Raw genomic sequence first — 144,179 nt, forward strand, 5'->3', positions numbered from 1 at the left:
CTTTGAGCCCTTGCAAATGGCGAGTGCCTGCTTCATCAAGTGTCAGTTTGTTTGGACTCTGCCTAAATTGTCCTCTTTGATCATCTTTAACAGTCTCTGGTGATGAAGATGGAATCCAAAGCTGACTGCTTATGGCCTGTGGGACAAGATGCACAGGCGAACGACCCACTGAACCCTTCGCATTCATTGTTTTCTCATCAAAACCGAGGGCAAGCCACTTTTGGATTTGAGCCTCTGATCCCCCGCACACAGCTCTGATCCAAACCAACTTTATGTGAGGAAAAGCAAAGTGTATTCACACACACACACACACACACGTATATATGTATTTCCCAGAAAAGTTCTAGGACAGCTATAATAGGAGCCTACAATGGGTGGCAGCAGTTAGGGGATGCATAAAGATAAGTCCACAGCATAAAGCACGGGGAGACTTAGAAAACTAAAACAAGAAATTAGTACTATTTGAACTAATGGCACAACAAAATCTAAGTAGCACAAGTCATACTATTAAAGTCATTAGGGTGACTGCCACTTTCATAAAGAAATCTTCTCGGGCTTCCCTGGTGGCGCAGTGGTTGAGAGTCCGCCTGCCGATGCAGGGGACACGGGTTCGTGCCCCGGTCCGGGAAGATCCCACATGCCGCAGAGCGGCTGGGCCCGTGAGCCATGGCCGCTGAGCCTGCGCATCCGGAGCCCGTGCTCTGCAACGGGAGAGGCCACAACAGTGAGAGGCCCGCGTACCGCAAAAAAAAAAAAAAAGAAAAAAAAAAGAAAGAAATCTTATCATTTAAGGATTAAATAGATCAATTGCTAATGCGAATCTTGAAGCCAAAGCTGCAAAAGTGGTGGGCATGGATCAAACACTTAAAAGATGTTAAAGCACTCGCCACCTAAATCTAAGGCTCCTGTGCTAAGTTGGTCATGCAACGGGTTACACTGACACTGCGCCACCTGACAACCTCAAGAAAAGTTCTGTGCAACAAGGTACACTTAAAATACCACAAAATCCCCAACCTAGCGTACACCTCTCTTAGGTATTAATTTGGTTCTCAAACATCCAATGCTTACCTAAGAATCGGGATCCTCGAGTTTCAAAGAATTGAGCACTCCACCTTCCGGCACACCTGCTTATTTTGTCTAATAATTGTGGTCCTGGAAGCTGTAGACATCTACAAAAATGGCAAGTCTCACTAAGACAACCTAGCATTACAATGGCTATCATGGGGAACATTCCAATTAGACATACTGTTTAAGAACCACACTTGAAAGTAAGTGTTTCCAAATCAACCAGAATGGGACACCTATTTTAATTGGTATGCATTAGGTTCCAAAAGGCTTCAAAATTCCAAATCAACTTCATTGAAAGATTCAACGCAAAAGGCTAATTTTTCATTAAAGAACGAAACAAGACAATAAGACCAACGTGACTCCTAAAACTCCCCTCTATTTTCCTTTACCCAAGTACTCACTGTCTACTAATCCTCTTACCTGAATTGCCTTTCCATTCTGAAGAGCCAAGACCAAAAACAAAAATTCAAGTTGGTTTTCAAATTGCAGCAGCTCCAAGGCCAGAAACCTAAGATAATAATACCCACCCCCTCCCCTGAACTTGAATACCCCCGTATCTACTCTCAAAGGAGGGCCCTCATGTGGGTCCCTCCCAGGGTTGATGGGACTCTGAAGGATTCTGATAAACTTCTATCAGTTATTCCCTGAAACAGCCAAGTGAAAACTAAAATTAAAACTCATGGAAAACCTTGTCAAATTCTGGTAGATACCAGAACTTACACTCTTCACTATAAACTCCACTCTGCGGGGTCTGCAGAATGGGGTTCTGGGGAAGCTGGCAGAAGCCACAGCCAGAGGTGAGAATTCCTACCAATGTCACCTCTTCCTGAACCCTGTAGTCGCTGGTCAAGAGAGAAATTTCACGTCCTTCCTTTTCCAAATTCAGACCCTTGGGAATTTGATTTTGGGAACTCATTGGTTATTGATCCTTTCTGTCCCAGGGATAGCTATTGCCTTCTTGTGTCCTGAGAGCTTGGCTTTCTGCCTGCTGGCACATGCAGGTTGTTGGTTCTTATGTATGGAGGCAGCTCAACCATCAGGCCCCAGAATATGGTTGGACAGAAATGTGGGTTGTGTCCCATTTGCAGCCTACCAACTGTTGCCAGCTCTCAGAGGAACTGTCCAAGTACTTCATTCTTTTGGCTATCTTTGGGAGTGGCTCTAGATCTTGGGAGTATATTTTGGTGGTGTTCAGTACTGCCAGGAATAGTTACTGTTTGTCCAGTTTGAAACTTGATAGGGTATTTGAAAGAATTTTTTTTTTCTTAAAGTAACTTTATGGTCAGAAGTTGGCTGAACTAGAAGCTGATATTCAGAGCCAGACAGAAACTTCTTAGGCTTTCTCCCCTCCCCCACCCCCAAGCTAAAAATAAAACTATGTACCCAGAGGGGAGAAAAAAATATTCCAGACAACTCTAAATCTAGAACATAGGAATCTTTTAATTTTTATCTTAGTTGAAGATCTTCTCCCTGATATAAAGAAGCAAACTGAAGATAAAGTAGATGGTCAAGAGGATGATCAAAAGGTGGTACTAGGCACATTCTAGGCCCAAGACAAAGCCACTCCTGCTGGGGGTGCCACCTAGGCAAACCAAAACTTAATAACTTTCATATCCAATAAATGCTCTGCTTGACCAGAAACGCTGTATATCCAGTCAGCCAATCACCAAATACCAAGCAAACTCTGGTCTCTGTACTTACTTCCTTGTTCCTTATTCTTTACCTCATAAAAACTTCCTGCCTTCCACCCCGTTTTGCTGTTCTCTGAACCCCTGCAAATGGAGACTGCCCTCTTCATGAAATGTTAAATGAAGTTTGTTTGGATTACCTAAACTGTCATCTTTAATCATTTTAAATAGTTTGCAGACCTGTCTTAGTCTAGTTATTAGAAAGTCTTAGGCTAAAATATTTTTGATGCAAAGATGTCTAGGCTACACATGTAGGGTTAGCTAAACAACCCATGACAAACTGTAATTCAAAACACCAAAGCTGACGTTAGCAGCAATTTATAATTAAAACCAAAGGATAGCAGTGATTGAAAACCACAGTCAACCACTGATAAAACTGATGCTTAAGCACCTTCCCCAGGATTTTAGGAACTTTCAATACCTGTGGAGGTATCCAGGCTTAAGATACTTCACAATGTTGTGTAGTACTGTCTAGTACCCAGGTTTCCTAGAAGACATTACATTAGTCTATAGCAAATTTTATCAACATAATTTAATTCAAACACTCAATTTCAGAAATCCTTTATAAACTCATATATATTGCTTACCTTAATAGTATCAGGCACTAGTAGAAATGGAAGTCAACAAATTTTAAGTCATTGACTTGTAAGAACTTTTTTGGATTGGTTTCACAGCCCACTAAAAGACAATACTGGTTGACATAAAACCCAGCAATCCCACTACTGGGCATATACCCTGAGAAAACCATAATTCAAAAAGAGTCATGTACCAAAATGTTCATTGCAGCACTATTTACAATAGCCAGGACATGGAAGCAACCTAAGCGTCCATCAACAGATGAATGGATAAAGAAGATGTGGCATATACATACAATGGAACATTACTCAGACATTAAAAAGAAACGAAATTGAGTTATTTGTAGTGAGGTGGATGGACCTAGAGTCTGTCATACAGAGTGAAGTCAGGCAGAAAAAGAAAAACAAATACCGTAGGCTAACACATATATATGGAATCTTAAAAAAAAAAAAATGGTTCTGATGAACCTAAGGGCAGGACAGAAATAAAGACACAGATGTAGAGAATGGACTTGAGGACAGGGAGAGGGGGAAGGGTAAGCTGGGACCAAGTGAGAGAGTGGCATGGGTATACATACACTACCAAATGTAAAATAGACAGCTAGTGGGAAGCAGCTGCATAGCACAGGGAGATCAGCTGGGTGCTTTGCAACCACCTAGAGGGGTGGGATATGGAGGGTGGGAGGGAGATGCAAGAGGGAGGAGATATGGGGATATATGTATATGTATAGCTGATTCACTTTGTTATACAGCAGAATCTAACACAACATTTTAAAGCAATTATACTCCAATAAAGATGTTAAAAAAAAAGACAATACTGGTTGAGGTATTAAAAACAGTAACAACTGGAATCTCTATAAAGCATATTTTGCTTTCTGCAATAGGACAGAGGTGGAATTTGTCTGAATCCATAGTTTTATGTATAGAAGGAAATTTGATTTCTGTAAGTCTCTTCAGAGCACAGTCTATAGTGGCAAAAAGAAAAAAAATCCTCCTGTAAGATGAATGTCAAAACCTTTATTCTGGACTTTTTGTATTTTGGGCTTTTCTAACATACACCCTCATCAGTAAATGCCTTAAACAATCAGATTAGAGAACCAGCATCATTGCCAAAGCATGGGACCTGGTGGCTCACTGAGCTTGTTGTCTCTCCTGTTAAGAATGCCCTGATTTTCTTTGGGAAAATGTCACTTCTCAAATAAGTACCTTCCCCTTCCAAGGCTGAGACATTTGTTTAACCCTGGTTGATCCTTATATTCCATCCCCTCCCCTCAGTGAGAACTAGACTTCAGCCACTGTTTTCTGACTGAATTTTCTGGCTCACTTGTCTTGGATTAAAGGCAGTAGAGGACATGGGTAAAGAATTCACATTCACAAGTATGCTCATATATGGCAGACGATATTAAAATAGCCTTTCTTCCACACCACATTGGAAAATGTGGGAAAGATAGAATTTTGCTAAATGTTTAACTTCTAAGGAAGGATTTTTTTTCTAGGACTCAAATTAGGACTATTATTCTAGTTAAAAACACATTTAAGAATCAAAGAGAAGGCTTTTCCCACCCCCATCAATGTAACATCTAGAAAATATTCAAAACGGAGTTTTAAAAATACTTGTAATATCTGAGAATCAGAACTTTCCAAACTTTATAGGTGAAATTAACATAGGCAAACTTTCAAAGTGACTTGTAAATTCCCCACTTTTTGTGTTCCCCCCCCACCCCCCCAAGCCCCGCCTCTTCCACTAGGTTTCAGACAAGTAGAATTTTTCATGGCATCTTTCGTTCTCCTTTCAGGGGGGTGGGACTCCTCCATTGAATATTATCTATCACCCTCTTCCTTCCTGTTTGCTAAATTAACTTTCTACTTAGTTAAAGCTGGTGAAATCCATGTGTTAGAGTTTTTAAAAAAAGTTTTCCTATTATTTTATGGACTAGTAGATCATCCCTATATGTATTGATTTTATAGAGGAACATACAAAGGCAGTAATGGAGACCCGAACTAGTTAATATTCTACTGCATGACATACAGTAATTTTTCCATTAAAAATACCTTGTTGTGGTAAAATATTCACAGTGAAAATTCATCAAAGCTGATTTTTATTAAAATCAAAGCACCAGTTGACTCCCGCAAATTAAAAACAACAACAAGACTACGGTCTCAGATATCCTTCACAATAAGTGAAACCTTCATGGGCAGAGAAATCTGTGATCTGATTGGCTAGCATTATTCTCACTCAAGAGCATGAGCCACCAACCTGTGAATTTTAGTAAATTCACACCAAAGATGAAGGGGCAATATAAATAAAAAGACATGAACTCTTAACTTACATGAGGTTATATAATACTTCAAAAAATATGTATATGCATGGTTATTTTAAATGAGGGCCTCTATTTCAATAATTAGATGGTTGAACTCATGGTTATGTCCATAATTTTAATGGTCAATCAGATCACTCAATTTCTCTCATTCATAACAGATACAGATAAACAGAAAATAAATATACCTTCTATTTAAACCTAAAAACCTTTTGCTTCAGTGCAGCAACCTACTGTTGGGATTCACGTTCACTTGTAGATCAGGCCTCAACAAAAGGGGGGGTTCCTCCTTTCATTGTCTAGTCTCTCCACGGAACCCCAATTTAAAAGTTTAAACACTGTAACAGAATAGAAAATTGAAACACAAATTCATAAATGGAGCAATCGGCTATATACTCACCCTTTTGACTGTGGAGTGAATCTTTTTTGAAAGCATTCCTAAGTTGTATTACATCTACACTACTGTGTAGTAGTAAAATGTGGAGCCTATTCTTTAGCTTGGAAAAGAAAGTAAAGCTACCAAGGGAAGAGGACATTTTCCTCTCAGGACCTTCCAATTTCCTACACTTCCACTCAGAAAAGATAAGCAGGGCCTGTTAATTTAAAGGACAAAATAACTGCATTGCCAGGTGCTGAAGTACAATAGTATTTTGAATTTAATATGGTATACATTATCCATTTATACTTCTACCAAAGCCATGTAAGTCACTAACTGTGTACTGGGTTTCCTTTTTGCTGGAAAGATCAGATGCTTGGCACCTGGCAAAGCTTTCGATGAGTTTCCCAGGATTGAGTATATTCTAGCTGCCACATGGCCTGCTCATCATGTGATCCCATTCAGCATTGGGGGGTCTTGCAGATATGACATAAGGCTATTGGTTCTAAATCCAGAGGGTAATCTCCTGGAGTGTTTGATCAGAGGTAAACACTGGAGTTTTTTAAGTTTAGGTCAAGGTTGCTTGAGTTGCACTGACCTTTTGAAAGGAATGCTTTCCAAATGGGCATGAGGTATAGTTAGACTCATCTTATAGCTTACTACTATTATAATTTAAGGACTACTTTGCTGGGATCCACCTGGACACACAGGCACCTGTTAATAAGGTCGTAGGACTTTAATTTTCAGATCATTAAGAAAATGTTATTTGGAGAAATACTTTTAGTATATATTATGTATGATTACAGGAAAGATGGTTTTCAAGTGCCTTTCATTCTGCAAAAAAATGATAAAGGTGAAAGAAAAATATTGTTTGAAAAGATTAATATGGCACTGAATAATAACAGTGAAAGTTTTGGGTATATTAGTAGAAATTCTGGCTCAGATGCATTTACAAAATTATAATTTTTCTCTCTTAAGTGCTACTTCCCTTTGTGATCATCCTCAAAATTTACCTGTGGTGCCCTGCTTTAACTCAGGAGACAAGTATCGAAGAAAAAACTATCATAAGAATAGTATTCTAAAATAAAAACAATAAACTTATTAGGAAAAGCTCTACGGCTGCTGTGCTAAAAATGCTGGAGCAAAAGAAGACAATTGGTGGTATATGCACTATTATCAAAATTTGTTCAAGTCTTTGGAGAATAAATGTCAAACACATATTCAAAACAATACAACAACAACTACCACCCTAAAACACATATTTGGAAAAGTGATTAAGACTTTTTAACCTTCAGTACATAACTGACATATTATGGACTAAACCTAAGTGTACACAGAAAAGATGCTCTTGCCAGTAAGTTCTTTTCTCATTTTATCTTTAGCAGTATCTGAAAACCCAATGACTTAGCCACAGGATATTTTCAAACTGTCCATTTTAAGAACTAATGCCATGTGGATACAAGCAAATCCTCTAGGTTTAATTCATGGGAGATGACACTATCCAAAGGATAAAATTCTTTCAAGTCAGCTATATTTTCATTCTATCAGCCTAGAGAGGAAAATTTCCTCAGCCAATTAATGTTTTATAAATAAAGGTTTACTTTGGCAAACTAAAAAAGTTCACATATAAATATACTGTGAAATGTTAGATTAGCAAATGGCACAATAATTTTCTTCTATCTTAACCTAGTTTCCTTCTTTGATAGTGAACAACAAGTAAAAGGAATAAATGAAAGTCAGTAAACTAGCTAGGTCTGACCCATTAAGAATATGCTTGCCCTCAGAAGGTAGGTCTTTTGTATCTCTATCAGGAGAATGAACATGAAGTCCAGAATTAAGTCAGATGAAAGATTCAGTTTGAGGTTCTGACTCTGAAGAATGGGAAATAGATGCTTCAGAAAAAAATGTAAATTTCACTCTACTTTCCTCCAGTTGCCTGCTCCCAAATTCCACAACACACATCATTCCAATTTATGAAGACAGATGAAAACCACAAAAACTGGTCCCTTTCAGGGGAATTTATATTTAATGCCCAATAGGGTATAAGTTGAAGAATCCTTACATCAAATACGGCACACACTGCTGTATTGCGTATTCTGGACAGCTCCACTAAAAGCCATACTGAAAACAATGAGTCTTGTTATAAAAGGATCACCTGCACAGTTAAAAAGCAACAACAAACCACACACAGACACACAGCAAAACCAAACGAGTACACTTACTTCCTTCAGTGGAAGAAGGTAGGTTTAGAAATGTATGAAAAATGGGCTTGAAAACCTGCTATACCAAACACACCTCTATAGACAGGAAAAAAAACAAAAACAAAAATCAAACATCTGTTTTCCTTTTTCTTTAATACAATTGCCATCTTACATGATATACTATTAGGTGCCTTCTTAATAGCATCTAATCTACTTTTTCGTTGCACCAGTGGGCATCCTAGGATAGAACTCTTATTACCACTCATATTCATTGGAGTACTGCTCTTACGTACAGTACACCTAACTCATGGTTGGTCCATAGTTAATGAGTAGTGGTATTTTCTAAAAATGGATTAACGCACACATCCAAACCACATTAAATTTTCAACTTAGAGTTCAAACAAAGTCTATTTCCTTTCTATAGTTGCTATCACTCCAGACTGCAGTTTGAAATCCAATAAGTGGGGAGAATGTCTTTTTATTTTGTTGCTGATGCTTCTTTCTTTCTTCCTTTCTCCTTCCTTCCTCCCTCTTTTTCTTTCTTAATAAGGTTAAAAGAAATGGGTTATTAAGGAAATCAGAGTCTAGTAAACATTGAAAACTTAAAGTGGTCACAAGCTCTTCTTGGTAATGATGTTAAATTACTGACAAAAATGTTTTTTGAAAACAAAAAAAAATCTAAAAACCAGCACACGCCAGTGGTGTTGCTTATTTAAGCAGCTGGCGTTCCTCTATGCTTTTGAGGCGTTTCTTCCGGGGCTGTACAAAGTCATCATCTGAGTCATCACTAAATTTATTATCTTCTGATTCATTCCTGAATTCTACTTTAGGAAACCGTTTTTCTGGATAAAGGTTCTTCAGAAGTTCTTCAAAATAGCTTTCAAGTTTTATACCAGCATTGGCTACTTCTGAATCAGGCTGTTGAATAAAAATAAGAATTAAAAAAAATTTTTAGATAGTCAATAAAGTCGTGGATTTCTCACATTTCTGTTCCCTTCTAACTGAAGATTATGAATATCAGTGGATTGTTCTGGAGAAAATGTTTATGTATAGCTTTGATATAAAGTAAACAAAAGTCTGGGGCTAGACAAAATCTAGAGAAGATCAGATAAGAAGTAAATAAAAGGCTTTGACTCCTCTGGATTACCAAAGAGATATCACAGAGATGCCATAATCAGAGAATCATCTAACAGGTATTTTTAGAACAAATTAAATGAAACGTGGAACTCTGGAATGAGTAGCCAATACAAAGGACAAACTATCAACAAAAGGCTATAAGTCTGATAGATGTTTAGATAAACTAACAGATGATAAAGTTTTTGAGAAAATTCTTAATTAAGAACTATCTAAACCACATTCTTAATGTTTTAATATCAACATCACAAAGACTGAACTCTGGTGAAGTGCCATATTTCAAGAAATAAAGGTGCTTCTGGGTTAAAATGTAAAGATAAAAATATTTTCTAAATTGTTTTCAAGTTGTCACCATATAATAAATCTTTGAATATACATGTGGATAAAGTCTTCCTAACTACCTCTTTCATTCCCTGACAGACTTGAACTTTTGGTTATTTATGCTGCCACAGATAGATATCTTGATCTCCTCGTTTGTCGGTAAGGTGTTTGGTTTAACATTACTTTCACATTGCTATTGTTTTTTTTTCTTCTCACCTCATTGAATTCAGCACAGTTTTGAAAGATCAATCTAAAATCAGCTACAAAATCTTCAGGCTTTGTATACATGGAATAATCTTCTTGTAGTCTTTTCTTGATGGTTGACAAGTCCATTGGATTTTTAATTATTTTGTAATAATCTGGCACCTTTCAAAAGATATGAGATGCTATAATAAATAAATTCTACCTGGTCCTATATAAATCCTATAAGAAGTAGTATAAAATTCAGATTGTTCTCATTGCTTTTCTCTCTTCTATTTTGTCATTGATAAGGAAATTTATTCAGCAAAATTTACAAGTGCCTGAATGCTTCCACACATTGGTAAATGTTTAGTGTCACTTTTATCAAAAATCTTCACCAGTTATTTTTAATGAAAAAAACTTACCACATTTTCCCTCTTACTATTCTCCTTCATTATTAAACAAAAAGCAATCACTAGAAAAAGTATTACTTCTAGTAAGATTTGACATGCTTTTGCTGCATGTGTTATAGCAAGTGGGCTTTGAATCTGGGTTTGAACCCCAGCTCTGCTACTCACTAGCATTCTCCTGGGTAAGTTACTGGGTTCAGTCATTTCACTGAACCTGTTTCTTCATATTTCAAATAGAAATAATTCTACCAATCTCATAGGATTTTGTAAAGACTAAATGAGATGATATATATTAAGAAAAAGGGGGCTATTTTGCTGCTGCTATTAATGCCAAATGTAACTATAAGCCAACATCATAAAAAGTGCCAAATTCTAGGTTAACTTTTTAAATGAATAAAGTTTTTACTGGCATATTTTTGCCCTGGCTCTTTTGGGTACAAAGGACCCTTCCCCCTAAAAACTATTTACAGTGGATCCTTGAACTGTGCAGGTACACTTATACACGAATTTTCTTCACTGAATTCATACTATATTACTACAGGATCTGTGGTTGGTTGAAGTTGCAGATACAGAGGGCTGACTATAAAGTTATATGCAGACTTTCAACTGTGCAGAGAGTCGGTGCCCCTAACCTCTGCCTTGTTCTAAGAGTCAACTGTATTCCTTTTTCCTATCTCAACTTCTCAAAACTTGTTTTCAGGACAGAAGTTCACTGTTTATCAGCTCAATGTATTTGCTAAGCTTGTTTTCTTTTCTAATGTTGCATTAAATTTTCTAAATTTATTGAACTGTTCAACAAATCTATTAGCTTTTTAAAGGAATTTCAGACCTCAGAGAAGAACACATTTTGAGTAGCAGGCCATTTCCAGCACTCTAAAATTATGCACTAAAGTCACATCAAATTTTAAATATGAAGCTTTTTGAAGTCAATGGTAAACACACACAAACACACACCTCTTCCTCTACTGTTAAAGTCTACTTATTACTTGAAGTTTGGACCTATAAATCAAAATGTGCACAGAGATTTGGAGAGGTCTTTATCTCAAATGGCAAGTTTTTTTCCCAACAGCTTTAGGATATATACCTAAAACTCCTGAGAGAGAAACAATTGATAGAAATCATCCCAGGGAATAGTAGGTAAAATACATGAGATGAGAAGAAAGAATATATGAGAAAAGAAGTTTTGGGCCAGTTTGTTAACCTTAAAATGTGCTTAAGATTAAAGCATGCAGTATGTATTAATAAGCTTTAAGATTTGGATTAATGTAAGAAACTTACTATTGAAAAATGGTACAGAAACTAGATTGTCATAAATCCAGTTTCAGAAAAATCATCCCACTGTACAAAAAAAGCACAAAATAACATCCATACTTACAGTTAGAGGAACTGGGTCTTGAAAAGCCAGGCTCATTTCATGGCAGTAAAGAAATAAAAGTAGGCGTTCACACTTCTAAGCAATAAATAAATAAAATGAAAATATAATGAAATAATGAAGTCACGGCTAATTTTTAGCAACAACGTTACAGGTCTCAAAGTATCAGAATAAAAGTTAAAACCAGATGAATACAAGAAAAATACTGATACTTGGAGCTTTGCTGTCCATTTCAATCATTTACTACAGTGTACTGTTTGAGATTTTGGGGTGTATGTCATATATGAGAGCAGTCGTTATAATTACAGAACAAAAGCAGTATCACTAGAAACCTATCTGAAGTTCTTTAAAAATATATTTCCACTTCTCTCTCCAATTTGTGTACTGAATTATTAATAGTACACAAATTAATAGAAGAACATCCATATGTTGAGATCCAGAGGTAGAGCCCCTGCCATGGGGTGTTGGGTCCTAAGGACCCCTCTCTGAATGCAGATGGTTCCATCATGTCCTCTGCTACTTCTCTGCTTACAAGTTTACCCCAGTAAACACTGTGTAGCAGTGGCAGTGCATGTTTCAGCTCTCTCTTGCACGACAACTTTCATACTGACTGTTCTACTTAATAATTTAGCAAAGGAGCTTCTTTAGTGATAAAGAAGTGTTGACTTAGTAGCTTTAAATGTTAATTACAGTTAAATATATTAGCTAGCTTTGAGGTATAAATCTAGTGCCATTTGGTGAAAGGATGTAATTATTTCCAGGAAGACTAAACAGAAAAACCCATCTCTTTGGTGCCAATTCTTAACAAATTCTGAGGAAGAAAACATATCTGAATCAAACCCGAAACTGACTAAGGGTAGACTAAATTTAAAAGTCTAAATCTGCCATTATTTAAGACTGTTTTTTTTTGTGGAAAAAGAGTATTAAAGAAAAAAGCAGTATAAAATTGGACTGAATATATACTTCTTTGATGAAGACACATCTGCATTATAGTAATGCATCTAACCAAAACAACTGTTTAACAGTCTAGGTTGGAAACTTACCCTTTTATCTATTGGTGTTAGTTTGATAAGGCCTTCAGTTTTCTTTTTTTCTGAGTTGTGAATGGGAGCATCACAATCATATTCAACCTCAGGTTTAGATAAGTCTCGGCAGAAAGTGCAAATCCACTCTCCACTGTTGGGGAATAAAGTATCTGGCTGAGCTCCTCATGCATCATTGCTCTCTTTACCACCTCCCTTTCCCACCTCCCTCCATGCCATCTATTATGCAGAATTACTTATTTGGCATCAGTGTTAATCACTGAGGATTTAGCACACATCTGCTTTGTACGTGGCACCATGCTGAGTGAGCTTGCAAGCAGAAATAGAGTTCACAGGCCTAAGTGGTAAACGTTAGCCTAGTTAAGGAGGCATGAAATATACACAAAATAAAAAAATAAACACACACATTAATCTATGGCTGATGTGAGGCACAATTGACCTTTCCCCCCAAATGATTTAAGAAAAAGAAGCACTCTTGGTACTGTTCTTAGAACTTTAAAATTATAAATATTTATTTATTTATATATATATATTTTTTCGGTACATGGGCCTCTCACTGTTGTGGCCTCTCCCGTTGAGGAGCACAGCCTCCGGACGTGCAGGCTCAGCGGCCATGGCTCACGGGCCCAGCCGCTCCGCGGCATGTGGGATCTTCCCGGACCGGGGCACGAACCCGTGTCCCCTGCATCGGCAGGCGGACTCTCAACCACTGCGCCACCAGGGAAGCCCTGAAATTATAAATATTTAAAAGTACAGCCTTGGAAGGGACTTCCTGGTGGTCAAGTGGTTAAGACTCCATGCTCCCAATGCAGGGGGCCTGGGTTCGATCCCTAGTCAGGGAACTAGATCCTGCATGCTGCAATTAAGAGCCCGCATGCCGCAACTAAAAGATCCCTCATGCTGCAACTAAGACCCGGCACAGCCAAATAAATAAATAAATATTAAAAAAAAAGAAAATCTTGGGGACAAGGCTCACTTAAACAAACAAAACCTACAGCCTTTGAAGAACTAAGATATCAACCCAATGGCTCGTCTCTATGACCATGATCATCTCATAGGGTTTGAGAATTTACTCAAGGTATTTGTGAACAATACAGCTCAATGGCTGGCAAATAAGATGCACTAAGTTATGGCAGTGTTGTGCATAAGGATAACACTTTATGGTACTTCCCTTGTAATAATTTAAAGGGCCAGTTATTTTTTTTTTCTCCTCATAACAGACTAGGTTTTTGAGAGAAGCACTGGGAATGGGAGGCAGGGTATGAGAAACCCTGTGTTGAAAATTTTGGCGTATGCATTTATGCCAAGTGGACTTCTGTTTAAGTTTTTACAAAGGTTTTATGTTACAGTGATCATCAAAAGTTTATTGCTGTTATTATTTATAATGAAAGAACGTAAGGAAGGGAAGCAAGCACCATCTTACCTTGGAAAATTTGCCAATGTGGGCACATGACAAGAGAGATGGAATACTTTGGGACATTTCTCACAGCATAGGAGTTCCCCTCCGTTCTGACAAACTGCACACCAGTCCTCATTGGGGTCATCCTCTTTCCTTGTCTCTCCAACGTGAAGGGGTGACTTCTGTGAGGCATCTAGCCACTCAGACTTTCCATTTGAGGAATTTTCCTGGTTAAGTCCAGGTTGATCTCCTGTGCTATCAGGGGCATCTGATCTTAACACAGACTCTTCAGATGCAGAGCTCTGACTGCTATTTAAGAGCAGGGAGGTGAGTATGCTTCTTGGATAGTTGGTCTGCAGTGGAAACAGTTAACATATGCATATGGGTATCTTAAACTGCCATTCTTTATTAGCACTACTGCAATTCTGGACTGCAGTCTGCCCACTCATGAGCACCTGGTTATTTCAAAGGAGTCTATGAATCTGCATGAGACCAGAATACGTTTACTGCTAACTGTCCCTAATGGTAAAGAAGACATGGACCTCTACTGAAAAGTATCTTCAAAACAGAAGATCAGCAGCTGTAACAGGGTGTGGATAACACAGGGAAAATCTTTGAATCTGCTGATGGCTATAGCAACGGGTGGGTACTGTAGAAGTCAACCACGTGAACTATAAATACATTTTACTGGAGCTGTTAATTCAAAGTATATCTAAACACAAAACAGGCCTACTACAGATTTTTTATCATTCATAAAAAGGTATACTGCTTTAATTCTTAGAAGTAATTTCACCTCTGCAAGTGCCATTAATAACTTTAAAATGAACCTAAATGTTATGTTTGAACCTAGAATGGTGAAAATTTCAAATTAATAACAAAATCTATTATCTCCTTTAAACATTTTGAAGTAATAAATGTAGATTTAGTTAAAAGCACAGGTATATAATATCATTCCTTGGAGCCAATTATTTTCAAATTATTTAGCTTTTCCCTCTGCTATTTACCTCCATACTTCTAAACAGTATGCTTATACTATAATTTTTCAGATTTTCAAATTTAAACATATTTTCAGTTTTTTTTTTTTGCGGTACGTAGGCCTCTCACTGTCGTGGCCTCTCCCGTTGCGGAGCACAGGCTCCGGACGCGCAGGCTCAGCAGCCATGGCTCACGGGCACAGCTGCTCCGTGGCATATGGGATCCTCCCGGACCAGGGCACGAACCCATGTCCCCTGCATCAGCAGGCGGACTCTCAACCACTGCGCCACCAGGGAAGCCCTTCAGTTTTAAATGTATATATTTTCCCTTCTATGGAAGACCAGATTTTTCCTTCCTGATTCTCCACACCCTCCTTATACTTACACACACCATTCATACCATCCTCTGAACATAGTTTTATTAAGCACTATTTTCTTTTTAGTTGGTAGGCGCCCGTATAACTGTTTATAGCCAGCATCTATTCCAGCTGGTCAGTATCACTGCTGTACTGGTTAAGTATCCTGAAAAATCAATTTTTGGTCAAATGCATATTCACGTTATATCCTGATTATATCCAGTTTTTATTTAAATTTGTATTCAGGTGTTTGTTTAAATCATTATGACTATATACTGTTCATTGCATAACCACAGAATGTACTATGACTACACTTCCTTTTTGTCTAACTTTTTGTTTTTCCTGTGAGTCAATAATTACCATATTTTAAAATTTAATCCATTTGCTTATTTTTCTAGATATCTAAGTCATTCTCACAATCCCCAACAGGGTTATAAAATGTTTCTCAATACTGTCAAAGCATTTTTCTCCCACTACATACATTCCTAATGGAGTCTTCTGTCCTCCTCCTACAGGGTGTACTGGAGGAGCTGTTGTATTGGGGACTAACTACCCTTTTCTTTGCCTCTCTTCTGTGTTAGATCCCAGAAATGGGATCTTATGTCTTTCTCCTTCTGGTTTAATTCATTTTTGATGAAGCATATTCTCAAATATCTTCCTCAAATATCTTCTCAAATGAGTGCATGGAATTAAGTTTTTGAGACTCTGCATGCATGTCTAAAAATGTTTATTTAATCTTTACACATAATTGATAATTTGCCTGGGTACAGAATCCTGGCTACAAAATATCTTTCCTCACAATTTTGTTATTTTCTCTATTGGCTTCCAGCTTTGAGAGTCTGTGTTGAGGACTTGGTGACACTATGATGTCTGATCCATTATGTAAGGTGTTTTTTTCCTCTGGAAGCTTTTAGAACCTGTTTAGAATACTGGTATTCTGAAATCGATGAGGATATGACTTGAGTCTTTTTTTCATTTAATTGTTCTGGTACTTGGTAGGCCCTTTCAATTCAGATGCTCATGCCCTTCAGTTACAGGAAGTTTCCTTGTATTATTGCTTTGGCAATTACCTTCCATGTGTTTTACTCTGTTCTCTCTTTCAAATGCCCAACCTCCTCATTTAACCTCTGACTTTTCAAACTCTTCTCCCTGTTTGCCATCCATCTTTTTGTTTTGATCTACTGAAAGATTTAAATATAATAGTTTTTATCTCCTACGAGCTATTTAAAAGTTTCTCTCATCCTATCCCTCAAGTAGGAGTAGTATTGCAATCATAATATAATTACATTTTGAGCCCTAGATTCTTCATCTGATTCTTGTTTCACTATAACAACAGGAAAATCATAATTTTCAGGTGGTCCACTGTTTTCTTGTTTTATTCGGATTGGCTCCAACATGACCACTGGGACTTTGTGTGTAGAATCAGCTCCTGCTGGTTTGCTGGAAGAGCCAGAGCTATAAGTATAAGAAAAAAAGAAAGAAAGAAAGAAAGAAAAAATCTAAGAAAGCTACCTTAAGTATCTTTAAACAAGGTATAATAATAGCTTTTCAGAGTAATGCTGTATCTTCACAGCAATGGTAACTATGTTACATCAGCAATAAATGATACATAACTGAAATGCATCTGCTGTATGCAAAACAGTTTCATTTATGTATAAAAAATGTTCCACATATTAACCTATCAAAATGCTTACATTACATACCTGGAAAGGTATTTAAATAAATTTAAATAAAACCTGAATTAAAACTGACTTCAATATCCTGAGGCTCTAAAATTGGGCAGCCAGATCTTAGAACTACCTTAGAATTAGCATCTTTTTTTTAGGATTTTCCTTTCGTTCTCTAGTCAGTGACAAAGAGAAGTCTAGGCTCACATTAATGATTTACTGTCACAAAGTGTGAAGATAATTAACTAGGTTCATAATTTACTGGTGTTCTGCTATTTTAAAAAATGTAGTGCAACAAAAAAGCCATTTACAGATAGCTACTCTGTTCTCATAGGATTAAAGGCAAACTTTTCCCCTTCAGAGTATGCTACTTCCATACAATTAGGAAAGTAAGAATTGGGTTCACTATCTAGGAGAAATTTGCAAGCATTATGAGTGGGTGTGTAACACATAAAATACAGTTTCAACAACTGTAAAACAGAATCAATGTTTGGTTATTAGAAATGTCAGAACACCAATTTTAGTATAAAATTATTATTTGTTTTCCCTAAGTTTTTATTTGTGCATGTTCCTATATAGTGCAGTGTGTTACACAGACTTCATTTTTGTTTTTTCCTTGCTATTATACTAAAGTCAAATGTATTTTCTTATTTTCAACAAATAAACATTTTTTAAAGATAAAATTGTACTCTACTAAACCCATTGATTTATTACATTAACATATAATATATAATAATTATTAAACATTTAACTTTAAAGTTAAAAATAAGGGAAATTGCTTAAAATGTATTGAGTACCAAAGCATGCTGAACACTGGCGAGAGAAATCTAGTTACAGATTTTATAGGCTAGAGAATAAGTTAAGTCAGTTTACCTTCCTCGGCTCCCAACGCTGGAGGCACTAGGTGAACGTATTGGTGGGTGTACACTTGTCATAGTAACAGGTCCTGAGATCATACACATTCGTAAAATGAATTAATAACTGTATTTAATTCCTACTCAATGTTCTCACTTAGTACTACATTGAAACTGGAAACACATAATGAAACTATATAAAACAAGAGTAGCTGCTGAACTCCCAGCACAGTCTAAAGTCCCCCTAAACTGGCAGGGCTGTTCAACCTCAGCAGTACTGACATTTGGGGACAGATAATTCTTTGATGTGGGGGCTGTATGTGCATCGTAGGGATGCTGAGCAGCACCCTCGGCCCCTACAGTTATTAGATGCCATGGCACCTTTACATACTCAGCATCCAGGGGTGTGACAACCAGAAATGTCTGCAAACACTGTCGAATGTCCCATGTTAGAGTAATCAGGGTAGGAGCTTAGTGAGGACACTAGTGCCAGCAAAAGCTACAGAGGACAATAAAAAGTTGGTAGGGCTGGTATAAAAGCAGTCCAAGAGAGAAAGCCCCACAGAGGCTAATGAACAGAAGACACTGAAGCAATGTATAGGAGATACTTTGTCCCTTGCCTGACACTGAGTTAGTACTGGATAAACGTTAGTTTTAGTAATAGTGCCAAAATGGTTTCCAGAAATGCTTTGTCAAGTTATACTCCCACCAGCTATGTATCAGAGCATTTGTCCCATCACATCCTCATCAATGAGTATTTTCACTATTTAAATCTTTGCTTATTCAATAGTTAGAAATTATGTCTTTTTGATTTTATAATGACTACTGGTGAGATGGAACCACCCATCTTTCTTCCTCTCCCCTGTTTTACTAACTAAATGTATTTCCTCTTTAGGGAATAATCTACTCATGTCCTTTTGCAATACTGTGTACTTTCCTTATTAATGTGTATGAACTTGTTACATAATTAAACAGTTTCTCTACCACATTTTGTCAACAATTTCCTTTCAGTTTGTTTATGTTTTACATAAGTACCTCCTTTAAAATTCGACAACTGCTTAATTGTGCTTGTATGACTGGTGAATGGCATAAGAAATTCTCCTCTTTCCTTATTTTGGTCTAAGGCATCTAATTTGCCAAGGTCTCCGCGAGTAGCATTAGTCAGAGTGCCTCTCTCTTGAAGGAAATAAGTAGTTGTGTCCAAAATTCTTGAACACAATTAAATAGCGAAAAAACCACCAAAAAGAGTGATTGTCACTGATAAATTTTGATGCTAGGAAAATTCCATGCAAAAAGAGATGATACTACAGGCAAATTATCAAAAAGAGAAAGTACAATACTAATTTCCTCCTGGGAGCACTATAGTGCCCATAAGTTCTATTCAAATTGAAAATGTACAGAGGTTTAACTTTTGCTTCCCACTTCGAAAGTACATTAATTTTAAAGAGTACCCAAAACACAGACCCATTTTAATCATCCAACAGAAAAAGGGAGGAGGCATAAGGTGATTTTTTTAAAAATTATTATAAATAGAATAAAAACTGAAAAAAAAACACTAATAAAATTTTTAAAAAGCCCACTTTACCTGTAAGGCCTGGAGATGGCACTGATGAATTCGGTGACTGGACGGTTCTGTTTGAGGGTGGTCTTGGCTGGCCATGATCTGTACTAGTATCTTTCCTCACAATATTGTCCAGCATGATAGTACTTGAGCAGTCAATCTGATGAGAAATTATTTCACGGCATTGTGACTTTGCAAGTTAAAAGCTACTTTAAATTTATAAGAAAACTTTAATAGTTTAATTATTATCAGATAATAAAACATGTAAATATCATATTTGAGAAGTTCTGATCCATACTTTCCCCATAAACAACCTTGAAAAAAAGCTTTCACACTTCTTAATATTTCACCTTAGTAAATATACTGAGTCACACTATTTCAGAAGTCATGAGCCAGGAGAAAAGAGTATTGTGTGCTACACCCTTAAAAATTAAAACAAAATTATAAAAAGAAATTCTAATAATGTTTCTTAATTTATTTAAAAATAATAAAAGGTACCAATTTAAAAAAAAAGCAAACTTGGTGAGAAGAGTAGCACAGTTTCACATTTTGCAAATTTCTTTATTGTCTGGCTTAATAACAGCCAACTGAAAACTTGTATCTTTTACTCAGTCTGCTGAGATGTGTGGTTTTGGCTGAAGAATAAGAAGAAAATCTGGTCTTACACAGAGAGGACCTTGTAGAGCCTCTAAAAAGGTTGTACGGACCCCCATGTCCTTGGCCCACACTTTGAGAACCGATGCTCTGGTATGCACTAGATTGATGAGACAAGTCTACGTATAACACATTTTCAGAACACTAACCTCACTTAAATACATTCTTAATGTTTGGTAGGAAAAAATTGATCCCTTAGAGATTCCTGCTTTAATGCAACAGGTATACAAATAATTGACTGCTTTCCTAATTGACTGCTAAGCTAAAATATCGATAAATTTCTACTGAATAAGACTTTAATACTTTAGATGCAAATATTTTTTTAAATTTTTTCATTGAAGAATAGTTGAATTACAATGTTGTGTTAATTTCTGCTGTACAGAAAAGTGATTCAGTTATTCATATATATATTGTTTTTCATATTCTTTTCCATTATGGTTTATCACAGGATACTGAATATAGTTCTCTGTGCTATGCAGAACTTTGTTGCTTATCCATTTCTATATATACCAGTTTGCATCTGCTAATCCCAAACTCCCAATCCAACCCTCACCCACCCCGCTTTAGATGCATTTTTAATGCTTAAATATACCATTTATTCCTCAAGAACGTTTTTGTGATTAAAATCCAATTTAATAGTTCCAGCCTTTCTCAATCAAGATTCTCCAAGAGAATTAAGTTCTACAGTCCGAGGGCATAGACTGTATATAATGAATTTACTTCTCGCCTCTGCATCTAGAATGGTACTAGTTATGAACCATCCTTGGGAGGACTGAGGAAATAGTCACTCAAATCAGTTTCTTTATTCTGTGGTTCAGATGAGGAATTTCAGTTGAGAAAGCTGGTGGACAAAGGGTCATCTGTATCTGAGGACTGCAGAGGAAAATTGACTTTCTGTGGGTCCTCTTTCAGTAGGGGAGGGAGGAAGTACACAGGGTTATTTATGTTTAATATTCTTTGGGCACTACCTTGGCCAATACTTTTCAGAGAGTGCAAAAAGTACTGGAATGACTAAATTTGTTGGATCTTAATGTAAAAAAAGTTATTTACATTGTGGAATAATCCTAAAAGCTAAAATAAAATTATAGGAATGACAAAAAGAAGTTTTCCTATCGATTGCCTATGCATGAAAAATACACGTACTCTACCCATTTAAAGTATAAACAATTATTTTAAAAATGAAATAACTCTGGTAAGGTTAATGATGCAACTTTTAGGAAATATTAATTGATCTCAGTAACTTGAAAAACAGACTAAATAATACAAAATTTTAGATTCCTTCACATCCTACAAGATTTCTTAAAAGTTTTTTTTTTTCTTAAAAGTTTTTAATGTCTGTATGAGTGATTACCTTAAGCTTATAAGATGAGAAAAGGTAAAACAAGTATCAACTTATGTATAAAGATTTGTTTATTCAATGTTATATTTTCTGTCTTTGAAAAATATTTTTTAAAAAGTCATACTAACAAAGAGTTTAGAGGGTAAATGTGTTTAATTTAAATAAAAATGAAATCAGAGGTAATTTTGCACTGGTTAGTAAATGTTATCATTTCTCTTATTATTATTATGATTTTTATTTGAGGGGAGCTTTTCCTGTGCCAGGCACTGGGCTTTACTTGCATTAGTTCATTGAGTCTTTTTTTTTTTTTTTAACATCTTTATTGGAGTGTAATTGCTTTACAGTGTGTGTTAGTTTCTGCTTTATAACAAAGTGAATCAGCTATACATATACATATATCCCCTTATCTCCTCCCTCTTGCGTCTTCCTCCCACCCTTCCTATCCCACCCCTCTAGGTGGTCACAAAGCACCAAGCTGATCTCCCTGTGCTATGCAGCTGCTTCCCTCTAGTTATCTATTTTACATTTGGTAGTGTATCTATGTCCATGCAACTCTCTCACTTCATCCCAGCTTACCCTTCCCCCTCCCCGTGTCCTCAAGTCCATTCTCTACGTCTGTGTCTTTATTCCTGTCCTGCCCTTAGGTTCTGCCCTTCAGAACTAATTTTTTTTTTGATTCCACATTTATGTGTTAGCATACGGTATTTGTTTTTCTCTTCCTGACTTACTTCACTCTGTATGACAGACTCTAGGTCCATCCACCTCACTACAAATAACTCAATTTCATTTCTTTTTATGGCTGAGTAATATTCCATTGTATATATGGGTCACATCTTCTTTATCCATTCATCTGTCGATGGACACTTAGGTTGCTTCCATGTCCTGGCTATTGTAAATAGTGCTGCAATGAACATTGTGGTATACATGACTCTTTTTGAATTATGGTTTTCTCAGGGTACATTTCTATTATTAAACATGTCTCCATCTCTTCTGGTGTCTTAAATGTTAGACTCCTTCTCTAACCTTATTCTATTGTAATATATCACATTCTAGCAATTCAGCCTTCTAGTACCTCCTCCCATGTCCTCACCCCTTCCTTCCCAGCTTAGATTCCATAATCCATCACCATAATCATTCATTTACAAACACTTTAACTCCAGTGCCCTGAAAGACATTCTGTAGTATGTTCAAGTGTTAATATTAATCTTTTTATTATTCCTGCTGTTACCATATTTCTAAAGGATAAAAACAACTTCTAAACACAAACGCACAGCCTATAATCCAACAAACCCATGCCTTTTACCAGATCCAAGTTCACTTAAAATTTTTGAAACAGATTCTTAGAATAAATTTTATGTATACTTACATCTGGAAGAGAAGGAAGATTGTAGGGACCTCCCACGGGTGAGCTCAAATCAATCATAGGTGACCCAAAAGCCTTTCCATCATATCCTGCTGCACTAGTAATGGTGGGACTGGAAGGAGTAGAGGACGTGCTGTTGGCGGCTGATGGGGTGGCCTGCCCACTGCTGACCTGCCACTGTGGTAGCAAGAAGGAAAGAAGAAAGGTGGTCTATCAGCAGGCCTGTAACATAAAATGTCCATCTAATCCCTGTTCCAGACACAAAACAAAGTAGAAGACACAGTCTATTTGAATTCAACTGTAATTTTAATGGAAAGGGGACAGGACACAAGTATATATAATTTTCATTAATCCTGTCCAAACGTAAAAAATAAAAAGAACTGATTTTTACCAGAAGACAACAGTTAGTATTCACAAGAAAACCACAGCACCCAATCTTGGATAGCTTCCACATACTGGAAAAGAAATATAAACATGTACAAAGCAACTTCAAGGTAAAGATGGAGGGCTGAAAACATACGTTTTCTTCTGTCCCTACCTGATACACCTGAAAGTAAAATGACAGTTAAGGGAATTTTTTTTTTGAAAAAGGCACTGACCCATAAAGACAAAGAAAACAGGGGAGAAGACAGAAATCACATTTTGGAAGCTGGAAGGCAAATGGACAAAAGGCAAATGAATTAGTCATAGCCAATTGGATAAAGCTGAAATCTACGCTGGCAGTGGGAAAAACAGAGAAGCAAATCAGCATATACTGTAGAACCCCTAGGAGCCTGAGAATTAGAAGCATAAGAGGTGAAACTGGGACTAAAAACAGGATGATCTATTGAGAGTCTGTTTAAGAAGGATTAAATCTCACGTTCGTTTCCTACTTTACCTGTAGCTACCCCAAGATAATAAGGACCACCTCCACCTCTGCAAAAGAAGGCTGGAAATTAATTTTCTAGAATAGGTAAAATAGTCTTTGGGCTGACGAGCATCAGGCTCAGCTGAAGGCAGAAGTATTGCACTTGGGCTTCCCCAGTGGCACAGTGGTTAAGAATCTGCCTGCCAATGCAGGGGACACGGGTTCGAGCCCTGGTCTGGGAAGATCCCACATGCCGCGGAGCAACTAAGCCCATGCGCCACAACTACCGAGCCCACGTGCCTAGAGCCCGTGCTCCGCAACAAGAGAAGCCACCGAAATGAGAAGCTGGCGCACCGCAAGGAAGAGTAGCCCCCGCTCGCCACGGCTAGAGAAAGCCCGCGTGCAGCAACAAAGACCAAAAATAAATAAATTAATTAATTAAGAAAAAAAAGAAGCATTGCACTGAAAATGACGAGTAAGAAACCATACAGACGCTGAATGCCGAGCTTCCTGCCCACTCTGCCTCCGGCCCGCTAATAATAATCTTCCCCCAGCTGGCTTCAATGAGCAGCCAGGCCCTGCATTTCAGGCATGAAACAGAAAGATCTTTTGGGAATTGGACCACTACCTAGGGACAGTGACCTTAGTAACTCTCCTAATAAACATGCCTAGCAAACCTCATGTAAGAGTGAAATTCAGCCATCAAACGTTAGCCCCACACCCTGGCTTTCAGGTTTTTTTTTTCCTAAACACCCATTTCTCATATACAAACAGGTACTTAAGCATCAATAAACATCTGAGGAAACTCTTTGTCATTTAATGTTAGAGGCTGAAATAAACACATTAATAAAGGAATGCTACAGGGTATACAGAGATGAACCATGCTGCTATCTATACTTTACTTTGAAACCTATCAAAAAATGAGAAGGTTTGATTGACAGATGGATGGATAAATGGGTATATGGATAATAAGTGAGAAGGCAAATAGAGCAAACTGTCCCCTATACAACTCTTTCAACTTAGTATGTTTGAAAATTTTTATAATAAAATATTGGGGGGAAAAAGCCACTAAGAGGTATCTTAAGACTATGCAGGGGAAAAAACTCTCAAACTCAGTTTTATTTATATATGGACTACACAATATAGAGTGACAGTGATGGAAACATTCTAACTTTGAAAAATGTAATTTACATGCTCCACTGAAAAAACTAAGTAAAAAACCCTGTGAATATGAATGTCATCTTTACCACCTACCCACCCCTCGTAGCCATCCACCTGTCTGTGTCTCTCTCTCTCCCTCCTTCCCTCCCCAGAATAAGCAGTTACAGTTGATGTGTATCTTTCCAGGTTTTTTCTATATATATATGTGAGATTTAAAAAACAAAAACAAAACCACAAAATTGAAAATAACTCACAAAAAAATCCGACAAAGTTTTTTGCTGTGTAATATACTTCGCAGATCATATATAGATTACTGCCTTTTCTTAATAGCCAAAAAGCATTTCCACTGTACAAGTATACTATAATTTGTTAAGCTACTCTATCAATTAAAACAAATTCCCCATTATCTTTTATCCTAGCTTGTTCATTTATTCATTCATGTTTAGACTTCTGACCAGGAAACATTTTTAAAAACCTTCTTAGAGTGCATGTCTACCCATTAAAAATAATACATAGGGAATAGGTGAGGAAATATTTGAGTACCCAGAATGTTCCAGGTGCTTTTACATACACTAGCACTAAGTCTCAGCAAAACTCTGCAAGGTACTCACTCGCTCTATAGTGGGGGCAAAGGAGATTTTAAAGAGTACACTTGTACAAGGCCACAAAAGTATTAGGAAAATAAACGAATTTAAGACCAAACTGCAGTCTGGTCCCTTTTCACCTCACCTCTAATGATGAAACAGAGATAGGTATAAATTTTATTGAAAATAATTAAAATATTATTTTAGAAAGTATTAATATTTTATCGAAACCAAACTAATTATAAACATATACACACACTTAGTATACGTACTTTTAGAATACTACTTTCAAATCATTTGATTAAAATGAATGTCACAGAATTATGGGAATAGCATCATATTCTTTATTTTGGTCTTGGCAAAAAAATTAAACTGAAATCAATCTACTAGTCCTAAGCTGGAAAGGCTTGACACAAGTACTTGGAGAAGACAAAGCACTGGGAGAACTTTTTAAAACAGTGTAATAGGGCTTCCCTGGTGGCGCAGTGGTTGGGAATCCGCCTGCCAATGCAGGGGACGCGGGTTTGAGTCCTGGTCTGGGAAGGTCCCACATGCCGTGGAGCAACAAAGCCTGTGCGCCACAACTACTGAGCCTGCACTCTAGAGCCCGCGAGCCACAACTACCGAAGCCCACGCGCCTACAGCCCGTGCTCCGCAACAGGAGAAGCCACTGCAATGGGAAGCCCAGGCACCTCAGCGAAGAGTAGCCCCCGCTCGCCACAGCCGGAGAAAGCCCGCGCGCAGCAACGAGGACCCAATGCAGCCAAAAATAAATAAATAAAATTTATAAAAAAAATTTAAAAAGTGTAATACCTAAAAAATATTTTTACCTGAAAACACTAAGAATATATATATAATATATATTATAAATTTATATAATACAAATATAAATTATAACTTAGATAAACATTAAACCTTCTAAGAGTTAATATATAACCTTAAATATTAAACTTTATCAGATGTATACGTACTACATATTAAAACTGTGTGATGCTAAGTTTGTGCCCAAGAAGTCTCCCTGAAACACTTTGAAGATTTGTTTATTGGTCTCTCTTTAAGTATGCAATCTGTATTTGTTAGAATAATTCTGTCTTAGGAAATTTAATGCACTCACCTAAAAGCTACACACATTAACACTGAAAAATCCATACCTATGACTCACCCTCCTTCACTTCTGTATAAGTGGCTTGATTTCTCTTGTTAATTACAAAGCATCAAGATCCTCTCTTAGCTTTGTCTCTCTCTATAGGGCAGTCTGTAATAAACTTTGTAATCCACATTTATTTAAAAAAGGAAAAAGCTTACTCTTGCTCTTTATCACCATTGCTCTATCCATAAATTCAATGTGATTTGGAAGTAGAGAGAAGCAGAACAAGCAACTGTGGAGAAGTAAATATATATACCTGTTTTATGGCTTGTTGAGCCAGGAAAGCCATCTGCAGGGGGTTGGGCTTTATTGCTTGTCGTGGCGTACTCTGGTTTGGTGGATATCTTAGCTGTTGAGGATGAGGAGGAAGAACTGGTCCATTGGGTTTGGGGCTGTGATTCTGAAAATTTATCAAACGTGGAGGAGGTTGCTAGAAAAAAAGAAATTCAACCAACTCAGTGACAATCATCTCCTGAAAGACAAAGTATGAAGAACTCCATTTTATAACTTTTACAGAACGACAGCAATTCTGTCACAGATGAATCATTTATTAAAATTACAGTAAGGGTACGGGGGGAGGGGACAGCCTTCCAGAATGTGTATAAGCAATTTAAAGAAAAGAAGTTTTATTAGGAAAGACCCTTGGGAGAGGATTTTCCAGCTGCAAGTAGGTTAAACTAGGATTAGATCTAGGCCACACTGGGAAGTAGGGAAAATTTGTCGTTGGTATTCTTCTAAGTCCCTGATGATTATATTCTGTAAAGAATTGCCCTCTTCAATCTTCCTAAAATAATGTGATGGTAGAATAATTACTAACATTTACTGAGTAGTTATTACATGTCAGGTACTACTTTAAGTGCTTTACCTGTGTTAACCCATTTAATCTTCACAATGATCCACTAAGGTAGGGATTACCTCTGTTTTACACAAAAGGGAACTGAGATATAGAGAATTTAAATAACTTGTCCAAGAGTAACAAAGATAGGAGGAATGGAGCTGAGATTTGAACTCAAGTCCTCTGGCTCCAAGCAGTAAAACATAAATAATGAACAGATGAATATTAATAACATTTAAAAATTAATGAATCGGATCTTATTGCGATCAAACTATGTGCCAGGCATTGTGACTGGCATTTTACATTTGTTATCTCATTATTACCCTCCCCTCATTTTACAAATTAGGACACTAAACATTAAAAAGCTGGGATAACTTGAAAAAAGTCACACAGCTTGTTAAAGGCAGCACTAAGGCTTTAATCCAAAACTAGTCTGCCATTTCATTACCCAAACAGGTTTTGGTGTTTAGCTGGGGGTTAAGGTACTAATTATGGCTTAGAGGATGAGTCTCTCTAAAAGAAAACAGATTTTGAAAGGACACCCTTCAAGGACAACACTGGTTGATTATAGGGCAGGGTAGGGGCTGGGAAGGCAAGCCTAGTTTGCTCAATAAATGCTAGCCCTAGAAATTGAGACCAGTGTTCTAGAAAAAGGTAACCGTATATGCCAGTCTCACCTTGACTACCCAATTCTCTCTAAGGTTGGCAACTTATTGCAAAGTAAATAGTTATTTTCAGGCTATCTTAACTGCATATGAATAAGAACTTCTCAGAAAGGGAACTATTAACTCCCACATTCAAGGTGGGAAAAATAAATGTGAAATTTATAAAGGCTGAAATAGCAACATCTTAAACTTTGACACTGTGAAGGCAGACAGCCATAAAGTGTAGCTCTGCCCTCTTTTTGTTCTTTTCCTTCTCCCATTTTTGGAATTCATCTCCTTTCCTGGGTAAATTATTTCTCTTTCCCCTCTCTTGCAAATTAGTTTTGGCACTGGGTTCACTGTCAGTAACTTTCAAGAGTGACCAGCAATTACAGACCCAATGAAAAGTAGATTTAGATAGACACTATTTCAAAATCAAGGGAAATTCTTGAAATTCTATTCTTCTGGGTGAAGAACAGAAAAATATTAGAGAAAATGAGAAAATGAAAAAATCTTATAAAAGCGTAAGCCTGAAGCCATAGCAATTCTCTTCGATTCTTCTATGAAAGTTTTGTGACTTGAAGGGTTTTATATCATAGAAACACAAACAGAGAAGAACTGGGGAATCATAGTGGAAAACTTCTAAGTTAATCAAAGAGACAATTTTTTAAAAAGTGGAAAAGCACCCAAAATGATCCTTAAGGGAGAACAAAAGTAGTTACAGAAGTCTTCTGCCTCCCCCTGCCCTGAGATTTATATATTGATTCAGTCAAGAAATGACACTTGATGCCAGAGTACTGTACTGTGTGAAAAACCAGTGTGGGACTGGGTGTCAACTCTCCCATCAAGCAATCCCAGTGTGGTAAGATGTAAGGTGATTTTTCTTTCCTCTCCCAAACTGTTACAGTTGATTGAGTTAATTTCTAAGAACCCTGTGACAGGAAAAGCAACTTGAAAGAATAAGACTAGCAGCTAGTTATGAGCATAAAAGAAATAGCAAAACCAGTGCTATTTTAATTAAATGGAATCAATTAATTTGCAAGAAGGAAAAAAGGGAGAGAATAGAGAAATAACTGAGAGCTTAAGCAAACTGACATATAATCATCACTATCCTCACCTTCACTCTAAATACTTTTATTATTACAGGTTTTCATTTTATTCTAGGTCAGTATAACCATGAAGCATAGCAGATGTCCTTCTAACATCCACCCACTGTTTAGGAAATTAATGTATACATATGAATGAGAGTTATCTCCAGAGCAGTAAATCCAGCCCGGAAGTGACAACCATTATGTATAAAATAACATACTTAGATCTAACAAACTTAGCCCTGTCCATTAGAGTATGATAGAGTATACTGTACACCGCTCAATAAACAGAGATGCATAATGTTTATCAAGTTTGTACCACTCAGTCATATAACTATGTATTCTAGCTCTGTATCACACAACTCTTTAATCATTCAGATTACACAGCTAATCTTCAGAGGAAGAAATAGGGAACTACTGTATAAGTGATTTTTAGAAGGAGGCCTTTAAATTGACCTGGGTCCTATTGGACAGATGTAGAGTATGATTTGAACACACCCACAAAGAGGCACACACACACCCTGCTTACAGACAGATATTTTCCCACATATATATGCAAATAAACTGTTAGAAAACTAAGAAAGCAGGTGGGTAGAGCAGTGTGAAAGTTTACAGAAGAGGGAAAACTGATGAGTGAAAAATGTAGGAGTGGGTGTTTGGTACAGAAGAGATAAAATGAGAGATGAGAGTACTGGAAGGAAGTTCGGGAGTCATTGAGAGAGGACAAAAAGAGAGGTGTGTGAGGTAATGACCAAAAGATGAGAAAATGACTTTACAGTTGATCTTTGAACAACACAACATGGGTTTGAACTGTGCAGGTTCACCTAGACATGGATTTTTTTCAATAGTGAATACTTCAGTACCACACAATCCGTGGTTGGCTGAATCCTCAGATGCAGAACAGTGGATACGGAGGAACCACAGAGAGAGAGGGCCAACTATAAGTTATACATGGATTTTCAACTATGTGGAGGGTTAGCGCTTCTAACCCCTGCATTGTTCAAGGGTCAAATGTATTGGTAAGTGGGAAAATTAGGCTGCATAATAAAGATTGTACATTATATATATCATATAGCAGTAAATCCTAGAGAGAAATAATAAGATCAAAAGAAAATTTCTGAGATAAGCAGGCTAAAGGCTTGATCACGGTCACTTCTGGTTTGTCACTGCTTATATAAAAAACTGTTTGAGAATGTGACCAAGTCACGGAGTATCTATTAAAATGCCTCAGTTTTTCACTCCTTAGTGAAAAGGGAATTAATACAAATGACGGATTTATCTTATTTCAGGTTAAGTATTAAATAAAAAATCACTTTAACATCTCTCGGACACTTAAGATAAATAATCATGCAAATGCTTAGCACTAGTCACTTGACAAGTAATTATTTTCTCTCTCTTTTCCTCTTCACATTTATCTTCAGAACAATTTGGGTGCTCTGCAGTCTACCTGCAATATGTCACCCTGCAGCCTGCAGAGGTAGTGACAAAATTATTCCTCAATTTTCTTAACAAAATCTCAACTCTGCCAGTTGCACTCCTGATATCGAAAGCGTACATGTCTTTTCCCATTGAACACTCACCAAACAAAGACCACTTAAATTGCTTGTTATTTACTTCCTTTTAAAACCTGGGTTAAAACAAAGTTCAAGAGGAATAATCAACTGGTCATACTAATATTCTCCTGGATTTGACATGCCTTCTTAATCAAATTACTAGACAGCCACAAACTTAAAATACATCACACCTCAGGCCTTCACAGAAGCAATTTAACAAAATCAGTATCTACATATGCCCACAACTTTTATTCAGGGTTGAAATAAGAGTCCTATAAAAATCATGTTTTGTAAAACTGCTACCAAAAAATGCTATTATGCCATTTAATTGCTTTTTCATAAAGAACCACATTATATATTCCACTTAGTGCTTAGTGCTAGTAAAAAATTTCTCCTAATGGCATGTTCCTTTTAATCAAATAATATAGATATTATTCCTGTTTCTTTTTTGTTTGGCTGACAAAAAGTTGAGCTAAGTTTTGCTCTCAAGCATGATGAGAACCCTTAGCCTAGCTCTGCATGCTTTGAGTATTCTTAACACTTATTAATCCCTCTGCCATTTCATTTGTCATTTACTGTAAATCAGTTCAAATTCTTCTGAGAAATAGGGAGTATAAATTAATAAATAAAAGTAACTGAAAATAACAGACAATTTGTATGGATTAAAATAAGAATGGTTCATGGAACATTTGCTCAGAAATAAAGTTTGAAAAAGGTAGACTTCTAACGAATCAAATCCTTGCCCTTTTCTCTTTCATTTTGTCCTAGTTTCTAAGATGCAATGTGATTTTCTAAACACTGCATCCTTACAGAGAAGAGATAACCTAAAGTATTAGTCATCCTGAAGCACTAATATAAGAATTATGAATTACAGGTACACAACTTTTCCCATCAATCATATGCATTGGTTATTTAGGAATGGAATCATTTATCCTCTTATAATCTGAAGATGAAAGAGAGCAGATGAGAATAGATGTCCCAATTAAATAAACCATTAATTTCTTTTTGAGAAGGGCTAAAATCTAGAGTTAAATCAGGGATCCTTAATGTGATAAATTTTTATAAATTCATATATTTAAGTCATGGATGAAAGATGCCTTGGTTATTTTAGGAGCTGCTGAATACAACTGTACTATAATTATCTAAGTTAGGACAGGCCTGCTTCCAAATTTACCTGATGAGAGATGGAAGGTTGCTGGATGGGCCCCTGCATTCTAGGGTTTGGTAAACCCACAGGTGCTGGCCTCCGTTGCACCTGTTGCCTCTGAGCCATTACCTGTTGCTGCATATGCTGGAGTCGTAATTGAGCTAGGCTGATCTGTGTTGGAAACTTGGATAACTGGTTTGAAGATAAACCACCTGGTGGCTGTGAATTCTGTTCCATGACAGGATTCTGCTTAGGCATTTGTGGTTGACTCTCTTTATCTTCGATTACTAAAGAACCTAATTAAAGAGAAAAGGTTAAGTTCTAAAGATTTTCTGGTAGTGAAATACCGTATTTTGTAGGGCTATTTTTACTGATCTTCAGAATTGCCAAGGAGCTTCTTTTTCTCTCAGGAACCCTTTATACTCTTAAAAATAGAAACCCCAAAGAGCTTCTGTTTATGTAGGTTCTATCAATCAAAATTTACCATATTTGAAACTAAAAATGAGAATTAAAAACATTTTTCCTCACTAATTCATTTAAGAGTGACAACACATAATAACACATTTTTATGAAAAAATACTTATTTTCAAAAAAATGTAGTGAAGAGTGGCACTATTTTACATTTTCAAACATCTCTTTAAATGTCTGGCTTAATAGCTGAACTCTCATACCTGTTTCTGCATTATCTAATATATTGTTTAAATATATGAAGAAAATCCAGCCATACATGGATATGTACTTGGAAACAGGAGGCCTGTCATCACCTGAAGGAGCCTCAGACCCTACTTTGAGGACTGCTGTTGCATATCAAAACACAACAAGCAAACCTGACATTGGATCTAAAAACAATACCACAGTATTTCTGATTTAGTTATCTCCCAAGTTCTTTACACCTTCAGAGTACACTGTTAGTTCTCTGATGGAGAATACTCTGCCTTATAACTATACTGTTAGAGTTTAAAGGTACCTCTAACAGGTGTGGTCCAAGCATAAGGCAAAGCTTGATTTCTTCAACAGCAGAGACTCAGTTAAATGTTTCTGATTTAATAAACATATGCATCCTAAAAAATACAGTTATCATTCATTAAATACTTACTCTGTATTAGATACTGCGACAGTAGGTCTATGTATATTGTTAAAGTCCTCTGTACAGATAAGGGATTTAAGGTTCAGAGAGATTGAACAACTTACCCAAAGTCACAAAGACACTAACTGAATATTCATCCAAATCAACATTTTTCCCTTGTAGTCTTCTATAACATATTTCTCAGAAGCCGTAAATAACCAAGTTTGGGACACTTGTCTCCTTAGAAGATTTAAAATGTAAATCTCATTGTAAATGGCAATTTACAGAGCTGTATAGGACAGCTCTGAGAAGTCCTACAGTAAAGGATATTGTTTTACAAACTCCTCACAAATAGATGTTTTTGTTTTCGCTGTAGACTTATCTAAAACTATATCCATTTATGTGTATACAGTTACACATATTCTTAATTTTATTTATGTTTACATCATGTGGTCTATATTTTAAATGATATGCTTACAAGTACATACAATTCTACATATGACTATTTGTGTGGATATATAACTGTGACAGGTTCTCTATATAGCTGCATGTATGGTGGAGGGTAGGAGATAGTTAACTTATATACACGCTTTGTATTAAGATGCTTCTTTTTAGTTACATAGGTGAGAGTGTGTATGATTCCAGTTGCTTGCTACGTATCAATCAATCAATAAATATGTGCTTCTAGACTGAGCTGCAGGAGTCAACTTATGACCTTTCCTTCAAAGGGTCACCTTATTACCATTCCTTCTGTTCTTCCCGTGTATGAATGAGGTTTGTGTAAGCCTATTTCTTCCTTTCCTGGTGTGTTCTGAGAGCACTGGCTCTCTCTCCAGCCGTTTCTTCCTTTCTTACCCAGAATCTAGCTTAGGGAATGAGAGAGCAACCATCTTTCAAGATTTTGAAACAAAGTCAATGAGCCCAAAAACTGTCATCAAAGGGAATACTGGTGGTTGATGAAGAATGTATATGGAATTCTTAAATTTTTGTTTCTATAGTCTCCCTGTGAGAAATTAAGAAAGGAGGCAAAAACTGAAGACTTTTTCTACTAGCACATAATGTAGCAAGTACTGCCTGCAAGGATATTTGATGTTACCAAATGATACCATAATGATAGTCTCCCTTTGTGATAACTCAGTGCGCTCTAGTACTTAAAATTTGGGCACTTATCTGTACGTATAGTACACTTCAGTTAGGAGGTTAAAAATTATATAATAATTACATAAAAGGCAAAAGAAGAAAAGAGAAGTCTTCCCTAGCTAGATAAAGCAGCCTGATGACTGGCTCTCAAGAGTAAGTAAGCCAATAATTGTATGAGAAGTCCTGTTTTAACAGAAAACATTCTAAATATAAAAAATCCTATATTAATGGCAGTCAAGAGTTTTATCAACCATTCTGATAAGTATGTAATTAACAGTACAAGCAAGATTCTATGGGAAAGAAAAAAAAAACCTCCTAAATCCAGAAATCTAGACACCCTGAGTCAATATAAAGGATGTTTCATATCATCCACATATTTACATGTGTGTTTATATTCATGCATGTGTCACGCATATACACACGCTAATGAAATACTAGTGAAAATTCCATGTACTTAAAACAAGATGATAAACACACTTTGGGGGTGGAAGGGAATACATTTTCAATAATCTCATAATCATTAAGAGTTCCAGAAACAAATGGCACTTTGAGAAAATGTACATAACAGCCTACCTAAATTGATAATATTTTGAGCCCAGAAACTAGGATCACAGTGAAATTGGATGGTATTGTTGGTCACTGGGGAAGCATCACACCTTGCTCGAAGGAGGTGCCGTAACCGGTATGTAATCTAGAAGAAAGCAGAGAGACAACTAAACATCAAAATCTTTATTAGCGGGCTTGCCTGGTAGCGCAGTTGTTGAGAGTCCCCGGCCGATTGCAGGAGACACAGGCTCGTGCCCCGGTCCGGGAAGATCTCATATGCCGCGGAGCGGCTGGGCCCGTGAGCCGTGGCCGCTGAGCCTGCGCGTCCGGAGCCTGTGCTCCGCAACGGGAGAGGCCACAACAGTGAGAGGCCCGTGTACCGCAAAAAAAAAACAAACACAAAAAAACACACAAAAAACTTTATTAGGCAAGTAATTTATTAAGTTCCCAATAAATACACAAAAAGTGGTCTCTGTATCATATGTATGCTAACACAAAATAAGCAATCCTATATATATATATATATATATATATATAAAAGTTATAAAAAAGTGGACATACAACGCAGTTTTCCTTCCAAAACATGTTATTTGTTTTGAGGTACAACTCAGCTATACTGTTGAATACAAAAAACTAACTTTAACTATCTTAAAGTTAGTTTTTTGAATTATTTAAACTTCACAGAAGCACCAACCAAGTATTTGTAAAATAAAAAATTTTCACAAATTCTGCTCTTTTATTTATTTTACTTACTCTTTCAAAGAAGGATGCAGAATTGAGATTAGGTGGCTAATGAATTACAGAAAATACAAATTACTCTCTGCTCCGGAAACATAAGTACAGCTCATAACTAGGCCTACGAGTGGGATGGCTCTCCTTGCTCCCATGCTGTGAATCTCGGGTCATCACACCACACCCCCCATCTCCTCCACACTGCAGTCCTCAGTGAATACTCAGTCACTCTCCCTCAGTCTTGAAGAGTTTAGCTCCTGGCTCACCATCACCAACGCCAACATTACTCCTGTCTTAATTCTTGATGATTTTATATCCAACTAGATGATCTTTCTTTCCAGCTTACTCCCTTCTAGTGCCCAGATACCAATAATCCTACAAACCCTAAAGGTCCTATAAACCTTTGCTCTTAAAATTTTCCCTGTCCTTCGACCTCATGTTACCAATACCCTTACCCTAGCCCTCAGTTTCTCCTTATCCGGCTCAAATCCCAGGGTTAATCCTCATAATCATTTCCTGGTATATACCCTCAACCCCTCTTTCTCTCACATGTCAAACTACACATACTCCCTTCCCTCTCCTCAACCTTTTCCCCAAACAACAACCAACAAACAACACTGGTTTAATCTAACTTTTGACTCACTATAATTGGACTGATAAAGGGACTGACCAAACTTCAAACACAGCCTGCTTACTTTAGGTAGGGCCCTAAGGTTGACGGGCCTCTGGTCCTTCATGTCCCTACTCTCCTAAATGACTATTTCAAACCTCCTTTCTCTTTTCAAATCTCCAGCATCTCCTCCCCCATTCTCCATCTCAGCTGATGGTCCTGATTACTGTTCACTGAAAACACAGGAACAATCAGGGAACTTCCACAAACTTCCACCACCTACCAGTATTAGCATTCCCTCCTATCACAATGGATTAACTGGCCACGCTTCTAGCTAAAGCCAATCCTTGCACTCGTGCAATAGTGCCCAACACCCTCTTGCCGACACAAAGACACTGCCCAGCAATTTTTTCCCCTCTCCTGTGTCCATCAAGCTTTCCATTTTACTGCATCAGTCCCATTAACACATAAACATGTTTAACTTTTCCCAGCTAAAAACAGAACTCTTGGCTCCTTTTCTCCCGCCATCAACTGCTCTCTTTTCTGGCAAAACTCCCACTTTTCCTGCTCTCTTTTCTGGCAAAACTCTTCAAAAGACTCATCTACAATGTCCCCCGTTCCTCTCCTCCCACTCTTCCCTGAAACCATTCAGGCTTAGTAGCTTTTCACACAGGTGGTCACTTGGCCCTCAGGGAAGCATTTTCTTCTCTTGGCTTTGAACAAACTATGATCTCATGGTTTTCCCCTTATTTCACCAGCTGCTATATTTTAAGGCCGCTGAGAATAGGTCTGTGTCCCAAGGTACCGTCTCAGTTTCCATTGTTGGTTCTTTCACATCTCCCGCACCAGGAATGTCCCAGGGCCCAGTCTTGCAACTGCTCTCTTTTCTCCTGCACCCACATACTTTAAGTGATCTCATCCAGTCTCATCGTTTATCCGACTCTTAAATTTATATCTCAAGCCTGGACCCCTCTATGAACTTGCACTTCCAATGGCTTGCTCAATATCTCTACCTGATTCTCTAACAGGTACCTCAAATTTAATATGCCTAGAAGGGAACTCTTGATCCTTCTCTTCAAGTCTACTTGTCCTATGATCTTCCCCACCTCAATTATTGGCAACACTATTTTTCCTACTGCTTAGTCCTTGGTTCCTTTCTTTTCCTCATGCCTTATGTTCCACTTGTCAGCAAATCCTGTTGGCTCTATCATTAAAAGGTATGGACAATCCTACCAATTCTCCCATTATCAACTCTACTGTTACTACCCTGGAAAAGCCACCTCATTGCAGTAAGGTTATAAATAGTCTCCCTTATTTCTCCCTTGCCTTCAACCACCTACCGTTTTTTTTCAGCGGCCAGAGTAATTGTGTTAAACTGTAAATCATATTCTGTCATTCCTCTCCTCAAGTCCCTCCAATGGTTTCTCATCTCACTTAGATTAAAAACCAAAGTCCTCATAATCAACTACAAGGCTCATATACTATTTGGCTTTCCAGTACTTCTGACCTTACTCATCCTAGTGTCTGCTCATTCACTGTGTTCCACCCTCTTAGGCCTACTTGCTGTCCATATCACAAATAACTCCCACCTCAGTCTTTGCACTTGCTGTCTGTACTTGTGCTCTGCATGAATACTCTCCCCGAGTATCTGCATGGCTTGCTTCCTCACTTGCTTCAGGAATCTGCTCAAATATCACCCTCTTTAGATAGAATTCCATAACTAAAATCACAATCCTACCCCAATGCTCCTCGACTCTTCCCTTAATTTACTTTTCTCTAGAGCACTCAATACCATGCAATGGTCTATACATTTTACTTATTTTGGTATTGTGTATCTCTCTTCATTAAAATGCAACTTAAAAAAATATTTATTTATTTATTTGGTTGTGCTGGGTCTTAGTTGCAGCTCACGGGTTCCTTAGTTGCGGCACATGGGCTCCTTGGTAGTGGCAGGCAGGCTCCTTAGTTGTGGCATGTGAACTCTTAGTTGCGGCAGGCAGGTGGGATCTAGTTCCCTGACCAGGGATTGAACCCAGGCCCCCTACATTGGGAGTGCAGAATCTTAACCACTGCACTACCGGGGAAGTCCCTAAAAATGCAACTTCTTGAGGGCAGAGATTTTGCTTTGTTTTCTGTTCCCTTAGTACTCAGAATGCCACCTGATACATAACAGGTATTCAATAAATAATTTTTGAATAAATAAGTTTGCTTCATTCAATTGCTAAATTATCTTAAATAGCTACAATAAATTCTGTGTAAAAAAACGTATTTATTTTGGGACTATGTATTATACATGGCACAGTGTTTAGCAAACAGCACTCAACACAATGTTCTTTTGCCTAAGTTTTTCTACCTTTCTTAATTTTTTTTGCATCTTCTAATAATTCTCATTATAAAACATGTTCATAATATGCTAAGCAAAAGAATTATGGCAAAAACTTTCCTATGAGGAGTCATAAACCCTGGCTACTGTAAAAGATAAATAAGGATTAATTAAATATACTTGTTGATCCCTTCAGATGTATCTGAACTTAAACTCAGGTTTCACACTGAAAACTTAGCTACTGTTCAAAAAGCAAAGGACAAAATTATTTTTAAAACTATGGAAGATGTCAAAACAGCTTTTCAGATGGCAATACTGTATACTGTCTCCTTTCTATTGAAGTTAAAATAAACTTAAAAAAGAAATTTAGTATTCGAGTTTCCAATCCTGTAAAATATAACATAAGGTTTTGTCTACACTTATTTATAGCTTCTGACAAGAGATGTTATCTGCTACCTTATTTATTTACCATCAATCTTTCATTGAGTTCCTATATATCAAGCACTGGGTAACACAAAATTTTTACCCTTTAAGAAGTAAAAAGTCTAATGAAATTCACAGAAAAATATGCAAATGTAATAATAGTAGATAAAAATCAGTAATAGTATTGATGGATATATGCATAAGGGCTTTGTAAACACAGAGAAGGGTAATCCAACCCAGTCTTGGTCATGGAAGGCTGCCAAAAGGAAAGGAAGACACATCTAAACTGAACCTGGTAGTCTCTACAAAGATGAGGATTTACTCAGGAGAAAGAAAAAGCATTCTAAGAAAGGCTAACAGTACCCAGGCAAAAGACCATGACATTCTGAACCCTGAGGACTAAAAGCAAGGAATTGTCAATGAGATATTCAGGAAACATAAGTCTTTGAAGATTAATTATATGGGAGGATGGGGGAAAGGGAGTAAAAAAGATTGTGGATTTCCCTTTTACTACCTATACCTTAACAGCTTCCTAATCACTAGTATTATAGAAATATCTATTGCTAGTAAAAAGAATACTGTGTTTTACTCTCCTGGTCTCTTCTGTCGGTATTTCTTGCCTTCCTTCTAAATAATATAAGGATAAACTTAATTTTTAACAGATGACAGAAGAATCCTAAGGAAATACTGTGAAAATGTTTTAAAATATATTTAAAACTGGACTTCTGAAAGGATCCTGCTATTCCAATGGGTTTGGTCTTTTACTGATTATAATTCCTATAGCAAAAAAAAATGAACTAAGAATTACAAGCTAAGCTTGAAATTTCAGGCCAGCAAGACGTTTCTTTTTAATTTTTAAGCATATAAAAGCCATCATTAAAAAAATAACCTTAGTAAACATGGCTATATTTATGAAGCATAGAAGCTCTAAAGGACAGAGTTGCATAATATAGTGACTTTCAAATTTTCTGAGGTTAAAAATCCTTCTAAATGTTTAAAAGTAATCACAAGCCTTAGCTCTGCATTCACTATAGGTAAATTATTTTACTAGCTATATCTGCTGCTAGTGATGTGATTGGGTTCCACAGACTTTTAAAAATTAAAAAACACAATTTAGTAAATCAGGAAGCTGGTAATACTGGTTGCTTATGCTTCACTGTGTTTATTTTCTCCTGTGTATAATATAGAGACCAATCTTCCTCTCTCCTATTTCAAGAGATCATTGTGCAGATTAAGTAATCCCATCTTCGAGTTTGTACTGTTTTCTTTCTTATAATCACAAACAAAATCATAGAATAAAATCAGAGAAACAAATTCTTAAACTGATAAGGAGATTGAATATCTGATTGTGTGAATAACATGCTTTCTTACACACATACAAATAAAAATATTCATAATGGGTCTAGTTGAAAAAAAGACAATTCTCTCATTTTCTCCTTTTATCCGTTTTGTTTGACTTACAGGAAAACATAAGTAACAGAGAAGGTATGTACTGTATAGAAGCTGTTTTTCATTAGACCAATGAAGCAGTAAAAAGGAAGAAAAAGAAAAAAAAGACTCAAGACTGACCACATCATTGATAATTATGAAAGAAAATAATCTTAAGAGTTGAATACAATTCATGATTAGGAATACTTATATAAATCAGTTTTCTAATAAGTTACTCAATATTTGAACCTAGTTTACAGAAGTTTACCCTGAAGTGCATTTCCTTATTTCAAAATGGTCGTAGAAAATTCCTTCCACAAAACTGAGTGGGTGTACAGAAAACAGATTTGGATGTCATAATTTGATTTCAAAGTGTAAATCTCTGTGGAATCTTTAATAAAATAAGAGTAAAGCAGGAGATTTTAAGAATGCTTATGTGGTGTGACTTCCACGGCTGAATGTCTTCTAGATCCTTTGCTACTAAAGGTGGTCTACGGAGCAGCACAGCAGCATCACCTGGGAGCTCGTCAGAACCACAGAATTTGGCCTCACCCCACATCTACTGAACCACCTGATTAGTATGCAGTGACCATATTTTCAGTAGCAAGGTTCTAGACTATTCTGAAAACAGCTGAACAAATGAGAGCCACTTTTCTCTAGCAATGGGGTTAAAATACCCAGCACCATATATCACTGACAGAGTAAACAATGCAGTACAGACAAAAGGAACACAGCCTTTGGGTTCAGGTGTCCAAGCTGAGTGGCCTTAGGCATGTTACTTAACTCTGTGCTTTGGTTTCATCACCCATACAATAGATGGATAGGTATACCTATCTCATAAAAATGATGTAAATGTTTAAATAAAATATTACATGGAAATGCTTAGGATTAGTGCCTGGCACACTACAGGTGATCAGGAAATATTTACTCTTATCTTTATTGTTAGTATTAAGTTCAACTGCCACTAAGACAGAGAAAACTTGGAAAAGAACAAAACAGGAGGGATGATGGTAGATTAAAATTGAAGATACGCCTCAATCATGGCAATATAAGATTTTTTAAAACCAAAATATTTTGATTGATAAAAATTAGAAAAAGGTAAAAAGCATTTAAGTACAGACTAATGAACATTTCTAAATTTTAAGCATTCTAATAACTCCATTGTTTCTCTCTGTATTTTGATAGTATGTTAAATGCCATACTTAGTTTATCTTACCAGTCGCTTGCTATAAAGTAATGCTGTACTGCTGCCACTGGAAACTGCCCATTTAGAAAAATGCATGACATGTTCCAACTGTTTAGAAAGTCCAGCCACTTCCTGCTGCTGTTGCATAAGTTTCATTCGATGATCTTTTGCAAGACTCTGAAAAAAAAAAGTTTCAAAATTAGTTCTGCATGTAACATATATTTTAATGGTCATCATCAGATTACCCAATTAGAATAACCACCACCTCTAAGAACCCAGGTGATAGCAACCTATGCCTTGGTACAAAGGCTCATTCTCACTGAAGTAAAAACCGTGCCCCCAGTGCCGTAGCCACCACCAACGCCACCCTGCCTCTGCTGCCTGCCCCTTCTCTCCAAGGCCCTTGGTCTGGTTGTACATATTTTGGGATGCAGGTTTCTGTTCATGCATCTTCCAGTATCCAAAGAGGTACAAAACCGTGGATTAGCTATAATACAGTAAATGCCCATTAAATTCAATACTCACAAATAAAATAGATGTACCATCCAGCAATCAAGTAAAGTTACCAGATCACATGATTTACTCAAGCACATGATTTCACCTTTTAGGCATTCTTATCCTGATTGCAACTAGTTTGTGCCAAGTTATGCCACGTGGTAGACAACATTTATGCTTTGTGTGTAGTAAAAAAAAAAAAAAAAAAAAAAAAAAAGGAAGCAGGCTTCCCTGGTGGCGCAGTGGTTGAGAGTCCGCCTGCCGATGCAGGGGACACGGGTTCGTGCCCCGGTCCGGGAAGATCCCACACGCCGCGGAGCGGCTGGGCCCGTGAGCCATGGCCGCTGAGCCTGCGCGTCCGGAGCCTCTGCTCCGCAACAGGAGAGGCCACAACAGTAAGAGGCCCGCGTACCGCAAAAAAAAAAAAAAAAAGGAAGCATATAATTTTTGTCTATTGAAAATTACCATGGGAACCAATTGATATAGTGACTAATGGTACCAATGCACTCTCAAAAAAAACTACAGAAAAGCAGACTATAGAATTTCTCTAAGGGAAGTATACAAGCAAGAACATAGGTTAGTCAAAAGTGGAAGAAAAACCCACTGAACCTGTGCTATTTTAAAGGTCTCTAACCTCAAATCTCCTTTACCTGGCAAGGAAAGGAGGAGAGAACAGGACTTTCTACTAGCTCTAAAAAAAAGTTTAAAAGTAAAATTGCTACACTCCAATATGGAATTATATTCTCAATAGAGAAAATGAACCTAGATCCTGGCCCTAGTTGGTTTCAAATTTGGAAAATACACATATGCTAAACTGAATTAAGTCATTGCAGTGACTATCAGTGGCTTTGTCGTATCTAATTTTAAGTCCAGAGATAATTTACTTATTAGGCTATTTCTGACCTCTGTAAAAACTAAGCGTTACTTTGGACACATTCTAGAAAGAACAGAAATTCTGTTGACTTTTAGGGATGTTGCAAATTGAGAATCAGAAGCCCAAGTTTCTTGGTCTTCTATAGTAACAAACTATTTGGGTCTGGAGTCTTAGTAAATACTGACTACATTTATTCGCCTTAAAGAAGGATTCTGTGAACCAGGAGACTGGGTATGAAGACTGAAAAGCATTTTTAAAAGGTGCTGCAAAAATTATAAGTTAAGGGTTTCCCTGGTGGCGCAGTGGTTGAGAGTCCGCCTGCTGATGCAGGGGACGCGGGTTCGTGCCCCGACCTGGGAGGATCCCACATGCCACAGAGCGGCTGGGCCCGTGAGCCATGGCCGCTGAGCCTGCACATCCGGAGCCTGTGCTCCGCAACGGGAGAGGCCACAGCAGTGAGAGGCCCGCGTACCGCAAAAAAAAAAAAAATTGTAAGTCAATAAAGTTGATTTAAAATAATACTGATGACGAGGTTCATCCCTAGAGATTTGGGGATGTGGTCATCTTTTGTTCCTTATCTTGATTTTTAAAGAACTCCTCAAGTGATTCTGATTTACAGTGAAGTTTGGAAACAGCCACAGCAATGTGTGCAGTATTCATCTCTGAGAAGCAAATCTATGTGACATTTGATTTTAAGCAAAACTTTGAAATCTTTTAAAATAGTTTAAATGCTTCTATCTAAAAAAAAACCCAACCAAACAAAAAAAAACACACCACCGCCCGCCCCCCAGAACCTTGAAAACACAGTTACTGTAAATGTATTCCTCCTAGCCGAATACTTTTTCACTAAGTATTTGTTTCCAAGAGGAGAGAGAATTATTTTGGTCTTTGTTTCCTGTATGATTGATAAACCATGGGAATGACCATGCTTTCCCAGGAGGAAGAGAACCTTCTGACAAAGACCTTATAATTTTGTCAACTATAAAATAAAGATGTTGAACTAAATTTTTTCTATGACGCTTTTTTTAAAATCTCCGAACATCAGGATTCTTTTATTCTCTTCTTAATTTGCTTCTCTACTGTTAAATTCTTTTTGCACCAATACATTAAATGGATACCAAAATATCATGCAATTAATATTATGTTAAGATACCATGTAGAAGTTGTAACCTCCTGTTATTTGAGTCAAACACTGACTCTGGATCTTGACCTTCATGAATATAAGAAAGCTGATGAAGTTAGTAATATTTTTCTTACCTGCAGTGACAAACAACTATCTTAAGTGCCTTGAGCATCTCTCCCTGAGTACTGCTTTCACAGTTAGGACTGCTGAGGGCAGGAGGCACATCCTTTTACCTAATTTCTCGTAAGGTTAAATGTATATATTTGAGAACTAAATATAACTAACTTAATGTAACTTTCTGAAAAACTTTGCTCAATTGCACTCCTCTGGTGACCCAAAGCTGTCAATTCAATGGACCTCTAAAAAGATTCATCTCTTTACATCTCTTTAATATTTACTAAGCTCCTCCTTCAAGCAAGGCATTATACTTTGTGCTCTGAAGTAAACAATAAGGATTAAAAAAAAAAAAAAAACAATAAGGATTAAGACATTCCTACTGTATCATAAAGCCGTAAACTGTCAGATACAAGGTAGAGCCTGAGAATGGAGAAAAATATTACTGAATCAAATGTAAACAATTATACAAAAAAGGCTGTGATTTCAAATTCACAAATACACGAGAAAATACTACGGTAAATCACTACAACATACTGTCCCATTAACAGTAACTTACCTCAAGCTGATGCAGTAGAGCTTTTCCTTTTTTATTTATTTCTACCATCAATGTAAATATGGCAACTTTAATATCCTGTTCCACCTGCTTCTGATTTTGATTTACTTCAATTATCCTGAAAATTAAACAAAAGGGGGAAGTCTAAAATCTAAGGCAGAATATTTGTTTTACAGTATGTAATATTGATTTTCTAATCCCTAAATTAGACCAAAAAGTTTTCAGCTCTTAAAAGCTCAGCTTTTTCTAAGGGTCCTTCAGTTTAAATAGACTTTCTTGAAAATGAGATAGCAGAAATATTAATTCTTCCAAAAGACATAGTCAATTCAATCTTAAAATCAAAATGTATAAAACTGCAAGAGAATGAACACATCTTAAGAAAACATTATTTGGAAAGATTATGACACCTGGAAAAATTCTCAGCCTAAAAGGTTGGACAAAAAAAATGATTTATAAACAAGATAAGGAAAACCAGGACTGAATGAGTTCTACTGTATTCACTGCAACTAAGAAGTAGAAAAGCTTAAATGTGTCCCTATTATCTTAGTCATCTGAACTGTTACCTATTCATTATATCTGAATAAAAGCAGAAAGACAATAATAGTAGTTTGCTACTTTTAATAGCACATTTGTCTTGAAATAAGCAGCCAAATAACTATATGTTTTTATCAACCAGCATATACATTTTTTCCTTTGATTAGAGAAAATGGGAATGCTATTTTCATAGAGATCAAGATGGATAGGAAAAAAAATACATAGCATTATACCAGAATATCTTATAAAAGCAGAAATAGAATAATGAGGCATCCACCATCAAACATTCTGAGATAAACAAAAAGCTTTATTTCTAAGATAGATAGCTAGTGGGAAGCAGCCGCATGGCACAGGGATATCGGCTCGGTGCTTTGTGCCCACCTGGAGGGGTGGGATAGGGAGGGTGGGAGGGAGGGAGACGCAAGAGGGAAGAGATATGGGAACATATGTATATGTATAACTGATTCACTTTGTTATAAAGCAGAAACTAACACACCATTGTAAAGCAATTATACCCCAATAAAGATGTTAAGAAAAAAAAAAGCTTTATTTCTTCTGCCTGCTTATGCCTGCTTATCTTCCAAAACTTAAGATGAAAAGGGCAGGGATTTTATTCTCTGTTGGAAATTTTTTTTTTTTTTAATTATAGTTGATTTACAACATTGTATTAGTTTCAGGTGGACAGCAAAGTGATTCAGTTATACATACATATATATATTCTTTTTCAGATTATTTTCCCTTATACGTTATTACAAAATATTGCGTATAATTTCCCTGTGCTATACAGTAGGTCCTTGTTGGTTACCTATTTTATATATAGTAGTGTGTATAATGTTAATCCCAAACTCTTAATTTATCACCCCCCCACCAACGTTGGAAATTCTTCAAGATAATTATTTGATATCTATATTGGCTAGAGGATCAAGGAAACCAGATAGGTCTAGGAAGCAAACAACCTCAAAAAAAAAAAAAAAAAAAAAACCCAACAAAACAAAAAACCCAACTAATTTAAATCCTCATGATGGTAGAACAGGATGAAAAAGGGACAAGTAATGCCATGTTTGCACATGCATAAAGATGAATTAATAGCAAAGTCAGTCCAGTAAATTTAATCCTTCTATAATCAGGTAGCTATAAAGATACAAAGAATTAGCACCTAATCCAAAGAGTCTTTAATTTTTACCACAATTCAAAAACTAAAATCCTTCCACACCATAATGTATTATTTTGTAAAAAGAGCATAAACTACTACTACTAAAAAAAAAAAAAAAAAAGGTAAAAAAAAATTTGGAAAATTCACACTATGTGATTTTAAGACTTACTATAAAAAGCTCTAGTCATGAAGAAAGTGGGGTATTAGCAAGAAAGAAAAGCACAATGGAAAGAGAGTCCAAAATAATCTCACACATATATGGTCAACTGATTTTCAACAAAGGTACCAAGGCAGTTTAATAGCAACAGGATAATCTTTTCAACAAACAGAACAAGTGTTGGAACAAATGAATATCCATATGTTAAAAAAAAAAAAAAAGAAGAGTAAACTCTGGCCCATAGGTCATACCATATACATAGTGAAAGAGTAAGAAAGAAGTCCAAAGGGTGAATTTCATCAATGGTGGATCGTTTACATAAAATTAGTTATTTTACAATTACTACTGTTTGCCACTAGATGGTAGAGATTATCTACCCTTATCATTCCATAAATATTCATTATATATTTTCAATTACTCAGATACAAAATTTTAAACCCACCAATTACATCAATTTGGCAAAAATACAGTACTGTTATTAGAATACGACAAAGGAAATAGTATTTGGTCAACTACAGTTCTCATGTGAAAGAGAAAGGTAAAATGAAATGAGAGCTGATAACAAAAGAATAATAGAAACTAAAAGACGCACAACAGAACTTTTATTATCACAATGTATAATAGACGTAATAATAACACCAGGGAGTCAAGAAAAGGTTAAATTATGTTTAAAATCTCCATTAAGGAAAGCAGGTAAGCCAAGGAATTCCTTGGAAAAAAGTACCAAATGCCCCACCCTAGCCATGTTGAAAAATGATGAGTAACAGATTGTGACAACTGATCTTAAGGAAGATGAACCACAAAAAGGCTGATATACTTTTCCCTATGAACAACATTCAAAGCCCCTGCAAGGCCTCTCTTATTCAGGCTCTTTCTAATAAGCATTTCTTTATCTATTTAAGCAGTGAAATGTTACTTTCATGTGCAAAACAACAAAAGAAAGGGAACATGGGATTTCACAGGTGTTGTAAAATGTCAGCATGTGCCTCAAATGGGATGCAAAGGGGGGTACTAGGCAAACTCCCTCCTCCCCACAGAGGTCAATGGTTTGCTCTCCAATCACTGAATTTTAGGACATGAGCCTTTGGACAGTTGATGATTTACTCCCTTGGAGGACAAACAGTATAACAAGCAATATGTAGAAGCTGTTTAAGTACTGTATCTGACAAGGAGTAAAAGGTATGTGAACAGTTTAACAAGCCCTGTCTCCTGGTGTTCTATGATCTCTGCCTCATTGCAGTTAAAAGCTGACAGCTCAGGGGAGGCATCTCTAAGTCTAGCAATCCTTAAAATAGCAATTATGTATCTAATTAAGTGTTAAAATATATTACAGTACTATAAAAATAGTTTTGTTTTTAAATCCTGGCATTTCTTGGATAATTGGAAAACACAAAATAATTAAAAATTATTAATACTTACCTGATAAATGAGCTGTTATTAAATGTAGCTTATTACCATAATAGTTTTGAAATTTCATGGCTGAAAAGAATACTTTCCAAACTTCCCAGAAATCCAAAGTTTCTGGAAAAGTCTTATCAACTATGTGTTATTAGACCCATCCGACAGCTTACTTGGATGTACTTCACCATGAGTTAAGTAAAATGTCTGTCCTTAAAGTTAATATACTTAACACATTATATATAGATGATTTAAGTAATACCATAAATACAAATTTACCTGTTTTGGATCTGATTTCCTGTGAATTTTATGTATTTTGTTTTTTCCATCAGTTTGGTGATTAGTGTATCTATGATCACTTTCTGATTTTGAAAAGCTTCTTCTATAAATTGATATCTGAAAAAATAATAAGCAACTTATTTCACACAAATGTCTGTCTAAAATGAGGAAAAGCCCCAAAGCAAACAAATAACTAATAGGAAACTATTTATGAGTATAAAGGATATAAATAATAATCTTTTTAAAATACCAAATATATCCACAGAAGGCAGGTCCCCCCCCACCACAAATTCTCTCTTAAAAAGGAAGGAGTCTTTACAGATATTAATCATGGACACTCTATTTTTTTAATTTCTATTTTTAAAATAAATTTATTTATTTATTTATTTTTGGCTGTGTTGGGTCTTCATTGCTGTGTGCGGGCTTTCTCTAGTTGTGGCGAGCGGGGGGCCACTCTTCGTTGCGGTGTGCAGGCTTCTCATTGTGGTGGCTTCTCTTGTTGCATCTAGGCGTGTGGGCTTTGGTACTTATGGCGTGCAGGCTCAACAGTTGTGGCGCACAGGCTTAGTTGCTCCGCAGCATGTGGGATCTTCCCGTACCAGGGCTCGAACCCATGTCCCCTGCACTGGTAGGCGGATTCTTAACCACTGCGCCACCAGGTAAGTCCATGGACACTCTTTAAATAATTTTTAAAATCTGAGAAAAACACATTCAATCATTCAGTTTTACAAGCTTAACAGGCTCCCTTGGTGGACCCGGCAAAAAGTAATCATAGATAAATATCTATGTAGATTTATTAACTATTTTGCAATTTCATAATTATGAAAGTTTGATGCTTTGTAAACAAATATTTTGAAGATCACTTTTAAATAACAGGTTTAAATATACTTTTCAATATTCATTGTGCTACAGGTCACAAATAACAAATATTGCATGCTTTTAATAAATGGGGGGAAGTGAGGCGATGGGGGTAAAACTCCTGATGTTATGCCTTGCGTGTGACAAAGCTTCAAGCAACAATATCATAAAATACCTAAATTAAAAAAAAATTGACTTGAAAGTTAAGATAACAACCTCTGACAAACTATGTAAGATGACTCTAAAGGAGCTCTAGAGAAACAGATGATGTGTAAGATACATAAAAAGAGTTTTATTAAAAGTTTTTCATAAAATGCACAAAATACATTATTTCACATAATGTGATTTAAAAGTGTGAGTGTAATTAAATCAGTAAGTATTATAAGTAGGGTTGCCAGAGTTAGAAAGAAGGGGGAACACACAGTTAATAATATTTCTATTGGATTTCTTTTGTACATAATCATATCGTTTGTAAATACTGACATTTAAAATTCTTTCTTAGGTGCAAGTTTTTTTATCTTAGTAAACTTTTTTTTGTTATACACTCTTTGGGACCCTAATACAATGTAATTATTAAATGAAATGATCAAACTGGTCGTCTTTATTTAGGTTTATCCTAAACTCAATGCAAAAAATTTATAATATTCCATTATGTTTTCTAGCTCTTTTCATAGATAATCTTTATCAGGTTTGAGAAATTTTCTTTTATTCCTAGTTTGCTAAGATTGTATATCATGGATATACATTTTTTCTTGACTGTTTCTTCTGCCTCTGTGGAGATGGTCATATAATTTTTCCTTTAGTCTTTTAACAGGACGAATTACATTAATGATTTTCAAAGGTAAAATGAACTTTGTATTCCTATAATAAGGCTAACTTAGTTGTGATTCTATTATCCAAAAATCACAATGCTCCTGGACTTGGTTTCCTAATGTATTTCTTAGAAATTTTAAGTTCATTTCATGGGTAAGACTGGTTTGTAATTTTCGATTTTGATTTCTCATAAAACAAGTTGGAGAGAATTCATTCTTTACTGTTCTATGGACAAGACTGTATAGGAAAAGCATTATTTTAACCTTACCTATTTTGTAGATTCATCAGTGAAATCATTTGGGTCTGTAGTTTTCTTTGTGGGATTTACACTAAAATAAAGGACTGTTCTGATTCTCTATTTTATATTGTGCTAGTTTTGGTAAGTGTATTTTCTAAGAATTATCCCACTTCATGTAAAAATTTTCAAATCTATTGACAAAAAACCTTTTTATATTTTTAAATGCCTGTAGAAAATGTGGTGATGCCCCCCCCTTTTCACTCCTGGCATTGGTTTTTTGAGTCTGTTTTCTTCTTAATCATTCATAAAGAGATTTGTTAATCTTTTGAAAGATCCAATTTTTGGCTTTGATTCTGCATTGTATTTATTGCATCCTTTTTGCTACTTACTTTGGGTTTAATTTGCTGCTTTTTCTAACTTGAGATAAATGTTTAGGACATTTACTTTTTATCCTTAATATCTAATATATGCATTAGCGATCTGTATTTTCCTCTAATCATGGCTTTAGCAGGATACGTCAAGGATTGTATTTTCACTATCATTCAGATAAAAATATTTTCTAATATTCATTGGAATTTCTTCTTTGATGCTTTAAATTTATTTTTACCTGCTTATCTTTGAAAAAATTTCAAAGTTAGATTTGCAATAGCACAGAGATCTCACATATACCTTTACAAAGATTTTCAAATATTTCCTCAGCAAAGTCCTTTAACTCCTTAATAATTAGTATGCATTTCCTAAAAACAAGGACATTCTATTACGTAACCCCAGTATAATTACTAAATACAGGAAAACTGACATTGAGATACTACTTTCATCTAATCTACAGACCATTCTCCAATTATGTGATTTGTCTCAATAATGTCCTCTATATCATTTCCCCTCTCTAGTCCAGGATACAGTCCAGGATCATACATCATTGTGTTTTGATATGAATTACATTTCTTCATTTTCAAATATATGGAGATTTTTCTCATTTATTATTATTTTCTAGATTGACTGCATTGAGTTTACACAAGAATTTATATGATTTCGATCTTCTGAAATATAAAACTGCCCTGGCATATGGTTAATTGATTTTTTCCTTTTTTATGTTTGGAAATAATGTTTATCATTGGGTGCAGTGTCCTTAATGTCCATGAGGTCATTTGCTAATTGTGTTTTTTGACTCTTACTGAAATATCCTTACTGAGTTTTAGTCTGCTTGTTTTGCCAATTACTGAGAGAAATATGTTAAATTTCCCACTATGTGGATTTGTCTCTGCCTTTTTTCTTTATATTTTGTAAGGCTATGAGGAATATAAATTTAGAACTATTATATCTTTTAGACAAAAAGAGCCTTTTATTGTTATAAAGTTTCTCTCTTTATCTCAAATAATGTTCTTTGATATACCAGCTTACCTTTGATTAGTGTTTATATGGCATAGCTTTTCTCATCATTCTTTTTATATACTTAGGTTTTAGATGTTTCTCTCACAAAAAGCAAGTAGCAGATTCTCTATTTGCTTTCTTATCCAGCCTAGAATCTTTTAATTTGGAACATTTTATCCATTCACGTTTATTATAATTACAAATATATTTAGAGATATACCAATTTATCAAGTCTTATTAAATCCCATTTGTTCTTTGTTCCTATTCTCTTTTTTGGCCTGTGTTTAGACTAATTGTTAATTTTTCTACTTCCTCCCTCTGTTATCTTGATAATCATATTGACTTTTACTATTCGTTTAGTGACTACTCTATGCATTAAAAAATGCAGATCTTATCATCTAAGAATAAGTTGTAGTTTAGTACCTTCTTCCTAAGCAATGCATGAACCTTAGAACATGAACTCCATATCCTCCTAACATATCTGTGTGATATTTAACACACACATGACACACCAAGACATTACTGTGTAAGTCAACATTTATTTAGATTTACTCATACTTATCATTTCAGCCGTTCTTTCCATCATGCATCACCTACCGTTTTTCTTCTGCCTAATGTATGCTTTTGTGAGTGTTTACTGGGGATAACTTCTCCCAGTTTATTTTGTCTGAAAACATCTTTCTTATAAACCTTCACTTCTGAAGAATATGTCCACTGGGTATAGAATTTTAGTTTTATAGTATTTTCTTTTTGCACTTCAAAAATATTACTTTATTTTTTAATTATCCTGCTGGGGAGTTATGGGGCTTCTTGGAATATGGGCTAGATGTCTTTCTTCAGTATTACAAAGTTCTAAGCCATTATATTCTGCCCTCAAATGTTGCTTCCTTCCCATTCTTCTCTCTCTTTCTTGGACCTCAATTACACCTTGTGTTACATCTTCTCGATCCCTCTTCCATTTTCCATCTTCCTGTTTATTATGCTTCATTTTGATGTTTTCTTAATTTTCTCCCAGTTCATTAATTCTCATTTCCTGGCATGTCAGATCTGCTCTTAAACCCTCTATTGAGTTAATTTCAGTTACTGTAATGTAAGTTCTAGACATTGTTCACATTGTCTTATCTCCTAGCATATTTGGTTATTTCTAATTGTGTGCTGAACCATTTTGTAAAACTCATTATTAAATAAATCTGAGGTCTAGGATGATGTTTTCTTCCTCCAGGGAGGATTTACATTTTATTCTAACAGGTACCTTGGGGCACAAGCAATAAGATTTCAATTTAATCCAACTTTGGGTACTGAGAAGATCTGATTCTGCACTTTAGTTCCAGTGAGGAACTGTAATATTTACTAGCTCATTCATCTTTACCATAATAGAGTAGACTTTCAGAATCCCAACTCAAGGCAAGAAGAAGCCTTTAACCCCTGTGACCCTGAACTCCAATCCCTGTCTTTCAGCCCTGTGAGCATATTAAAAGCACCCCTCAACCTCTAGGCAAATGCTTCCAAGGGGAAAAAAGCCTGTACCATTCTCTGTCCCCACTCCAACCCAATCCTGGTCCAATAATTCTTTATTACCAAGCTCTAAAAATACCTTATCAATGATTTCTGTATTTTGTCCATGTTTTCTAGTTACCCTCACTGGTATGGCTGGTCCAAACTACCTAGTCTGCCATTATTGGAAGACCTTTTTCAACCAATTATATCTGTATCAGCTTATCAGAATCTTACCGTTTAATTCAGTTGTTGCTAATTCAAATGCCTATGGAGGACAGGTTTAAAAGTAAGCTTTGGTAGGAACTATGATGAATTAGAAGAGCATGCCCATCCTAAAGATGACTAAAGTCAATTCCAGTCAAATACTGGCATGGAAGTATTGAATATATGGGACCTAGGGCTAAAACAGATTCAATTTTCTTAAAAAACAAAACAAAAAAACACAGAAAACAAAAAACAAAACCAAAGCCAGAGATCTAAATGTTTTTTTAAAACGTAAAATCTTATTTACAACGCTGGCAACTAATTCCATATAGTTTAAAAAAGCGCGTCAGCCAGTGGTTCTCAGCTAGGGTGATTTTGCTGCCTAGGGCACTTGGCAACGTCTAGAGACATTTTTTGGTTGTCACAACTGGGAGAATCCTACTGGAATCTAGTAAACGGAGGTCAAAGGTGCAGTTAAACACCATACAATGTACCAGATAGCCCCCACAACAAAGGCAGCAGCACCAAAGTTGAAAAATCTTGAACTAGGCCAACATACTGATGGCCAAACAAAACATTATTTGCAGACGGCCGTTTGGCTGGGGTGCCAGCAGTCGTCTAGTCCTCATAAAGCTGTATTATAAATCTATGTATGTAGGAAAGATGCAGGTACCTGTGCTCTTTATGTTCTAATAACTGGCAGTCCCGACATGTCAGTTTGTCACATGTTTCACAGTAAAGTTTCAGCTGTTCCTTCTTATGAAAAGGACAAAACACTGGTCGCTGACTGGTCACACCAACTGCCTCTGTAGAGACAATGGGAGGCAAAAGAAGAAAATTAACATAACTGAATAGTAAATAATTATTAGATTGTTCATTTAAATTAAAGTCCATTGAGATATAAAGGAGCTACAGTTTCACTGACACCACCATTACCAGCAGGTTTTACAGATAATAAAATATTAAGTATTTTTTGCATTTCTGGAGGAAAAGATAAATGAGCTTTCCACTTTTCAGTGTAAAAATTAAAATTAATTCAGGAGAAAAAGGAAGTGTGTAGCTAAAAAGATGTTTTATGAAATTAAAAAATCTTAATAGCCCAGTTAAGCAAACGGAACCAACTGGAATGTTTTGTATTCCAAATGTGGGAGTTTTTTTTTTTAATGCAAAGCAGAAAAATCTAATAAAAATGTATAAAAGAGGTGGTGGAAAAATTATTTCTCCACTTTTGCAAAATTCCTAACAGAGGATACCCATTAACACAGAGATAATCATAAAGTTTACACTATTACACTGTAGTCATCCACATAACTTCTTAATAGTTATCTAGAGTGGAGATAAAACTGGGCAATGCTTATGCTACAATGTTAAATAGAAAAATTAGAATACAAATAAATACAATGACTGATTAAACAATACCAAGGTAAGCTGAGAGGAATTAAAAATAAAATTAATGAACTAAAAAATATATTGAGGGTAATTAGATAAATTTAGGGATAAAAACAAAAAGGTAAACTACTATTTAGTCATATCAAAAAGGGAAAAATATATAAAATTCTGAACAAAAAAAGGAAAACAACCAGATAGAGAAAATTAGCAATGTATTAAAAGAATACTAAAAGCACAACACATCAAGACCAAATGGAATTAATTCCAGCAAAGCAAAAATGGTTCAACATTACTATTGTCATAGCTCCCTGCACCCTTCTCCTTGAGGTTCACATCATCTAGGCATCACAGTAGATGATGGGTGACCATACATCCTTAGTTGGCTTGGGACATCCTGGTTTGTACCTGCTCTTCAGGAATAATTATTTATAGAGCTTCTGATTTAGATAATTATGACATCATGTCATCCCTTTACAGACTTCCTTTATTTATGAAGAATTTCAATCCTGACTCATAGTCATCCTCCTAGCCCTTAGTCTCATCATCATCCTGGATGATTCGGAAGTCCACAGAGAGTACCACATAAAGACAAGCCTCTCAGACTTTTTCATCTCTAGAGACTTGTACTTCATTTTAGCTACTTATTCCATTTCATACACACTATGGTCCCACCCTAGATTTATTGTCCATTACTATTCCATTTCTATAATCATAAATTCAAATATCCCACTCTAATAACTTCTACTTTCTAACTTCCCAATTCTTAGTTAAACTACTCTCACTGTACCTCACTGATATTTCTAGTCCCTAACCATTTATTTCGCCCTATCAACTGACACTGTCAACTTCACTTTCTTTATACAGTTAAAATCCCCAAATTCTTCATGTCAACACATGCCTATATCCGCATCTCTTATCCTGTGGAACTTCTAGAATGTTGGTCCGGCTAAACCCCAACCCTAAATAGTTCAATTCTTCTCTATAACTATATCAGACTGCCGAGGACTGATAGAGGAAGTTTTAAGGACTATACCAAATGTAACCTTGATGCTACCAAGCAATCCTATTTCCAAAGCTAGAGCTCTCTTTCAACTGGAGTTATTTCAAATATCCTCCATATTTCTTACCTTTCAGTCCTATTTCCTCTGCTCTCTTTTTCAATAGATGGCTGACTTTACAGAAAACAGAAGTCTTTCTAGAACTAATCTATTAAATTTACCTGAGTATATACCTGGCCTTTTCTCTTTTGTGTCTCTTCTTCATCAGTGTTCTCAGAAATTATATCCCCCTTTTCCTGTGTCTCAAGACTCCTAGCCTCATCTCTTACGTCTCCTCTTCTTGCATCTTACTCTCCAGCTACACTCAATGTTCCCCCTCTGGAAATTTGTGCATGTGCTTCAGTTTTCCCCACCCTTCTCATTTATGTGATGAACTTCCCATTCATCCTTGAAGTCCCAGATGTGGCCTTCAATGTAAATCCCCAAATCTGAGTTTGATACTCCTTTCATGTGCTCCTACAGAACTTATGAGGCTAAACTATGATTGCTAATTTGTTCACAGTCTTCATCATACTAATAACTCCTGGAGGGTAGGAAGTACCTATCTTATTCACTTTTTCATCTCTTTAATCTAGCAAAGTTCCTGGAATATAGAACAGGCATACAAACACTGGTTGACTCAATAAATAAAAAGCAGTGGATTAATTTTTAAACAGAAATATACTAATGAGCCATAAAAATCAACAAAATGCTGATAAATATTACAACATGGATAAAACCTGAAAACACTACTGTGGTAAGTGAAATAAGCCAGACATTGAGGGACAAATACCCTATGACTCCACTTGTATGAAATATCTAGAATAAGCAAATTCACTGAGACAGATAGTAGATTAGAGGTCAGCAGGGAATGGTGAGGAGAGGGGAATGGGCAATTATTATGTATTGGGTACAGTTTCTTTTGGAAGGGCTAAAAAAGTTTTGGAAATGGTGGTGATGGTTGCCTAATACTTTGAATACAATTAGTGCCAATGATTTGTACACTTAAAAATGGTTAGAATGTCAGATTTTAAGTTACACATATTTTACTGTAAAAAAAATGTTATTAGTGAACTTTACATTACAAGCATAAGCAACACACTAAGAACCCAGAAACCACAATTAAATACATAAAAAGCAAAACTTCTTTGGTTATCTATACAACAAATATCATGAAACAGGTTTACTATAAGAATATCAGAGAGAAAAGAGTTGTAAAACTTTTTTTAAGCCCACCCCTTATCATCTTAAAAATAAGAGACAAGAGAGAATATAAGTTTTTAAAAATTTTTTCATTTTTATTGGAATATAGTTGCTTTACAATGTTGTGTTCGTTTCTACTGTACAGCAAAATGTGTCATGTATACATATATCCCCTCTTGTTTGGATTTCCTTCCCATTTAGGTCACTATAGTACATTAAGTAGAGTTCCCTGTGCTATACAGTATGTTCTCGTTGGTTGCCTATTTTATACATAGTATCAATAGTGTATATAGAAAATAAGTTTTTGTTTTTTTTTTGCAGTACGCTGGCCTCCCACTGTTGTGGCCTCTCCCGTTGCGGAGCACAGGCTCCGGACGTGCACCCTCAGCGGCCATGGCTCACGGGCCTAGCCGCTCCGCGGCATGTGGGATCTTCCCAGACCGGGGCACGAACCTGCGTCCCCTGCATCAGCAGGCAGACTCTCAACCACTGTGCCACCAGGGAAGCCCCGAAAATAAGTGTTAAAGGCAACTTTTTCACATGTTGTACATTCATACCAAATTAAGGCATTTATAGGAGAAGGAGGGTTGTGAGTATAAAGCAGAATTCTGTATCTATTCATACTGACCAACATTGACAAGTATTCAAATTCAGCCATAATACAGACTTCCTTGTAGTAAAAGACAAGAGTATATTTAATGCTTATGAGTGTATCAAAACAGGTTAGTAGGGCTTCCCTGGTGGCGCAGTGGTTGAGAGTCCGCCTGCCGATGCAGGGGACATGGGTTCGTGCCCCGGTCCGGGAAGATCCCACATGCCGCAGAGTGGCTGGGCCCGTGAGCCATGGCAGCTGAGCCTGAGCGTCCGGAGCCTGTGCTCCGCAACGGGAGAGGCCAAAATAGTGAGAGGCCCGCGTACCGCAAGAAAAAAAAAAACAAGTTAGCATGGGAAAGAAAGAATGACTTGGGAGGGATAGAGAAAAAATGAAATTTAAAAATTAATTTATTACCTGGAGATACTTCCTCTTTCTGTCTCACAGTGTGGTCTTTTGTGAATTTCACCCTTTGATGAGCTCTGATGCATGTCTTGCAGAGCCATTCAACACACTCTACACAAAACCCATTAGCTTCTGCATTGTCCTCACAGCTTGTACATACCTAATAAAAGAAACGTCACGTCAATTTTTGAGAATAAAGAAAAGGTGGTCACATGACTAATCATACATAAATGATATATCAACTATACTTGACTCTATCAGTTATCTTCTTAACAGTGTTCATAAATTTAAACTGACACTATGTTTTAAATTATAAACATATGAAATGGAAATATAAGGACATTGCCCTTAGTTCAATATATCAAATATTCTAGGCACTATGCTAACTGCTGAGGATATAACCATCAGAAAAAGCAAACACAATCCTTGCCCTTATGATATCCAGTCTCCTAGATGAAGTGTAGGTTCAAATCCCAGTTCCCCTACTTACTGGATAAGTAGTCTTGGACAGGTTACTTAGAATGCTCATCTTTAAAATAAGGGTAATAACATAAATTTTACTGAGTGGTTGTAAAGATGAATTTTACTGAGTGGTTGTGAGGAAGTCAAACATTACTGAAACAATAATACTAATACATAACTACAAATTGAGAAGTGCCATAAAGGAAAAAGTATGGGAAGCTAGAAGAACATATGATGGGGGAAAGTAATCTGTTTTTAGTGGGGTTGAATGGTTGGGGAAAATGAGAGGAGAGATTACCCAGGCAAAGCTTTCTCTAAAGAGATCATATTTGCACCAAGATAAGAAAGTTGAGTCATCAATTACTGATGAAAGCTTTCTAGGCAGAGAGAACAGCATGTACCAAAGCCTCCAGCAAGAACATGGCAGGTTCAAAGAAGTGACAGAAAGCCAGTAGGACTCAAGTGGAGAGATCAAGGGGAAAACTGGCAACAGAAGGAGCTGGTGGCAAGGCAGGTGCCAGATCAAGAAGGATCATGTGACAATTTGGGTCTTTGTCTCAGAAGTCTCCTAAAAGCTTTTAAGTAAGTAAGTGACATGGCCAGATGTGCATTTTTAAAATCACTGTCCCTGCAATGTAGAGAAGAGATTAGAAAAAGGGCAAGTGCTTCTGCACAGAGATAGGTAGGAGCCCTTTGCAGTGGTAGAAGTGGAGATGAATGAAAGAGATTTGGGAAGTAAAACTGACTGGTTTGGAGGACGCACTGGCTATGAAATGAAGAAGAGATAGCACCTTTTTTTCCAGCTTATATAACTGTGTAGATGGTGGCACTATTCTCTGAGAACAGGTATTAAGGTTATACAACACATAAGCAGTCCTCATGATATCATTTGTGGATGGGAAAAAAATTTTTCCCCTCAGTCAGTGGTTTACATTAGCCAAATTCCAAATACCTGGATAATATTTCCATAAACCAAAACCTGCCCTTTCTCAGTTCTTGTCTTCTACCTGTCTAACATCTTTTGATGCCACTGACTCTTACTTCCTATAAGTCACCTGGATTCCTTAACCCTTCCAGATTCTCTTATCTCCCAGATTGCCTCTCTGGATCCCACCACTACTCTTTCTCCTCTGATTCTGTAGATTTTTGTTAGGTCTAGGGATTGGTCTCACCTACTCCCTCGGCTTCAACTATCACCTCTATAAGTATGTCACCTAAAACTTAATCTCCACATTATGCGGCAAAAGGACTATGGGATTTCTATACATAATGTTAAGGAAGGACCTCTAGTATAAAAAGTAAAAGTAAAAAAGCAAAGTGTTAAAGCATATCATACCACTGCTTATCTAGGAAAGATGAGGATGGGATGGGATGACTTATTTGCTTAAATCTTAAAAATAACATAAAATCACTTAGATTATAAAATAATATTAAAAGTGTAAGGATAAAACATAAAAGAAATTAAATGGTTAGCCATAAGGTAGAGAAAAAATAAGGTAGAGGGGTAGGTGAGATGGAGATAGAAGTTTGAGTTCTCTGAATATACTCTGTTTCATAGATTTTATTTTGGAACCAGTATATGAATGTTCTATATGTAGTTAAACAAATTTCAAATTAAAAAAAAAACTAAAGCCCTAAACAAAACCCTAAACAAAAGCAAAATGAAACTAATGCACCTGCCTATCAAGTGGGTGGCTTAACCATACTTATTTCAAGTAACTTTAAAACATGATGATTTGACTGAATATCTCCAGTACATACATATAGTAATTATTGTCTTCTTGTTTTGTTTTGACAGAGATAATGCTATAATCTCCATTTTCAGTACCAATTCTATTCTTCTACACTCTTACTCTGCAAGGCTCAATTATGCTTAATGAGCTGGCTCCACATTAGATTCTAGCAATAGGCGGTGCTGGAGGAAGACTGCAATGCCAGAGGAAAAAGGGACTTGATCGTCTTAGTTGGTGGCTTCCTATTTGCTTGAGTTTTCTGTGAACATCTACAATGCTAGATTCAACTTCAAAATGTCAATATATACTTGTTATATTTTCCCTTCCTCTCTTTTTAAAATAGAAAGTATCTGTTAAATCATTCTCCTGAAAGTCCTAGAAAAATGACCAACTCAATGGTGATGAGCACCCCTAGTATCCATATTGTGCTCTCTAAATACCATTTCAGACTAAAAGGAACCAAGGCTCCTAGGCGAACCAACCACCTGCTGGTTCCAGGTGTAGAACAGAAAATGAACAATATCTTGTCAAAACAGAAAGCAAGGGAGATAACAGTGACACTGCGATTGTATCAGAAGGGTTCGGGAATCCTCACTGCCAAGATGGCACAAATTGAGCACCAATAAGGATAACTACACCACATTTTATGTTAAAAATCCATGAGTTCATAACAATAAACACACATACACACCATTCATTAGTCACCTCGGAAGAATGCTAAGAAACTAAGTCACTACTCTAATAATCAGCAACTAAAGGGAAAGAATCAAGCGTTTAACCACCTTCCCTGTATAACCTAAGAATAGAAGAGGGAAGCTTTTTTTTCTCTTCCAGTTGAGAAATAAAGAGGAATGACAGAATGAAAATGTCACCATTTTTCAAAGTCCTAATGAAATATGGAATTTTGGCAGTGCTCATTAACGCCATTAACATCAGGAAAAAGACAACCAGACATCATAAGCTTCCTGCTTGAAATACACACAGACATATGGATGGAAGTATTCTTATGAAACAGCCTCTACATTTTTATCACCAGTTTACACAAAATACAGGAGACAGGGAAGCATGTTAAATGACTTAAGGAGAGGTCAGCAGAATTCACAATAAGGTTAACTCTACTGGACCAACAACCCAGTTTATCCAGCAAATATGTTAAAAGGAAGGAAAAAGAAAGCCAAGCAAGGTGAAGGGGGCATCTGAAATTAATTAAAAGATATGTTTGAGACAAACCTACCAAATGCATGGTAAGTTCTCCAGCATTTCAGGCTGCCTCATTAAGAGGAGGCAAAAGATTCAAGACTTAATACACTTACCTGATTAGACTTTTCTACTGTACTGCTGGGAACCTCAGTAGTGTCCTTCACAAAAAAATTATCTATGATGTGTCTCTCGGCACATTCTTGGCTGCAAACTGGACATCGAATGACTCCCACTAGGAAAGACAAAATTGTGTTCTAAGTTGTTTTTGGTTAAATTCAAGTATAACTGACATAACATTAAAATTAGTTTAAGGTGTACAATGTAATGATTTGATATTTGTATATATCACAAAATGATCACCACAAAAATTCAGTTAACATCTGTCACCATGAACAATTACAACTTTTTTTTTCTGGTGGTGAGAACTTTTAAGATCCACTCCTCTAGCTACTTTCAAATATACAATACAGTATTCCTAACTATAGTCACCATGCTGTACATTACATCCCCATTTTATAACTGGAAATTTCTACCTTTTGCCCCTTTTCACCCATTTCACCCCACCCCCACCCCCACTTCAGGCAACCACCAATTCTGTTCTTTATATCCATGAGCTCACATTCTAAGTTTTAATACAAACATACTGAGTCCTAACCCAACACATCTCATCCAAACTGTGAATGGAATGTCCACTCTCTTCAAATTCATACCTATTACTTAACACAAAGCAATTCAATTTATGTATATATAGGGGTTTTAGATGCGTGTGTGCACCCACACATGTGTGTATACATGTGGTGTGTATGTGTATATGTCCCACACTAGTATATTAAATGATGAATGAATGCTCATAATTTTAAATGAGATAACCTTCCAAATAAATATCCTTTTGACTATTCTTTTTATTGTTTAGCAACTTCTCTCACAGTGTTTTTCAAATAGAGATGTGCAGAATCATATGGAGACTTTAAAAGAATGAGAGTTCTGGTTCTCTCTGGACCTATGGAATCAGGATTTCTGAAAGTGGAACACAGACATACCCATTTTGTTTATGTTTGTTTTTGTTTTGAATCTCGATTCAGAAACACCAATCTGCTTCCTTTAACAGGTGCAAATAGCGTTCCTTTTGGGTGGGGGGGCGTGACTCTTTCATAGTGATTGGTAAAACAATAAATAATTAATAATTGTGAATGAATTAAAATCTAAATTTTTGATTAAATTAAAAAAATTAATATAAACTTGATGCAGTAATTTGTACCAAGGAGACTGCAGTAAGGTCCCCAGATACATTTTTTTCAAAATGAAATGCATAAGAATGAACACAAAGTAATCCAAAGGTCAATTTCATTTGTATATACAAGCAATAAACAAACATTTTAATTAAAAAAACTATTTTACAATAGCAACAAAGTACTTAGTAGTAAATTTTTTTAAATGTATAAGGCCATTGTGTAGAAAAATGTTAAGCTATATTTAGAATCATTAAAAAAAAATCTAAGTAATGAAAACACCATGTTCTTGATGGTAAAGATGCCAGTTCTCCCCAGACATGTCTATACATTCAATGCAGTTTTTAATAATAATACCAACAGGGATTGCAGTAGAGTTTTGACAAGCTGGGGGAACATGTCTAACAAATAAGACAGTAAACATATAAAGCTATGGTCATTAAGATGGTGTGATATTTATGAAAGGATAAACAAAAATGGAACAGAATATACATACCAGAAACACAAGACAGATGTGGCACTAGAAATTGGTGGAAAAGGGGTGCTATAGTTTGCTACAGTGGGAGAAGGATGAAATCAGATCTCTCCTTAATTCAAACAATAATTCTCCAAGTGGGGAAAGCAGGGTGGGTGGGGTGGTGGGATGAACCGGGAGATTGGGATGGACATACATACACTAATATGTATAAAATAGATAACTGGTAAGAAACTGTTGTATAAAAAAATAAAATTAAATTAAAAAAAATTCTTTTGGATAGGATAGATTAAGAACTTTAAAACTTTCAAGAGGAAATACAGGAGAGTATCTGTGTAACCTTAGAGTTGGAATAAATTTCTCAATCAAGAAACAAAGAGCAATGGGCGTCCCTGGTGGCGCAGTGGTTGAGAGTCCGCCTGCTGATGCAGGGGACACGGGTTCGTGCCCTGGTCCGGGAAGATCCCACATGCCACGGAGCGGCTGGGCCCGTGAGCCATGGCCGCTGAGGCTGCATGTCAGGAGCCTGTGCTCCGCAAAGGGAGAGGCCACAACAGTGAGAGGCCCGTGTACCGCAAAAGAAAAAAAAGAAAGAAACAAAGAGCAAGGGCATAAGAGAAAGATGAGTAAGTTCAGTAAAGTTAAGAACTACAGTTGCACAAAAGATTACCATGAAGAAAGTGAGAAGATAAGCCCCTGATTGGGAGAAGATATACCTGACACACAGCACTGACAAGAAATTAGTAATTAAAATCTGTAAAAATGTGACAATGCATTTCACAAAATAGAAAGATTGAGTAAACATGTTTTTCCTTATTCCAGATAAGTACAGCTAAAGATTCTAGACAGCCTACATAAAACTGAGAAAGGTAGACAGGAGGCAGACTGTCTAGAGACCTCAGGACCCAAGGAATGACAACGGTGAGTTCACTGGGTTTTCTTTTAGCCTCATATATGCCAAAGTAGGTGCTCATGAAGCTACCATCTCAGAAATATCAACAGGTGTAAACAAAGAAAAGTCCACAAAAGCCTGTTCCCTCTATCCAGAGGACAGGAAAAGGGCAGCCTGGCAAGAAAGAAAACTACTCCAGCAAAACACCACAGAAAAAAATGTGCTTCCTCTCCCACCAACAAAGACCCAAGGGGAAGCCTAGACTTTTACCCTGGCCAAGCAGAAACCAGGCGCCCCAACCATCTCCTGCTGGCTGTCAGAGAAACCTGGTGGGGAGTTAGGGCTTTGGTCCTCACTGGGTGGTAATGAGGCCCCAGCAGTGTCAGTGGAGACTATGTGAGGAGCCTGAGCTTGTAACTCCAGGACAGTAATGAGGTACCCCTCCACCTCCATGCTGAAGGGTAGTGGAAAGTCTGGACTTTTATCGCTATTTACCAGTAACCTCCCTCGCCCCTATATCCCCACTCCTTAGATGTGTCAATGAAGAACACATGGGAAGCAGTAAGTAGGCACCCATACCCCTACTAGCCAGGGAGGTATCAACAGAGGCCTGGTGGGAGCATCAACTTCCACACCATTGACCAGTAAGGAGGAGGGCCTCTCTCTCAGGATATCAAAGGATGCAGCAAGGGGAACTCAGACTTCAACCTTTACCTCACAGGAGGCAGGAAATAATAAATATACGAGCAGAAGTGAATGAAATTGAAAACTGAAAAGTCAATTCAACAAAAAGCTCGTTATTCAAAAAGGTCAATAAAATTAACAAACCTCCAGCAAGACTGACAAAGACAAAGGAGAAGACACAACTTACCAAACATAAAGAATAAAAATGGGGATATCACTATAGACCATATAGACAGCAAAAGAATGACAGAGAAATATTAACACTACTCACACAAAATGACAATATAAGTAAAATGGACCAATTCCTCAAAAGGCACAAACAAATATGAAATAATTTGAACAGCCTTTTAACTACATGGAAATCGGCTCTAAACAAAATGAAATACTAACAAACATGTATATTACTTGTATGCTGAAAACTACAAAATTAAGAAATCAAAAAAGATCTAAATATATGGAGAGACAACGTTCATGGATAGAGATAACTAATGTAGTAAAGAGGTCAATTCTTAATGTGATCTACCAGTTTAACAGAATTCCTAATACAAACCCAACAAAATTTTTTTGTAGATATAGACAATATTGTTTTAATATTTATATTAAAAGGCAAATGAAGGACTTCCCTGTGGCACAGTGGTTAAGAATCTGCCTGCCAATGCAGGGGACACGGGTTCGATCCTTGGTCTGCAGAGCAACTAAGCCTATGTGCCACAACTGCTAAGCCCACAGGTCACAACTACTGAAGCCTGCGCGCTCTAGGCCCTCATGCCGCAACTACTGAGCCTGCATGCCTAGAGCACGTGCTCCAGAACAAGAGAAGCCACCGTAATGAGAAGCCCGCACACCACAATGAAGAGTAGCACCTGCTCGCTGTAACTAGAGAAAGCCCATGCGCAGCAACAAAGACCCAACGCAGCCATAAATAAATAAATAGCAAATGCATTATAATAGCTGAATCGATAATGGAAAGAAGAATAAAGTGGAGGAATCACTCTATCCAATTTCAAGGCTTATATAGCAACAGTAATCAGGAATGCCTGTTATTGACCAAAGAACAGACACACAGATGAATGAAATAGAATAGAGACCTGAAACAGACCTATACAAGTAGGGCCAACTGATTTCTGACAGAGGTGCAAAAGCATCTTTATACTGATTAAGTCCAAAATGCTGATGAGAGATATACTGTGTTCATGGATTGGAAGACTCATCACAGTAAAGATGTCAATTCTCCCCAAATTGATCTATAGGCTAGTGTATTCCTATCAAAATCCTAGCTAGATCTCTTTGTAAATACAGACAAGATTATTCCAAGATTTATGTGGAAAAGGAAAGGAACTAGCATAGCTAAAGCAAGTCCGGAAAAAGAAAAATATCGTGAGAAGACTCACTATCCAATCTTAAGACTTACATATAGTGAGTTAGACAGGGTAGTATTGGCAGTATACATGCACAGATGAATGGAACAGAATACAGCACCCAGAAATACACCCACACAAGTAAGCCCAGCTGATTTTGGACAAAAAGTATGAGAATGATTCATTGGAAGAAGGAAAGACTTTTCAACAAATTGTTGAAGCAACAGGATATTCATAGGCAAAAACTGGACTTCAAACTAACCTTCACATTTTATATAAAAATTAACTCAAAGTGGATCAGATTTAAATATAAAACATAAAACTATAAAATCTTTGGAAGAAAACAGGAGAAAATCTTAAGGACGTAGGACTTGCTGACGGTCTTAGACATATCAAAGACAATCCATAAAAGAAAAATACGGATGAATTTGATTTCATCAAAATTTAAGACTTTTGCTCTGCAAAAGACCTATAAAGAAGATGAAAAAACAAGCTACACACTGGGAGAAAATACTTGCAAACCACAGATCTGACGAAGGATTCATATCTACAATACATAAAGGACTCTCAAAACTCAAAAAAACAAAAACCCAATTAGAAAATGGGCAAAAGACATGAAGAGACATTTCATCAATAAGGATATGCACATGGCAAATAAGCACATGATAAGATGTTCCACATCACTAGCCATCAGGTAAATAAATGCAAATTAAGATCATGATGGGATACCAGCACAAAGCTATTAAAACAGCTAAAATAAAAAGTAGTGACAATGCCAAATGCTGACAAAAAATGTGGAGGTATTAGATCTCTTATATGTTCCCACTGGGAATGTAAAATAATAGAGCCACTGTGGAAAACAGTTGGGCAGTTTCTTCAAAAAGCTAAACATAACATTTATCATATGAATCAGCAATCTCATTCCTGGGCAGAAATAAATTGAGGTTCACACAAAAATCTGAACACAAATATCGTAATTCAGTGTTATTCATATTAGCCCAAAACTTGAAACAACCTAAATCTCTGTAAATAAGTTAATGGTTAAATAAACTGTGGTACATCCATACCATGGGATAACAGTCACCAATCAAAGGGAACTAATTATTGATATATGCAACAAACTGGATGGATCTTAAGGGCATTAGTGTTTTTTAAAAAGCCAATTTCCAAAGGTCTTATGAATGATCCACTTACATAACACTCTCAAAATGACAAGATTATAGAGATGGGAAACAGACTACTACTTTCCCTGAAATTAGGGACAATGGGGTGTGGGGAGAGAGGGTAGGTTTGACTATAAAGGGGTAACAAGAGGAAGAGCTTTGGTGATGGAATAGTTCTGCATCTTGATTGTGACGTTATATGAATCTACACATGTGATAAAGTTGCATTACAACTATACTCACTGGGCTTCCCTGGTGGCGCAGTGGTTGAGAGTCCGCCTGCCGATGCAGGGGACACGGGTTCGTGGCCCGGTCCGGGAAGATCCCACATGCCACGGAGCGGCTGGGCCCGTGAGCCATGGCCGCTGAGTCTGCACGTCTGGAGCCTGTGCTCCGCAACGGAAGAGGCCACAACAGTGAGAGGCCCGTGTACCGCAAAAAAAAAACCAAAAAAACCCGCACACACACAAAAACACTATACTCACTATTGTAACAATGTTAATTTCCTGGTTTTGATATTGCACTGTAATTATATAAGAAGTAATCAATGGAAAAAACTGGGTACAAAGGATCTCTCTGTAACTTCCCATGAATCTATTATTATTTCAAAATAAAAAGTTAAAAAAAAACTAAAAAGAACATTTATTTAGTGCTCTCCTTATATGTACTGCTTTATCCTCATACAAATGAGGAAATGGAGATCAGAGAATCTGATTAACTTGACCAACGTCACACAGTAGTGGAGCTGTGATTGTTCAAATCACAGCTGTGATCTGACTGACCCCAGAGTGCAGTGTACTACCACACTTTACAAAAATGTCTTAGAAAGCCATGGGTTCACAGATTGCATCATTTTGACAGATAGGATATTAGTCCACAAATTAAGGATCCCATTTGTTGTAAAATGGATGGCTAGTGGGAAGCTGCTGCATAGCACAGGGAGATCAGCTGGATGCTTTGTGAAGCCTAGAGGGGTGGGATAGGGAGGGTGGGAGGGAGGCTCAAGAGGGAGGGGATATGGGGATATATGTATACATATAGCTGATTCACTTTGTTGTACAGCAGAAACTAACACAACATTGTAAAGCAATTATACTCTAATAAAGACATTTAAAAAAAAGAAAGAATCCCATTTATGTATGGTGGTGAGTTTGACCTAAATGAATTTAAACCCAAATAAATGCTAGCTCAACAATACTTTGTTACCAGAAAAAGTTAGTGGGAAAATGTAATTTCTGTTCCAGTCTGAGCACATTTAAAGTTCCTCTATACAGACTGGTGGAGATCAGCATCTGGAATATATCCTTCTAGAAATTAGAGTGATTAAAATCTCATTAACTAAAGAAAAATAATTCTGTGGGAAGTGTGTAGATATTTTCTTCAATCATTCATCACTGTGTACTTAATGGCCATGGTTGTTTTTTTCTGTTATTTAGTGGGTTGAAAAAATTTTAAATGGTGCATAGCCTCCTTTAAGTCTGTTTTCAAATGTTACCTTTGATGATGCCTGCACCCCCATCCACCTTCCTGCACCACAGATTCCCCTAATCCTGCTCTAATTCTTTTCTCTCTGGCAGTTATCCTTCAGTTCCATTTATTTATATTTATTGTTTATTGTCTGACTATCCCAAGTAAAATGTAAATTGTCTGGTTAGTTCACAGATATTCCAAAGCACCTAAACATGTACCTGGCACATAGCAGTACTCAATAAATATTTGGTGAATGAGTGAATGAACTCCCTTAGTGATGCACACACCTTGTGATCCACAGTTTCACCATGGAGAAACTCTTCAGCATCAGGAAACATGCTCAACAATGTTCATAGCACCATTTTTCAGAAAAGTCTACAACTAGAAACAATCCAAATGTCCATCAACAGAACAAAAGTACTGTGGTATATTCAAATAATACAACACTATACAGCAATAAAATCAATGCATGTAAATTACAGATGGCTGAATCCTCAAAAATGTTAAGTGAAGAAAGTCCCAGAAGAATATGTATTATACTCTATCAAAGTTCAAAAATAATATATAAGAAAGCATATATAGCTGATAAACTATAAAGAAAAACAAGGGAATGATTAACACAAAATTCTGGATAGTGGCTAGGCTATGCCTAGGATGGAGGAAAGAATAAGCAGCTCCCCTCCAATACTAATTTCAAGCCCATCTATCTTTCCTGAACCAAACCATTTCGAAGGCCTAAGAGCACATGGAGATAAACAGGTTGCAAGCAAATGAAACCTCATGCCCAGTCTAGGGTTAAAAGAGAGCCTGAGGTCTAGTAAGCAGCTACTCAGCTCTAGTGCATTAAGTATTATCCCCATTTTACAGATCAGGAAACTGAGCACCATGACTTGCCTGTGGTCATTCAACTACTAACTGGCAACTCTGGAATTTGAATTCTGCATACACATCTTATGTACATTCTACATGGAAACTATTTAAATAAAAAGAATATAGCATGGACTTTAAAGCTATATAGACCTATATTATTCCTCTTTATTGACTGTTCTATATCCCCTAAACAATCTTTCTGAGCCTCTATTTCCTCTTCTGTAAAGTAACAGTACGTGATAATCATGATAATGGTTACCATATTGAGAACTTATTGTGCTCCGGTTATAGTGCTAAGTATTCCATGCTCAACAGAACAAATTTGAGGCAGAACTGTTATAAGGATTATATTAATAAATGTATAAAAAGGGCCTAACGATGTTGGGCTGGTACCTGGTAAACCTGTACATCATACTCTATGCCCCCAATTAAAATCAGGTAACAGGTGACTCCTTCTGAAAGGACCAGCACAACCTCACCTACCTCATTCCCTCAAATCATCTACTAAGACTTACACAAATGAACTCTGAGTCATAGAGGTACCTCAGCCTAACAAGGAACAATGAGGCCAAACGTTGGTAAATCTCAAATTTGCATCTTTACCCACACTTCATTCCCAAGCTCAAGATGTACCTTGTCAGTAGAAGAAAAAATAAGGCACTGCATATTATACAGTAAATACCTGAATGCCTATATGAAGAAAGTGATTCTTTGACACACTATCCTGGAAAGGGTGGGGATACTGCAGAAACATAATAAAGTTCCCATTTTTGAAAAGGGAAAATTTGAAATCGGAAAGGCAAGCAGGGAGTCAACTTTAATTCAAGAGAAATAGCAAAGCAAACAGACTAGTACAAATGCTACAAATTTCTTCTCTTTGCTGTTGCCAGAATATGTGCTGGTAACAAGCTAAACAAGGAAATCAACTATTTATTAATCAAGCTGAAAGAGCTAACAATTCAGTATTATATTTATCTGTATTTTAAAGGAAAAGGACTGTTGAAGTTATATGTAAGTTTCTGTGCTTGCCAAAAGAAATCATGAATGATGTTTAATTATAAGGTCATAAAAACATGACTGATATAAGAGATTAATAATAGATCATAAATTACACATTTATAAAAGTAGCTGGACTTAAACTCACTAGGATCTGGTTTTATTCTTTTTATTCTACGAATTAAATATTTACAGTTTTGGGGCTTTGAGATGTAAATATGATTTGCTATCTCCTTTGTGAAGTTTTAGTGTCTAAACCTAAGCTCAATGCAGGGCTTATGCTTTGAAATTAAGTACTAGGAATGGCTGGCAACTCTTTGCCCATCTCTATAAAAGAGACGTATGTGGCTTCAAAGCCTCTTATTACACACTGTGGATCACAGACATAAGTGAGTTGAAGGATAGGACCATGAGATGGAGCACCACCAGTCAGGCAACTATATTTCAACATCCATGGGAGAAAAAGGAGAGGATCTATATAATGCAAAATAGTGCTCTGTCCATGGTCCTGTCAATACCATTGATGGCTTGCTACTTAAGCATATGGGTGTGAATATAACAAAAGACCCAATTAGATGCTACCTACAAGAAACCCAATTTAAATACACACACAGGTTTAAAAAAATGAAAGGATGGAAATAGATACACATTCAAATAATAAGCATATGAAACCCTGAGGACTTTATAATAGTATCAGACAGAGCAGACTACGGAACTAGAACTATTACCAGATATAAAGTGAGGACAGTGTATAATGATAAACAGCTTGATTCCTCACCAAGACATATAATCCTAAATGCTCAAGTACCTAATTAACATGTCAGAACACATCATGTAAAAACAGATACAGCTCTAAAGAGAAACAGACAGATCCACATGATAGTTGGAGATTTCAAGTCTCCTCTCAGTAATCAATAGAGCAATAGACAGAAAATCAGTAAAGACATAAAAGACTTGAACAAAAGAATCAAATAACTTGATCCAATTGACGTTTAAAGAACACCTAATGTTAGCAGAATACATATTCTTAAAGTGTGAATGGAATATTCACCAAGATATAACATATGCTGGGCAATAATCCAAGTATGGGTTAAAAGAACTAAAAACACACAAAATATGTTCCATGAGTACAATGAGATAAACTTAGAAATCAGTAACAGAGAGAACTGGAAAACCCCCGAATATCTGGAAACTGAACAACTTACTTCCAACCAACCTGTGTGTTAATGAAGAAAGGTCTAAAAACCAATGGTCTAAGCATTCTCCTCCAGAAGCCAGAAGAGCAAATCAATCCACCAAAAAAAGTAGAAGGAAGGAAATTATAAGGAGCAGAATACAATGAAGAAGAAAGAAAATGGCAATAAAGAAAAAACAAATCAATGAAACCAAAGCCAGTTCTTGGGGGTGGGGGAAAAATTAATAAACCTCTAGCTAGACTGATCAAGGAAAAAGAAAAAACACAACCAAAACCAAAAGTAAAAGAGGCCATTTCTACAGATTCCATGGAGCTTAAAAAAGTATGGGAATATTGTCAACTTGACTAAATGTGTTGATACTTTAAAAGAAACAATTATCAGAATCTTCTCAAGAAGAAACAGAAAACTTGAATATATCAATTAAAGCAATTGAATTCGTACTTAAAACCTGTCCCATAAAGAAAAGTCTAGACCTAAAAGGGACCACTGGATCCCATCAAACATTTAAAGATAATACTAACTCTAAACAATTCTTTTAGAAAATAGAGGAGGGACACTTCCCATCTTGTTTCATAAGGCCAGTATTACCCTGATATTAAAATCAAGGAAAGAAAAGTACAGACCAATATCTCATTAATGAAATATCAGAAAATCAAATTCAGAATACATAAAATTGATAATACATCAGTTAAGTAGGGTTTATTACAGAAGTGAAGGGTTGGTTGAGCATTCAAATCAATTGAAGTAATTCACTATATTAACAAAATAAAGGAGAAAAGCCATATGATCATCTTTGAAAATTTCAACACTCATGGAAGATTTAAAAAAAAAACCTCTCAGCAACCTAGAAATAGAATGAAACTTCCTCAACCTGATAAAGACCATGTATGAAAATCCTACACCTAACATATTTAAATGATGAAATGCTTTCTGGTGTGATTTGGAAGAAGGCAAGGGTATCCACTCTCACAACTTCTATTCCAAGTGTTTAGTGTCTTTAGATAAAGGAATAATATTTTCAGTTTTAAAAGTTTACTTTTTTATTTTGGAATATAATTATTTTTGAATATGTAAAATATTTACATGGTTCAAAAGTCAAAAACTATATTAGAAAGTATACCAGATTTCACTCCCATCCCTATCCCTCTTATCCATTTCATTCCATCTACCCCACTTCCTATAGGTAAGCATTTTTATTAAACCATGTTTGTGGTTTATCCTTCTAAGTTAACTTTATTTTTCTGTCCATAAAAGTTTTTTGCAAAAATATACAAAGTATATAGCATCTTCTATGGAGTATTCTTACCTAACAAGGTTTAACATGAATTTAATCAACTACACTACTAGTGGAGAGGAATGACTTAAAAAGCCTATGAGGGAACACCACACAAATCCAGAATGCAGAATATTTTATAATCTAACTGACTGGTTCTCTCCACCAAGTACAAATTATAGAAATGAAGATAGAAGAGGGAACTATTCTAGATTAAGAAAGACTTAAGAAACATGATATCCAAATATCATGCTGTATAGCTAATCCTTGACTGGATTCTGGTTTGAACAAAACAGCTTAAAGGACATTTTTGGGGGGTAAATGTGAAGATGGACTTGTACTAGAACACTAGGAAATAATAGCTATTTTAGTTGTCCATCCATGTTAATAATGATATTGGGAGTATCAAGGTTACTTTCCTTATTTTTTGGAGATGCAAGTTAAACTATTTAAGGATGAGATGCCAAATCTGTGATTTACTTTAAAGTAGCAAAAATGGCAGCAAAGGATGTCGTTAAAAAAATGGCAGCTTGGGGGTTGGTCTCTCTACCAAAACAGCCATTAAGCTGGAAAAAACTATCAGAATCAACTATTCCAGAACTTTGAAACTGGTTCAGACATTTACAGCAATCAGGGAAGAGCTTAATGAAGGAAGGGGCTGCTGTACTTTGGTAAGAGGGCTGCTTGCTTGAACCAGCTACCATGCCCAATTCCTTAATTCTGCTGCAAAGTGGGGACAGCAGCCCACATCCCTGAAGTGGCTGGCTAGTGCCAGGTGCACAGGACCTTGAACTCAAAAATTAGGGGATTATGTGATTTAGTTAGCATGGGGGTTCCCTGAGGGTCAGCTGAGATGCTTGGCTTTATTCAGCTCCCCTGGGCTGCAGTTGTTTCCCTGGCAGCACATATCAGAACATTTAAAGAGGTATACACACTTTTAAATCTACACATTTGGGGCTTCCCTGGTGGCGCAGTGGTTAAGAATCTGCCTGCCAATGCAGGGGACACGGGTTTGAGCCCTGGTCCGGGAAGATCCCACATGCCGTGGAACAACTAAGCCCATGCACCACAACTACTGAGCCTGCACTCTAGAGCCCATGAGCCACAACTACTGAGCCCACGTGCCACAACTACTGAAGCCCACGCACCTAGAGCCTGTGTTCTGCAACAAGAGAAGCCACCGCAATGAGAAGCCAGCGCACCGCAACAAAGAGTAGCCCTCACTTGCCACAACTAGAGAAAGCCCGCATGCAGCAATGAAGACCCAACGCAGCCAAAGATAAATAAATAAATCTACACATTTAAAGAAACCTCTAAGAGGTCGTAGGCTGAGATAACAGGTCAGTAACACACATAAGAAGGAAGGCTTTGCAAAAGTAGTTTCAAAGAAAAATGAACAGAACTTGAGGGACCTGTGAGATACCGTCAAACATACCAACATACAAATCATGGCAGTCCCAGAAGAAGAGAGAGAGAAAAGGGCAAGGAAAAAAATATTTGAAGAAATAATGACTAAAAACTTCCTAAATTTGATGAAAGACATGAATATACATAATATACATGTCTAAGAGACTCAACAAACTCCGAGCAAGATAAACTCAAAAAGATCTTGTTTATTATGGTAACTCTAGAACTCTAATTTTTCCACTCCTCAGGGATTGCTGAGTTTTGCTCATTGATTGCTAGAGCAGTCCATTTGTGACTTTTCCAAACTATTTTGCAAAGTGTGTATGAATTCCTAGTGAGTGTGGTCATTGAAGTTTCTGTTCCATACTATCTGGTAGCCAGCCAGTAACCTGACAAAGATGTCCTTAAATGTCTGGATCCAAAAGGGGAGAGAGTTACCATCTCTATATCTCAGCAAATGACAGAGTCCAGCCCTCTAGCCCTAAAGGATCTGTGAGACTGACCAAAACAAACAACCCCCAATTTTTGGAGCCCTCTTATCAAAGAGCAGCAGCCTCTCCCTTCATCAAGCACTCCCCTGGTTCTTTCAAGTGTTTGATCAAGGTCTAGAGTCTGAAATAGTTCATTCTGGTAATTTTTTCCAGTATTTTTTAAAATTGTTTCAGTGGAGGAACTGACACCTAGAGAAGTGCACGTAACTCTAAAGAAAACTTCATACAAGTAATATAAAAAAGGAAAATCATAGGCCACCTCTCTCATAAACGTAGAAGCAAAAATCATAACATATTAGCTAACCAAGTTCTGCAATGCAAAAAAGGATAATATAACATCACTAAGTAGCCTTCTGCCTGGGAATGCAATTATCCTATTATTAGAAAATTAAATCTTAGAATTCACCACATAATAGATTAAAGAAAAAAATTATCCTCACTAAATGAAGTGTTTGATTAAAAAAAATTTATTCACAATTAAGGAAAAAAACAAAAACCAAAAACCTTTTGTGGATATTAGGAATAAATGAGGTGGTGTAAGGCCTATATATTGTGCTGTCTCAATTCTGGAAGAATTGGGATAGCCTAACTGCAAGTATCCCTCCCCATTCTACTACCACAGATAAGATCCCCTAACAAACAATTACTCCTTTATCAAAGGGACCAGGCAGTTTCTGCTTACCCTTAAATAGTGGGTTTCAGTTCCTGGCCAGCTTACAGAATTATTCAAACAAGCCAACCACATCCTACTGTGGGAACCAGGGGGCACCCTACTTTCATAATAGTGCATACAAAGCCTGCCTCCCACAGTACCTGGTTGTTCACTCTGTCCCTGTGTGGCCTTGCATGGCATGCAGTGGCCTCCTCCCTAGGGCTGTGAGTATATGTGACTAATACACTACTGTCCGTCTCATTCGTCTAGGGTTAGGGCCATTCTTATGATGGGAGTCCTTCCCTCACCAATGGAATAAAGAATAGGCTATTAAAACCATATATTATATGTTTAATAAGTTAAAATAACACCTATAATCTTATAAAAGATATCTATAAAATCTCTATAGCAAACCTTATATTTAAAAGTTTTCTCTGTGAGATCAGGAATAAGACAATGGTACCACTGATACCACTTTAATCCAACAGTGTACTGGAGATTTTAGACAGCACAGTTAAGCAAGAAAAAGAAAAGGTTTAAGGATTGGAAATGATGAAATAAAAAGTGCTGTTATTCACAGATGATATGACTATATACGTAGAAAAGCCAAACAAAGTTATAGAGAAATTACTAGATTTAGTAAGATTCAACAAAGTTACTGAAAAGAAATCCACATTTAAAACACATTTGTATTTATATTTACCAGGAACAAAAAGGTAAAAATGAAGTTAAAATAGGACACCATCTACAACAGCATCAAAAACTATCAAATACCTAGGAAAAATCCTAAGAATATGTGTGCAAAATCCCTACAGGAACAATTATAAGTGGTTAATGAGCCACTAAAAAATATATAAGAGATATAGCACAGCTGTGGATTAGAAAACTCAACATTACAAACATATAAATTCTCCCCAAACAGAAACAATTTTCCACAATCAATATCCTATCAAGTTTTTTGTGGAACTTGAAACTGGATTGTAAAATTCATATGATAATTCAAACAGCTAAAAATATTCAAAAGATGTTTCTGAAGAATAACAACAAACGGTGGGAGGGGAGGTTTACACAAGGATCTGTTTTACCTGCTATCAAAACCTATTGTAAAGGGGCTTCCCTGGTGGCGCAGTGGTTAAGAATCTGCCTGCCAATGCAGGGAACATGGGTTCGAGCTCTGGTCCGGGAAGATCCCACATGTCACGGAGCAACTAAGCCCGCGAGCCACAACTACTGAGCCTGCGCTCTAGAGCCCGCGAGCCACAACTTCTGAAGCCTGCGCACTTAGGGCCCGTGCTCCGCATCAAGAGAAGTCACTGCAATGAGAAGCCTGCACACCACAATGAAGAGTAGCCCCCGCTCTCCGCAACTAGAGAAAGCCTGCACACAGCACGAAGACCCAACGCAGCCAAAAAAACAAACAAAAAACACACAGGTTTTTAAAAACCTATTGTAAAGACAGTGATTCAGAAAGTGTGGCAATGCTTGGGGGAGTGACAAGTAGACAAAAAGATCAGAATTGGCTGAGAAACAAGTACTGAGAAACAGACTCATGCATATATAAATACCTAATAACTGATAGGGATGGCAATGCATTAGGGAAAGGATGGTATTTTCAGCAATGGTGCTGGGGCAGTTGGTAAAAAAATGAAACTAGACTCCACACACTTGTCATATGTACAAATCAACTGCAGATGAACCAGAAACCTAAATGTGAAGGGCAAAACTATAGAACTTTTAAAAGAAAACAGGAAAATAATTTCGTTACTTTGGGATATGGAAAGATTCTTAAAACAACAACCACAAAGGAGGATTCATTAAGTTTGGTTGGGAATTCCCTGGCGGTCCAGTGGTTAAGACTCCATGCTTTCACTGCTGAGGGTCCAGTCAATCAATCAATCAATCAATCAATCAAGGTCTTGGTTAAAAGACCCTATAAAAAAGACAAACAGAATGGGAGAAGGTATCTAGAATGTTAAAGAACTCCTATTAAAATTAAAATAAACAACTCAATATAAAGATGGGACAGAGACTTGAACAAGCACTTCACGATAGCTGAAATCCAAATGGTCAATATGCGTATCAGACCCAGAGAAGTTAACAAGAAACATCCATCAGATTGCCAAAAAATAAAAAGAAGGATAACACCAAACGCTGGTGAGCATCCACATCTCAGCCAACAGGAACACAGGTGAGCTGCTGGTGGGTATTTGAAAGTTGCTAAAAGTTAAATTGACTATTTGCACACCCCATGACCCAGAATTCTGCTTTTCAGTAAAACAAAACAAAACAAAACTCAGGACTCCTATATATGAACAGCAGGATACATTAACAAGAATGTTAATAGCTGCATTGCTTTAAAAAGTCCAAAATGGGCAACATTTCAAATGCCCAGCAACAACAGAAAAGTTGTGGTATATTTGTATAATGTATTATTACACAACATTAAAAATGAATGAGCTATAGCTATATGCAATAACATGTATGACCCCTTCAATGCTTAATGAAAATAGCAAGAAATGAAATGAAATATAACAATATTGTTCTTTTTACACAAAGTCCCCAACAGGCTAAATTATATTTACCATAAAGTAAATGAAGGAAGTGATTAACATAAACGGGCAAATCGACTCCATCTACGGGACGGGAAGGGGTGATGAAAAAGGGACACACAAGGAACTTCTGGGGTACTGGCAATGTTCATTTCTTGATCTGGGTGGTAGTTACATGAGTGTTCACTTAAACTGTTAACTGCACATGTGTTTTCTTCACAACAGTTAGGAAGTAGCTGAAATGACCCTAAGAAACAGAGAAGGCCTGAACTAAGAGGATAAAAAGAAGGGAACAAGATTTTTGACAGATGTAAAAAGGAAAGTTGACAGAATCTGTCTGGGAGGGTAGCTTTAAAAAGTCAAGGAAGAAGTTTTAACTTTTAGCTTAGTACTTTTAAACACACTGAATATATAGGAAAAGAACATATAAATAATGAACACTTCCACAATCAAATTAAATATTATTTAAACAAGTTGACTTTTACTAACTACTGCCACAGGTATGATTTTAAGAGAATTTTTTCTACTTTTAAAATAATTTAATTTGCCCTGACTTATCATCATGCTTTCCAGTTTTTTCTTTAATTCTACTAATACATGACACCAAGTACTTTTTAAATTACTGTATAAGAGTTATTATAAAAAACAGGAGTCCCCTGTCCAACTGTACAATGGAAGATGATGGATAAGCCCCCATCCAAAACTCCCTCTTTATCATCCTAACATTTATTTCTATTAGTTTTCCATTAAATCAAACCATTATGAGCCTTTACTAATATTCACAACTGAGCCACAGAACATATTACATTTATATTTCCTTTCTCAAACAATTTTGTTCATAGTAATTAACAGTTCCTACATTTTACAATTCGCTTAGTTTTTAGGTATTCATCACTAAATCACCCCACACTTTCCAACAAATCCCTTTCAATATGTTCAAGTGTATCAAGTGGTCTTTGAACTTTACTTTCGTTTACTCAAGATGTGTCCTTCTCTGAGAAGTCCTTACTCCAGCTCCAGTCTTCCTCAAGCCTGCTGCAAGCTGCTATCCTGGACTTTCCTTCACCATTATCCTGCAAATTCCTTTGTCTGATGACATTAACATAATTATCTGTTTGCTTTAATACCAATGAAATAGAAAGTTTCCAAGTAACTATACCAGGATAATAACTAAAAACAAGCCACAAAATGAAATATAAAATTTATTTTTCTGCTTAGGGAAATCGCATACTAGAGATGCACAGTTAATGTTGTAATTTAAAATCAGTTGAAGAAAAATCCTTTATTATGTTAGTAAAAGTACCCGGTTGATTATATTCATGTGTTCATTTGCTTCAGGATGGTTTTTTGGGGCGGAGGGGGCTAATACTTTAGTTTTTATTATATAACACTCTTACACTGTTCCAAAAATCAATACTGCAATGCAAGTTACATAAATGGGTCTGCTTTCATGCCTATCCCTTCTCCATTCCCTCTTGCCTCCACTGGTAGTCATTTTTCAGATTTTTATTATTTTTTAAAAAAATATAAGCATGTATTGGGTTGGCCAAAAAGTTCATTATGGAAAAACCCAAACGAACTTTCTGACCAGTGCAATATTTTCTCTTTCTCCCTTCCTCTTATTTCTCATTGTTACTGAGATATTGCTTTTAGGCCATTTTAGTGGACAGGGAGGGGTAAGAAACGCACACTGACACAACTTAACTCCACTTCTTCAAAGTCAGCATTACAGTCTTCTGCATCTTGCCATTTTTTTTTTTGTTTGTTTTTTGTTTTTTTTGCGTTACGCGGGCCTCTCACTGTTGTGGCCTCTCCCGTTGCGGAGCACAGGCTCCGGATGTGCAGGCTCAGCGGCCATGGCTCAGGGGCCCAGCCGCTCCGCGGCATGTGGGATCTTCCCGGACTGGGGCACGAACCCATGTCCCCTGCATCGGCAGGCGGACTCTCAGCCACTGCGCCACCAGGGAAGCCCCATCTTGCCATTTTTCACTCAACCATACATCCTGGAATTCACTCCATAGCAGCCTATGGAGATCTTCCCCCCTCCTCTTTTACGTCTGCACAGTAATACATCAGAGTGTATTCCACCAGTTACCTACTGCTAGTCACTCCAATTTTTCATTTTCGCAAGCATGGCTGCTACAACCCTGCACATACATAATTTTATACTTTTGCAATTCTACCGTTGTGATGTATTCCTAAAAGTGAATATTGCTGGGTCAGTGAGGAAATGCATTTCCCATTTTGCTGGATGTTGACAAATTCCATTCTTTAGGAGTTTTACCATTTTTCATTCCCACCAGCAATACCGCTGAGTGTCTTACTTTCTCCACAGTTTCACCCAAAAAGTATAATGCCAAATTTTGAGGGTCTTTTTGGCATTCTATTAAGTGAAAACATGGTGTTTCAGTACAGTTTTAATTTGTACTTCTACTATTATAAGCATATTGTCATGTTTAATGTATTACTTCTACTTTTCTGTTATCTAAAACCTACTCTTTATCATTATTAAATCTTTCCTTCTGCATTCTTTTCTTTTGTTCTTTCTACCTTTTTGAGTATTCACTTATTTTCATTTTCATTGATGTAAACATTTGATGCTAAGAATTTTCTTATGATAAAAGCTTTGGCTATAACACAGATGTTCATGTGGCATATCCAGTCTGCCACCTGTTTTTATAAAGTTTTGTTGGAACAGCCAGATAAACTTGTTTATACATTGTCTACGACCGACCGCTTTCACACTACAACGGAAGAGTTTGAAAGCTGCAAGAGATCATATGATCTGCAAACTTTAAAGTATTTACTATCCATCCTTCTGTAAAAAGAGAAAAAAAAAAGTTTACTGACCCCTGCTATAATGTACAGATTCTGATGTGTCATGTCAAGTAACCGAAAAATTCTACTTGAATTTTCACTTTAAGCCAAGAGTTGTTTGGCAGTATGTTTGTTAGTTTCCAGGTGGAAGGGCCTTTTTTTCAATTTTTTGTACTGATTTCTAGTCCAAAAATGCTATATCTATTTGGGGGGGAAATTTTGGAGAGTTTTCTTTATATGTCAACAAAAAATCATTTTTTCATCAATGCTCCACACGCTTTTTCAAAGATGTTGTATTCTCCCATATGCAATATACAGCCACGAGATCCTCCTTTTGGTTGTGTTATTTAGGTCTTAAATAGCCTTATAAAATTTCTGTCCACTTGACCTATCTTCAACTGAGATTTTAAGTCTTCTTTTACTAATTCTTATTGACTCTCCTGAAACTGTTTTAAAAAAATCAAAGTTGTCATTAATATCCATGTATCCAATAATACATCTTCATTAAGACTTGCAGTTTGTAACCTTAAAATGTTACCTCTTTAATGATTTCTAGCCTGAGTTCTACCTTGTGCAACATCAAAATAGTGACCTCTGTTTTCCTTTTATTTGATTTGTCTGGCATATCTTTGCCTAACCTCTTATTCTTAACTTTTCTGAGTCTTTCAGTTTTGTGGTTACATCTTTTGTATAGAGCACAGAGGTGGCTTTCGCTATGTTAATTAACCTGAAAATACTTTTTTTCTCTTAAGAAGCCAGTTAAGCTCATTTAATGATATGCCTGATATGGTCTCAATTCTGTCAGAGAGAATAGATAAATGATCTCACTGTGTTTACTTCCTTTGTTCTTTTTTTTCCCCTTCCATATTTCTTTTGGTATCTAGAAAGGTTTTGGTTTTTGTCCTAATGGTCCCTTTTTATGTGAATACCTTTATATAACCTTAGTTCTCTCTTAAATACTGACTATTGATTCCCTAGTATAAACAATATAGGAATTAGCTCTTTTCTTCCTCTCATACCATCTCTGCACTGCAACCCCCAGCATCTATTTAAAGTAATAATATTCTTTGATGCCCTGGTGAATTTCTATAAGGCAATCAATGAGTCTATTAAATCATTTCTTGGTTGTCTGAAATTTATTCTCTAATAGCTTTCTCAGGAAAGATTTATGTGAACTATATTCCTTAAGTTCTTGAATAACTAATATATCTACATTGTCAGAGCATATAACAAGTACATACTACTTTCTCACCCTTTCTCCCGCTTATTAAATTCAGTTCTACAGTTAGACATAAGAATTCCCTGCAGAACATCTTCCCTGTTGTTTTCTTGGCATAAGACATTAATATACAGACTCAACAGCATGGTATTGGCATAAAGACAAATAGATCAATGGAACAGAACAGAGAGGCCAGAAATCCAGACATACATGGACAATTAAATTGACACTTGACAAAGGCAGTGCGGTACAAAAAGAATAGCTTTCTCAGCAGCAGTGGTGGAAAAATTAAAATATCCACATGTAAAATGAACTTGGATCCATGCTTTATACCACATATAAAAATTAACTGAAAATAGATCATTGACCTAAAAGTAAAACTTAAAATTATGAAACTTCAGGGAGAAAACATTTGTGTTAGGTAAAGATTTCTTAGATACAGCACAAAAGGAAAATTAAAGTAAGATAAATTGGACTTTATCAAAATAAGAAATTGGGGATACTTGAAGAAACAACTAAGGCTGGTATACAAACAACATGAGATGAATCTAGAAACTCTTTGTTTTGCCAGAAAGTAAGAAGTGTTCAAAAATCAACAGGGGTGTGTCAAAGGACAAGAGTCAACTTGAAGGATTTGTACTACCCAAATGGGAACAATTTGATTACCAAAACAAAAAATTAAAGAAATGGATTATTACATATTAAATAAAAAATTTCATAAGCCCATAATGATAAATAAATGGAAAAGGAAAATGTCACTGAAACAGTAAATTATCAACCGATAAGCATGGAATGATATAAAAATCACCATTTTGCAACATCAGAGTAATAACTGATGAAAGCATGAATCAGCAGTGGATGCCCATCAAAAAAGTTTTTGGGAACAGAATATTCACACAGACCCCAAAGTACCTCACAGGATGTTACGTATTAATTACAAAGGGGAGAAAAGACATCTTTAGGGTGGAGAAATCTGGCATTCACCTCCTTAAACAAGTGATCAAAGCCAACACCAATAATAATGGGACAGAATGAGATCATGGTTTCCTAATGTAAAGCACTGAAAAGGACACATCATTTATGCCCAAAATGCTGCTTCAGTCTGGTTACAATAAGGAGAGAGAAACCATACATTAAGTTTTAAAAAAGAAGTTTAATATAAATATTTGTTAACCACATGAAGGAACTGGGTTAACAAAACTGGTCAGTAAGACGCAGAGAGAACTCTAAAGAATACAGGTATAATATCAGACATGATGTGATACGATATGGCATAATAGCCACTGCCTCTAAGGCTGAGACAGAATGCCCAAGGAAGTATTTTCCCTCCAGGGCTGATATTAGACTTTGGTGGAGAAGGCACAGCGGAGGCTTGCACTTTGGTGCTGCACCAGAGGGATTCGTTGGAGATCCAGTCTTTGGAACTCGTCCACAAATGTATTCTATGGAACGTGCTGGCAATCTGTATCTTGGATCCTCACAACATCCCCTCCATCCAAAAACAAAAACAAACCAAAAAACCCCACAACTGGGTTTTTTTTGTTGTTGTTGAAAGGCAATATTGGGACTATTGGCAAAATCTGAATATGTATTACGTATTAGATAACAGTGTTGTATCATTGTCAAATTTCCTAAATTTGGTAACTATACTGTGCTTACATACACGATTATCTTTGCATATGTCAAAACTCATCAACTTGTATATTTTAAATACGTGAGGCTTACTGTATGTTTAATCTTATCTCAATAAAGCTTAAAAACACTTTTAAGAAGAGAATCTCTATTCTTCAGAGACACATTGACATGTTCAGGGCTGAAGGGTCATGATATTTACAATTTACTCATATGGGTCAGAAAAAAACAACTAAGTATACTAACACGAGAAATTTAAAGAAAATATAGCAAAATCTGGTATCCTTAGTAAGGGTACATAAGAACAATACTAGCTAAGTTCTTAAACATGGTCTTTATGCTTGAAAATCAGTTGGTTGGATACAGTCTCAACTCACATTTTCTTTCTGTGAAAATCTTAAAATCTTTACTCCACGGTCTTCTGGACTCTAATGCTGATGTTGGAGTCTAATGATAATCTGACATTCTTTCCATTATAAGTGATGTAGTCTTTTTGTATAGCTGTCCAAAGTGTTTTCTTTTTCTTTAAAGCCCTAGAACACGTTTCAGTGGTGCCTGTTCTGTTTCAATTTTCCTAGGCACATGGTAAGACCTTTTAATACAGATGTTGATCATCCTTTCAACATTTTCTCAGATTGTAATTTTTTTCTGTTCTGTTGTTTTAGTACTCTTCATATTATAAACATCCATTTATTTATGGGTATGTGAATATAAGATCTTGTCACTTTCTCTATGAATTTCTTTGATCTCCTTCTCTACTTGTTTGATTTGTTTTCATCTGTCTTTTTCCATCCTTTACTTTTTTTTTTTTTTGCGGTACGCGGGCCTCTCACTGTTGTGGCCTCTGCCATTGCGGAGCAGAGGCTCCGTATGCACAGGCTCAGCGGCCATGGCTCACGGGCCCAGCCACTCCGTGGCATGTGGGATCTTCCCAGACCGGGGCACGACCCCGTGTCCCCTGCATCGGCAGGCAGACTCTCAACCACTGCGCCACCAGGGAAGCCCTCCATCCTTCTTCTTAAAAAAAATTTATTTACTTTTACTTTTTATTTCTGGCTGTGTTGGGTGTTTGTTGCTGTGTGCGGGCTTTCTCTGGTTGAGGTGAGCGGGGGCTACTTTTTGTTGCGGTGCTGGGCTTCTCATTGCGGTGGCTTCTCTTGTTGCGGAGCACGGGCTCTAGGCACACAGGCTTCAGTAGTTGCGGCACGCAGGCTCAGTAGTCGTGGCACACGAGCTCTAGAGCGCAGGCTCAGTAGTTGTGGCGCACGGGCTTAGTTGCTCCACGGCATGTGGGATCTTCCCGGACCAGGACTTGAACCCATGTCCCCTGCTTTGGCAGTTCTCAACCACTGCGCCACCAAGGAAGCCCCCATCCTTTACTTCTTTTATGGTAGTTTCTAGAGTGTCTATTCATTCAAGAACTTTCTGGTTTATTTTCATTTCTGAAACACTTCTAATTTTATTCCTTAACTGTCAGTTTTTCTTTTCATGACATCCTATAGCACAGCCAACTCATTTCTAAACTTTTGTAATTATGGTTTATGTTGTTTTTACATAACATACTGTTTTATTTGTAGAAATAGGTTTCATTATATCCCTACTTTAAGACCTAGGTACAATGCTATCTCAATTTCTTTAGATCTATTATTGAGGGCTATTGTCCTTTTTTCTTATGTAATATCTTTGAATGGTGTAAAACCACAGTAGATTCCATAATTCATAACAAGGGACTTTCCTGTATTTATAAGAGAAGTTTCCTATGTAGAGGCTGTTTCCTAGATTCAGAGTTCTAAGGTTTCCTCTTACATTTTTACCACAAAGTATTCAAACCTATGGTACCTTAGTGTAACCACTTCTCTAATATTTTCTGAAATCTGCCTCCTCTGGTCCCCCTTCCCACATGTATCTGAACCTTCTCTCTTCTTAACCCCTAAATTCCTATCCTAGTCAACTTGTGTTTATTTGCAGCAGTTTCTTCTCAGCATGGCGCTCTGTTCTTTTCACTGAATATTTCCAAGAACCTCAGGTACCAGGCTGTCCTAGCTCCCCCAGACTTTCCTGTGGCAAACTCTTTGCTTCATTTCAGACTCATGTTAACAGTTTGTGGACCACACTTTGAGTAGCACTACCCTGAAACACTCTGCTGCTTCAGAGAAGGCATACAGGTATCACTATAAATTCTGATCTCTAGCAGCAAACATGATCTATAATCATACTACGTTTTACTGGGAAATGCCACCCACTTTGAGGACACACAGAGAAACCTTCTATATTTATGCCTTTTCTTGCCTTCTGTCCTGTTCACAATAAAGAAAACATTTCTTCTCCTATCCAGTCACTAATCTCTCCACCATGCCTTGGATCAATCCTACCCTGTCTTCTCAGAAGCTCACAAACTCACAAATCTCTTCTCCTGTATATTCAATAGCTCACTTGACTGGATCCCAAAATAGATCTACTATATGATCCAGCAATTCCACTCCTGGGTATATATCTGAAAAAAACAAAAACACTAATTCAAAAAGATATATGCACCCCAATGTTTATAGCAGCATTATTTATAATCGCCAGGATACAGAAACAACCTAAGTGCCCTTCAACAGATGAGTGGATAAAGAAGATGTGTGTGTGTGTGTGTACACACACACACACACACACACACACACACACACACAGGAATACTAGTCAGCCATAAAAAAGGACAAAATTTTGCCACTGGCAGCATCATGGATGGACTTGGAAGGCATTATTCTAAGTGAAACAAGTCAGACAGAGAAAAACAAATACTGTATGATGTCACCTATATGTGGGATCTAAAAAATGCAGCACACTAGTGAAAAAACAAAACAGAAGCAGACTCACAGGTACAGAGAACAAACTAGTGGTTACCACTTGGGGTGGGGGACAATATAGGGATAGGGAAGTGGGAGGTACAAACTACTGGGTGTAAGATAGTATTACAAGGATGTATTGTACAATACAGGGAATATAGCCAATATTTTGTAATAACTGTAAATGGAGAGTGACCTTTAAAAATTGTATAAATAGGGCTTCCCTGGTGGCGCAGTGGTTGGGAGTCCGCCTGCCGATGCGGGGGACACGGGTTTGTGCCCCGGTCCGGGAGGATCCTGCGTGCCGTGGAGTGGCTGGGTCCGTGGGCCGTGGCCGCTGGGCCTGCGTGTCCGGAGCCTGTGCTCCGCGGCGGGAGGGGCCGCAGCGGTAAGGGGCCCGCGTACCAAAAAAAAAAAAAAAAAAAAAAAAAAAAAATATATATATATATATATATATATAAAAACATGCTTAAGCCTTTCCTATTCACAAAAAAATAAACAAGAAATATTCCTCAACTCCTATTTTTTTCTCCCCAGGTACTGCCTTATCCCTTTCCTCCCTCCCTTCAGAAGTAAACTTTTTTGTTTTGTTTTGTTTTTTAACAGAGTTGGTAAACTTTTCCATCTATATCTCTTTACCTCCCACCCACCCCAATATGGTTTTCCCTTCTATCCCTCTACCAAAATAGTTGTGGCCTGCAAGCCACAACTACTGAGCCCGCGTGCCTAGAGCCCGTGCTCCTCAACAAGAGAAGCCACTGCAATGAGAAGCCCGTGCACGGCAACGAAGAGTAGCCCCCACTCGCCGCAACTAGAGAAAGCCTGCACACAGCAACGAAGACCCAACGCAGCCAAAAAAAAAAAATTCCTAAAGGTTTGTCCTAGGTGATCTCTACACTCTACTTTCCAAGAGTAGAAGGGAAGGAAACAGAGGGAAGACAACAAGGAGACCAAAAAGGAAGGGTCAGAGAAGTGGGAGAACTTGAAGAGCAAGTCTAAAAGATTGATGAGGACAGGAAGAAACGTAAATCAACATATACCAGTACAGAGACAGACAGACACTAAGAATCTCATGTGCTTTAGGCTCTCTTCCTGGTTATGCTTGATGCTGATATATATAGTCAAGAGATCCCAGGGAGACTATTTATCCATAATCAAAGATCTTCTGGTATTTCTTTGAGGAATAGGGTTGTTTTGCAACTTCAAAGAAGAGAATTTGAAAAATGTTTTTAAAGACTAGATAAACATGCAAAAACACTGAGGCAATTCAGCTGATATTTATATGTTCACGTGTTGTTTTAAACACAAATATTTGAACATGCACCCTACATATATATTTATTATGTACATATGCTAAAGTACTAGTGTATCTTGTACATAGTAAATCACATAAATATATTTTTAAAGAATGAAATAAATGCTTTTAAATGTATTGCTAATCATGAAAGCTTCATACCGTTACTGGCCAATGGTCCAAGATGTCATATACACTTATGGCACAGTTCATTAACATAGAGGATGTCAATCAATTTCAAAGAGTCTTCTTATTAATTTTGAAACTTTTAGGCCCAATTCTTCTTAGACCTAGTTAATCATTGCTGTCAACTTCACAACAAGACTGATGAAGAGCCTATAAAGGATCAGTTCTGCCATTTTATGCTGCTATGCTTGCAAAATTAGCATTATCTTTATCACAGCTGAATTATGAGACTTCAAAGATTCAAGTAATTTAAGCCTGGTGGGAAAAATCACAACTCCATCAACTCCATACACCTGATAAAATTAAACACAAAATGAGGCAGCAACGGTTACAAGCTTTCTACAGAACATGGATCTCCTTGCCTGCTAACCCACCATTGACTGCATATTCAGGTATCAAGAATGCAAGTATCTATTCCCCTACAAAACACTGAAAAAGTCATTAAATATGAGCAGCCCTGATTTCTCTGGGCTCAGTTTTCTGTATTTTCCTAAACTGGGTAAGAACCAAGCCAACAGTACCCAACCTTGATTACAGACTTAAATGGAACTATCTCTACACTTTTTTTTTTTTTTTTGCTGTACGCGGGCCTCTCACTGTTGTGGCCTCTCCCGTTGCAGAGCACAGGCTCCGGACGCGCAGGCCCAGCGGCCATGGCTCACGGGCCCAGTCGCTCCGCGGCATGTGGGATCTTCCCGGACCGGGGCACGAACCCGTGTCCCCTGCATCGGCAGGCGGACTCTCAACCACTGCGCCACCAGGGAAGCCCTATCTCTACACTTTTAATTAGAATTGGGATCACTTTTTTTTTTAAAGAATTTATAATTTTTTTAAATGAATGAAGTATAGTTGATTTACAATGTTGTGTTAGTTTCAGGTATACACCAAAGTGATTCAGTGTTTTATATATGTATATAAAATATATATATATTCTTTTTCAGATTCTTTTCCATTATAGGTTATTACACGATACTGAGTATAGTTCCTTGTGCTATACAGTAGGACACTGTTGTTTATCTAGTTTACATACAGTAGTATGTATGTGTTAATCCCAAACTCTTAATTTATCCCCCCACCTTTTCCCCCTTTGGTAACCATAAGTTTGTTTTCTATGTCTGTGAGTCTATTTCTGTTTTGTAAATAAGTTCATTTGTATCATTTTTTAGATTCCACATATCAGTGATATATGGTATTTGTCTTTCTCTGACTTACTTAGTATGATAATCTCTAGGTCCATCCATGTTGCTGCAAATGGCATTATTTCATTCTTTTTCATGGTTGTATATACGTACCACATCTTCTTCATCCAGTCATCTGTCAATGGACACTTAGGTTGCTTCCATGTCTTGGCTATTGTAAATAGTGCTGCTATGAACATTGGGGTGCATGTATCTTTTCAAATTAAGAGTTTTCGTCTTTTCCAGATATATGCCCAGGAGTGGGATTGCTGGATCATATGGTAAAACTCTTTTTAGTTTTCTAAGGAACCTCCATACTGTTCTCTATAGTGGCTGTACCAATTTACATTCCCACCAACAGTGTAAGAGCATTCCCTTTTCTCCACACCCTCTGCAGCATTTATTATTTGTAGACTCTTTGATGATGGCCATTCTGACCAGTGTGAGGTGATTCCTCATGGTGGTTTTGATTTGCATTTCTCTGACAATTAGTGATGTTGAGCATCTTTTCGTGTGCCTGTTGGCCATCTGTATGTCTTCTTTGGAGAAATGTCTATTTAGGTCTTCTGCCTATTTTTTGATCAGGTTGTTTGTTTTTTTGATATTGAGCTGTATGAGCTGTTTGTGTATTCTGGAAATTAATCCCTTGTTGGTCACATCATTTGCAAATATTTTCTCCCATTCTGTAGGTCGTCTTTTCATTTTGTTTATGGTTTCGTTTGCTGTGCAAAAGCTTTTAAGTTTAATTAGATCCCATTTGTTTATTTTTGCTTTTTTTCCATTACTCTAGCAGATAGATCCAAAAAATACTGCCACGATTTATGTCAGAGTGTTCTGCCTATGTTTTCCTCTAGGAGTTTTATAGTATCCAGTCTTATGTTTAGGTCTTTAATCCATTTTGAGTTTATTTTTGTATATGACATTAGAGAATGTTCTAATTTCATTTTTTTTACATGTAGCTGTACAGTTTTCCCAGCACCAATTATTGAAGAGACTTTTTCTCCACTGTATATTCTTGACTCTTTTGTGGAATATTAATTGACCATAGATATGTGGGGGGGATCATTTTTTATGGCTATTGCACATGTGCCCTACATCTTATAATTTAGGGACTTTCCAGACTGTTGAAACCGAGGGGCTTTTTTGAGTGGCATCCATATGGAACTTCTCTAGGAATGGAGATTAGACCCTAACTTCACTAGGGTCCTGGTAATGGCCTACCATGATCTTCAGTCTTTTGACAGTCATTTTAGTTAAAAATAGATGTGAAAATCCATAAACTTACTTATCCAAATTGTGTTACAATTTGTGGGAGAAAAAAAAAACACAACGGGGTCTGCAGTAGAGAAATCCCATCACCTCCAGGGCAGCTGTGTATAGTATTGTTTTTGTTTTTTTCTTTTATGAGAAGATTTATTCCTAGTTCTAGGTCCCAATCTTCCAGGGCTCTAAGCACAATTAAACTTGGTGGGTAGGTGAGGGGAGACCCATTCAGATACAGCACAAGGGACTGCCTAATTTTAGAGGGCAAATGAGGATTATTCTTGTTCCATCTGCTAAACCATGTATTCCCTGGGGCTACATACGCCACACTTATTTCTAACTCACACAAAGGTAACTTTTGGACTTGCAGCAGCCCTGACTCCTCCCTCAGGATACTTTGTGTACAATATGTGCAATGTAGCCAGTTAACATGCTTATTCATGTGACCACAACAATCTACACATCAAGTACTTTCCAGCTTAATTTATGCAAATAAGTTCTAATGTTTTCCCTCACCTCACTAGAATTTTATTTCATAATGCAGCACACATCCCATTTTAGAGACTACTGGTCTAGTGCATACTTGAAAATGCACATAAAATTTGAGAAAGGGGTCAAGGTAACAGGAAGACACGAGAGATGTGTGCATCTAGGTGATAGTTTAAATTGGTGCGGTCTCTAAGAAAAATTAAAGGGACAAATCTAAGAATCTAAGAACCAAAGTTTGCTGATTACCCACATTTGAGTATATGAAAAAAGTGCAATGTGATTAAAAAATGGTCTTCGGACATCAACTTTTCACCAGGACAGAGTAACTAGTACCAAGACAAGCTTGCCTGACATGAATAACTATATGTAACTGGGAAGAATAAACTCAGGAAGTGAGCCCCTATAATATCTTGATTGTCTGCCTGGGAACTATATCCTGACCATGGTACAGGGAACTAGAGGCTCAGGAGAACACAGCTTAGGAGCCAGGGGAAATTTGGGGCTGTGAAACAGATAAGCACTGGAGAGAAGGGAACTGCACAGAGGAAGGGTGCCAGTAGTCTATGTAGGGTTTCTCCAAATTCTTGGCTGAAGGCTACCACTCATGTGCAGAGTGAGACTTACCAGAAGTCTACCAGAGAGCAGCTGCTAAGGGATTGAGAGAGGAGCAAAGATACTAGAGGCCCAGCAGGAACAAAAAGAAAATAAATAAAAAGATGGTAATCTTAAATTGGACCATACTAATAAATTACTTAAAATGTAAATGAATTAAACAATTAAAAGCAAAATTTTACAACTTGGATAAAAAAGCAAGACACAACCATACACTATCTACAAGAGATACACTTTAAATATAAAGGTTAAAAATAAAAGGATGGAAAAATAAACAATTTAAACACAAAGATAAGAAAACTGATAGCTAATTAATATAAGACAATGCATAGGTCATGAAACAGTAGTATGAATGATAGAGAAGAACATTTCGTAGTGTTAAAAAGGGCAGGCAATTCATCAGTAAGACAAAGCTTCAAAATACTTATAGCAGAAACTAACTGGATTAAAGGAATAAAGAGAGAAATCAACAATCATGATTGAAGACTTAAACATTCTTCTTTCTATAACTGATAGAACAAGCAGACAAAAACAAAAACAACAACAAAGGGACTTCCCTGGTGGTGCAGTGGTTAAGAATCTGCCTGCCAATGCAGAGGACATGGGTTCAAGTGCTGGTCCGGGAAAATCCCACATGCCGCAGAGCAATTAAGCCCATGCGCCACAACTACTGAGCCTGCGCTCTAGAGCCCGTGAACCACAACTACTGAGCCTGTGTGCCGCAGCTACTGAAGCCCATGCGCCTAGAGCCCGTGCTCTGCAACAAGCCACTGCAATGAGAAGCCACGCACCACAATGAAGAGTGGCCCCTGCTGGCTGCAACTAGAGAAAGCCTGCACGCAGCAACAAAGACCCAATGCTGCCTAAAATAAATAAATAAATTTAAAATATGTACAGCTTTAAAACAAACAAAAAACCAAACCTAGCAACAACAAAAAGAATAAAAATATAATTTTTTTTACAACACTATCAACCAACTTGACCTAATTGACATTTACAGAACACTACTCCCAACAACTGTAGAATTTAAATTCTTTAAGTGCACATTCACCAAAATAGATGATATGCTAGAATATAAAATGTCTCAATAAACTTCAAAAGATTTAAACCCTACAGAGCATTTTTTTTACTACAATGAAATAAGCTATCTAGAAAATCCCCCATATGCCTATAAATTAACACACTTCTAAGCAACCCATTGGTCATAGAAGAAATTACAAGAGAAATTTAAAAAAATTTTAATGGAATGTTAATAAAAACACAACACAAAATTTGTCTGAGGTGGCTAACACATACTTAGAGAAAAAACTGTACCTTTAAAGCAGAGACAATAAATAAAATTAACAAAGCCAAAAGTTAGTTGATAAACCCTTAGTAATAGTAACCAAGAATAAATATGAATTACATATAGAAACAAAAGGGGATATCATTCAACTCCTGAAAACACTAAAAGGATAAGGGAATATTGTGAACAAACTCATGCCAGTAAATGTACAAACTAGCTGAATCATATAATTTTCTTCAAACAATTTACCAAAATGGATTTGAGAAGAAACAAAAAATCTGAGAGCCCTATCTCTATTAAAGACACTGAATTCCTAATCAAAACGTTCCCCGTAAAGAAAACTCCAAGTCCAGGTGGATTCACTGGTGAATTGTCAAGTATTTAAGGAAGCATTCATAGCAATTTTACAAAAACTCTTTCAGAAAATAGAGATGGAGGGAACACCTCACACCACATTTTGAGGTATTACCTTGATACCAAAATCAGATAAAAACACAAGGAAAGGGCTTCCCTGGTGGCGCAGTGGTTGAGAGTCCGCCTGCCGATGCAGGGGATACGGGTTCGTGCCCCGGTCCAGGAAGATCCCACATGCCGCGGAGCGGCTAGGCCCGTGAGCCATGGCCGCTGAGCCTGCGCATCTGGAGCCTGTGCTCCGCAACGGGAGAGGCCACAACAGTGAGAGGCCTGCGTACCACAAAACAAAACAAAACAAAAAAAAAAAACAAAACACAAGAAAACCATACCACCAATGTTCCCCATGAAGAAAAAAAAAAAAAACCCCAAAACCCCTTAAAGTGTTAGCAATTCAAATCCAGAAGTACACAGAAAGGATAATACATCATGACCAAGTGGGGTATACACCAAGAATTCAAGACTGGTTTAACATCTGAAAATCAATGTAATTCACCACAGCAAAAGAAAAAAAAAGAGAAAAACCATAGATCATTTTAATAGATACAGAAAATGCATTTGACCAAAATTTATCATTCATTCATGATTAAAAAAAACCTTCAGTACACTTGGAATAGAAGGGAACCTCTTAATTTTGATAATGGGCATTTATAAAAAACAAACAAGCTAACATACTAGTGGTGAATGACTGAATGTTTTACCCCTAAGATCAGGAATAAGAAAAAGGATGTCATCTCTCATTTAATATTGATATTAAACTTCTATTCAATATGCTACCAGAAGTCCTAGCTAGTGCAATAAGGGAAGAAAATGTCATAAATTATAAAGGATGAAAAGAAACAACTACCTGCAAGTAACATGATAGTCTATGTAGAAATTCCTAAGGAATCTACAAAAAACTACTAGATTTAATAACTGAATTTAGCAAGAGAGTAGCATACAATCAATATACAAAAGCCAATTGTATTTCAATATATTAGCAACAAGTAATTGGAAATGAAAAATTTTAAAACACCAATTTCAATATTGTTAAAGAACATTATCATAAAATATTTTAGAATAAACTTCACAAAAATTGCCCAAGACCACTATAAGAGTCCTGAAATTAAAGATCTAAATAAATGGGAAATAAAACATGTTCATGGATAGGAACAGTCAATATCATTAAGATCATTCTCCCCAAATTGTTATCTAGATTCAATGCAATTCCAATCAAAATCATAGCAGACTTTTGTGTAGAAATTGATAATTCGATTCTAAAAACTTGTAAAGAAATGCAATGACTTTAAAGGGCCAAAACAATTTTGAAAAAGAACAAAATTGTCCAATTTCAAAATCTGCTTAAAAAGCTAAATTAAAAATAAAAAAAACATTATTAGTACTGAACGAATAGATCAATAGAATAGAGAGTAGAGAAACAGAACCATACATATATGTTCAACTGACTTTTTACAAAAATGCCAAAAGTAATATAACGGGGAAAGTATTCTTTTCAAAAAATGGTGCTTTAACATACAGTTAAAAACATAAACCTCAACCTTTAACTAGCACAAAAATTACGCAAAATATATTACAGATCTAAATATAAAAGCTAAAGCTATAAAAGTACTGAAAGAAAAGACAGGAGAAAAATCTAAGTAAACTTGGAGTAGGCACAGAATTGTCAGAACACGAAAATCACTAACCATAAAAGAAAAAAATTATAAACTAGATAAAATTTAAAACTTCAGCTTTTCAAAAGACACCATCAATAAGAAGGTATAGTCAGGGAGTTTAGGATGGACATGTACACACTGCTGTATTTAAAATGGATAACCAACAAGGACCTACTGTACAGCACAGGGAATTCTTATCAATGTTATTTGGCCTGGATGGGAGGGGAGTTTGGGGGAGAATGGATACGTGCATATGTATGGCTGAGTCCCTTTGCTGTGCACCTAAAACTATCACACTGTTAATTGGCTATACTCCAAAATAAAATAGAAAGTTAAAATAAAAAAGAAAAAGAAAATGAGGGACTTCCCTGATGGCCCAGTGGTTAAGACTCCACGCTTCCAATGCAGGGGGTGCAGGTATGCTCCCTGGTCGGGGAACTAAGATCCCACATGCCGCATGGTGCAGCAAAAAAACAAAAAAGAAAAAGATGAACAAGCAAGCAAAAGGAGTGGAAGAAAATACCTGCAATATGTGTATGTAGACAAGCGCCAGGAAACTGGACATATATAAAGAATTTTTACTTTTCAGTAACAGGCCAAATCATCTAGTTTTAAAAATCTACAAAAGCCTTAAACTGAAATTTTACCAAAAATAAGTAAGAATAGCCAATAAGCACAGGAAAAGATGCCCATTATTATTCATTGGGGAAATGAAAATTAAAATCATGAGATACCTCTTCAAACATGTTAGAACGGCTAAAATTAAAGACTAACACCACCCAAATTAGTGAGGACGTTAACTTGAACTCTCATACACTGCTGGAGGGAATGCAAAATGGTACACCAGGGTAAACATACACTTATGACACAAACAAGGAATTCCAATTCTAAGTATTTACCCAAGGAAATGAAAACATATTGACATAACGACTTGTCTACAAGTATTTATAACTGTTTTATTCATAACAACCCCAAACTAAAATCAACAGTAACTTCCATCAACAGGTGAATATTGTATACAGATCTTAAATCTTAAATCCTTTGTCATTATATATTGTACTCGAAACGTGATTAATACCTTTCTCCAAGAACCAAAAGAAATCAGCTCCCAGAATTGATAGCTGTATCTTACAGACTGCCAGTTAATAAAGAGGACTGATGGACTCACATTTTACTCTCCCTTGACCCCTTTCAAAAGTGTGCTCTCAGTATTCTTTAAAAATAGCTCTTAGAGCTTGCTACTCTTTGGCTGAACGGTACATCCACACTACAAAATATTGCACAATGTTGTAACATTTCTCCAAGATCAGTTTGTCTCCTGACTTCATGTACCAATATGTACCTAAAGAAAATGTTTTCTAAGCTCTTCCCTCTTTCCTGGACATTACTGCATACTAAGAAAATGAAAGTCGGGACTGAGGTAGTAAACCAACTTTAGCTTGTGGTCACTCACCCTCATTCCTTCCAACTGGTAGCCTTACAAAAGTTTGAACCAACGTTCTCAATGGAGGCTTGGTGGCTAGTGTAATTGTGTCTAAGCATTTACAAATTATATGTTTGTTGCTATAAATTAGCTTTGTTTCTTCTTTAAAACAGTCAAACCATTATGTTGATTTTTGTAAAAAATACGTGTTAGAAAAGACTTGCTTTCTATAAAGTTCATTTAGGATATAACAAAGGGAGCAGCAAAAAGTACTTAATAGAAAGGGAAACTAGGTCTGATACTGTGGAGAACACTACACCTTGAATTTTTAATTTTCTAAAGAATCCTCTTTGATCAACTGTACTGTGGAATATAATACAGCTTGAGCTAAAAAAAACTCAAAAAACCCCCCAAAAAACTAGGGTTTATGATTATACTCTAGAACTCTAAAACTATGACATACTGGGCTCTCTGGGGTGAGAGGCCTAGAAATCTAGATGCTCAACAAGCATACCAGGTGATTCTAGTAGAGCTAAAATTTGAAAACCCCTATCTAAATCTAAGAGTATAATTGCAACACATGTGGCTTCAACAAAACTTGTTTTGTTTGGCCTACAGAACGGGTCTACATTGTGTGTGTGCGCGCGTGTGTGCGTGTGCGTGTGCATTTTTAATTACTTGCCAATATCTAATACTAGAAAAACATGACATAAAATCCAGACTCCAGACTTCTCGTTAAAAAATAAACAAATAAAATATCCTCCAACCCTGGCCCTGCGCTGTCACAGGACAATGTGCTGCAGCTAAGTACAGTTTGCTCCCCTTTCCTTTCACTCCCCACCATTCCCTATTATTTTACCCCAGGCTCATAGTTTTCCATCTCAATTACTTGCTTAGCTCCTGAAGGTAGTTTGACCTATGATGCCTGTACCCACAAGTTCATTAGGAGAATGAAGAACAGAGATAATCAAATGAACCCTATTTATTTACAGTTGATTCTTGAACAAGTTTGGGGTTAGGAGTGCTGACCCTTCCGCCGCTGAAATTTTGAATATAACTTACAGTCGGCCCTCCCTATCACCAGTTCCGCATCCTTGGATTCAACCCACCGCAAATCTTGTACTACTCTAGTATTTGCTATTGAAAAAAATCTGTGTATAAGTGCACCCTTGCAGTTCAAACTGTGTTGTTCAAGGGTCAAGTGTAGTTCTGAAATATATTGCCTAAACTTTTGTTACAGCTAGTATTAAAATAAGTTTGCAAGGAGAGAGGCAGGGAGAAAATATTCAAGTTATTAAGACTCAGGATAGTATTTTTAATTTATTGAAAATAGCCCTAACTATTTTTTAGAGGTGTATGTGAAAGTATCATTTAACAAAGGCTTCTTCTTTCTTAGTATAAAAACAAAAACATTATCTTCCAATTTAAATGCTTTCCTGAACTCTTGCTTACAATACAAACACAAAGGTAAAAAATATTTGGAGACTGGAACATTTTGAGAACTCTATATAATTGCAAACTTGCCTCAGAGTTGAGGATCAGAGCTTTTATTACCCACGTTCTCATTCATTCAGATCTAAATGTCATGGCCTGGCACACAATACCTCTTAATTCTAGAATTATGCAAAATTTAGTTCCTAATTAGCTACTGGCCCATTTGATCATTTAAAATATAAATAAAAGAAACCCTTAAATGTGTCTAAAAATTAAGAACTAAAATTTAAGTTTCACCTGTACTAACTTTCCAACAGGTGGGCCATGGCAGAGCAAATCAGCGTGAAGGATTCGAGATTTTACCCTACTTGTAAGCTAACAAAGTAGCTTCCACGGATGCTGGTTGAAGACAGGAGACTTGTGGGTCAGATACAAAGGGCAGTTTGTTACTTCCAGTAATAATATAAGCCAAAGTGTCAACATTTTTGCACTGGTTTCCAGAGGCCCGGTTCCCACCTGGCAAGGTGAAGAGGGGCAGCTGATGCTTGCACAGGCAATGGGTTGTGTTGCAGAAGAGGAAACCTAAGCCTAGGGAACCCTCTTCTTTTATGATGGGCAATAAGCATGCCTGCCTTTCACTCCAGAAGGTGACATCTATCTTTATTATACAGCACCACATGCATGGCTATTCTTTGCTCTGGTGGAAGACACTATCTCTACCTTCCAAGGCTCTTCCTTATACAAACATCCTTTAAAAACAGAAACAAAGGGCAGTCAGTACCTCCCCTGGTAAGACCTGCAGAAACAGAGAAACCCACGGAAAACTGTCTCTCTCAACTAGACACTGTTCCTAACATATAATTAAATCAAGAATCTAACACTACAACCTTTTTAAAAGCATCAATTTCATATGTTCTTTGACCTAGCTCAACTGTTTAATCTGCATTTTATCTCTAATTAAATCAACTAGTCCCTTTAAAAAAGGCAGTATATATTAAAAACGAATTATTTCCACTTTGTATTTTTTAAACGGAGGTGCTCAAATATTTGCAATATAAACATTTAAAACCTCAATTATTCTACCAGAAACAATTTACTGTGCTTACTTTAAGTGTTTCAAACCTGTTAACGTTAGCAATGGGAACTACCTGTCAAAAGTCTCATTATACAGTAACAAACACCACAAAGAGAACAGTAACTTCAACATTTCCAGCTGCTGTCCACAAAATACAAGAAAATGCGGCACCCCAAATCACTTTGTTCTGTTTCTCTTTACCATTTACTGTCTCAAAATAAAATCTCCGAAAGAGAAGGACAACAAAACACCGTCTCTTAGTTCCTTTGTCCCCATCGGAGAGGAGAGAACTGGGGGCTCATTAAGGTAAATAACCCAAAACATGCAAGACAAAAAATAGACGGCATCCGATCTGTAATCAATCATCAAAGAAAGTCACCATCACTTCATCTTTATCCCTCCCTCCCCCTCTCCAGCTCAAATAACATGGGTACATACGAGATGATTAGGATCACATGGACCTGGACAAAGCTTTGGGGAGGCAGAGGGCAGCGGTTAACTAGATGCAGTCGTCAAAGGACCCGAGATACTACAGCAGACTCCAACAGAGGTTTTCAAAAGTGCGGGTCACATGGGCCATGCACCCGGGGGGAGAATGCTGGGGAGCAGCAGCAGCAGCGCGGCCAAGTCTACAGCGCCGGTGGAAGTTGCTCGCGGGGCGCGCTGTACGCCGCACAACGCGCGGGCCCTCCATGTCACCGCCGGCAGCACAGACCCTCCTCGCCCCTCCCCCGCCGCGCACCCCGGGCGGCGGCGACATGACAGCGGGTCGCTGCGCCGCTCCAGGGCGCCGGCCTGCCCGGGCTCTCCACCCCCTACCGCGCCCGCACCCGCCTCTCACCTTGGGTAGCGAACGGCGAGGAGCCGCTGACCGGCGAGCCGGGGGCGGGGACGGGCGGCGGGGTCTCGGCCGAGCCCAGCATGGGGGCGGGCAGCATGAGGTAGCGCTGGGGCGCGGGCAGGCAGCGCTGGCAGAAGGAGTGCAGGCAAGGCAGCAGCTTGGGCGCCCGGCTCTGGATGTTCTGGTGGCACACGGCGCAAGTGTCCAACAGGTTGAGCCGGGCCGCCTCGCCTCCGCGCTCCGAGTCGGGGCCCTGCCGACTCTCGGCCTCGTTCTCCCCGCTCGGCGGAGCCGAGGGCCCCCCGGCGGCCGCCGCCGAAGCCGCCGCGGCCGCCGTCGCCGCCTTCTCTACAGCCACCTCCATTGTCCTGCCCCCGCCGCCGCCGCCGCCGGGAAAAGACGAGCGGGTTCTCTGCCCGCCGCCGCCCCCGACGACTTCCTTCTCCTCCTTCTCCTCCCAGGCCGCCCGGGTGACTCGTAGGAGAGGGAGGGAGTCCAGGGCCAAGGAAGCCTCCTCAGGCCCCGGGGATCCGCCTCCCGGGTGGCACGGCCGGAAGAAGGGGATCTGTCAGTGGGGACTGCTCTTCGCACCGGAGAGGCTGCGCCCCGTCCGCTTCGCCAACCGCCGCGGCTCTCGTCAAATCCGCCCAGCCCGCCCTCGCCTCCCGGCCTTTCTCTCGGGCCCCAGGACCCACCTCAGGCCCCGCCCCCTCCCTCCCTCTCCCAGCAACCGAGGCGACTGCAAGGAGTGCGCCGCCCAATAGCCGCCGCGCCTGGTCGTGGGGCGGGGCGTGCGGAAGCCCGCGAGGCTCGGACGGCCGTTGCGAGAGGCTGGGAGGTGGGAGGTAGCTTGCCCCGCCCCGCCCACCGAGCTCCTGGAACCGCGGCCTCTGATTGGGCCTTTGTGTGTGTTTAGCTCCTCTAAAAAGATTAAGGGTTCATTTGTTAACGATGGACCACCTAATTCGGTCCGCCTGTGTTAGCTCCTCCTACGGGGCGGGGCTTCACTGTGTCTGCCGGACATTGTAAATTAAGTAACTGCTACGAAAAACTCATTTTACTACTGCAGACAGGGGTCCTGTAGGAGGAATAAATATGGTGGGAAGGTAGAAGGATGACGAAGTGGAGAGAGTGAAAAGCAAAGGAAAGAATTTTGAAAAATGTTGTGTAGAAAAGATGTTGTGGAGGAGGCATGGATTTTGCCACCTGAATTTACTCATCTCTATGATGAGTTGCGAGCATGAAGAGTAAGAGGGGAGGTTCTCTTGCAAGTCGGGAATTTTTAAAGGGTTTCCCCAATGAAAAAGGTGAAATTAACTTTTAAAGTCAGTGATTTGCTTTTTAAGTGAATAAAAATGGTTTATTTTCCAAGGAGTTTCCAATAAAGATTGTTTGAAAGTGTTTTATTGCATAAACATGGCATCATTACAAGAAATAGAAACAAATGTCAATACTGATAGCCAAATAATTCTAAAATATTCTTTTTCATCCCCCCAACCCCACCCCACACTTATATCAGAAGTTACACATATTTTCACTCTAAAAATGGCCAAAGGGGGCTTCCCTGGTGGCGCAGTGGTTGAGAGTCCGCCTGCCGATGTAGGGGACATGGGTTCGTGCCCCGGTCTGGGAAGATCCCACATGCCGCGGAGCGGCTGGGCCCCTGAGCCATGGCCGCTGGGCCTGCGCGTCCGGAGCCTGTGCTCCACAACGGGAGAGGCCACAACAGTGAGAGGCCCACGTACCGGAAAAAAAAAAAAAAAAAAAAAAAAATGGCCAAAGGGCCAACTCCAGGCATCCTAGCTCTCCCTCGAGACCTTACCTTTCCCAAATTATTCCTCTCCTAGCAGCCTTTTTCCCAAACAGATCCTTAAATCCAATTTCCATAGGCCTCCAGAGTGAAGTTTTCCTTCTTAATGACATTCAAGGGCTATTTATTTTGTATAGTAGTAGTTTCTTAAACCTTAGTTTGCATAAGAATCACCTGGCAAATTTACTTAGACGCTGATCCTTGGACCCCTCCCCATATTCAATTTTAGCAGCATCTCCTGATTGTGATGTGGATGGTCCAGGAACAGCTTTAGAGCAACAATTTTCTTATCCCACCCGTTATCCCTCCAAATTTCATCCCCATACACCTCTCAAGCTGAAGCTCCCACTACTTTATGCTCCAGCAATTTTAACTCTTCCCTGCTTTACACGTGCTTTTCCCTTTGTTTTGAAATGCCCTTCCCTCTGTACCCTGTTTTTGTAGCCGTACCTTGAAAATCTTCATATAGTAGGAAAGCAAATTCTGTATTAAAAGTAATGCTCTTAATATGCTAATAATTCATTGTAGAGGTGGTATACAGGATTCAAGCAGACTGAAAGACAAGTGCCTTGTATTCCTTCAGATGATGGCAGTGGAGAAGAAAAGAATAAGAGGTAAATTGGGGAGGCTTGTTTGGAGAGAATTCCATGCAATTTAATACAACCCTCTAGTTCAGTTTCTCAAATCATCATGGATAATTAGTTTTAGAGAAAACTATTTTCCATATTCTTAGACTTCCTAGTCTCATGTAATTAAAACAATCATGTTTTACTTTGTTCAAATATATACGGCTTCTGGGTTTTTTTAAGTCCAGAAAATGAATTTATTGTTTTAGGTTTTTTGGTTTTTTTTTTGGTACGCGGGCCTCTCACTGATGTGGCCTCTCCCGTTGCGGAGCACAGGCTCCCGGACGCACAGGCTCAGTGGCCATGGCTCACGGGCCCAGCCGCTCCGCGGCATGTGGGATCTTCCCGGATCGGGGCATGAACCCGTGTCCCCTGCATCGGCAGGCGGACCCCCAACCACTAGCGCCACCAGGGAAGCCCTAGGTTTTTTTAATCCCAATTATCTTATCTATATATTGTCCTCCCAAATGTATTGCAAAAATATTTCACAGAGATCCACACTCTTATTCTTCCTTAATTACAGCTCTCTCTATTGCCCTCTCTTTTTCTATAATTTCTATGGCTCCCCACTGCATCCAAGGCTCTCCACAATTTCATCCCTGCCTGATAGCCTCATTCGATCTTCCTGCCTGATCCTCACCGCTTTCCCATACCCATTCTAATCTTCAGCCTAATTGGATGGCTTGTCATTTTCTAAACTTCACCAGCACTACTTCTATCACCATTTCTGAGAGAGGAGATACAGGTTGCCTGTGCTGGAAGAGAAGGGAGTCTGCAAGGAGAGCAAGAGCATTAGATGCTGGTGAGGATTTCTCACACCCACCCCTTAAAAGGTAGCAATGGATGGAAATTCTTGAACTTCCAAGGAAGTTTAACAAAATTATTTTTGAGTAGAACTCTCAGAGGTTGTGACACAGGTCTGGACAAGAAGAGTTTGAGATTACCCCTTCGCTCAATCTCCTATAGCTTTAAAGGAAAAAAGTAAAGATTTTTGTCCCTTCAGTAGTAGTCCAAAGGCTTGGATGACTTGAGGCTTCATTGTAAGGACAAGGAGGATGCAGTGTGCAGGGACCAAAGACTGTCCTGCATTACCTCAGTGGCTTCCGGAGAGATGTCAGCAGTCAAGAAACAATGGAGGCAAGGCACATTCTATGTATGCCACCGTAAACCAAGGATGCCCGAGCACCCAGTGTCTCTCCCACATATGCCATGGCCCTATTACGGCCTCGGATCTTCAAATTGGCCCTAGATAGAAGGGAGAATGAATATTGTATTGACTGACTTAAAATCTGAATGATGACCAAAAACAAAATAGAAACAAAACCTAAAGTAACTGAGAATATGACTAGATTAAGTTTTCTGCTATCAGAAAAATGTTAAATTCCGTTATTTTTTTTTAAATGTTTATAGGAAATTCCCTGGCAGTCCAGTGGTTAGGACTCTGCACTCTCACTGCTGAGGGCTGGGTTCGATCCCTGGTTGGAGAACTAAGATGCCACAAGGCGAGGCCAAAATAAAATAAATAAATATTTTTTAAATTAAAATAGTTTATAGTCTGCATACTACTTGGTGATGCAGTAAAGTGTTAACTCAGTGAGGGTGGGTTACACAATCATCCTACATATTCCACAGAAAGAACTGGCCCTTGAATAACTCCTAGGAGATGATCTCTGAACTGTTATCTTACCTAATAAGAGTGTGTTTGTAAGCTTGAAGTTTTGAGCCACACTCTATCAGTTTGATCTGATACTAACAAGGCTAACAATGGTTTTTGCATACCTGAGGCCCTGGGCCATGCTGTGTCAGTTTGACCTCTGAGGGGCTGGAGACTAAGTAGTTAAAATCAATCACACAGGTGCTGTGTGGCTTCACAACTTACCCCCAATTAAAATCCTGGATATCAGGGCTTGAGTGAATTTCCCTGGTTACCAACATTTTGCACGTGTTATTATGTAGTTGATTGGAGAATTAAGGCTATTTGTGGGATGCCACTGGGAGAGGACATTTGGAATCTGGTTCCTGGTTTCTCCTGGACTTTGCCTATGTACCTTTCCCCTTTGCTGATTCTAAGCTGTATCCTTTTGCTGTAATAAACTGTAACTGGGAGTATAGAAACTTTCTGAATCTTGTGAGTCCTTCCAGCAAACCACTGAAACTGAGGGTGGTGTTGTGGACACCCAACACAAAAGGCATGTTATTTCTCCTACTAGATTACAATTCCTCGAGGCTAAGAACCATTTCTTCTCTTCTGTATTCCTTTAATATCTCACATATTTCATGGAGGCCAAAAATCTAGAGCTTGCTTTAGTCCTGCTTTAGTCCTCTCATCCTCTGCTCCTTTCCAACTATTTGCCTTGATTATGGTCCCTTTCCTCAAATGTTTTGCTCTTGTGAGCCATCTGCAAAAGAGTAAATAAGGTCCAGGACAGATATTTGCAGGTGATTTTCCATTTTCCTGAACACCTCCCCTCCCCAATGGTTTTTTTCTTCCAGGTAAATCATGTTTTCAGAATGTTACCTGCAGAAGAAAAGAAGTTGGGTACGGGCTAGAGAGTAATAGGAGAAGGGGTATATTCATCCCCTTGTTTGAAGGACATGTGTAACACAGAGCTGTAAACTGAATATTCACTCATGAGGCTCTAGTCAACTTACTACCTTTCTGAATAGTTGGAGTGAATCAGCTTAAGAACTGGAAACAGGGACTTCCCTGGGGGTCCAGCTAAGACTCTGTGCTCCCAATGCAGGGGGCCCGGGTTTGATCCCTGGTCAGGGAACTAGATCCCACATGCTGCAACTAAGAGTTTGCATGCTGCAGTGACGATCCTGTGTGCTGCCACTAAGACCTGGCGCAGCCAAATAAATAAATACATAAATATTTTTTTTAAAAAAAAAGAACTGGAAACAATACCTGAGCACACTGTTCTGGGACTATCTGGGGGAAGAGAGAAGCTCCACATTTTAATAGTCTGCCTGCTCTGTGAAGGCACTTTTTTTAAAAAAATTGAAATATAGTTGACTTACAATGTTGTGTTAGTCTCAGCTGTACAGCAAAGTAATTCAGATATATATATATATATATACATACACAGACATATGTGTATATATATTCTTTTTCAAATTCTTTTCCATTATGTTATTACAAGATATTGAGTATAGTTCCCTGTGCTATACAGTAGGCTGTTGTTGGTTATCTATTTTATATATAGTAGTAAGTATCTGTTAATCCCAAACACCTAATTTATCCCTGCCCCCCATCCCCCTTTCCCCTTTGGTAACCATAAGTTTGTTTTCTATGTCTGGGAGGCTATTTCTGTTTTGTAAATAAGTTCATCTGTATAATTTTTTTTAGATTCCACATATAAATGACATCATATATGCCCAGGGGTGGGGTTGCTGGATCATAGGATAATAAATAAATAAATAAATATTTAGTTTTCTAAGGAACCTCCATACTGTTCTCCATAGTGGCTGCACCAATTTACATTCCCACCAACAGTGTAAGAGCATTCCCTTTTCTCCACACTCTCTCCAGCATTTATTATTTGTAGACTCTTTGATGATGGCCATTCTGACCAGTGTGAGGTGATTCCTCATGGTGGTTTTGATTTGCATTTCTCTGATAATTAGCAATGTTGAGTATCTTTTCATGTGCCTGTTGGCCATCTCTATGTCTTCTTTGGAGAAATGTCTACTTAGGTCTTCTGCCCATTTTGTGATTGGGTTTTTTTTTGGATGTTGAGCTGTATGAGCTGTTTGCATATTTTGGAAATTAATCCCTTGTCAGTCGCATCGTTTGCAAATATTTTCTTCCACTCCATAGGTTGTCTTTTCATTTTGTTTATGGCTTCCTTTGCTGTGCAAAAGCTTTTAAATTTAGTTAGGTCCCATCTGTTTATTTTTGCTTTTATTTCCATTACTCTAGGAGATGGATCCAAAAAATATTGCTGAAATTTATGTCACAGAGTGTTCTGCCTATGTTTTCCTCTAGGAGTTTTATAGTTTTATAGTATCTGGTCTTACATTTAGGTCTTTAATCCATTTTGAGTTTATTTTGTATATGGAGTTAGAGAATGTTCTAATTTCATGTTTTACATGTAGGTGTCCAGTTTTCTCAGCACCACTTATTGAAGAGACTGTCTTTTCTCCATGGTATATTTCTACCTCCTTTGTCGTAGATTAATTGACCATAAGCGCATGGTTTTATTTCTGTTCTATTGATCTATGTGTCTGTTTTTCTGTATTGGGTTTTATTATGAGGTTAAGGATTGCAGAGGGGGAAAAGAAGAAAAAGGCAATGAAAAACTCAATAGATCAAGAGTAGATCAATAAGAGGACCAAGAAAAAGAAAAAGAAAAGAAGGTGAGAACAAGGAAGATAATAAAGGAACAAATGAAGGAAAACAAACAGAATAAAGGGAAAAAGCAACAACTGCTGCAGGTAACATAAGAAGAGAAGAAAGGAAAAGTGTAGTAATTAGGAGCTATAAGGAGAATGAGGAGATCTGTGACCCTCTGTGAAGAAGGGGCAAATAGTGAAAGATGAGTGATTGGACCAAAGCAGGAGATGGAAAGGACTCTGAAGATGACATGGTTTATTCTTTTTTTGTCAAACTTTTTTTTTTTTTTTTTGCGGTACGCGGGCCTGTCACTGTTGTGGCCTCTCCCGTTGCGGAGCACAGGCTCCGGACGCGCAGGCTCAGCGGCCATGGCTCACGGGCCAAGCCGCTCCATGGCATGTGGGATCTTCCCGGACCAGGGCACGAACCCGTGTTCCCTGCGGACTCTCAACCACTGCGCCACCAGGGAAGCCCTGGTTTATTCTTAAGAAAAAATTTCTAAAACATTTATCCTGGCACAACTCAACATAAAGCACAGCAGTAGCACAGGAAATTTCTACTTTTCAAGAAATATTTCACTTGATAGTATAATGCATTGTACAGGTTTCTACTTCTGAAAAGTGTCATTCTTTTGGGTTATTTTGAAAAAACCTTTAACTCTATTTATTTGAAACAAATCTTAATTTGTTACATAGCTTTTGTTTGCTTTTATGGTGGTGATATAATTAACCATTACTTTTAGTTATGCCTGCTTTTCTGTTCTACAGTTTGTTGTTAATGCAGCCCAAAGATGCCTGTCACTGCCACCTACAGACTTCATTGCTACTGGGGAGCATCTTTTCAGACTCTATCTAGGTAAACATACTCTCTACGTACACACCCACACATATGTAATTTTACATAATCGAAATCACAATATACATGATTTTAGTAATTTTTTTAAATGCAATGCTATGGACTGATTTGTGTCTCCCTTCAAATTCACATGTTGATGACTTATACCCAGATGTGACTGTATTTGGACATAGGGTCTTCAGGAGTAAATTAAGGTTAAATAAGATTATAAGGGTAGAGCCCTAATCTGATATAATTGGCAGGCTTATAAGAAGAGAGAGCAGAGTGCAGTGCATGCCACCCTGCTTTCTCCTTCTCTCTTTCCTGGAGCATGTACACCAAGGAAAGGCCATGTGAAGACCTAGCAAGGTGGCCGTCTGCAAGCAAGGAAGAGAGCTCTCACTGGAAACTTAATTGGCCAGAACCTTGATCTTGGACTTTCCAGCCTCCTGAACTGTGAGAAATAAATTTTTGTTGTATAAGCCATCCAGTCTATGGTATTCTGTTATAGCAACTCAAGCAGACTAAGAAACCCAACAATACATGTAGACATCTATAGATTTATAAAGCCACTTTTAATGACTGCCTATGACTCCATTATAACAAAATTTATGGGAAAAAACTATACTGACAGACATTTAAACTCATATTAGCTAAGTTATGCTGTGAAAATTTCTGTGGCTCAAACAATAGCAAGTTTATTTCTCTTTCGTGTAACATGTACCACTGCTCTGTGCTCACTCAAGACAGCAGATTCCTTCTAGCTTGTTATTCTGCCATCCCTTAAAATGTTGTCCTTGTCTACATGGCTAGATCTGACCCACAAGCATCATGTTTTCACTTGGGAAAAAAAGAGGAACTGGCAATTTTCATCAGGTAACACAGAAACCGACCATTTACTTCCATTATGTTGTTACAGGGCCACAGGAAACTTCAAGGTCAGCTGGGAAATGTCCTCTTCAGTGGAGAAGTCATGTATCCTAAAACTTAGGCGAGTGGAGATTCTATTAGTAAAAGGATAAAGGAAGGTTGGATGTGGCAGAAATTAGTAATCTGACTTATGATTTTTTGCTGCATTTCATTTATCTCTGTGGACTTAGATTAAGTTTTTGAAGTGGAATTCTTAGATCAAGGGTTGCACAATTAATATCTTTAAACGTATTGCCACACTGCCCTTCAGAAATAATTTCTATTACATTCCTACTGATGTTATATGTGAATACCAATTTCCCTGCATCTTTGCCATTATTCTAGTTAATCTTTGCAATCGGAATGTCTAAAAAAGGTAAGTTATTATTAATTTTATCTTCATTTCTTTGATTAGTGCTGAGACAGAACATATCTTCATATATTTAGGGAGCATTTATATCTTTTTCATTTGTGATTGCCTGATCATGGCCTTGGCCTATTTTTTCTATGGCGTGCTCATCATTTTTTCTATTGTTTTGAAAGAATCACTGTTTATCACACTCCATATGTTGCAAATTTTTTCCCATGCGTCATTTGTATTTTAATCTTGTGGATTTTTTTTCCTTCTAGACAGAATTGTTGACTTTATGGTCAAATTTATCATTTCTTTTCTTTATGGCTTTGGATTTTGTGACATGTTCAGAAATGCCTTCCATCTCAAGATTATACAAGTATTTACCTATATTACCTTCTAAGGTATAATTTTAAGAGGTACATATTCATATAGTTAAAAAATAAAAATAAAATAAAGCTACATAGTGAAAAAATCTTGCCATTACACCTAACCTCTTCTGTCTCATTAACCTCATGACCCTCCTCTTCCTCTGGAAAATTCACCGTAAACTCATGAGAGAATGAGAGCAAAAAAGGCAAGTAACATATCAGTGTATTTAAAAAATTGTTTTGACCTCATGGCTCCCTTGAAAGGGCATCAGAGAGCTTTCAGAGTTCTCAGACCACATTTTGCGAACCACGTGACAGCCCGATACTAGCAGCTAAAAGACTTTTCATAAAAGCTCTCTGAACAGATTAATTTACTAAATAATTACATACTTCTTTAGTAATTTATAATTTTTACAAGCTTTTCCAAGTGACTGTTTCATAGTATTATATATTTTTAAATTAAGCAATTATGGAAGTCTGGAATAAAGGGTAATGGCTCCCATGTACAACCAACCCAGCACTAACTTGACTCCTCATGGTAACAGAGGTAGCAATTTGTTGTATATACGTCTACACCCTTTTTCTACAAATGTGTATTCATATACAGATGTGTACTGGGGGCTTCAGGTTTGTCCTCCCCTGCACCCGAGCACACATATATAGGACTGTGCTGTAGAGATGTTTTTTCTGTAACTTGCTCTTTTCACTTTACAGCCTGAAGATCTTTTCATAGTTTTACATACGAATGTACTTCATTCTTTTTAACAACCACATAATATAGTAACAACTCTGTGACATGAACATTTTATTAGTTGGGGGGAGGAGAGGAGGGAAAACCAAATTCATTCTCGTTTCCATGTGGATTACCGGTGGTACTAACCATGTTCATTAAATGATTCATCCATTTCCTCCTCATTTGATATGCCACCTGTAGCTTATATCAGATTTCCACATATGCATGGGTGTGCTTCAGATACCATTTTGTTGATTGTTCCTGAATACTATTTTTTAAAATTAATTAATTAATTTATTTATTTATTTTATTTTTGGCTGCCTTGGGTCTTCGTTGCTGTGCGTGGGCTTTCTCTGGTTGCGGCGAGCAGGGGCTTCTCATTGCAGTGGCTTCTCTTGCTGTGGAGCATGGGCTCCAGGCGTGCGGGCTTCAGTAGTTGTGGCACATGGGCTCAGTAGTTGTGGCTCACAGGCTCTAGAGCGCGGGCTCAGTAGTTGTGGCACACGGGCTTAGTTGCTCCGTGGCATGTGGGATCTTCCTGGACCAGGGCTCAAACCCGTGTCCCCTGCATTGGCAGACAGATTCTTAACCACTGTGCCACCAGAGAAGCCCCTGAGTACTATTTTAATTTCTGTATCCTTATAATATATATTGCTATCTAAGAGGGTAAACCCACTCTCCCTTTTATTTCTCTTCTTAAATTGTTTATGCTTTTTTTCTTTTATATGACTATAACTTATTGAGTAGATATATTCATAGTTTCTTTTTTTCTCATATATGATCATAGTTTTTATTTATTTAAAAGTTTTTTAAATTTGGAAATATAGTTGATATACAATATTATGTTAGTTTCAGGTGCACTACATAGTGATTTGATATTTGCATACATTGTGAGATGATCACCACAATAAGTCTAGCAACCGTCTATCCCCATACTAAGTTATTACAATATTATTGATCATATTCCTTATGCTGTATATTATATCCCTGTGACTTATTTATTTTATAACTGGAGGGTTATATCTCTTAATTCCCTTCACCTGTTTTGCCCTCACTCCCACCCCCCCCTTGTTTAGACTATTCTATGTTTACTATTCCGTATACATATTTTTTACAAGAAAAAGAAGTACCTTTATTATCTTCCATAATCTATTTAAGGAATTTTGCTTCTCAGAAGCAATTTGAATAAGAATACAAAGACATTTTTTTTTGCACAGTCATGTATATTCTAGTCAAGACCTATCACAGAAACTTTAAACAATCAGGAAGCAGTTTTTAAAAGGTATCACATCATTATCCACATACATTTTATAATCAGCTTATCAAGTTCTATAAAAAATCTAATTGTGATTTTAAAAATGAAATTATCTAGTTTCGAACAGGAAATACATAGGCCTGATGGAAAATTCAAAGTGTATATGTGGATTTTCGAAAGCAGTCATAGCAGATGGTATGTAGATGCTAATGGCTAGCAGAAAATTAATTTATAACTCTTATGTTCTTAGTTTGTGTCATGACCATTAATTCTGTCTTTAGCTTGTACCTCTATTTTTCTCAACCTTATTTTTATTATAGTTAATTATATATATAATTGTATCTCTCTCCCCAAAAGAAGTGTGGGCTTCCCAGGGGCAGCACTTGTGTTGACTTCTCTTTGTAGTCTAGTGCAAAATACATAGCCCAGAGCCTTGGGATGGCATTAAGGAAAGAGAAAAGTAATTGGTTTTGATATGTAGGAAGGTGAGTTATATTAATACAGGGAACAGCAGGAGTAGACACTGAAAACTGAAAACAATTGTCACTTAAAATATGTAAACAATCATCTGCCTCCTAGAGGGAGAGACTTGATTTACATTAAGGTCGATCATCCCTGAGTTCCAGGAAAACCATTCTAATTTTGCTTTATTTGTGCAAATGCAAAGTAAAGACCTTTTTGGAATGGAGCTGTGGTCTAGGAGCTAATATGCTCCTCATAATTTTATAACATTTGTCTTAAGGCTGGGCAGAATTGTGTATTATGTTTCCTTTAGATTCTCATTTAGAGAAATGTTTGTTTCCTAGATTCCAGTTGTCCCATGCAATCACTTCTGCGTATTCTTGGGCCATATCTGTAGTTATCTCATTTATGCTGTTATTTGCCCACAGGAAATCACAGAAACCCTGGAGACTGCTGAAACAATATGCAGGCCTGGTCATCCCTTCATGTGTGAGGGAAAACTGTCCAAGGAACTACACTGATCTTGGTGCTATTTGACATAGACTAGACTGTTGATAGGACATGGTTTTATTCAAGACGGAATATTCTGGACTTTGATAACACTATTAAAATTTTAAAGAAGATGCAATTTAGGGAGTAGATGAATAAGAAGAGAGAAGCATTAGAGAAGTGATTAACAAAATCTGGAGATTAGTTACTAGATCTATTAGTTTGCCCAACACAATACTAAAGCTTTGACTTTTCCCCCTTTAGTCTTTTCTATTTATTTATTTATTTCCATTCATTTTAATAGACTTTCATTTTTAGAGCAGTTTTACATTCGCAACAAAATTGAGCAGAAGGTACAAGAGTTCCCATGTACCCCAAACTGCCCACACAGGTATAGCCTCTCCCGTTATTAACACCCTCTGATGAACCTGCATTGATACATCTTTATCTTCCAAAGTCCAGAGTTTACATTAGGGCTTGCTCTTGTTGCTTTGACATTTTATTTATTAAAATACGTTGCTTGAATTTTTAAAAGCTTGTTTTCGTCTAAAATCTTGGAAAAGCAGAAAAACACATATAAGAAAATAAAAATCACCTGCACCCTCACTCAGGAAAAGACCACAGAAATATTTTGATATACAGATTTCCAGGTCTTTCTGTTCTTCCTCCCTTCTCCCTTCTTTCCTTATTTCGACCTCTCTTTCTCCCGTTCTTTCTTTCTTTCTCCTTCCTTCCTTCCTTCCTTTCTTCCTTCCTTCCTTCCTTCCGTCTTTCTTTTTTCTTTCTTCCTTCCTTCCTTCTTTCTGTCTTTTGTAACACTTTTTCACCTATTTTCATTTTCCTATGTTGTTTTCTGACAGGAGTATTTTTAGTGGCTATATAGCATTTCATCACATAGATACAATGCAGTTTAGTTAAGCATACTCAGTACTGGTTTATGGGTTGTTTCTGCTTTTTTGGCTGTTATAACTATTGCTGTGACTTTTTAAAAACTGTACCTATGCAATCATTTAAGTTTATGCATGCTTTTCTCTGTAGCATAAAGTCCTAAGAGTAGAATTTTGGGGTCAAATGTATATAAATGTACATATTTTAAATTGAACTGATTTATACTTTCACCAGCGCACTAATACATAATAAGATTATGTTTTTAGGGCTTCCCTGGTGGCGCAGTGGTTGATAGTCCGCCTGCCATTGCAGGGGACGCGGGTTCGTGCCCTGGTCCGGGAAGATCCCACATGCCGCGGAGAGGCTAGGCCCGTGAGCCATGGCCGCTGAGCCTGTGCGTCCGGAGCCTGTGCTCCTCAACGGGAGAGGCCACAACACGTACCGCAAAAAAAAAAAAAAAAAAAAAAAAAAAAGATTACGGTTTTATAAAAAGAAATAGGAAAAAGCAACTACCAGTCATGCGGCTGACGGCTTCTAGAGGAGCTAAATCGATATTGCTTTCCATTTCCAAGGAATGGATGGTCACCAGTGTAAGGGATAAACCGGAGTCATTCATTGTACAATTTAGAGAAAAAGGTATACTTGAAGCTCTAAGAAGTTCTGAAATCAAGTATTCCAATAGAAAGCAAGAGTCCGTACTGCAGTTTTTATTACCAAATCTCATCTGGAGTGATTCAATTCAAATATTTATGAGCAATGAATAATGAATCGAGTGTAATAAATAGTTATTTCTCTTAATGATTGATACTAACGTGAAAGAAGGCAAATACTCTCAGGGGATGAAGTGTGACTGGACCTCATGATTTCAACATGAATGTTTGTTTCCTATGCAGCAAATTACGGTTTTACAAGAACTTTTCCTTTTTTTTACTTTGAAGTAGGAATGGTGTTGTGGAGGGAGTCTGAAATACTGGAAAAGTTTTTAGAAAGATTTCCAAAGATATAAGATTACTCAAGATGTAGAAACATTCAACACAGAGCTCTTCAGCACCTACCAGGTTCAAGGTCCTGTGCCGGCAATTGCGTGTAGCAAGACGATTAAGCTGAGCTTGTGACCCTCATACTCCAATGAGGAGACAATTAATCATGATACAAAATAAAAGACACTGGAGTTCTGGAAAGGAGAAAAAACTCTTCTTGGGAGGCAGGTACGAGGGGGGCAGGGCTGCTCAAGGAAGACCTCAGAACTTTCTAGGGCAACCAGTCATTCAAGTCTTAACATGTAACACATTACTGTGATTATAACATTAAAAATAGGACAGAGACGTTGTTCCCATGAGATTCCTTTTCAGGGTGGAGAGTGGTTAGGAATACACATAATCATAAAGCTATGAACTGATATTGTCTTTTTAAAAATCAAAATAATGTAGAAGACTTTTCAGGATTGGTAATAATTTTTCGTCATAATTCTAAAGGCTCTTCTCCATTGTTTTTGAGCTTCCTGTGTGGCTGTTGAGAAGTCTGATTTTGTTTTTCTTTAGAAGTTTATAGGATGTCTCATCACCCGCATGTTCTAAGTAGACTCCCTCTCCCTTCTCTTTTGTTGTTTGATCCCAAGCATGGGCACTCACACTTCCTTCTGTCCCCAATGATGAGCGCCAAGACTTGGTTGGCGCATTTAACAAGACTTTACCAAATACTTCAAAGATTTCAGAAGGGAATTGCAGCACATCATTGCTATTGTTGTGTACAAGGCTAAATTTTTTGTAGTTATCATTCTTAACCCATAGTAACTCTTTAGTCTAGAGCTTTTCACCACAATAGTCATAATGTCATTTTTTCTGACAACTCATTCTTCCAGTATACTGTTTTTTCACTCAAAAACCTCCTAAAGAAATATTCGATAAGCAGCAATATCTTGATATTACGATTTCAGACAAAGACCCACTCACTGATATTCTTGACACAACAGTTTCTAGCTAAAGAACATCATGTGGAACAAATCTGAATTGTGTGCTATGTTTGATTTTTGTATTGCAGATGATTTCATGTATATTAGGGAGAGATACTCTTCGGTCTGTTTTGAAGGGCTTTTCTGTTCAGCCTTAATTTTGTCCTAAAGGGTTTTTTTGTGTGTCATAACTTTATTTTTAAGAGCATCTCAAGTGCAAAGTAGTATAAGCCTCCAAATGGTTCCTATACCAACCATTGAACAAAGAGGTGTGTGGTAAACAGAATGAAAAGGTAGAAACAATAAAATGCTTAAAATGTTTTTAAGGGGAGCTCACCATATTGTGTGTAAGAATTTTCATAAATGGTGAGAAGATGAAGAAAAATTCTGAATCAGTCGTACATGCTGGAAAGTTGACCAAGGAGCTGCTTCTAGCATCAGTCTCAAGAAAGAAGAGATAATTGTCAAGTGCATCTGACTCTGGTCTTGAATATCTGAACGTCCATTTGTATCCTCTTCACTACCTTCCCAGAAGGACTCCCCTGCTTCTTCCTCCACCATCTACCACCAGGTCTTTAATTCATCCTTTGGCAAGTACAATAAACTTTCATTACATTTCACTTTATATACAAATCATGTTTATATATTTTCAAATTGTTTATTGCTTATATACAATTATTTGTATTACTTATTACATTTTTCTGCCAAAATTATATGGGTTCTTGGGTTGAGATTTAAGGCATCATAATTTTTCCCATTAAAATTTCATTTCCCATTTTAATTTCATTAAAATTAATGAAATAAAGTTTTTGAAAATGAATTTTTAATTAACACCAGTGTTTGGAGGAATGAATTAAAGATGTTAAACAAAAGGATAATTGTAGATGGTGTTCCTCAAACTCCATAGGTCCAAGTCCCAGTTGGGGTCTTGAACTGGGAGTCCCTGAACCTGGCCTGCAGGGCCAGCCTACCGCTCCTTAAGGGAGTACCCTTGAGCTAGAATAACCAAATATTTACTGTCCAAACTAGATACTTTCAACAGTGAAAGGGGAGCTATTAATAATAACCTCAGGAAAATTGGTGTCCAGTGAGACTGCCCCAGGCAGATGAGGGATGTCTAGGATGTCACTGTACTGTGAGTCTGTCTCATTTACCCGGAGTCAGTGATGTGCTAGTATAGGTCTAACTGGCTTGGGGGTTGGGGGAATCGGGAGTGTATCCATTTATATGTTTACTGATTTCCATGGTGTAAATAGTCTGACCATGGCCGATTTTAAGCTACTAACAATTTAACCACCAGCTCACAAGATTCCTGAAAATTATAGTAATTGGTTCTTGCTAGCCAGTACAAGCCAGCTCTAACACGCTAGTGCCTACAGGCCAGACATCAAGTGCTTTGAAGCGGAGTAGACTTCAGTTTCCCTTCATCCATATCCTATATTCTTGTTTTCTCTCCCAGGATAGACTTCGTCCTAACAGACTATAGATTCCATGACCTTCAGAGGAATCCCCATCCTCAGCCATAGATGTGGTCTTGCTTTTTTATTTCTCCAAACATAGTTTATTTATTTATTTAATCTATTCAAGAAATATTTCGTGTGTTTTCTATGTGCTAGGTATTATAGTACATAAGAATACAGTAAAAGTTCTTGCAAAACCATAATTTGCTGCATAGGAAACAAACATTCATGTTGAAACATGAGGTCCAGTCACACTTCATCCCCTGAGAATATTTGCCTTCTTTCACGTAAGTATCAATCATTAAGAGAAATAACTATTTATTACACTCGATTCATTATTCATTGCTCATAAACATTTGAATTGAATCACTCCAGATGAGATTTGGTAATAAAAACTGCAGTACGGACTCTTGCTTTCTATTGGAATACTTGATTTCAGAACTTCTTAGAGCTTCAAGTATACCTTTTTCTCTAAATTGTACAATGAATGACTCAAGTTTATCCCTTACACTGGTGACCATCCATTCCTTGGAAATGGAAAGCAATATCGATTTAGCTCCTCTAGAAGCCGTCAGCCGCATGACTGGTAGTTGCTTTTTCCTATTTCTTTTTATAAAACCCTAATCTTTTTTTTTTTTTTTTTGGCGGTACGCGGGCCTTTCACTGTTGTGGCCTCTCCCGCTGCGGAGCACAGGCTCCGGACGCGCAGGCTCAGCAGCCATGGCTCACGGGCCCAGCCTCTCCGCGGCATGTGGGATCCTCCCGGACCGGGGCACGAACCCGCATCCCCTGCAACGGCAGGCGGACTATCAACCACTGCGCCACCAGGGAAGCCCTAAAAACATAATCTTATTATGTATTAGTGCACTGGTGGAAGTATAAATCAGTTCAATTTAAAATATGTACATTTATATACATTTGACCCCAAAATTCTACTCTTAGGACTTTATGCTACAGAGAAAAGCATGCACAAACTTAAATGATTGCATAGGTACAGTTTTTAAAAAGTCACAGCAATAGTTATAACAGCCAAAAAAGCAGAAACAACCCATAAACCAGTACTGAGTATGCTTAACTAAACTGCATTGTATCTATGTGATGAAATGCTATATAGCCACTAAAAATACTCCTGTCAGAAAACAACATAGGAAAATGAAAATAGGTGAAAAAGTGTTACAAAAGACAGAAAGAAGGAAGGAAGGAAGAGAGAAAAAAGAAGGACGGAAGGAAGGAAGAAAGGAAGGAAGGAAGGAAGGAAAGAAGGAGAAAGAAAGAAAGAACGGGAGAAAGAGAGGTCGAAATAAGGAAAGAAGGGAGAAGGGAGGAAGAACAGAAAGACCTGGAAATCTGTATATCAAAATATTTCTGTGGTCTTTTCCTGAGTGAGGGTGCAGGTGATTTTTATTTTCTTATATGTGTTTTTCTGCTTTTCCAAGATTTTAGACGAAAACAAGCTTTTAAAAATTCAAGCAACGTATTTTAATAAATAAAATGTCAAAGCAACAAGAGCAAGCCCTAATGTAAACTCTGGACTTTGGAAGATAAAGATGTGTCAATGCAGGTTCATCAGAGGGTGTTAATAACGGGAGAGGCTATACCTGTGTGGGCAGTTTGGGGTACATGGGAACTCTTGTACCTTCTGCTCAATTTTGTTGCGAATGTAAAACTGCTCTAAAAATGAAAGTCTATTAAAATGAATGGAAATAAATAAATAAATAGAAAAGACTAAAGGGGGAAAAGTCAAAGCTTTAGTATTGTGTTGGGCAAACTAATAGATCTAGTAACTAATCTCCAGATTTTGTTAATCACTTCTCTAATGCTTCTCTCTTCTTATTCATCTACTCTCTTAATTGCATCTTCTTTAAAATATTGGAAATATGCCTAATTATAATAAGTTTATATTTTATACAGCTAATAAAAAGTTATCACCCCCCCTCAGGGAAATTATGTGGGAAAAATCTTCCTTATAGAAGAATTCTAGATTATAAATATAGAAGAATTGATAAAATTACGATATTACCACACATCCCTTAATGAAGTAATGGATCTAGGAAATGATTGTCAATAGCTGCTAAAACCATTAGGTGGAAAGTTGGTGGGAAACTTTATAATGAATGGATTAGACCAGTATCAACAGAAACCAAAGATCAGTCTTAACATCACAAAAAGAGAGAACATTAATTATTATATGCCTCTTGATGTAATGCAATAGAGAATGTGTAGTACGACCAATAAACTATTTTGAGGAATAAAATCAGACTTGAATATGATCAAGCCCCTACCTCTAACTACCAGTTTACAGGAAATTCAGAGAATTGAAGAACATGTTAGGGGAACAAACATGGAGATGGAACTGGCCAAATCCAGAACACGGGAAATTCTGTGCAAATACAAACAACTTGGGTTCTTCAACATCGATAAGAAAATGAAGAGACAGAGAGATGGAGAGAAGAAGCAGAAGAAGAAGAGAGAGAGAGAGAGAAAGAGAAAAAGAAAGAGAAAGGGAGAGACTATCTTAGAACATCAAACAGGTTTCTGTTGTGGAGGAAAATGTTCCTCTATTCTCATAGGTTCTCCAGCAGGCTTTGCAAAATTAACTGACAACAGATTAACAGGAGAAAAGTCATACACATTTATTTGATGCTAAAAGTATTATGTGGCATGAAGGGACTTCATAAAAAGAGAAAACCCCTAAAGAAACAGCTAGGCTTGTAAGCATTTATACCATTCTCCAAAAGAGGTTACATTTAAAGAGAAGTGACAAGACAAAGGAAAGGGACTTTGAGCTTCAAGAGGTGGCAAATTGTAGGAAGGCAAATATATGAGGAAACTAGTGGTAGATAAAGGCTAGTTAGTAAGATTTGCTTACGTAGACTCTTTTTCAGCGCCATCATAAGGTTGTTATTTTCTTCCTCATATGAGAAGTGGGGGAAGGCACCTCCAAAAAGGAGAATTTATGTTGTTTTCAGGAACATAGGAGGATGGCTGAGAGCTCATTTGAGTCTTCAGCTCAAAATAATCCTTATGCCAGAGTGGCATATTTTGGGGTGACATGTTCTGATCTCCTATACATCTATAGGTGAAATCTGGAATTCACGTTAAAATTATCCAGTTTGGGAGGGGAGTAGATAGGAGTGTACATGAATAAGATTGACAGTGTGTTGATACCCACTGAAGTAAGGTGATTTGTACTATTCTCCTTAATTTTGTATACAGTTGACTCTTGAACAACACAAGTTTGAACTGCATGGGTCCACTTATACATGACTTTTTTGCAATAAATATGTTCTGTACTGTGAGATTTGCAGTTGGTTGAATCTCAGGATGTAGAAACACAGATAGGGAGGGCCAACTGTAAAGCTGTACACAAACTTTCAACTGTGTGGAGGGTGAGTGCCCCTAACCCTGCGCTGTCCAAGGATCAACTGTATATCTGAACTACAATAAAATGTTTTAAAATAAAGAGCCTATATAAATACCAGATTTCCCCACCCAGTTTTGTGAGGAGTAACTTGCATATGAGGAGCCTGATAAACTGTACCCAGACATTTTTCCTTGTATTTATTTTTCCTAAAAATGTTATCTAGCTATGTATTCTTGTTAGAAAAATTGCCTATGCAAGAAATCTATGAAATGACTTTCTTCAAGTTCCCTTGAACAAGACTGAAAGAAACTTTGACTATGCTTGCAATAAATTGTTGCCTTGACAATTATTTGGACAACCCGGAGAGATAGGTAGTGTAAATATTAGCATGCCCATTCTTTAGATAAGGAAATTTGAGATTCAGAAAAGTTGACTTTCCCAAGGTCAGAGAGTTCTACCTGAATCGTTGGAAGAAAGATTAGTAGAACCCAGGTCATGTAACACTCAGCTGAGTGCTGTATCTTCTTCCTTTCTTCATGGATCGTTCTGATATATGATTATTGCATTATAATATCACACTACGAGAGCTTTACTATAAGAAGATCACTTTATGTGTGAGAGGCTATTTTAAGACACTTAATGCTATTCAATTAGGGGGAAATACAGTAAATCTCTCAGACTGGATGTGAAAGGAATGTAAAACCCTGGCTTGCAAAATATGATGTCTCTTCTTTGTCAGCCAGACCACTGATGTTCCTTGTACTCTGTGCTCATTTTCATTTTGTGAGTTATCTAAAACATTTCAGTCTGTTTCAATTCTATCTGAAGGGAAAAAGGCTTTTGTCCATTCTTGCTCCAGCAAGTTAATGTGGAAGCAGGGTTGCCCTGTGGGTCAGGATAACGGTAGTTGTAACTAAAGTCATGTTGAATTAAAGGAAACTGCACAACATAAGGATTGTGAGTTATTCATGGACCTTACTGAGGACTATAACGCAGGAAACAGCCACTCAGTAGCTCTAAGAAAGCTGTTTCAAAGAGGTAGGGAGAGAAGCTTGTGTATATGTGTTTTGGCTAGGGAATATGTGCAGTCAGGTACACATCTTGGTAAAGGAAAGGATGCTACTAGTCATAAAGAACAGGTATCTCAAGTTAATGCTTTCAGTGCTTCTCTATGTGTGGGAAGATGCAAGACTCTGGGTTCACAAAAATTCTTCCTGAGATACACATCTAACTATCTAAGGGCCTTGCTTGTCCAAAGCACAGAGCATCCTGTTATCATCTTCACTGCCTCTGTCTGGAGCACTGAGTGTACTGTTGGTCAGCGACTGCAGTGAGTCAATCTTTGTATAACTGGGTAGCGGGCAACACCCTTTGTTCTGTGTTTACAGTTTTACAGTCATGAGTAAAATCATAACCCAAAGGGAAGCTAACACACCATTTAATTTGGCAAAGCCAAATTCATTAAGTAGCACATAGGAGAATGAAATGATGCATGTGGGCTGTGAGTAGGCTTTCTCAGGGAGCTCTTTTTAACTTGGGAAGACTAAAACATGCATTACTATAAAGATAACAATAACAGAGCTTTCAATCTATCAACAAATACTGATTGTTCACAGTATCCGTTAGGTCAGCACTCTGACACTAGAACTCTAGAAGCTGGAGGGAAACAGAATAGAAGCACAGTAATAGCTTAGTTCAATTTACAAAAGAAAGGGCCAAGCAAGGGTGAGCTTCAGCAAGAAATGAAAAAACCACTTCACAATAAGGCAACAAGATTCTCTTCCAAACTTCACTGCAATAATTCTCTCTTTTTTTTTCTTTTTGCTGTGTGTCTTGCGGGATCTTAGTTCTCCGACCAGGGATTGAACCCAGGCCCTCGGCAGTGAGAGCGCAGAGTCCTAACCACTGGACGGCCAGGGAATTCCCTACTGCAATAATTCTGACAAGAGTCTATTACATACTGGTGAGTTTGAAGCAGAAGCAATGGGAGAATTAGAACAACTTAGAACTTCAAACTGAGTTAATCAGTAGTTGAAAAGATTAAGCGATTGAGAGGATGAGAGAGGGGAGAGATGATATAAAAGCTGTAAATCCACATTTAACACAGCCGAAGCCAATAAGTAATGTCTAAAATTGATTTATGACAAAACAGTGGTACAATGAAAATACTAGTAGCCAACCTTTTTTAAGCATTAATGTGGTAGGGGTGGGCAAAATGGGTGAAGGGAGTCAAAAAGTACAAACTTCAGTTGCAAAATAAGTCAGTCCTGGGGATGTAATGTACAGCATGGCTACTGTAGGTAATAATACTGAATGGTATATTTGAAAGTTGTTTAGAGAGTAGATCTTAAAGGTTCTCATTATAAGAAAAAAATTTCTGTAACTATGAATGGTGGATGTTAACTAGACTTACTGTGGTGAACATTTCACAGTATATACAAATATGGATTCATTATAATTATATTATATAATATAATTTTGTATGTCAATTATACCTCAGTTGAAAAAAGGTACTAATATGCCAAACACAGTTCTAAGTTCTTTTGTTTTTTTGCGGTACGCGGGCCTCTCACCCTCTCCCGTTGCGGAGCACAGGCTCCGGACGCGCAGGCTCAGCGGCCATGGCTCACGGGGCCAGCCGCTCCCCGGCATGTGGGATCTTCCCGCACCAGGGCACGAGCCCGCGTCCCCTGCATCGGCAGGCGGACTCTCAACCACTGCGCCACCAGGGAAGCCCTCTAAGTTCTTGATATGTAATAATTCATTTCTATCCCTCAATAATCCTATGGGGTAGAAATTATTATATTTTCTTAAGCATGTTATTTAAATTAATGAAGGTAACTACTAAGAGAAAGAGCTAAGAGTTAAAAGCGGAACCCTCTGGAAATGGGACAAAGAAATAGAGAAAGATGGGGCAGGGTTCCACGGTTTTTCATTAAAACTTCTCTGAACTATTTGATTTTTAAAAATTACTTCAGTAATGTATTTTCTTGTAAAAATGTAAACATTGCAGATAAGGCTAAAGGCTAAAATCTACTCTGGATATCCACCACCAGCAGCAGACACCGTTTTATCAGTTCAGTGTGTATGTTTCTAAATATTTTCATCTGTGTTTACATATATATATATAAACTCTTGAAAATGTATGGCATTGCTCTTTGTGTGTTTCCATATATGATATACTATTTTCTATGGGTTGAATAGCATCCCCCCACCAAAAAAGATATGTTGAAGTCCTAGCCCTCAGGATTTCATCATGTGACCTTATTTGGGAATAGGGTCTTTACATACAGCTAATCATGGTCCTTATAGTGCATCCTAATCCAATATGACTGGTATCCTTATAAAAAGGGAAATTTGGACATGAAGGTAGGCACATACACAGGGAAAATCATATGAAGATGGAGGATTGGAGTTGTGCTGCCATAAGCCAAAGAACACCTGAGGCCACCAAAAGCTAAGAAAACTATTCCCAGAGGAAGAGGAAGGAGTCCCCTACAGCTTTTACAAGGAGCATGGCCCCTATGACACTTCGATATTGAACTTCTAGCCTCCAGAACTATGAGACAGTAAATTACTGTTATTTTAAGCCACCCAGTTTGCGGTGCCTTGCCTGTGTTTCTTTAGGTTTCCTGCCCTTTTTTCCCCACCCCAAAATAGGTTAGAGAGCTATCCAATGTGGCACTGTTGAGTGTGAATAGGGGAACAAGTACAAACTGGGGCTATCCTGGATTAACTGAAATGTACGTCACCTAGTATATATAAAGCTACCATCTTCTAAAATGCCGCATAATATATATAGCTACAGTTTATTTAGCCATTTTTCTTCCAGTGGATGTGTTAGTTTTTTCTAATGTTTCATTGTAAAAATGAAGCAATAAATACCTTTTAATGAGTTTGCTTGCATATATGTGTTAGGGCTTCTCCAGCATAAGTGCGTAGAGGTGGAACTGCTGGGTCATGAGGAATATGAATTTCCAAATTACCCTCAAAGTTGTTTTACCAATTACACTTTCACCAGCAATGTAAGAAAAACTCCATTTTCCTATAACCTTACCAAACCTGATACAGTAAACTTTTTAATTTTTACCAATACGCTTGTTGAAAAGTTGTGTCTTATTTTTGTTTCAACATTCATTTCCCTGATTACCAGTGAGGTTTAGCATCTTCTCATATGTTTATTGACTATTTGTATTTTGTCTCCAATGATATGAATTGCTTGTTCATATCATTTGCTTACTTTTCTTTTGAGTTGTTTATCTTTTTCTTATTGATGTAAAGGAGGTAGATAGATAGATAGATAGATATACATGCACAAATAGATATACACACAAATATATTCATAAATATATATGAATATATATTCTGGCTTAGAGACCTTTGCCTGTTATATACAATGCAAATATTTTCTATCAGTCTATTCATTTCTTCACATTTGTTTGTGGTATTTTTTTAATCAAACAAAATTTTAAATTTAATGTAGTCAAATTTATCAATATATTGCCTTTTTGTCCTTTGCTTTGGTATGTGTGTGTGTGTGTGTGTGTGTATATATATATATATACACACACACTTTTTTTTTTTTTTTGGCCACAGGGCTTGAGGGGATCTTAGTTCCCCGACCAGGGATCAAACCCAGGCCCCCGGCAGTGAAAGCACCGAGTTCTAACCACTGGACAGAGTTCAATAAATGGTATCACTCTTATTTTTAAGTTAATCAGTGATGATTGCACAACATTGTGAATATATTGTCACTGAATTTGTGTATTTAAAAATGGATTAAATGGTTATCCTTATGTTATGTGTATTTTACCATGATTTTCTGGGCAATTGACCTAGATTAATTCAAAATTTTATGAAAGACTATGAATTTAGGTTTGACTTTTAAAAAGAAAACTGCATGATTTAAAAAGAAAAAAAAATCTAATCTTAGAGTTTGTAAGACCATGATAATAAAGAAATATTTGGAAAGAGAAAAGAAGGAAATATGTGTAAACATTTAATATGAACTGATTAACACAAAATATTAACTAGTATAAAGAAGTCTTATAGATAGTAAATGGATTTGGAGGAAAAGATAGTTTATAAATAATATAAAATATAATTATAAAATCCCATAGCTTACTTCAGGGCCATTATAACATGGGTTTTGGGTCTAAGGACCACAGATAAAATGCTAATAGAAGACATTTGGACCCTTATCTTACACCATACACAAAAATTGACTCAAATGTATTAAAGACTTAAACATAAGACCTGAAACCATAGAACTCCTAGAAGAAAACATAGACAAAATATTTCTTGACATTGGCTTTTGCAATGATTTCTGGATACAACACCAAAAGCACAGGCAAAATTAGATAAGTGGGACTATATCAAACCAAAAAGATCTGCACAGCAAGGGAAACAATCAACGAAATGAAAAGGCAACCTACAGAATGGGCAAAAATATTTGCAAACCATATATGTGATAAAGGATTAATATCTAAAATATATAAGGAACTCCTACAATTCAATAGCAAAAAAAACAACAACCTGATTTTAAAATGGACAAAGGAACTGAATAGATGTTTCTTGGAAAAGAAGACATACAAATGGCCAACAAGTTTATGAAAGGTGCTCAACATCACTTATCATCACAGAAATGCAAATAAAAACTGCAAAGAAATATCACCTCACACCAGTTGGGATAGCTAATATCAAAAAGACAAAGATAACAAATGCTGTGGAGGATGTGGAGAGAAAGGAACCCTTGTACACTGTTGGTAGGAATATAAATTGGTACAGCTCTTACTGAACCAGATTCGTTTGTTGGATGTGCAGCAAGCCAAATGCAGAGTCTGCTGAGGTTTGCGACAGAGAAAAGGTTTACTCACAAGGTAATCAAGCCAGAAGACGGAAGACCAAATATCAAATCCACCTCCCCCCAAGGCTGGGGGCTCGGGGTATTTATGGGATAGAGCTGAGGTCTGGGGAGCTCAGGGAAAGGTGATGGAAGATAAGAAAAACGTGAGGTAATTGTTGTCTTCCCAGGCGCAACAGGTGCACCTAAGCCACAAGCTTCTTAATGGGATGAAAATGGCGGTGTTGGCATGTTCTGAGGGTGGAGTTTTTGGCTCTTTGATATCAGAAGGTCACCAATCAGACACTCATGCATGCCCAGTTGGAAGGTCAATGGTCTCAACCAGTCTTAACTGGCTCAAGCCCAAACTAGACGCAGCTGACTCCAAGTTGCTGAAAAACAACTTGGGCAAACACCTTACTGTTTAGGCTTGGAGGACATGCAAGTTTTTGTAAAAATAATTAAAGCAAGCTTGATCAGTGAAGGCAGATTACAGTTCATTATTTCTTAAGCAAATTATAGTTTAATGGGTCTACCTACTGGTGACTATCCTCGGTGTCATAGCCACTATGGAAAACAGTATGAGGTTTCTCAAAAAAAAAAAAAGTGCTGATGGAAGACACACACAGTTGTACCTTATAATGGCAATATGATCACACAGTAGTATTTGAAGGCATGTACAGCAGAATTTTTAGGGAAAAGCCTGCATATTGAAGGGGGCAAAAAGCCTGGTAGCTGCCAATACTAAGGAGCAGAGACTTTCCACCATGAGTTCCCTCTACATAAAGAAGTTTCAACTGCAAAAGATTCCTAAGAAGGATTTGTGATTCTAAAAAAGATTAAAGTATCCAGGGCACTTAGTTTAACAAGAATAATGAAAAGAGGGAGTTCCCTGGTGGCCTAGTGGTTAGGATTCCGGGCTTTCACTGCTGTGGCCTGAGTTCAATCCCTGATCAGGGAACTAAAATCCTGTAAGCCATGAGGCATGGCCAAAAAAAAAAAAAAGAAAGAAAGAAAGAAATAGAATAATGAAAAGAGAAAAATATGATAAAATGTAGATACCTCTAAGTATTTCAGGCTCATAAACATTCCACAGACACTCTGAGACATTATAATCTTAAGTAATAAAATTAATTCACTGTGGGGTCTTTTTCACCAACCTCTATAAAGACTTTGAAAAACCATCAGGTTTGTTGGCCTCCTAACAGGATAAAATTTAAGTTTAACTTATATTCAGTTTAGAGCTTCAGCTTTCTATATTTTGACTTGACAAAGAAAAGTCTACTTTTTATTATAAGAATGAAGGATTTTAAATATTCATCTGGAATAGTAAAAATCCTAGAGTAAATGTGATATGTATATTTATATATAATAGAATATTATTCAGCCACAAAAAAGAAAGAAATCTTGCTATTTGTGACAACATGGATGGAACTTGTGGGCGTTATCCTAAGTGAAATAAGTCAGGTAGAAAAAGACAATTACCATATAATCTCACTTATATGTGGAATATAAAAGAACAAGCAAACAAACAAAAAAACCCAAGGTCACAGATACAGAGAACAGATTGGTGGTTGCCAGAGGTGGGGGTAAAGGGTTGGCAAAATGAATGAAGGGGATCAAAAGGTACAAACTTTCAGTTATAAAATAAATAAGTCATGGGGATGTAATATATCACATGGTGACCATAGTTAATAATAGTGCATTGTTTATCTGAAAGATGCTGAGAGTAGGTCTTAAAAGTTCTCATCACAAGAAAAAAAATTGTAACTATCTATGGTGACATGTTAACTAGACTTATTGTGATGATCATTTTGTAATATATACAAATATTGAATTTTAAAAAAGGAATTGATTAAAAAAGAAATGCCCACTGGTCAGATGATAGGTGATATACAAAAATCTGTTCAGGCACTACTTAATTGAATAAATTTAGATTCAACTCCCTATAGGAGTCACAAATAGAAAAGTCTACATGTTATATAAAGAACATGGACACTTAAGTGTCTGAAAAAGTGGTTTTAATGCACTTCTAGCTGGGCAGATCTTTTGGGAATATGATTATTGCTCAATCACTGAGTTGCAGTTTTCTTATTCACCTTAAGAAAATTAAATGGTTCCCCACTCTAAATTTCAATGATTCTAGTCATTTAAAAAATATTGCACTTGATGTTTAATTTAGGGTATGAAAGAGGTGCTCTACCTTTGTTAAAGCAACTAGATGAATAAACTACTAAAATTAGAGTTAGTTTATGCACCCAAATGCCTCAAAATATTGAAGAGTTATAAAGTTTTTATAGCTGATGAATAATTAGTGAGGCCTTTAATAAGAAATTTTAAAATGGCTAAATCTTTTCATTTGTAGCTCTCATGGAATGCAGAGTAGAGAGTATATAATTTAATATACATAATAATCTCATGGACAGCTGGGAAACACAAAACTCATCTAAGAGATTGCATTTTTATTCACGTACAGGCAATTTACTCAAGAGTGGACTATTTTTTAATTGTATGTGTTTGAAGAAATTTAGTTATATCAAAAGAGATTAAACAATAACATACGTCTCACTCTGCAAACTTTTACAAAAATACAGCAGACAATGAGATATTGCATTGTAGACTTAACAGTTCTCTTTTTTAATGCTCCACAACCATCTGTCACATATTTTCTAGGACAGACCTGTTGTAATATCCTAATCATCGCCATAAACTTGTATGATTCTCTAGGAACGCAAATATTTTAAGTATTTTGAGAAACGAATAAATCAAGTTAGTATCCATTGAAATAAAAACATACATCCACTAAAAAAAAAAACCCACAGGAAGTCACAAGGGACAGGGAATCAAAGGTTTAAGAAACATCTTGATTGTTTACAGGAGTGCATGCTTGCCTGTTAAGTATTTACACATTATATCATCATCGATCCAGGAGCTATGGGGAATAAGCACAAATTCTACTCAGCCCCCCAAATCTCCAGACACACTTTCTCAAATAAACATGGTTCCACCTCTGTTAGTTGCTCTGTTTCCGCCCATCTGTGCTGGTAATTGCTTTTCCTTCCTCATTATAGTTTCCAGTGTCTGGACAGGCCTATCCTGTTTCCTCCGGATGGTGTTTTTGTTTGGAGTCAGTTCCTGATTCCTCTTCCTGTTCCCTTTTATCCACTCTTGTTTGGCCTCTCATCTGCAGTATAGGCTCCTTACACAGAACATTCTAAGCATGATTCCAATAACCACCCCAACTTTCGGCACAATGGCTGGAATACTCTGGCACTTGACTTTAATATCATAATCTTTTGTATCATTACACACACACACACACACACACACACACACACACACACACACACAACCTTGGGAAACTGAGAAGAACAGGGTGGATGGGGGAGTGACTAAGTGCTTTAAACAAACTGTGGTATCTAATATATACAGTTATATACAGACAACCACGATCAATAAAATTCTACTTGAAGAGTCATGAAACAAGAGAGAGCATTTAGCTCTGTGTTAGTGTTGGGGCAATAGGGTGGAAAGGATATATATTTCTTTGAAGTGCCAGCTATTGAGCTGTGAACGAGAAGGGAAGGTATCAAACTGGGGAGAAGTCATCAGCTAAAAATGCAACTTGCTCCCAGAAAAAGGGGAACTCAGCTAGCTATGGGGGTGGGAGGGAGGAGTCACTGTAAAAGACCAATTCCAAATAGGGGCTGTTGAGAGGGACAAGTCTCCAAGAGTTTCTTGCATTTCTGCACAACTTGCACACAGGGCACTGATTGCCCTTTGTTCTGAACTGTGTTTTCAAGGATGTTAGTTTAGCAAACTGCCTTGGAAGATAGAGATAGTGTCTCCCTCCAGAGCAAAGGACAATTTGCTTACTGTCCAGAGTAGTAAAAATATTTCCTTCTGGAAGGGCACATATGCTTATAGAATTATAGTGCTTTATAAAAAAATTCTTGTTCCCTAAGCCCAAGATGCCTTTTCTATAAAGGAATCCACTGTATGTATGGGTATAAGCTGGCCCTTGTGTCACCCTGTGAGAATTGAGGTTTGGGGAAATGGTGCAAAAATGCCTTACTCAGGCTACTGCTCTTGCTGTGAGTAATAAACTATCCTTCACTCCTTACACAGGGGTCTCCTGTCTTCTACAAGCATCCATGAAACTGTGGAAGACTAACTAGATAGCTAGCACATAGAGTAAAAATCTCAGATCCCCTAAAGTTCTTATTAGGGGCCCAAGCCCAGATATTAAGATTATATGGGCACCTGCACTGTCACCACTATTATTCAACATAGTTTTGGAAGTTTTAGCCACAGCAATCAGAGAAGAAAATGAAATAAAAGGAATCCAAATCGGAAAAGGAGAAGTAAAACTGTCACTGTTTTGCAGATGACATGATACTATACATAGAGAATCCCAAAGATGCTACCAGAAAACTACTAGAGCTAATCAATGAATCTGGTAAAGAAGCAGGATATAAAATTAATGCACAGAAATCTCTTGCATTCCTCTCACCTCACACCAGTTAGAATGGGCAATATCAGAAAATCTACAAACAACAAATGCTGGAGAGGGTGTGGAGAAAAGGGAACCCTCTTGCACTGTTGGTGGGAATGTAAATTGATACAGCCACTATGGAGAACAGTATGGAGGTGCCTTAAAAAACTAAAAGTAGAATTATCATATGACCCAGCAATCCCACTACTGGGTATATACCCAGAGAAAACCATAATTCAGAAAGACAGGTGCACCCCAGTGTTCATTGCAGCACTATTTACAATAGCCAGGTCACAGAAGCAACCTAAATGCCCATCGACAGATGAATGGATAAAGAAGATGTGGTACATATACACAATGGAATATTACTCAGCCATAAAAAGGAATGAAATTGGGTCATTTGTAGAGATGAGGATGGATCTAGAAACTGTCATACAGAGTGAAGTAAGTCAGAAAGAGAAAAACAAATATCGTATATTAACGCATATATGTGGAGCCTAGAAATGGTACAGATGAACCGGTTTGCAAGGCAGAAATAGAGACACAGATGTAGAGAACAAACGTATGGACACCAAGGTGGGAAAGTGGTGGTGTGATGAATTGGGAGATTGGGATTGACATATATACACTAATATGTATAAAATGGATAACTAATAAGAACCTGCTGTATAAAAATAAATAAAATAAAATTCAAAAATTCAAAAAAAAAAGGAAAAGAAATCTCTTGCATTCCTATACACTAATGATGAAAAATCTGAAAGAGAAATTAAGGAAGCACTCCCGTTTACCACTGCAACAAAAAGAATAAAATACCTAGTAATAAACTTACGTAAGGAGACAAAAGACCTGTATGCAGAAAACTATAGGACACTGATGAAAGAAATTAAAGATTATACAAACAGATGGAGAGATATACCATGTTCTTGGATTGGAAGAATCAACATTATGAAAATGACTATACTACCCAAAGCAATCTACAGATTCAATGCAATCCCTATCAAACTACCAATGGCATTTTTCACAGAACTAGAACAAAAAATTTCACAATTTGGATGGAAACAAAAAAGACCCCAAATAGCCAAAACAATCTTGAGAAAGAAAGATGGAGCTGGAGGAATCAGGCTCCCTGACTTCTGACTATATTACAAAGCTACAGTAATCAAGACAGTATGGTACTGGCACAAAAACAGAAATATAGATCAATGGAACAGGATAGAAAGCCCAGAGATAAACCCACACACATATGATCACCTTATCTTTGATAAAAGAGGCAAGAATATACAATGGAGAAAAGACAGCCTCTTCAATAAGTGGTGCTGGTAAAACTGGACAGCTACATGTAAAAGAATGAAATTAGAATACTCCCTAACACCATACACAAAAACAAACTCAAAATGGATTAAAGACCTAAATGTAAGGCCAGACACTATAAAACTCTTAGCGGAAAACATAGGCAGAACACTCCATGACATAAATCACAGCAAGATCCTTTTTGACCCACCTCCTAGAGAAATGGAAATAAAAACAAAAATAAACAAATGGGACCTACTGAAACTTAAAAGCTTTTGCACAGCAAAGGAAACCATAAACAAAACCAAAAGACAGCCCTCAGAATGGGAGGAAATATTTGCAAATGAAGCAACTGACAAAGGATTAATCTCCAAAATATACAGGCGGCTCATGCAGCTCAATATCAAAAAACCAAACAACCCAATCCAAAAATGGGCAGATCTAAATAGACATTTCTCCATAGAAGATATACAGATTGCCAACAAACACATGAAAGGATGCTCAACATCACTGATTATTAGAGAAATGCAAATCAAAACTACAATGAGATATCACCTCACACCAGTCAGAATAGTCATCACCAAAAAATCTGCAAAAAATAAATGCTGGAGAGGCTGTGAAGAAAAGGGAACCCTTCTACACTGTTGGTGGGAATGTAAATGGATACAGCCACTATGGAGAACAGTATGGAGGTTCCTTAAAAAAATAAAAATAGAACTACACACAACCCAGCAATCCCACTACTGGGCATATACCCTGAGAAAACCATAATTCAAAAAGAGTCATGTACCAAAATGTTCATTGCAGCTCTACTTACAATAGCCAGGACATGGAAGCAACCTAAGTGTCCATCAACAGATGAATGGATAAAGAAGATGTGGCACATATATACAATGGAATATTACTCAGCCAGAAAAAGAAATGAAATTATTTGTAGTGTGGTGGATGGACATATAGACTGTCATACAGAGTGAAGTAAGTCAGAAAGAAAAAAACAACTACCGTATGCTAACACATATATATGGAATCTAAAAAAAATGAAGAACCTAGGGGCAGGTTCTGAAGAACCTAGGGGCAGGACAGGAATAAAGATGCAGACATAGAGAATGGACTTGAGGACACAGGGAGGGGGAAGGGTAAGCTGGGATGAAATGAGAGAGTGGCATGGACATATATACACTACCAAATGTAAAATAGATAGCTAGTGGGAAGCAGCTGCATAACATAGGGAGATCAGCATAACATAGGGTGGGAGGAAGATGCAAGAGGGAGGAGATAAGGGGATATGTGTATACGTATAGCTGATTCACTTTGTTATAAAGCAGAAACTAACACACACTGTAAAGCAATTACACTCCAATAAAGGTGTTTAAAAAAAAAAAAAGGTTATATGGGTACCTGATCCAGGGGAATCAAAATGGGGGATAAGACATGGAACCAGAGGATTCAGCATTCTCAAGTGAGTCAAAGAGGAACAGGGCTGGAACCCATTTCTTCATGAAATGGACACACAAGACACGAGGCAAGTGTCAGTTCTCTGACTTGGAGTTGGCAGTGATTTTGTGGTAGCCATGGTTAGAAATCCCAGGTACCCAAGAAGTCTGGGTAGAAGAGTTCAGATAGCTTTGCAAGCTTCCCCATGGAGGAGAATTCACAGGCACTGCTGTCCTACAGTGCCGTAGAAATTCTTGGCACTTCAGTCTGTGGACTCTGAGTGGGTCAAAAATCTCCACATTCTTCTGATCTAGAGCTGCAGGCCCACCATGTGCCCCACATGGTTTCTTAGGGGGAGAGTGGATCAAGCAGAGACTGCTGAGAGGCCATTTTGAATAACAAGTATGGGGCAAGGACTGACAGATCAGACACTAGAGCAGGAGTCTGCAAACTTTTTCTTTTTTTTTTTTTTTTTTGGTCACACTGAGCAGCATGTGGGATCTTAGTTCCCCCACCAGGGATTGAACCTGCACCCCCTGCAGGGGAAGCACGGAGTCTTAACCACTAGACCACCAGGGAATTCCCAGCAAACTTTTTCTTAAAGGCCAGATAGTAAATAGTTTAGTCTTCGTGGGCCATACCATCTCTGCAGCGTGTACAGAACTCTGCTATTGTAGAGCAAAAGCAGCCATAAGCTACATTCCAATGTAACTTTACTTATACAGAAATAGGGAGCAGCTGAATTTGGATTGTGGGTGGTAGTTTGCTGACTCTTGCACTAGAGGACTGTTATATATAGACTAACTTCATTAGTGTGTGACCTGAGTAATCCCTCAGGTTTGATGCTCTGCTGTCACTGTCTTGAAATTCTCAATACTTTTCAAACAAGGATCTCTATATTTGCCCACATCGTATGTAGCTGGTCCAGGTTATATACAATCTTTTTGCTATCATATCATTGTAGGCCTGAAGAAAACCAAATCAGTCTGAGATACAACTATGAGATAAGGTCAGATGTTTGATACTAGATATGTGCCAGAGATGTCTCAGAGATAAAATGTTTCCTGGTCCAGCAGCAAGAAGATTAAGAACCTGCCTCTTATCTTATCAATAATATTGGCATATATAAAGAAGGGATGGGTCGGTCTGAAGAATGGCTATTTAGTGATCCAGTAGGCAATATTCTGGACTGCTGTGGTTAAGGGTTCAATGTACAGTAGTAATCAGTTGCTGAAATGTCAAGGCTAATGCCAACATGCTCCTAAAACAGACCACTTCTTGCCTTGTGTCCAAGTACCACAATTTCAATTATAATCTGGTTTCTCATACATTTCTCTCCAAGAATTCAATATTGAGTTGGTCAGAGTAGCCAGTCCTCTTGCCAGTTAAATCTCTCATTGTACTTAAATATGTTGGTATTGTCGTTTACATATCAACCTTCTGTTACTTTAGTGAGCCTGGGCTCTTAGTAAATTGACAAAATTAATTGAAATGAAGACCCTGCACAAAAGTGATGACTTCAGCAAGGCAAATGCCATCTTGACAAGCCAGCTACTCATCAGTACTGTCTTCTTCATCATATGTCTTCTTTTAGTTTTCACATTAGATTTATCCAGGCAATGATAATCCATTAAAAATTTGATACAGGGTGGGTATAGGACTGACTCTATATCTGCTGATAGTTTGAAAGAAGGAATGGATAGAGATAGACTGGTGGGGTGGAGTGAGAAAGGAAAGTAAGGAGGGAAGTGAGAAGGGGGTGGGGATCAAAAACATTCCATCATGTCTGGGTCTGATAGTTTACATGAAATCTGTAAGAGTTAGCCTTTCTACTCAGCCTAGTGATAGAGAGTGTAGGATTACCTCACGTGTCCCCTTCATCTCACTAAATGATCAGTGTGAAGACAGGATGAAAGGTAATCTTTTTCATATGCGGTGGGTTTGCCTAAGGACAGTTAAGATTTAGAACAGCATACTTTAATTATGAGGAATGTTTGCTTAAAGACATTTGATTACTATTAAATACATTCCATAAGATCAATGTTTAATTTTTAAAAGGAAGTTTGCTTTTGATTCTAATAGCTGTAAAATTCTGCTAAAGAAATAAATCAGAAGAATTTACTCAAATCCAAGCTTGGGTAAATGAGGTATGGAAAGATAAGATGCAAGAAAGACTTATCATAAATGAAAACACATTTGCAACTTAAGTATGTCGTTTTTTTTAAAAAACAGGATGAGTTTTACAAAAGATCAAAAATTAAAAGGTAATTTTAAAATAAGCTACAGGGGACTTCCCTGGTGGCGCAGTGGTTAGGAATTTGCCCGCCAATGCAGGAGACACGGGTTCGAGCCCTGGTCCGGGAAGATGCCACATGCTGCAGAGCAACTAAGCCCGTGTGCCACAATTACTGACCCTGCGCTCTAGAACCCTTGAGCCACAACTACTGAGCCCACGTGCTGCAACGACCGAAGCCTGGGTGCCTAGAGCCCATGCTCTGCAATAAGAGGAGCCACCGCAGTGAGAAGCCAGTGTACCAAAACTAAGAGTAGCCCCAGCTCACCGCAACTAGAGAAAGCCCACGCGCAGCAACAAAGACCCAAAGCAGTCAAAAAAGAAGAAGAAAAAAAGTGATAAAAAAAAAAAAAGCTACAAAAACCAAAGGGTAATTTATAAACATGGTGATACAGCATAGAATAAATGAGCTGTATATATCTGGATTAGTAGCTAAGAACCAAACGGTTGTTTAAGACATTTATATAAAGCAACATACAATGCATGCTTTTTTGTTACTAAAAAAAGTTTCATAATAGAAAGGTCCAAAAACTACTTATTGATTGTCTACATTATGTAAAGGAACTATTTTAGGGGAATTAGAATACCCATACTATATTATTACATAGTCTTTCCCTTAACCTTGGAATCTAGTTGAGGGAGAAAGGGCACACATAAAAACCAAATGAATTTTATACAATACTTGACAAGTAAAAGTCATAAAAAGCAATATTGATAAAATTCTGAAGCTTAAGCATTTTTATGCAAATACAACTAAATATTTTTTAAAAGTTGAAAACACACAAGGGACTATTGAAGAAGAAAACTTTTTTTTTTTTTCTGCATTGGGTCTTCGTTGCTGTGTGGGCTTTCTCTAGTTGCGGCGAGTGGGGGCTACTCTTGGTTGCGGTGCGCGGGCTTCTCATTGCGGTGGCTTTTCTTGTTGCGGAGCACGGGCTCTAGGTGTGTGGGCTTCAGAAGCTGTGGCACGTGGGCTCAGTAGTTGTGGCGCACGGGCTTAGTTGCTCCACTGCACGTGGGATCTTCCCAGACCAGGGATTGAACCTATGTCCCCTGCATTGAGAGGCGGATTCTTAACCACTGCTCCACCAGGGAAGTCCAGAAAAACTCTCTTGTATGACTCTCCATCTCTGGGGCCATGCAAATTAAAAGAACAAAAAGATTAACAGGAGAAAAGGCACACAAATTTTATTAATATTTACATGCATGGGAGTTACAGGAAAGAAGTAAAACTCAAAAAAGAGGTTAGGGCTTCCCTGGTGGCGCAGTGGTTGAGAGTCCGCCTGCTGATGCAGGCGACGCGGGTTCGTGCCCCGGTCCAGGAGGATCCCACATGCCACGGAGCGGCTGGGCCCGTGAGCCATGGCCGTTGAGCCTGTGCGTTCGGAGCCTGTTGTCCGCAACGGGAGAGGCCACAGCAGTGAGGGGCCCGCATACCGCAAAAAAAAAAAAAGAGGTTAGGCTCAAGGGCTTATATACCCTTGTAACAAAAGAAAGGGGGTTTGGGCTTCAAGGGATGAAATATTGTGGAAAAATGACTAGGAAATATATGAGGGAACTAATGGAAGATAAGGGCTATTTTAGTGAGGTCTGTTTATGCAAACTCATCTTGGTGTTGACTCCCTGTCTTCAATGATAAGAGTTGTACTTCTCTTTGGGGATGGTGGGGGGCCACCTTCCTCAAGGGAAAATTTATGCCTTGCTTTTAGGCAAATAAGGGGAAGGCAGAAAACTTCCCAAATCTCTTGATTCTTTTTAAAATTATTATTTTATTTTTAATTTTTATTTTTTGGCCGTGTTGTGCGGCATGTGAGATCTTAGTTCCCTGGCCAGGGATTGAACCCGTGCCCCCTGCAGTGGAAGGGTGGAGTCTTTACCACTGGACCACCAGGGAATTCCCATCTTTTTATTTATTTATTTTTGGCCGCACCATGTGGCTTACAGGATCTTAGCTCCTTGACCAGGGATCGAACCCAGGCCCTGGCAGTGAAAGCACGGAGTCCTAACCACTGGACTGTCAGGGAATTCCCCCAAATCTGTTGATTCTCAATTGCCTTCAGCTCAAGTTAGTCCTCATGACAAAGTGGTTTATTTTGAGGTGACTCCTGCAGATCAATGCAGCCTACCCTGATGGCCAGGTTTAATACTTGTGATAGGAGAGTTGGGAAGGAATATTGCTCTGTGGCCTTCACAGACACAGGAAACTTTTCCTCAGGAAGCGATGACAAATTTGCTATCTCTTATTATGAAATTTTGAAATAACTTTATAACAGTTTTTACTGATTATGAAGTAATACATGCTGCTCAAAATGGAAAATTAGGAAAGTTCAGAAACAACTCCAACATCCGGAGATATCATCACTGTGACATTTTTTCTTTCTAACTAATTTTTAAATTTTTTATATATTTAAGAACATGTAACTGGGATGCCAAAAAATCCCTCTTGAATGCCAAGACTAATTAGTAAGTATTGGAGTATGGAATGGAGAAAGGTATTAAAGCTCAGTCCAGTCTGTGCTTTTTCATGTCAAAAAGGGCATAATATTCATTAATTTGTCAAATCCCTTTTTTGGATGATTGCTGGGAGGAGAGTGGCAATTGACTCTCACTCTTTGTTCAAAACTTCTTGATTCCATTTTAAACAGATTTATTCAAATATAATTCACATACTATACAACCGACCCTCTTAAAATATACAATTCAATGGTTTTTAGTGTATTTACAGAGTTGTGCAACCATCACCACAATCTAAATATAGAAGAATTATATCAGTCCAAAAGAAACCTAGTGCCTTTTAGCAGCCCCTCACTCTCCATTTGCCCCGTATCCTACCAGCCCTAGGCAATTACTAATTTTTTTTCTGTTGCTATAGATTTGCCTATTCTGGACATTTCATAGAAATGGAATTATACATTACATAGTCTTTTGTGACTTTTCTTATACTTAGCATGATGTATGATTCATCCACATTGTAGAATATACTGGTATTTCATTTCTTATTGACAAATAATATTCCATTGTATGGATATACCATATTTTATTTATCCATTCATCAACTGATACGCATTTGGCTGGTTTCCATTTTTTTGCCATTAAGAGTAATGCTGCCATAAATACTTGTGCATACGTTTTTGTATGGACATATGTTTTCATTTATCTTGATAGATACCTAAGAGTGAAATTGCTGGGTCATGTGGTAACCCTATATTTAACATTTCAAGGAACTGCCAGACTGTTTTCTGAGGAAATTGGGCCATTTTATGTTCCCACACAACGTGTGAGGGATCCATTTTCTTCACATCCTTGCCACAACTTGTATTCTGTCTATTTGATTATAGTCATCCTAGGGGGGGGGTGTGTGGTTTTGATTCTGCACTTCCCTGATAGACAGTGATGTTGAGCATCTTTTCATGTGCTTATTGGCCATTTGCACATGTCCTCTGAAAAACTCTTTCAGATCACACCTGTGAAACTGACTATCATCAAAAAGACCACAAATAACAAATGTTGGCAAGGATGTGGAGAAAAGGGAACCCTTGTACACTGTTAATAAATTGGAGTAGCCATTATGGAAAACAGTATGGAGGCTCCTCAAAAACTAAAAATAGAGCTACCATATGGTCCAGCAATTCCACTCCTGGGCATATACCCAAAAGAAGCAAAAATACTAATTCGAAAAGATACATGCACTCCAGCGTTCATAGCAGCACTATTTACAACAGCCAAGATATGGAAACAACGTAAGTGTCCATCAACAGATGAATGGGTAAAGAAGATGTGGCACATATACACAATGGAATATTAATCAGCCATAAAAAAATTGCTGCCATTTGCAGCAACATGGATGAACCTAGAGGGTATTATGCTTAGTGATATGTCAGACAGAGGAAGACAAATACTGTATAACTTATATGTGGAATCTAAAAAATAAAACAAATGAGTAAATATAGCAAAACAGAAGCAGATTCACAGACATAGTGGTTACCAGTGGGGAGAGGAAGGAGGAGGGGCAAGACAGGGATAGGGGATTAAGAGGTACAAATTACTATGTATGAAATAAATAAGCTACAAGGATATATTGTAAAACACAGGAAATATAGCCAATATTTTATAATAATTAAAAAAATTTTTGATTTGTTTTATCTTTGCTTCTTACTTTTGACCTTCTCTAGGTTTGCTTTTGCTAATTTTTTTCTGATTATTTATGAGTACCTACGAAATTTTATTTACATTTGTCACAAAGAAAGTGACCTAAATATACTGAAGATTAACCCTTGTTAGTGAGATTCCAGGAGAAGAAAGCGAAAAACTAAACAATTACCTAATCATCCTTAAATTAGACAAAAAAGAATGCCTAGATAAAGCTCATTAGAATATTCACTGAGAGTGAGCTGATTGGATGAATACACACTTAGTTTCTCAGAGGGCTTTAATTTCATTAAGGTTTGTTAGAATTACCTAAACCTTTTATCAGGACTGCTAATTTCTTCCTAGAAGAAGATTATGAAGGAGTAGAAATTTTGGCCTAGACCAACTTTGGGAAATTCTTTTCTTTATCTCTGTATTATTCCTTTTTTTCTATCTCCTCAAACTTATCCAAAAGAAAGAAACAAACAAGTAAACAAAAACAAACAATTCTATATGCAGCCAGGCAGAAGAAGTCACCTAACAGGGAAATCCACCAGACTGCACTGGATTTCTCAAATAATATTTGAGCGCACAACAAATTCCAAAAAAGCATTCTCCTGCTCAGTAGTTATTTATTTATAAAAGCAACAGGAAGATGTTCTCTTATGGGTAAATCCTCTAGAATAGTCCCCAGAACATTTTCTAAGGAAACAAACAACAAAAAGCCAACCACACAGTAGGGAAATAAATTTAAATAATTTATATGATAAATTATTTCAAATAATTTTCCCTCTGCTGTTCTGAGTTCTTGGCTCAGAAGAACTCAGACAAGATTAACAAGACAAGATTAAAAGACAGATTAAGAAGAGAAAAACAAATACAAGTTTATTAACATGTATATATCCTGTACACATACATCCTGGTTCATAGCAGGAAAACTGAATAACTCCCTGAGATGGCCCCGAGCCACCACCTTAAATACCACCCTCAGCAAAAGACAAAAGAAAGACGTTTGGGTGGGGTAGAGGGGAACAGTTATTCGAGGTTATGAGGGAAAGCACTGGAAAGAAGGGTAAGGTTTGTTATGCAGATTTAAGTAGGTGCCTTCTGTACTGACAAAATTCTCTTGTGATTTAGAGTCAACCTTCTCTTCCTGGGAGAGAGGGAGACACAAATGGATATTTCCTTTATAAATGTACATTTCTCTTACAAAAGGATAACTTCTACTCTTCTTTTCAGAGCTTCTCCTGCATCTGCAGTTTCTCAAAATAACCAGCTCAAAATAATCCTTATGCCAAAGAGGTACATTTTGGGGGTAGCATATTCTGCTACTCTTCAGCACAAACCAACTAAATGACATAATTCAACCACAGGGAGAAGACTCAAACATAGGAAAGACAAGAATGGAGAAACAGTTATGAAAAATAAGTGGCTGTGTGTAATTAATGCACTTATTCATTGAACTTAGTCTAAATAATTATAAAACAGGAAGTGTATGTTGTGATTTTTGAAAGAAATATAAGATGGTTGAGAGCAGGGGTTATTATAGATTTTGTGTCCTACCTATTTTATACCATAAAATAATGGTATATAGTTATAATGAACTGAGATAAAAATCTAAGAGCATACTAGTCAAGAAAATAGGACTGTTAAGAATATGTATACTATTTTTATTATGGGGAATTGATAAATATGATTTTTTTCCTGTAGTTGGTTCATTAAAAGTAACACTGAAAGGCTTTTACATGCAGAAATTGGCTTGTACCCTTTAACAGTGGGCAAGGGTTGTCTCCCCTGACAAGAGAGGATTAGGAGAATTCTCATATGAAAAATTCTTCAGCCTCATCCATATCTGTTCAAATGTCCTCATCTCATATTATTACTGAAAGTGGGGTCTGGCTGCTTGCTGCTCTGAAGCCAATAAAGAGGCAAAGTTGGTGGAAAGGAAAGTTTGCTTTATTTTGGAGGCTGGCAACATGGTGGTGGGGGGGGGCTCCCGTCCAAAAGCTGACTCCCTCTCCCCCCCACACCTCTGGCAATCAGTGGGCAAGAGCTTTCAAAGGGGAGTTCCAGGGGTGTATAGGCAGGGGTGGGGGGCTACATGCAGAAACAGCACAGTCAGCTCTGATAATTACCTTGAAATTTGTAGAGTTGGTCTTCAGTTCCAGGGTTGGTTTGTTCCCATTTCTTTGAGGCCAGCTCTCAGAATTGTGGCAGCTTATGTCATGGCTATAGTCTGGTCATCATGTAGTTAACTTCTTCCACCTGCTGGGGGTTTCAGTATCTACAAGACAGCCCAAAGGACATGGCTAAAAATATTATCTATAGCCCTTGAGGAGGAACTAAAGGTCCTTATTTTATTTTATTTACTAAAGGTCCTATTATTATTTGGTCTTGTTTGACTGCTTTCCTTTGTTTCTGCATTTTCTCTCTTCTCTGATTAAAATTATTCTTTGGCTCAAGTCTTTCTACAGACAAAAGGCAGGTGGAGGACATGAGAGGGAAGGACCATAGGGTCCTTCTTTGTTTCAATATCTCAGGATCCTTCCCCTTCCCCATCAATGTTCTTACTTTCATGCAAATGTCCAGCACTGCAACTCTGCAACTCTTACAGTCAGGCTGTGGTGTTGGTCCTTGGCAGTGACCAGTGTAGGAGGCGAGGGACTCCACAAAGTGGTCTTGGAAGCTTTCTAGTTCTCTTTGTGTTTAGTTGCATATGCATAGCTTTCCATTTCTCTTTATCCTCTGGCATCCAAAGATGCCCGGTGATTTTACTATCTTTATTGTCATTATTGTTGTCATAATGACTGAGTACCCGAGCCACTAGATCCATGCCTTTCCCTTCACCTGGATTCACACAGCTAAAAGATAAACTAGGGTATATTAAAAATTTTAAGAGTTTAAAATCAGGCAGCACCAAACCAGAGGGGGTTACAAGCACTCTGCCCGCAGGAACTGGGAAAAAGACTTGTATAGAAAAAATAGGGAAGCAGAGAAAGAAAATTGTATTAATTGGCTATATAGTTGGCTCTTTGTGACTGGTTGACCTTAGTGCTTTGATTTAGAAAACGTGAGGCATTTTCAGGCTTAGATTTTGGTTTGCTTATGTAGGCTGTGTAGGGGAGTAGAATTTGCCACCCCAAAATATATCCCTTTGGCATGAGGACTATTATTATTCTTATTCTTTTGGGCCGTGCTGCGAGACATGCGGGATCTTAATTCCCCGACCAGGAATCGAACTGGCGCCATGCAGTGGAAGCACGGAGTCCTAACCACTGGACCACCGGGGAAGCCCCCATGAGGATTATTTTAGTGCTGATTATTTTTAAGAAACTGCAGACACAGGAGAAGCTGTGAAAACTGAGTAATAGAAATTACCCTTTTGTAAGAGACATTTACACTTGTAAGGGTAATCTCCATTTGTAAGGGTGTCTCCCTTGCTGTACCTGGAAGAAGGTGACATTATTTCTAGAAACTCTTATCAATGCAGAAGGCAAAGATTTAACTTTGCAAGACAGCCTTACCCTCGTTTACTGCGCTTTTCCTGGTAGCCTCGCATAACCCACTCGACCCACCCCCAACATTCTCTTTTGTTTTTAGCTAAAGATGGTATTTAAGGTGAGGGTTTCCCGCATTTTGGAGAGTTACTCAGTTTTCCTGAGTCTCTAGGAGGTATGTATGTTATTAAACTTTGTTGTTTTTCTCCTGGTTATCTGTCTTACGGAAATTTGATTATTAGGCCACCAAAAGAACCTAGAAGGGTAGAAGTGTGAAATAAAATTCATATTTTATGGCAAGACAAGAAACATGTAAACATAAAAGGATTTCTCTGCCCTTTGGCCTCCTCTCTCCCTCTGCTGTACATTGTGTATCTGCATTATGCATCGACCAAACCTCCCCCTTGGGCAGAAATACCTGCTCAACCATATAGAGCAACATTCTTCTAGCATCAACAAGACAACTCCTTAAAAGATAACATTCCATCTTGATCTTGTAAGGGGTCATGATGACCCACCACTCTGTACTTGCAGATCTGGAATGTGTAAACTGTCAATAATGATGCCGAAAGTTTGGCCTCTCTGCACCAGTGACATACAGAGTTTTGGGTGAAGTAGAAAAGGATAGCTTTATTGCTTTGCAGGCAAAGGGGGACACAGCAGGCTCCTGCCTCGAAAAACTGTGTCCCAACCCGGGAGGATTTTTTTTTTTATACAGCAGGTTCTTATTAGCTTTCTATTTATATGTATAAAACCCGAGAGGATTTGATGAGGAGTTTTCTAACAATACTTCAAGGGTGGTGCTGCTGGCAAGATTAGGGTGTGTGCAGGGTCTCAGGTGACTGGTGTCCTAATCTTGATGAGCTTCCCTGGTCCTTTTAATCTTACCTCAGGTGGTTTGGGGGCTGCTCCTCCCTTGATTAGCAACTGTTTGAATCCTTATGCCTTTAGGTGCTGTAGCCATCTTACAATAAGCATGAGATGAAAGCCAACATTGTAGATATGGTTGGGGAGAAAAAAAAAAAAGAGCCCATTTGGAAAGCATCATACCACCCCTGGACCACGTACTTCTGGACTTATTTGTATATGAGATAAATACACTTCTTTTTGTGTTATCTGCCATTAGTCAGGCCTTTATGGTACTCCCAGGCAAACGTATGTCTAATGAATACAACTTCACTGGGGCTGGAGAAGAACAGATTATTACTGAATTCATATTAAGCTCCATGCTGCTCCTGGAATAGCATCCCAAGGAATGAAACCATTCATTCCTCAGAATCCATCTCCCATGATCTAGAAGAACAGGGGTTGGCACACTTTTTCTAATGAGGACCAAGTAGGAAACATTTTAGGTTTGTGGGCTCTACAATGTCTGTAACAGCTACTCAACTCTGCCAATCGGCCCTTTGGAACTCAGGGAAGGTCATGGAGGCTGGAGTCTTGTCTACAAGAAATGAGGGACAAAAAAAAGGCTTCTGTGCCCAGGAGCCCACAGGGCCCCCCCTGGTTTCATTTAATGTAGAACCCTTCTGTCTCAAAAAATTTATATAACTGTGCCCTGACTTCAAACGGGTGGAACAGTTCTCAGAGATTTCTGAGATGCTCTTCCCAAGTTATAATCCTCAATTTGGCTTGAATAAAATTTTCCATTTCTTTCTTAGATTGACTGATTAATTTTTCACGGACAAAGGAAAACTTTTTTCCCAACAGCTGCCATGGTATTAAAGCCACCTCAGTCTAATGGCTTCCTTGTTTAGTTAATTTCACAGCCCTAAGCTAATGCTGATGATAATTTGAGTCATTTTGATACAGTATCATGCAGTGAATTACTAGGGTTCCATGCCTGCCATCCTCCACTCTACTCCATGTCAGGCATGAGACTGGGGTACAGGACTAGGGTGAAGTTGGCAAGACACTTAGGGTGCGTTTACTCTTGGCCTGACCCTGAGAGTGAGGGCCTCCTTGATTTTGTGCCCTAAGTGCTTCTCTCACCTCACCCTGGCCCTGCCTGC

At 37.5% G+C, this 144,179-nt stretch overlaps 1 protein-coding gene and 1 long non-coding RNA gene across 5 annotated transcripts; one reads left to right on the forward strand and one right to left on the reverse strand.

Annotated features, from left to right (window-relative positions):
* Positions 1-5,413: 5,413 nt before the first annotated feature.
* TRIM24 (tripartite motif containing 24) lies at positions 5,414-99,811 on the reverse strand. Of its 4 annotated transcripts, none has more exons than XM_004272157.3 (19): positions 99,349-99,811; positions 61,112-61,230; positions 57,616-57,763; positions 53,651-53,783; positions 47,997-48,113; positions 44,479-44,593; positions 41,344-41,490; positions 34,639-34,756; positions 31,989-32,155; positions 26,849-27,022; positions 22,857-23,030; positions 19,522-19,657; positions 17,956-18,028; positions 16,702-16,870; positions 14,110-14,438; positions 12,687-12,819; positions 11,647-11,721; positions 9,898-10,047; positions 5,414-9,144 (listed from the first exon to the last, which is right to left on the reverse strand). In XM_004272157.3, exons 1-19 carry the CDS (start codon positions 99,710-99,712, stop codon positions 8,935-8,937), a joined length of 3,051 nt encoding a protein of 1,016 aa, XP_004272205.1. In that variant the 5' UTR covers positions 99,713-99,811; the 3' UTR covers positions 5,414-8,934. The 4 variants fall into 4 exon arrangements, with proteins under 4 accessions (XP_004272205.1, XP_004272204.1, XP_033288268.1 ...); XM_004272156.3 differs by having other exon boundaries at positions 31,887-32,155; XM_033432377.2 differs by lacking the exon at positions 9,898-10,047 and having other exon boundaries at positions 31,887-32,155.
* A 7,074-nt stretch (positions 99,812-106,885) lies between these two features.
* LOC125965471 (uncharacterized) lies at positions 106,886-107,945 on the forward strand. Its single transcript, XR_007479375.1, has 3 exons — positions 106,886-106,975; positions 107,285-107,410; positions 107,874-107,945. It is a non-coding gene; the product is annotated as an uncharacterized LOC125965471 (long non-coding RNA).
* The last annotated feature ends 36,234 nt before the right edge of the window (positions 107,946-144,179 follow it).

Source organism: Orcinus orca, chromosome 9 (genome assembly GCF_937001465.1).
Source record: "Orcinus orca chromosome 9, mOrcOrc1.1, whole genome shotgun sequence".
In the NCBI taxonomy this organism is placed as follows: Eukaryota; Metazoa; Chordata; class Mammalia; order Artiodactyla; family Delphinidae; genus Orcinus; species Orcinus orca.

Bases quoted from the DNA above. Each gene is read 5' to 3' on its own strand.
- TRIM24 (XM_004272156.3), bottom strand. From the start codon at position 99,712: ATGGAGGTGGCTGTAGAGAAGGCGGCGACGGCGGCCGCGGCGGCTTCG. The intron at 23,031-26,848 runs GTATATATATTT...TTGCTACCACAG, and splicing joins CTCAACAAGCCATAAAACAG to TGGCAGGTCAGCAGTGGGCA. The intron at 18,029-19,521 runs GTAAAGTGGGCT...GTATGATCTCAG, and splicing joins GCCATCTCCAGGCCTTACAG to GACCTGTTACTATGACAAGT.